Source organism: Hyla sarda, chromosome 2 (assembly GCF_029499605.1).
Source record: "Hyla sarda isolate aHylSar1 chromosome 2, aHylSar1.hap1, whole genome shotgun sequence".
Taxonomy (NCBI): domain Eukaryota; kingdom Metazoa; phylum Chordata; class Amphibia; order Anura; family Hylidae; genus Hyla; species Hyla sarda.
In genome coordinates this window covers 488,435,172-488,579,350 of record NC_079190.1, presented here as the reverse complement: position 1 = coordinate 488,579,350, position 144,179 = coordinate 488,435,172, and the positions used below count along the sequence as shown (strand labels likewise).

The window sequence follows — 144,179 nt, the reverse complement described above, 5'->3', positions numbered from 1 at the left end:
AATAAAAAAAACGAATATTCGTAATTACGAATATATAGCGCTATATTCGCGAATATTCGCGAATTCGCGAATATGCGATATTCGCGAATAAAATTCGAATTGCGAATATTCGCGAGCAACACTAATGATTACTGGGGCAAACATTTTACACCATCCTTTTTTAATCACCCTGTATATGCAGTATTCTCTCAAGTTACAACATGAATTGGTTCTAGGACGAACATTTTATGGTGAAATTATTGGATGTTGAGACCATAACTCCATGGAAACATGGTAATTGGTTCTGGAGTCAAAAGGTCATCAAAAAATAGGAAAAAGTGAGGATTGAAGAAAAATAAGTAGATAACTAATATAGATAAAACAAGTCCTTACATATAAAAGTAATAAAGATCTGCTGGGAGTTGTAATCACTGTCTATGTAGAGGACCGGAGCTTCTTCAGGGTCCCACAATGTCCCAAAAAAGTAACATGGAGCCGCCCTCACCTGGTGTCCATAGGAGCAGCTAACCCTGGCACAGGTAAAGAGTACAGAACATGTAATACCTCCCTGTACTGTAGGGGGCGCTACCAGACACCAGTCAGTGCATGCACTTCAGTAATACAGTTGTTTTACCAGTGAATGACCATTCTGATTGGTCGGTTCTTCCAGCCATTGGCACATTTAAAGATCTGTACTGTCTGTAGAGTTTTATGATGAGTCTGGTTTCAAGTAACAAGTCCATGAGGCCACCATTGTAAGTTGAGGGACCACTTTATTGTAGATTGTGACTCTGGTCTCGTCACTTGTCCTGCAAATATTATGTAACTTTTTTCTGGTTGCCAAAGAAAGTTTAGGCATTTCATTCTACAGGGGTGCCTCATAAAAACAACTTCTGTCTGTATGTCCTATTAGGGGAATAGGTTATAAATGGGGGTCCACCACCCAGGTCTACACCTTATGAGCAAGAATTAAGAGCTGCATGGCTGTAAAGGGCATGTCCCATCAACATACAACATGGACGGCCAACTTCTGCTTAGATAACAATAAACTACTGTATGCCCTTACGTGGCCCCGTGTGTATGAGAGCTTAGCACAGTATTTATCATTCTGATGAATAGAACGGCCATGGTGCATGTGACCAGGCCCGGATGAATGATCCAGTTTTTCACAACTACTTACGACTCACGACCTGTGTAATGCCTGTGTAGGTGGATGAAAAAAAATATTACAGCAGCTGCACTTAGTCAGTGTAAAATCTGATTTGTCATAAAGTCCTCTGCAGTTGTCAGCACATAATATGGAAAACTAAGTGTTTTCTCATCTTTTTTTCCTTACGCTAAGACGGCCAACGCTACAAAAAAAGAAAAAACATCTTCTAAAATGTTTACTTGTGGTTTCCACCCAGCTCTGTTCTTTCGTATCCCTGTGTCACAGCCTGTGGACAGAATGGAGATTGATAGGGATACAAGGCCACTTCCAGCTGCCAGACATTCTTCTAGGTGCAACAGCGAAACGCCAGAGCCGCGCCGCACGGACTACCACCTGCCAGATCATGTCTACTTGATAATTCTCTGTCATCCCTATCCACTGGGTGTATACTGTATTTTAGCTTTTATTAAGCAACTCATAGAGGATTCAGTGTATAGATAAACAATCAGATATCAGACATCCTGAAAACAGCGCCCCTTTTGTCTATGGGCTGTGTATGGTAATGCAGCTCAGCCCCATTCACTTAAACAAATGTGGTGTCCCGGTACCGTATTGCATCCAGTATCTAGTGTAGAGGTCCCCAAAGTCAGAGTAACTACGTTCAGGTAAGGTTCCTCAGGTTGGACAGCCCCTAGTCGCCTCTCCTCAAGTTTAACTTGTATATTAATAAATGTATATATTAGTAATTCTATCTATATTATATAGGAATGTATAGTACTTACCTTGTTCAGCGTCGCAGGACCTTCGGTCATGTGACCAAGCTAGTAATCTCTATGGTATGTTGCAGGACCTTAGGAGGTCCTTGGGTCACGTGATACCCAAGGTTAGTCCAGCCCCTGTCCATATAAGGGAGCTGCATCCAATAATCGCTCTCTTGGGTTGCTGCTCTCGTGGATGCCGGACTAACAGGACGGTGCTACGCAACTTTCAAATACAAGCTAGGCCTCAAAACCTACGGCCTCAGCAGAACCAAAAATTGTGAGTCTTATACTAATTCCTGCTAATACTAGCCTGACTACTGGACCGCAACTAATTCTCCAAATCCAGTGGAGCAGCACAATAGTCTAGAGACTCTTAAAGCTAAAGTCCCAACCATTGTCAATCTCCTAAAGGAAGCTGTATTGATGAGAGACTGTTATGTTGATGAAGTATACAGAAAATCTTCAGTAAAGTTAACGCTGTTTACAGAAGCTTTCCAGTTGTGGACAATCCATTATTTCTATCTACTCAAACTCATCTACCTCCTCAGTATCATCTACCTCCCTATCGTTCCTGGGAAGGGCGGCGGTAGGAAAAGCTTTATTGAGGAGCCTCCACCCTGGCGTCACGAATAGCAAGGGTTAACAAACACCCTTTATTACCTGCACAGCTACACTCCCCATACCCTACATCCCCCAAGCTACCACACTAGACTAAGCTACAATACTATATACAGATCTTATGGAGAAGAGTGGCATTGTTTCTGGAACATGAGACGATCCATCTCCAGGAACAAAATGCAATAAGCATGATTTATTTCATGGCACGCTGATCCCCCGATCTACGATGGCCCCGACATATGATAATTTCAACTTATGATGCTTTTGTATGTTGGGGCCATCGCATAAACGGCTATCCGGCAGCGCAGACTGCTTCAGCTGCCACCGGATAGCCTTTTACGGTGCCCCGTGTGGTCCGCTGACGATCACTTACCTGTCCTCGGGGCTCCGGCTCATCCTCTTCGGGATCCCCTGCATCGTCAGCGCTCTCCTTTGTCGTCATCACGTCGTCGCGCACGCCATCCCGTCATCCAATAGGAGCGGCGTGTGTAGCGACGTGATGGCGGTGACGGAAAGCGAGGATCCCAGGGAAGCAGAGATGTTCGGAGCGTTGGGGACACCCCGGGGACGCGGCAACAGCGATGGAAGACGACATCCAGGGCAGCGGTGACGAGCGGTGACGGTCTGGAGCGGCGGGGACAGGTGAGTATAACCTCCAATACCAGTGGTCTTCAACCTGCGGAACTCCAGATGTTGCAAAACTACAACTCCCAGCATGCCCGGACAGCCGTTGGCTGTCCGGGCATGCTGGGAGTTGTAGTTTTGCAACATCTAGAGGTCCGCAGGTTGGAGACCACTGTCCTATACTTTACACTGCACGGATCCCTCAACATACGATGGTTTCAACAAACGATGGTTCATTTGGAACGGATTACCATCGTATGTTGAGGGACCACTGTATATGGACTTCAGGACAAGACGTGGGAATTAATATAAAATTGTTCTGTTCAAGGGTCTATTCACACGTACAGTATTCTGCGCAGATACGATGCGCAGATTTGATGCACAGGATTTGAAGCTGTGTTCAATCATACAGTTTACATTGAAATCTGCAGCAGAAAATCCTGCGCATCAAATCTGCGCAGAATACTGTACGTGTGAATAGACCATAAAGGGGTATTCCCGACTCCAAAAGTTATCCGCTACTCATAGGATGGTGGATATAGCAAGCTAATCGTTGGGGGTCCAATCTTTAGAGAATACAAATTTTTCCCACAATGAATGGAGCGTACTGTGCATGCGCACCCAGCACTCCATTCATTTGTTATGGGGCTTTCCAACATTGCCCAGCACCATTCCCCTGCTGCTGCCATTCACCTTCTCCATGGTGCTCTTTGCTTCTTTCTTCTTCATATGACCTCCCATTTCTGCAGGAACTGCCCATTCAGCCAGTCAGTGGGCACACTGGTTGGGAAACACTGCTCTAGACCCTTGGTCTCCAAACTGTGGACCTCTAGATGTTTCAAAACTAAAACACCCAGCATGCCCGGACAGATGTTGGCTGTCCGGCATGTTGGGTGTTGTAGTTTTGCAAAAGCTGGAGGTCCACTGTTTGGCGACCACTGCCCTAAACAATGTGTCCGCTCCAGGGTGAGCTCCCTACTTAAATTTTTAGCCTTTGACTCTTCAAATTGGAACTTGATTATTTTGGATAATTTTTTTAGTGCTGATATCCGGAATACAAATTATTTGTAATTTTTTTTTTTTTATAATAAACACTGCTCTAAGCCCTTGGTCTCCAAACTGTGGACCTCCAGCTGTTGCAAAACTACAATTCCCAGCATGCCCAGACTAATGTTGGCTGTTGTAGGCCCTTCGTTTCCAAACAGTGGACCTTCAGCTGTTGCAAAACTATAATTCCCAGCATGCCCGGACAGCCGTTGACTGTCCGGGCATGCTGGGAGTTGTAGTTTTGTAACAGCTAGAAGCACACTGGTTGAGAAACACTGCTGTAGGCCGCTGGTCTCCAAACAATGGACCTCCAGCTGTTGCAAAACTACAATTCCCAGCATGCCTGGACAGTCAATGGCTGCTGAAGACCTTTGGCCTCCAAACTATAGACCTTCAACTTTTGCAAAACTACAATTCCCAACATGCCTGGGCAGCCATCATACTGGGAATTGTAGTTTTTCAACAGCTGGAGGTACACTGGTTGGGAAACACTGCTCTAGGCTCATGGTCTCCAAATGGTGGACCTCCAGCTGTTGCAAAACAACAACTCCCAGCATGCTGGGAGTTGTAGTTTTGCAACAGCTAAAGGTCCACAGTTTGCAGACCACTGCTCTAAACAACGTGTCTACCCAGGGGTGAGCTCCATACTCAAATTTTCTGCCTTTGACTCTTCAAAATGGAATTTCATTATTTTGGATAATTTTTTTGTGCTGATATCCAAAATACTCTAAATAATATTTTTTTTTAAGAATATTTTTATATGTTTTTTTTTTCCCCATGACAACTAAACTTATATGACTGAGAAACAGGTCTAATGTATAACAAAGCCCATGGAAGGTTTTAAGGAGTGATTGGTATCTCTGTGGCGAGGCGCAGATTATTTCTGTTGGCGGCGCGCAGGGCCAGCTGCCGGGGTTCGCCCCGTCACATTAGACTTTCTTCGCTTCAGCATTTTTCCGATTCTCACATTCAGCCCTCGCTTTTGGTAATAATAATAATACAAGGGAAAGTGGATCTGCTTAATCTCCATCGGAATCTCAGTGTAAATGGTGCGGGATCAGCACTTTCCTGACAGCCAGAGCCGTGCGCACCACAAATGTTTTTTACTGACATGGTTACCGACCCTTACTAATTCTCTCCCAAAAAATGTGTTTTTTTGATAACAAGCGTTTCTGTCTTGTCTCAATCGTCCTAACTTCTAATGTCTGCTCGCGGTGCTGATAAAAAAAAGTATTTGCCCCCTCTATCTTTGATTTATCATTTTTATCCTTTTTGTCTTTTTATAGATACTTTAGCTATTTTTGCCAAAAAAAAAGTAAACATTTTTGTAAAGGTTTTAAATAGGCAAGGATTTCTGGAGGGTGTCCCTAATAACAAAGCCTACAGAAACTATGAGCTCATTAGTGATGACCGGCAGGGGCCATATTCGAATTTGTGATATTTCACAAATATATGGACAAATATTCGTCCTATGGTCGCGAAATTCACCTATTCGCTATGTCCATTGTTTTTTTTTTTTCCATGCGAAAAGTCGTAATGAAATTTGCATAGTGTGCATGCGCAATTATATCTTTCACCTAAAAGAAGGGCGGGATCAGTGTCCAGTCTGGAGGTGCCGATATTCGCATAAATATTCGCATCAATTCGCATAGAAAAAAAATCGTGCTGATAAAAAAAAGTGCCGATATTCACGGTAAAAATTAGCATTTCGAATATTCGCTATCAATACTAGGGGCCATATTCGAATTTGAGATATTTTGCGAATATATGGATGAATATTCGTATTATGTTTGCGAAATTCGCATATTCGCTATGTACGTTCTCTTTTTTTTTTTCATGCGAAAATTCATAATGAAATGTGCATGCGCAATTATATATTTCACCTAAAAGAAGGGAGGAATCAGTGTCCAGTCTGGAATTGCCGATATTTGCATAAAAATTTGCATAAAAAAACAAAACACACAAATATTCGTCATTACGAATATATATATATCACTATATTCTAAATATTCACGAAAAGGGAAAGCACCTTTTTCTTCTTAAAGTGACAGCGCACTCAAAACTCAACAAGATGTCAGAACCCAACTCTCCAGATCAACCAGGCAACAGCAGCGAGGTCATCACCTGCCCTCGCAGCCAGGATCTTGCCAGCTCTACCTGCAGTCAGCATCAACAGTCCTGGTGTTCCAGCGTCTGCACCGGTATTCATGGGGACTGCTGTCCTCCCTACCTACAATGGAGATCCCTTCACCTACTGGGATTTCAAAGAGAGAATCCAGAGTTTATTTGTCTTTTACTCTTTCCCTCCTAATCAACAAGTGCAATGACAACTCCAGGGACCAGCGTTAGAGGAAGTCCGCACCTGGCCAGCCTCCGAGAAGGCAACTGTAGAGCAGATCTTTGAATGACTGTACCAGGTGTTTGAGTCACATTCTCCATCAGAGGTACATCTCCGGCTGTATGAAAGGCGACAAAAGCCAGGTGAGACCTTGAGAGCGTATGCCGTAGCCCTACAGAATGCCCTAGAGACTGTCCAAAAACTAGATGGTATAATTACCGAGCAGGGCAAAAAGGTGTTAAGGGTCAGATTTATTGATGGGGCTCATAATAAGTGGGACAAAGCCCAGCTGAGAATGTTAGTTGTCCCAAACCCCAGTATGTCCTTCCCCACTTTCAAAAGACTGGCTATCCAGTTGATTGAGTCTGGGCTTGAGTTAGAGGAAGCTTGTGTTCCCCTTACACCCATTCCAGTAGCCAGATCTTTACAACCTCCATCACCAGCCCCCGCCCAGAGTCCTCTACTTTGCCAGTCACTGCAGCCTCAGATTTACAGAGTGTTAGGCAGGACATTGAACTAAGTTTCCACTTCAGTTTTTGAGCCAAAGTCAGAAGTGGATCCATGAGGGAGGCGAAGTGTAAGTTCTTCCTTTATATTTTCCATTCCTTTTGAATACACTTCTGGCTTTGGCTCAAAAACTGCAGTGGCAGTTTTCCAAAAACTGCCAGAGAAAAAAACAAGTGTGAACGTAGCCTTAGGATGTGAAGGAGCTTTCCACCCGGGCCGCTCCACCTAACAGTGAACTGCCCCTGCCTAGGAAACCTGCCCCTGCTCCTGCTCCCCGCAATTTCAATTACTGCAATCCTCTGTCCAATAGCCCCTCGGGGACTCAAAGCCCCTTTTGCACTTACTGTAACAAATCAGGACAATGGAAAATGCAGTGTTATTTAAATAGATTTCCCCTGAGGTCACGGACCGGCCCTCAGGAAAACAGTTATCAGGTACAATCCCCAAACAACCTAAGTTAGGACTCTCACTTTATGTCACCTCCTGCCCCTATGTAATGGTCATTGTAGATGTTGTACCGATGGAGGCGTTGATAGATACAGGGTCGCAAGTGTCCACTATACCTAAAAGTGTTTTCTATCAGCATCGGGATGCTAGTTTATTGTGTGAGCCTGATGATGTTAATTTCACAGTAGTTGCCGGTAATGGGCAACCGATCCCCAGACATGGATACTGGGAGCCAACCATTCAGTTGGGAAAGCATGTACTTACTGGGCAGGGAGTGATTGTAACTAATGTGACAGATAAGGGGTCTGCTGAGTTTATATTGGGGATGAACATTATGAAGAATTGTTTCACTGAGGTGTTAGATGCCTTGCATGCCTCTCTTCCCCATATGTCCCCTTCAGGCCAGCGGGCTGTGCAGCACCACTTGAAAGTTCTACAAGCAGAACAGAAGTTTGCCAACAAGCAAGGTAAAATCTGCAGAGTAGGAGTTCAAGTCATCAGGTTGGTGACCTTACAACTCAACACGCAGACCATAATCTGGTGTCATGCACATCCCGGAGTCAAGAATAGGGACTATCAAGCCCTGCTGGAACCTATGCAATTTGAAGATCATCCTCTTGTTCGAGCTGCAAGAAGCCTTGTCACTGTCACCAACAGGAGAGTCACGCTGCGGTTCATAAACCTGTCCGATTCTGCTTCTGTCTTTCCCAAGTACACTCCTGCAGCCCAGCTGTACCTCCTAGAGTCGAAAGACATTGTGACAGAATGTCTGGTGGCCCGACAGCGCGCAGCTCAAGTGGCCGAAGGATCCAGTGGGAGCCCTCCAGCTCCCTCGTGGGCGCAACTCCAGGTTGGAGACAACACTACCCCAAGGGACCAAGTCAATGGAATCATCAATGTTGCGAAGAGGTACCATGAGGCTTTCAGCAAGCACCCCACAGACTTCGGGCAGACTTCAATGATTCAGCACCTCACAGGTGACAGCCCACCTATCAGGGAAAGACACCGTCCAGTCGCGCCCGGCATGTATCAGACTGTCAAGAAGATGCTGGCTGACATGAAAGAGGCAAATGTAGTCCAGGAAAGTCAGAGCCCATGGGTGGCGCCACTTGTCCTAATCAAGAAAAAGGACGGAACCATCTGCTTCTGTGTCGATTACAGGAAATTGAACAATGTCACAGGATGCTTATCAATTGCTAAGGATCGAGGAGTCACTCACTGCCCTCGGGCCGGCTGCTTACTTCTCCACCCTGGACTTAACCAGTGGATATTGGCAAGTGCCCTTGGCCATGGAGAATCGGGAGAAGACACCCATGGGATTGTTCGAGTTTAAAAGTATGCAGTTTGGGCACTGCAATGCCCCTGCTACTTTCCAGCATCTGATGGAAAGGTGCCTGGGCCATCTGAATTTTCAAAATGTCGTATTCTACCTAGACGATGTCATTGTGTATTCCAAGTCCTACCAGGAACACCTTAGCCACCTGTCAGATGTCTTCCAAGTCCTGATCAAGTATGGGCTGAAGATCAAACCATCAAAGTGTCACTTGCTCAAACCTCAAGTCCACTACTTGGGTCATGTTGTCAGTGCAGAAGGGGTCCAGCCCAATCGTGAAAAGGTGAAAGTTTTCAAGAACTGGCCAACCCCGCGCATGGTGAAAAATGTCAGGAGCTTCCTACTGGCGTTTCATTTTTAAATTCGCCCAAACGGCGTTTCAAGCTCTCAAAAGTCTGCTAACACAACCACCCATGTTGGCATATCCAAACTACAGTCAGCCGTTCCGGCTGTATACTGATGCCAGTTTTGAAGTTCTGGGAGCTGTCTTGTCTCAAGTCCAGGAAGGGCAAGGGCGAGTAATTGCCTATGCCAGTCATAACCTGCGAGGAGCAGAGAAGAACGATGCGAATTACAGCTCATTCAAGTTGGAACTTCTTGCCCTGGTGTGGGCCGTGATCGAAAAGTTCTAAGACTATTTGGCAGCCACGCCATTTACTGTCTACACGGATAATAACCTGTTGGCCCACCTGAACACTGCCAAGTTGGGTGCAATCGAGCAGCATTGGCCTTCAAGATTAGCAAATTACAGTTTCACCATAAAGTACAGAAGCGGCAAGTCGAATGTCAATGCTGACGTACTGTCTAGGATCACCCCCGGCGAAGAACCCCCTGTCGAAGATGCCCCCATTCTACCAACAGTTCGTGAACCAGAATGCCCTCATGGATGGTGAACCCAGGTCTGTAAAGGTCAAAGAAGACCTATACACCTGGAAGACTCTTCAGGACAAAAGTTGAGTCATGGGAGATCTGTTGGTCTACCTTCTGGCAAAAAAGGTACCAACCCGTCTACGCCGGGCCTAGTGTGGCTACGAGCTGAAACGTCTGTGGCGACAGAGGAGGCAACTGTTTGTGCACAAAGGACTAATGCACTAAAATTCTTTGGATCCAGTCTCTGGTGATCGACTTCATCAGATTCTGGCTCCCCAAAGAGGTGCGGTTATGGTCCTCAATGCATACCATGATCAGTCGGAACACTTTGGAGTCCACAAGACTGAAGCCACTGTCAGGTGAAAATTGTATTGGATCGGAATGTGGAGCGACATTGAGAAATGGTGCAATGAAGGTGTTGTCTGTAACGTCACCAAGAACGTGCGCAAGGACGCAAGAGCACCCCTCCATTCCATTCAGAGTGAAAAGCCTACCCAGTTGGTCATGTCAAGTTGTCTCCTATCCGGTCTGGGTACACCTATGCTCTTACCATGGTGGATTACTACTCTAAATGGGTTGTTGTTGTCCCCGTAAAAGATCTCACAGCCAAGACAGTGGCCCATATGTTCTACTCCAATTGGGTGCAAACCCTTGGGTGTCCGGAGTCTGTCCTAATGGACCGTGGAACGGCCTTCGAGGCCCAACTCTTCCAAGAGCTGTGTCAATTCCATGCCTGCAAGAAACTACGGCCTATCACCCCCAGGGGAACGGGCTCTGTGAGCGCATCAATCAAGTCTTCTTCCACATGTTGCAAGCAGCCTCCGTTTCAAGACAAGTTGGAGAACTATTGGAGATCTATAATAACACAGTCCACTGTTCTACGGGGTATACCCCTTTCTACTTAATGATGGAGTGACATGGACAGCTGCATAAGATCGAACATTTGGGCTCCAACTCCAAGCCCCGTTCAACAACTCTCCGCAAGCCTCCCTGGAGAGGATCTCTGACCAAGGAAATTGCCAAAGAAATTGTTCGCAAGACGATGGGCGAGGCTCAGCAAAGACAACGACAGGACTATAATCATCATTCCTCTGCCAAAGCACTTCAATTGGGAGAAAAAGTGTGGCTGCGGAAGCTTCCAAGAATCCATAAGTTGGACTCTATCTGGGAGACAGAACCGTACACGGTGACATCGATACCCTATCCAGATTCTGATGTGTACGAAGTACAAAAGCATGAGTATGAGCCGCAAGTTGTTCACCTAAACCGGATCAAGTTGTGTCTAAAAGAAGATCTGCCAGTGCTCCCAGCACCATCTCTTCCAGCCGTCAGACCTGCGAGAGAGTACATCCCAGGCGAAGGGATCCATCCATCTATGGATTTCACCATGTTTTCTCCAAGCCAGCCTGCGATCTTTTGTGTCTCACCAACCCCGGGGCCGGTCGAATTGACACTAGTCTCCACACCAGTTCCAGTCTTGTCACCGTTGGCTCCAGCGTTTCTAGAGTGCCGACCCTGTCACCAGTCTTTCCACCACTGCTGCCAGCGACTCCGAATCCAACTAGTCCTGGACTAATACCAGCTCCGGAGTTCACTGCGGAAGAGCCAGCTGCCATTCCTGAGGTTCCAAGAGCACCCGAAGACAAGGCGTTCCAGACTCTCCAGAAGTGGTGTTGCACAGGTCCCAAAGGTCAACACAAGGACAATCCCGCAAGGTACAAAGATTAGCTCACAATATAGTGTACCACCAATGATGAACCACCAGTGATGTATAAGCAATCATTCAATTGCTCATACAGATTAATGAAATACTATAGTGTTACATTGATCTGTCCTATCAGTGATCTAATGATACAGTCTGCCTATAGCAGCCACAGAAGCCCAGTACAGGCCTCCAGCTGTCATTACAACAGATCCAACCCCTGAACCACCAATGATGTACGCCAAGCACTGTATAAAAGCCTAAATTTTGACAGGGGCATTTAAACAATAAATAGCGGGTGACAGAGATCGCTCAATGACAGCAATTAGCCGAAGCCCTTATTGAGAAGGGCAGATAGTCAACCAAATAGTAGAACCCCTATATCTCAGAAATAGGGGGGCGTAGCAAGGAATTAACAATCGTTCACACCAGGGCAGCAGGGGCTGTAAAAATTATATAATAAATAAAAAAATGTATACATGACATCCTTATTCATATAGTATAGTACAAGTATTGTGTATAGTTCATCACATCTGTGTATTGTATATAAACTTTGTAACCCTGGATATTATCTCCTTTATGTCTTTCCTTATAAATTATATTCTGTTGTCAAAACAAACGTCTTATTCCTAATATATCATGAAAAATATATCAGCCTGAGTCACTTTCTTATGTAATCATTGGCCCGCTCCTACTTCACTTACTGCATACATTAAGTGAGAGGTGAGTATATGGCTTTCCCTGGTCACCATAACATCACACAACAGTTGGGTTGAATCATCGTCCACCGGGGTAAAGGGTGATTCATTTTTATTAATGTATGATGAATTTAATCACATTCCATCCACATGATATTGGAATACTTTATATAGACATTATGAGGACAGTTCACTGTGTATAGTAGATAACACAATAGAGGACAGTGCACTGTGTATAGTAGATAGCACAATAGAGGACAGTGCACTGTGTATAGTAGATAACACAGTAGAGGGCAGTGCACTGTGTATAGTAGAGCACAATAGAGGGCAGTGCATTGTGTATAGGTGATAACACAATAGAGGACAGTGCTCTGTGTATAGGAGATAACACAATAGAGGACAGTGCACTGCGTATAGTAGATAACACAATAGAGGACAGTGCACTGTGTATAGTAGATTACACAGTAGAGGGCAATGCACTGTGTTTAGTAGATAACACAGTAGAGGGCAGTGCACTGTGTATAGTAGATAACACAATAGAGGAGTATTGTGTATAGGTGATAACACAATAGAGGACAGTGCACTGTGATTAGTAGATAACACAATAGAGGATGTCCACTGTGTATAGTAGATAACACAATAGAGGGCAGGGCACTGTGTAAAGTAGATAACACAATAGGGGACAGTGCACTCTGATACGCACCTGCTCTTCGGCTTGCAGCCGCTTTCCCTCACTACACCGGGTGATTGACCATCTGTCAAGATGTACTTGGACAAAAAGTCTACCTGCTGTTTCTATCGAACTGTTGAGTGCAGATATTCCTTTCTTCTATCATATTACACAGTGCTTACATGGAACTGTTATAGCTATAGTATCCGGCACCTCAGACATGGACATCATTCACCCGGATCCTCTTGGTTACCATCAGAGTGCAGTGCAGTGCCCATCCCTCGTTCACTTGGTTTGCATATCTGGGGTCTGATATTGATTTGAAAGCCTGGTCTGGGGTCAAACAATATGGAATATAGTCTGGGGACTGATATTAATATAAAGGCCTGGTGTGGGGTCTGATGGCACTCTAGGAGCCTATTAATCTACATGTATTTGGCCATATCACATTTGGTATATCACACTTCCATGCAGTACTAAATTTTCCCTTTTCATTTTCAATTTATAGGACCCTATAGGGGGAGATTTATCAAAACCTTTTCAGAGGCAAAGTTGCCCAGTTGCCCATAGCAGCCAATCAGATCGCTTCTTTCATTTTTAACAAGGCCTCAGCAATAGGATTGGTTGCTATGGACAACTTTTCCTTTGCACAAGTTTTGATAAATCTCCCCCTAATAGAGATAAGAATGGAAGTGTGATTGTCATATGATGCGTTGTCTAGCACAGGAAGAGGAGAGTAAAAAAAAGGGGGTACTGGACGAGCGCTACTGCTGAAATAAAATGGATGCGGAACGCCAATAAAGCACAGGACAGTTTATTATGGTTTAGAACAAACGGACAACGCGTTTTGGCACCAGCATGTGCCTTCCTCAGGTCCATAAAATGAATTTTATGGACCTGAGGAAGGCACATGCTGGTGCCGAAACGCGTTGTCCGTTTGTTCTAAACCATAATAAACTGTCCTGTGCTTTATTGGCGTTCCGCATCCATTTTATTTCAGCAGTAGCGCTCGTCCAGTACCCCCTTTTTTTACTCTCCTCTTCCTGGTCATAATATATCCGTACACCTTCGCGGTCACGGACAGGGGATCTCGAGCAGCACAACTGCCACCATCAGTCTCCACTTTACACCCGCCTGGTGAGGTGCTGTCCCCGTTGATAACCTCGGCGGGACATCACACCACCCAGGGTGTAGTGGTTCTCGTCCAACTCATCACGCCGCCATCATCCACGAGAGAGCGCCCCAACCTTTTTACCTCTTCTTCACACTTGTCTAGCACAGTGGTCTCCAAACTGCGGACCTCCTGCTGTTGCAAAACTACAACTCCCAGCATGCCCGGACAGCCGTTGGCTGTCCGGGCATGCTGGGAGTTGTAGTTTTGTAAAAAGTTTCGGATGTGATTTATTTGTGTCCTCCAGTCTGTGCCGTGGCAGCGCTGCGTCTGATGCCGCCGTATGTTGTTTTATTCGTTGCAGCCTTCACAGACAGGTAGATATCATCACCCATCTGCTCCCTATTAGATTCCTAACCGCAGGGGGACCGCGCTGTCTGCGAGCGAGGAGAAGAAAACAGAGAGCGGAGTTTACAAGGTAGAGCGGCGAAGTTCCATCGGGCTTCGGGCCGCTCTGCATCTCATTACGGCCGGGAACACATGTCTTCACTGATAGCAATTACCTCCTTTATTTCCTAATGGAAAATAATCTGAAAGGAGAATCAAAGGTCTGTATCTGATGGCATTTCCTCACTAGACGGAGACGTCCTCAGTTGTGGTAAACCACTGTTTTGTATTAGGATCCTGGTGCTGGGCGTGCTGTGGGATCGGTGTTTCACAGATAGAAGTAGCCGTTAACCGCGAGAAGCCACGGCTGTTAACCACTCGTCGGCAATCTCTTAGCGAAAATTGCTTTGGTAATTCAATAATGAAGCTTCACCCGTTGCTTGACGGCGAAAAAGATAAATAAATAACATTCCCTTTTTCCGCTTATTTAGGACATTTTTGGTCACAAGATGAACTGAAAGCAAAATGTTTTTGATGTCTCATGTGAGGTTTTGTTTTTTTTGCAGATTTTGTTGTGTTTGGAAACACAGGGGGAGATTTATCCAAATTTCTGCAGAGGAAAAGTTGACCAGTTGCCCATAGCAACCAATCAGATGGCTTCTTTCATTTTTAAAGAGGCCTGTGAAAAATGAAAGCAGCGATCGGATTGGTTGCTATGGGCAACTCAGCAACTTATCCTCTGGGCAGGTTTTGATAAATCTCCCCCTATGGGAATTCTATAGACATAAAATAGGTTTAACCTGTTGGGGACGAAGGGCGTATGCATACGCCCTTGCATCCTGGTACTTAAGGACGAAGTGGTCTCTAGACTGTAGCCCTCCACTATAGTGGTCTCTAGACTGTAGCCCTCCAGATGTTGCAAAACTACAACTCCCAGCATGCCCAGACAGCTGTTTGCTGTGTGGGCATGCTGGAATTTGTAGTTTTGCAACAGCTGGAGGTCTACAGTTTAGAGACCACTGCACAGTGATCTCTATACTGCCCTCTAGATCTTGCAAAACTACAACTCCTAGCATGCCCACACAGCTGTTTGCTGTCTGGGCATGCTGGGAGTTGTAGTTTTGCAACATCTGGAAGTCCACAGTTTGGAAATCACTGCATGCTGGGAGTTGTAGTTGCGTACCTCCAGCTGTTGCATAACTACATCTCCCAGCATGCCCTTCTGTGATCAGTACATGCTGGGAATTGTAGTTTTGCAACAGCTGGAGGCACACTGGTTGGAAAATACTGAGTTAGGTAACTGAACCTAACTGAAGGTTTTCCAACCAGTGTGCCTCCAGCTGTTGCAAAACTACAACTCCCAGCATGTACTGACAGACCGTGCATGCTGGGAGTTGTAGTTTTGCAAGAGCCAGTGCGAATGTACCCTAAAAACACTACACTACACTAACACATAATAAAGAGTAAAACACTACATATACACCCCCTTACACTGTCCCCCCCAATAAAAATGAAAAACGTATTGTACGACAGTGTTTCCAAAACGGAGCCTCCAGCTCTTGCAAAACAACAACTCCCAGCATTTCCGGACAGCCACTGACTGTCCAGGCATGCTGGGAGTTTAGCAACAGCTGGAGGCACCCTGTTTGGGAATCACTGGTGTAGAATACCCCCATATCCACCCCTATGCAATCCCTAATTTAGTCCTCAAATGCGCATGGCGCTCTCTCACTTCGGAGCCCTGTCGTATTTCAAGGAAACAGTTTAGGGCCACATATGGGGTATTTCCGCACTCGAGAGAAATTGCACTACAAATTTTGGGGGGCTTTTTCTCCTTTAACCCCTTATGAAAAGGAAAAGTTGGGGTCTACACCAGCCTGTTAGTGTAAAAAAAAAAATGTTTACACTAACATGCTGGTGTTGCCCTTTACTTTTTATTTTCACAAGAGGTAAAAGGAAAAAAAGACCCCAAAATTTGTAACGCAATTTCTCCCGAGTACAGAAATACCCCATATGTGGGCGTAAAATGCTCTGGGGGCGCACAACAAGGCTCAGGAGTGAGAGCGCACTGTGTACATTTGAGGCCTAAATTGGTGATTTGCACAGGGGTGGCTGATTTTACAGCGGTTCTGACATAAACCCAAAAAAATAAATACCCACATGTGACCCCATTTTGGAAACTACACCCCTCACGGAATGTAATAAGGGGTACAGTGAGCATTTACGCCCCACAGGTGTCTGACAGATTTTTGGAACAGTGGTCAGTGAAAATGAGAAATGTAATTTTTCATTTGCACAGCCCATTGTTCCAAAGATCTGTCAAACGCCAGTGGGGTGTAAATGCTCACTGTACCCCTTATTACATTCCATGAGGGGTGTATTTTCCAAAATGGGGTCACATGTGGGGGGGTTCACTGTTCTGGCACCACGGGGGGCTTTGTAAATGCACATGGCCCCCGACTTCCATTCCAAACAAATTATCTCTCTAAAAGCTCAATGGCGCTCCTTCTCTTTTGAGCATTGTAGTTCGCTCGCAGTGCACTTGACGTCCAAACATGGGGTATTTCCATACTCAGAAGAAATGGGGTTACAAATTTTGGGGGGTATTTTCTCCTATTACCCCTTTTTAAAAAGTAAAATTTGGGGAAAAACCAGCATTTTAGTGAAAAATTTTTTTTTTTCATTTACACATCCGACTTTAACAAAAAGTTGTCAAACACCTGTGGGGTGTTAAGGCTCACCGTACCCCTTGTTGCGTTCCTCGAGGGGTGTCGTTTCCATAATAGTATGCCATGTGGGGGGGTTTGCTGTCCTGGCACTATAGGGGCTTCCTAAATGGGACATGCCCCCCAAAAACCATTTCAGAAAAACTCACTCTCCTAAATCCCATTGTTGCTCCTTCGCTTCTGAGCCCTCTAGTGCACCCGCCGAACACTTGACATACACATATGAGGTATTTTCTTACTCGAGAGAAATTGGGTTACAAATTTTAAGAGGATTTTTTTCCTTTTATCCCTTGTAAAAATTCAAAAACTGGGTCTACAAGAACATGCGAGTGTACAAAATGAAGATTTTGAATTTTCTCCTTCACTTTGCTGCTATTCCTGTGAAACACCTAAAGGGTTAACACACTTACTGAATGTCATTTTGAATACTTTGAGGGGTGCAGTTTTGATAATGGGGTCATTTATGGGGTATTTCTAACCAGAAGACCCTTCAAATCCACTTCAAACCTGAACTGGTCCCTAAAAATACCGATTATGAAAATTTTGCGAAAAATTGGAAAATTGCTGCTGAACTTTGAAGCCCTCTGGTGTCTTCCAAAAGTAAAAACTTGTCAACTTTATGATGCAAACATAAAGTAGACATATTGTATATGTGAATCAACATATAATTTATTTGGTATATCTATTTTCCTTCCTTCCTTAAGCAGAGAGCTTCAAAGTTAGAAAAATGCAAAGAAATGATTCAAGTATCGACAAAAATTTACCACTTACATAAATTAGAATATGTCACGAAAAAACATTCTCGGAATCAAATTTATACGTAAAAGCATCCCAGAGTTATTAATACATAAGTGACAGTGGTCAGATTTGCAAAAATGCTCCCATCCTTAGGGTCATAATGGGCTCCGTCCCCAAGGGGTTAAAGGTGTACTCCGGTGGAAAACATTATTTATTTATTTATTTTTTTAAATCAACTGGTGCCAGAAAGCTAAACAGATTTGTAAATTACTTCTATAAAAAAATTTTTTAATCCTTCCATTACTTATTAGCTGCTGAATACTACAGAGGAAATTCTTTTCTTTTTGGAACACAGAGCTCTCTGCTGAATCACAAGCACAGTGCTCTCTGCTGACATCTCTGTCCATTTTAAGAACTGTCCTGAGTAGGAGAAAATCCCCATAGCAAACATATGCTACTCTGTACAGTTCCTAAAATGGACATCGATGTCAGCAGAGAGCACTGTGCTTGTGATGTCAGCAGAGAGCACTGTGTTCCAAAAAAGAAAATAATTTCCTCTGTAGTATTCAGCAGCTAATAAGTACTGGAAGGATTAAGATTTCTTTTAATAGAAGTAATTTACAAATCTGTTTAACTTTCTGGCACCAGTTGATTGAAAAAAAAAAGTTTTCCACAAGAGTACCCCTTTAACCTGAAAAAAAGAAAAAAAGGCTGCCAAAAACCATAAGAACAGTGATGAAAGAGATTAGAAGAAAGTATCTGTATACACATAGGGGGAGATTTATCAAAACCTGTGCAGAGGAAGAGTGGAGCAGTTGCCCATAGCAACCAATCAGATCACTGCTTTCAATTTTAACCCCTTAAGGACCAGGCCAATTTTCACTGTAGGACCAGAGCGTTTTTTGAACATCTGACCACTTTCACTTTAAGCATTAATAACTCTGGAATGCTTTTACCTTTCATTCTGATTCCGAGACAGTTTTTTCGTGACATATTCTACTTTATGTTAGTGGTAACATTTTGTCGATACTTGCATCATTTCTTGGTGAAAAATTCCAAAATTTGATGAAAAAATTTAAAATTTTGCATTTTTCTAACTTTGAAGCTCTCTGCTTGTAAGGAAAATAGACATTCTAAATAAATTATATATTGATTTACATATACAATATGTTTACTTTATGTTTGCATCATAAAGTTGACATGTTTTTACTTTTGGAAGACACCAGAGGGCTTCAAAGTTCAGCAGCAATTTTATAATTTTTCACCAAATTGTCAAAATCTGAATTTTTCATGGACCAGTTCAGGTTTAAGGTGGATTTGAAGGGCCTTCATATTAGAAATACCCCATAAATGACCTCATTATAAAAACTGCACCCCTCAAAGTATTCAAAATGACATTCAGTAAGTGTGTTAACCCTTTAGGTGTTTCACAGGAATAGCAGCAAAGTGAAGGAGAAAATTCAAAATCTTCATTTTTTACACTCGCATGTTCTTGTAGACCAAGTTTTTGAATTTTTACAAGAGGTAAAAGGAAAAAAATCCTCTCCAAGTTTGTAACCCAATTTCTCTCGAGTAAGAAAATACCTCATATGTGTATGTCAAGTGTTCGGCAGGCGCAGTAGAGGGCTCAGAAGGGAGGGAGCTACAATGGGATTTTGGATGAATGAAAAAAAACATTTTTTTTTCACTAAAATGCTGGTTTTTCCCAAAATTTTACATTTTTACAAGCGGTAATACGATAAAATTACCCACAAAATTTGTAACCCCATCTCTTCTGAGTATGGAAATACCCCATGTGTGGACATCAAGTGCTCTGCTGGCGCACTACAATGCTCAGAAGAGAAGGAGCGTCATTAAGCTTTTGAAAAGGCAATTTGTTTGGAATGAAAGTCAGGGGCCATGTGTGTTTACAAAGCCCCCCGTGGTGCCAGAACAGTGGACCCCACCCCACATGTGACCCCATTTTGGAAACTACACCCCTCACAGAATTTAATAAGGGGTGCAGTGAGCATTTACACCCCACTGGCATTTGACAGATCTTTGGAACAGTGGGCTGTGCAAATGAAAAATTTAAATTTTCATTTTCGCGGACCACTGTTCCAAAAAATCTGTCAGACACCTGTGGGGCGTAAATGCTCACTGTACCCCTTATTACATTACGTGAGGGGTGTAGTTTTCAAAATGGGGTCACATGTGGGTATTTATTTTTTTGCGTTTATGTCAGAACCGTTGTAAAATCAGCCACCCCTGTGCAAATCACCAATTTAGGCCTCAAATGTACATGGGCTCTCACTCCTGAGCCTTGTTGTGCGCCCACAGAGCATTTTACGCCCACATTTGGGGTATTTCTGTACTCGGAAGGAATTGTGTTACAACTTTTTTTTTTTTTTTTTCCTTTTACCTCTTGTGAAAATAAAAAGTAAAAGGACAACACCAGCAAGTTAGTGTAAATTATTTTTTTTTTTACACTAACAGGCTGGTGTAGACCCCAACTTTTCTTTTTCATAAGGGGTAAAAGGAGAAAAAGCCCCCCAAAATTTGTAGTGCAATTTCTCCTGAGTACGGAGATACCCCATAAGTGGCCCTAAACTGTTTCCTTGAAATACGACAGGGCTCCGAAGTGAGAGAGCGCCATGCGCATTTGAGGACTAAATTAGGGATTGCACAGGGGTGGACATAGAGGTATTCTTCGCCAGTGATTCCCAAACAGGGTGCCTCCAGCTGTTGCTAAACTCCCAGCATGCCTGGACAGTCAGTGGCTGTCCGGAAATGCTGGGAATTGTTGTTTTGCAACAGCTGGAGGCTCCGTTTTGGAAACACTGCCGTACAATACGTTTTTCATTTTTATTGGGGGGACAGTGTACGGGGGTGTATATGTAGTGTTTTACCCTTTATTTTGTGTTAGTGTAGTGTAGTGTTTTTAGGGTACATTCACACTGGCGGCGGTTTACAGTGAGCTTACCGCTAGCAGTATGCGCTGCTGCGAAAAATTTGCCGCAGCTCATACTTGAAGCAGGAAACTCACTGTAAACCTGCCTGTGTGAATGTACCCTGGCAAACCTCCAGCTGTTTCAAAACTACAACTCCCAGCATGCACTGACAGACAGTGCATGCTGGGAGTTATACTTTTGCAACAGCTGGAGGCACACTGGTTGGAAAAACTTCATTTAGGTTCTGTTACCTAACTCAGTATTTACCAACCAGTGTGCCTCCAGCTGTTGCAAAACTACAACTCCCAGCATGTACTGATTGCCAAAGGGCATGTAGTTATGCAACAGCTGGAGGTACACAACTACAACTCCCGGCATGCCGAGACAGCTGTTTGCTGTTTGGGCATGCTGGGATTTGCAGTTTTGCAACATCTGTAGGGCTACAATTTAGACATCTCCAAACTGTGGACCTCCAGCTGTTGCAAAACTACAAATCCCAGCATGCCCAGACAGCAAACTGCTATTTGGGCATGCTGGGAGTTGCAGTTTTGCAACATCTGGGGGGCCACAGTAAGAGATCACTGCCAGTGATCTCTAAACTGGGGCCCTCCAGCTGTTGCAAAACTACAAATCCCTGCATGCCCAAACAGCTGTCTGGGCATGCTGGGAGTTGTAGTTTCTAATATCTGGATGGTTACAGTTTAGAGACTAGTGTTGCTCGCGAATATTCGCAATTCGAATATTATTCGCGAATATCGCATATTCGCGAATTTCGCGAATATAGCGCTATATATTCGTAATTACGAATATTCTTTTTTTTTTTGTTTTTTTTTCTTCACAGTACACATCACAGTGATCACCCCTCTCTGCTTCCAGCTTGTGTGGTGTAAAGAAGGCTCTAATACTACTGTGTGAGACTGGCGCGCGAAAATTTGCATATGCTAATTTTCGCATATGCGAATTTTCGCGTGTGTTAATTTTGTATGTGCTAATATTCACATATGTTAATTTTCGCATACGCGAATGTTCGCATATGCGAAAATAAAACGAGAATATAACGAATATGCGAATATTCGCGAATATATGACGAATATTCGTCCATATATTCGCGAATATTTGCGAATTCGAATATGGCCTATGCCGCTCAACACTATTAGAGACCACTGTATAGTGGTCTCAAACTGTACCCTACAGACGTTACTAGGCAACTTACCGGCTTCCGTCGGATCCAGGGAGCCAGCCGCACGACATCGCCGGACTCCGATCTCCTCCACCGATGGTCACCCGCAGCCTCGCCCGCGGGGTAAGTGGACGTCGGCGCCGGTCTTCTGTCGGTTCCCCGTTCTGCCCTGCCTATTGTGGGTGGGCAGAACGGGGAAATCGAAAGTAAAGCCCCCCGCCCCCGATCTGCTATTGGTGGTCGCGTCTAGACCACCAATAGCAGGGATAGGAGGGGTGGCACCCCTGCCACCTCACTCCTATCCCTTCAGGGGGATTCTGGGTGTCTTGGACAACCGCAATCCCCCTTATATTCCGGGTCACCGGGTCACCATAAACCCGTATGACCCGGAATAGCCGCAAATCGCAAGTGTGAATTCACTTGCGATTTGCGGCGATCGCCGACATGGGGGGGTCTGATGACCCCCCTGGGCATTTGCGTGGGGTGCCTGCTGATAGATATCAGCAGTCACCCCCGTCCGGTCCCCGGCGCGCGTCAGGGACCAAAATTCCCACGGGCGTACAGGTACGCCCTTGGTCCTTAAGTACCAGGGAGCAAAGGTGTACCTGTATGCCCTTGGTCCTTAAGGGGTTAAAGAAGCCTGTGAAAAAAGAAAGAAGCAATCTGATTGGTTGCTATTTGCAACTGCACTACTCCTTCCTCTACACAGGTTTTAATAAATCTCCCCCGTACTGTGGTGCAGGTAGGGGACTAGGTGAGTCCATGATGCCAAGCTACAATACTGTGTAATTCACTTCTGTTACCTCCGTGTGGTGCTTTGTCCCTTTTTCCCACATTCTGAAGTGTAGTAGTTCAAGTCTTTTTACTTTACTGTCGTCTCTTACCTTTCCCAGCATTCCATGCAGCCTGAGAGAATATGTCATGAGTCACCTGGGGGGACATTTATCAAAGCATTTAGTAGTTTTTTTTTGCTTAAAATTGGTGCAAAAAAGTCACACTTGCGACTACTCTCTTTTTTCTACGACTGTTTTGAATTTTTGATTGTGCAGTGTCCTAAGCAAAAAATAAAAATCTTGCTTACCAAAGCAAAAAGTGATTTTTGACTTGCACTGGTCAGAAATTTATCAAGTGCGGAAGTCGCAAAAAAGTCGCATTACATGAAAAAAACTACTAAATTTACTCCAGCTCAGACATAGAGCAGAAAAAGCCACTAACAAAGCATTAAAAAAAAATTGCTTATGTGAAAGAAATTTATCAACAGGAAAGCAGTTGATAAATAAGTCGCACATAAGCAAGTTGCTGAGTTGCCTATAGCAACCAATCAGATCGCTTCTTTCATTTTTGAAAAGGCCTCTGAAAAATGAAAGAAGTGATCTGATTGGTTGCTATTGTTATGATTCGGCTAGCTGGATGTGGATCCTCTGTGTCAGCGAGGGATTGGCGTGGACCGTGTCGGTGGACCGGTTCTAGGGTTGCTACTGGTATTCGCCAGAGCCCGCCGCAAAGCGGGATGGTCTTGCTGCGGCGGTAGCAACCAGGTCGTATCCACCGGCAACGGCTCAACCTCGCTGACTGCTGAGAAGGCGTGGGACAGAAGGACTAGACAGAGGCAAGGTCAGACATAGCAGAAGGTCGGGGCAGGCGGCAAGGTTCGTAGTCAATGGCAATAGCAGAAGATCTGGAACACAGGCTTTGGACAACACTAAACGCTTACTCTGGCACAAGGCAACAAGATCCGGCCAGGAAGGGAAGGGGAAGTGAGGTATATGGACAGGAAGCAGGTGGAAGCTAATTAGACTGATTGGGCCAGGCATCAATCACTGGTGCACTGGCCCTTTAAATCTTAGAGAGCTGGCGCGCGCGCGCCCTAGAGAGCGGGGCCGCGCGCGCCAGAACATGACAGCCGGGGACCAGGACGGGTAAGTGGCTTGGGATGCGATTCGCGAGTGGGCGCGTCCCGCTATGCGAATCGCATCCCCATCGTGAATGTCAGTGCAGCGCTCCCGGTCAGCGGGTCTGACCGGGGCGCTGCAGAGAGGAGAACGCCACGTGCGCTCCGGGGAGGAGCAGGGACCCGGAGCGCTCGGCGTAACAGTACCCCCCCCCTTAGGTCTCCCCCTCTTTTTGTCTCCTTGTCCCTTCAAATGAGAAGAGAACATAGGGGGCGCCACTTGAGTTTCCTTCCGGAACAAAAAAAAGTCCTGGGTAGCTACATCAGCGGCCGGTAATCCAGAAGAAGTGGGAATGGGGAGGGGGGGCAGAGGGTGAAGCTTGTCACGGGGCAGAGTGTCACCAGGACGGGGACTATGAGGAGGCACGGCCCGACAGACGGGACTGGGAGCAGAAATGAGGCATTTCTTGCGGCAAGCAGGACCCCAATTCTTGATCTCCCCGGTGATCCAGTCAAGGGTGGGAGATTGATGCTGGAGCCATGGCAGACCGAGGAGGACTTCAGAGGTTCAGTTGGGCAGGACGAAAAATTCAATTTTCTCGTGATGCAGACCAATGCTCATAAGCAAGGGCTTTGTGCGGTAACGCACAGTGCAGTCCAACTTCACTTCGTTGACCGAAGAAATGTAGAGCGGCTTGATGAGACGGGTCACCGGGATGCAGAACCTATTAACCAAAGAGGCCAGAATAAAATTTCCAGAAGGACCATAGTCCAAGAAGGCCACGGCTGAGAAGGAGGAGTTGGCAGAAGGAGAAATCCGCACGGGCACAATGAGACGTGGAGAAGCAGACTTCGTACCAAGAGACACCCACGTGAACTGGGTGCGTGCGTTTCCCAGACATGGAGGATGAATAGGGCAATCCACCAAGAAATGTTCGGTACTAGCACACTACAGACATAAATTTTTATCCCTACGGCGAGTCCTCTCTTCATGGGTCAGGCGAGACCGATCCACTTGCATAGCCTCCTCGGCGGGAGGCACAGGGGTAGATTGCAAAGGATACTGTGAGAGAGGTGCCCAGAGATCAAGGTCTTTTTCCATGCGGAGCTCCTGGTGTCTTTCAGAAAAACGCATGTCAATGCGGGTGGCCAATTGGATAAGTTCATGCAGGTTGTCAGGAATCTCTCGTGTGGCCAGCACATCCTTGATGTTACTGGATAGGCCTTTTTTAAAGGTCGCGCAGAGGGCCTCGTTATTCGAAGATAATTCGGAGGCGAGAGTACGAAATTGGATGGCGTACTCGCCTACTGAAGAATTACCCTGGACCAGGTTCAGCAGGGCAGTCTCGGCAGAAGAAGCTCGGGCTGGTTCCTCGAAGACACTACGGACTTCAGCGAAGAAGGACTGGACTGTGGCTGTGGCAGGATCATTGCGGTCCCAGAGCGGTGTGGCCCAAGACAAGGCCTTTCCAGACAGAAGACTAACTACGAACGCCACCTTAGACCGTTCTGTAGGAAATTGGTCCGACAACATCTCCATATGTAGGGAACATTGAGACAGGAAGCCACGGCAGAGTCTAGAGTCCCCATCAAATTTGTCCGGCAGGGACAAGCGGAGGCTAGGAGCGGCCACTCGCTGCGGAGGAGGTGCAGGAGCTGACGGAGGAGATGGTTGCTGCTGTAGCAGTGGCAGAAGTTGCTGTAACATGGCGGTCAACTGCGACAGCTGCTGTCCTTGTTGGGCAATTTGCTGCGATTGCTGGGCGACCACCGTGGGTAGGTCAGCGAGACTTGGCAGCGGCACCTCAGCGGGATCCATGGCCGGACCACTGTTATGATTCGTCTAGCTGGATGGGGATCCTCTGTGTCAGCGAGGGATTGGCGTGGACCGTGTCGGTGGACCGGTTCTAGGGTTGCTACTGGTATTCACCGCCGCAAAGCGGGATGGTCTTGTTGCGGCGGTAGCAACCAGGTCGTATCCACCGGCAACGGCTCAACCTCGCTGACTGCTGAGAAGGCGTGGGACAGAAGGACTAGACAGAGGCAAGGTCAGACGTAGCAGAAGGTCGGGGCAGGCGGCAAGGTTCGTAGTCAATGGCAATAGCAGAAGATCTGGAACACAGGCTTTGGACAACACTAAACGCTTTCTCTGGCACAAGGCAACAAGATCCAGAAAGGGAAGGGGAAGTGAGGTTATATGGACAGGGAGCAGGTGGAAGCTAATTAGATTGATTGGGCCAGGCACCATTCACTGGTGCACTGGCCCTTTAAATCTTAGAGAGCTGGCGCGCGCGCGCCCTAGAGAGCGGAGCCGCGCGCGCCAGAACATGACAGCCGGGGACCGGGATGGCTAAGTGGCTTGGGATGCGATTCGCGAGCGGGCGTGTCCCGCTATGCGAATCGCATCCCCATCGTGAATGTCAGTGCAGCGCTCCCGGTCAGCGGGTCTGACCGGGGCACTGCAGAGAGGAGAACGCCGCGAGCGCTCCGGGGAGGAGCAGGGACCCGGAGCGCTCGGCGTAACAGCTATGGGCAACTGGACAACATTTTCTCTGCACAGATTTTGACAAATCTCCCCCTATGTGACTAATGACATACTGGGCTTCATAAAGGGTTTTTTATAATGTATGTGTTGTGCACCAAAATGAAAACCCCAAAAGGGGCGTGGCCACTGGAAAAAAAAGGGAGTGTCTCTAAAAAAACTATAAATTTATTAATGTTCCCACATGAAATGTGGTGGATTTCAGCTCTGAAAATCTCGACAGTTCAAAGCAGGTGTAAAAAGAAGCAAAACGTAGGACAAATCAAAAAATACAAGGAACATAAGTAAATACCATTGAAAAATACCAGTCAAAAAAACCCACAAAGATAACTGTGGTGGCCCAGTACAGAAGTGGCCCTTCTGTACAATCTATGGTCCTTCTCAGGTGGACTCAGTCCTAGTCCCCAGGCCCCAAACTCCTCAGGACTCTAGTTATCTTAATGTACATACAAATGTAAATTTAGATGTATATGCATTTAAGTCCTGTTGTTAAGACATGTAACCAGGGAAGGTGTCAGTGACCAGGTGACTTGTGTGGTGACCTATAGGACCCCTCCAAATTACTCCCTTATAAACCCAGGGAGAAGCAAGCTAGTGCTCTTGAGTACATGCTTAGGAACAGTCAAGACCTGAGAGTGTCTGGTATCCTGAAGAGACCCAAAGCCTAACCACGCAGCCACGCTACCACCAACCAAGTGCCCCTTCAGGTGAACGTCAAAGCCTGGTAAGCAGTCACAGGAGTGAAGTCTAGTCAGTCCTAGTCAAGTCAGTCAAATCTGCTAAAGTCAGCCTGGGTCTGCAGTATTCAGTCCAAGTCTACTACAAGTCTCCTAAGTCACTGGTCATCTCCTTGGGCCTAACTGAGCTGTAAAGACTATTCCATCTGTCTGCCTCAGTAATGCTGCCGTTGTTCCGTAACTTTGCATTGGAGCGATTATTCGCCTTGCCCAGGAACCAGCGGCCATACCTCGGGTGGTGTAGAGGATAACCATGTACTGGCATCACGAACACAAGGGGTTAAAGCCATCTGCCCCTATGGTAATAATATCTGCCCTCATCACACCCTCACCACATAACTACTTGTCTCAGGCTGCAGGAAAATCTGGGGAAAGGTCGCACACAAAAGTAAAATAAAAAGACTTGCACCAGAGCACTTCTGGAGGTGGGTCCTGTGCATGGAAATGGGACAAAGCACCACATGGAGGTAACAGAAGTGAATTACACAGTATTGTAGCTTGGCATCATGGACTCACCTAGTACCCCTACCTGCACCACAGTACGGGGGAGATTTATTAAAACCTGTGTAGAGGAAGGAGTAGTGCAGTTGCAAATAGCAACCAATCAGATTGCTTCTTTCTTTTTTCACAGGCTTCTTCAACCCCTTAAGGACCAAGGGCATACAGGTACACCTTTGCTCCCTGGTACTTAAGGACCAAAGAAGCAAATTACACTGTATTATAACTGGGCATCATAGGCTCAAAAGCTGAAGAAATAAAAATCCTAAATAATCCCTTTGTGTTGAAGAACGGAACCCTTCAAACAGTCTTACCAGCAAGCAAACAGACCCAAACAGGCAGGTAACATACAGCAATCGTTTCCACTTGCAGCATGCGGCATAACAGAAGATAAAGCATCTTTCACATCAGGTTCTCTACATAAACTACTGAGCTTCTCACCCAAAACTTGGCACATTTAATCCCAAAAGTCAATCATTTTTGGTGCAGTATATCAGTATCCAATTCCTATAGGTCACCTAGGTGACCCAAAAATAACCCAATTTCCCATATATTCCCAAAACTTTATTATTAACTCATAATTAAGCACACAATTTGGTTTAAAAACCCAGTGTTTTTCCGCTCCTGAGGTATTAGATGCTATACAGCACTCTCAACATTCATGATCCGTGTACACCTGCAGTGTGTACAACCAATACAGGAGCTAACACTGATGTTTAAAATCAAAGCTCAGCCCCCCTCAACATGTTTCGCTGCAGGACGCAGCTTTGTCAAGAGGTTAGCGGCCCGCTCTGTCTACTGCTCACGGTCCAAGAGTCTTTCTTGTCCATGGTTCTTACTTGAGGGGGAGGTGGGGGGTGGAGCAGATCAGGTCTACAGAGAAGAAGTCATGGTGGTCCATGATCTTACATGCTGGTTCCCATTGCATTGTGGTAGCTTAAGAACCCTGATGACAAGTTTAACGGCCCAGGCTATGGTGCTGGGCAGCCTCACAAAATAGGAAACTCTTGCAGAATTAAGATACCTAATCCTAGTATAGGGATGGCACTAAAGGGTCATACTATGTGGATTATACTCGATATAGCTTCTAGCTAAAGGTTTAGGTCTCCCAAAAAAAAATTCTCAATAAAGCGAAAGGGAACCTTATATTGAAGATATGATTAAAACTTCACTTTTAATAGTAGCTAATAAAATAACCAAAAAAACAAACAAACAAAACATCTAGTGCACAAAATATTTACGGACCGCCACCATTAATAAGAGATATCGCTAGTAGAAGCTCAAATATCTGCTATTGGGCAGTCCTTGAAAAATGAAGGAGTACTGTAGTCGTAGGGCTATGTATAAATAGTCACTAGATCACTTCTGCTGATCTTCCTTCAACAAAGGTGCATGTTACCATAATTCATATGCATAAGGTGCGTATTCCAGCATTAATAGTGGTTGTCATAGTGCAGTAGTGACTCTACTAGTCAGTATATCCCAGTGGTACAAGGCCTTGATAGCAGCATACATAGGCAGCAATAGATAGCACATATCTTAGCAGCATACCATCATTACACTCCGTTCTGTAGCAATTAGTATTGCACTTTCCAGCATAGCAGCAGAAATCCTGATAGCAGCGTCAACAAGCAGCAATAGATAGCACATATCATAGCAGCATACAGTCATTGTACTCAATTCTGCAACAGTAGGTATTGCACTTTCCAACATAGCAGCAGAGATATACTAGTCTATCTAGTGACTATTTATACATAGTAGCCCTACGACTACAGTACTCCTTCATTTTTCAAGGACTGCCCAATAGCAGATATTTGAGCTTCTACTAGCGATATCTCTTATTAATGGTGGCGGTCCGTAAATATTTTGTGCACTAGATGTTTTGTTTGTTTGTTTTTTTGGTTATTTCATACTATGTGGATTCACTAAATATGATGAACTACAACTGTATTTTACCCAGGAGCCCATCTTACAGAAATAAATGGGAAATATTACAGATGTGAAATAGAAAATGTGATGCCATGTGGATAAGAACATGTAGCAACATGGAAATGTGAAATCCGTGTGGACTGTGTGAGTCTACAAGTATTTACTAAACCCTGGCGCCAAAGGTTCCACACATTAACACACCAATGTGAAATACTTGGCACAACACACACACATCTCTCTCCTGGCACAGATACGGTACATGCCTTCATTTGTGTCCAGTCAGGCTGCTGGCATCACTCTGAATCAGCTGCTCAGGTCTGTCACAGAACAACAAATGGAGGCGAAGAAGAGTCAACATGTTTGTCCTCATCCCATGAGTCATGAAATGTAACAGCAGCTGATACCAAGCAGATCAATGGAAAAAAGACCCTAAAATGTGCTGCCCCTCATCGTCACTTTTCTTCAGCAAGATATTTTCTATTAAATGGGTTGGCTGGTTTTGAAATAACCTGATAAGGAATTCTGGGTAAATAAGGCAGGTAATGACAACACAAAGATTGTCCTTTGCCTCGGAAGACCCAGCGAGTCCATGGGTCAGCACATTATTGGAAATCAGAGCTATGCAATATTGTATTTAAAATGACGTTATACAATTTTGCAATATACATTTCCAATACCAGGGAGACTAAACTGTGAGAAAAAAGTCCTGTGTGCAGTGTTTTCTACAAAATGTTTCAGCTTTAGCCCTCTCCCCTTTATATGGGCCATGCCATCAACATTTGAAACGCAAATAATACACCCCCAAAATTAATACAGACCACACCGCAGACCCCGTAAACACATACAGACTGTATACCAGACTCCAAAAATAAATACAGACCACACACCAAATAGACTCCACACTTTCTATTTATGGACCCCAGACCAAATCATACCCCCTAAATACAGAACCCTAAATAAAACCCCATCACTGCCCCCCCCCCCAAAAAAAAAAAAAAACTACAGCCCACAGATCAGCCCTCTTACTGACCTAAGACCACTACTCCCTTAATAAAGACATAATACACCAGACCCTCCCTTAATGCAGACCACCAGTACTTTAAACAGGCCCAGACCAGACCTTACCTAAATATAGACCCCAAACCAGATCTTAATGTAGACCTCAGACCAGACCCCACTTTATACAGACCCCTGACACACAACCTTTTTACAGCCCCCAAACCAGACCCCCTCGCTTTCAGTCCTCAGACCAGGGGTGGGATTGAGCCAGTTATCTCCGGTTCACATTATCTGCTTTGTTGAATTGGGAAAAAGTGATGATCCTACATCATTATTGCAGACAGAGAGCAATGCGGAGACCAGTGATTCCCCACCACCTGCCCCCCTCTTTCGCCGATATTTATTATTCTCCTCTTCCTCATAGTGCTGTCGCTGCCATCTGTCAGAGGAAGAGGAACCAGTGGTTGAAAAAGTGAATGCCTCAGGCCTCACCCTCCCTAGACCCAAGACCTTTAAAGAGACTCCAAACTATCCCTTTATAGAACCCAGACCAGATGCCTCACCTCTACTTTCCTTCAACCCCGTTCTCATTTCCCTCCACTCCCAGCACCTGTAAGAAGAGGGGAGTGCAGGAATGGGAAAGGGTTAGTATTATCTAAAAATATGGACTATCCAGGAGATTTATTTGTCTTTCCCAGAAGCCTGAAAGATCTTCCCCTTTTCTTGGAGATGCCCAGATATTCCAGAAGGGCTGGCAACTATGTTCAGTAGGCAAGGGTTTACGTATCATAGAGGCAGACCATGCGGCAGCCACTGGAGAGGAGGGGCCCCATCCTGGTTGGTCCTATTCCTTTTCTATTGGTAAAAAAAAACTGTGCAGAACTCCTCTCTCCAGGGAACTGTATTGTCAGCAAATTATTGGATGAGGGTATTGACCAATGGGTCATGGGAGGCAAAGGTGAAATAAACACCAGACCTGTCTGTCCTGGGGGCAAAATCAGACACCATAATAGGAGGCCCATTTTTATATATGCAAAGGGGCCCCCTTTTTTCTCTGTAGGCCACTACCAATAGAAGTCTACCAAAGCTTAACAATCTGTTTTGGTCATGTGATGATGGCACGTAACTGTAACTGTAAAGACTCTTGCACCCGCGTATCCATCAAATGACCAGGACGCATGTTCAACCCCCCTGGAACTAAACAGCGATCTTGAAAACTGCGAGGAATTAATACATAAAGTATATCGGCATATTTTCTAATAACAAAGAATAACCATTAGTTGTTCGAAATGGATGACCCCCTTTAATGAATCTTTTAATATGATGTTACAAAACCAAAAATGTTAAATTTCATTTTTATTGGAAAGCCTTTTCACCTTCCATGATTTTGAGGGAATGAAGTGAGGCAGAGGTCCTCAACCCGGTCCTCAAGGCCACCAATACTACAGAATATGAATTTCCCCCCGCTCTATTCCAATGGAGGAAGTGAAAAAACCCGTAATGTTAGATGGGCCTGGAGTACTGGGTTGGGGACCCCTGTTGTGAGGAATTAAAGCATATACCAGCCTAGTCGTCGAAGTAAAGCAAATGTAAAAAGGAAAAAAAAAAAAACAACACTTAAAGGTTTTGCTCTCACTTTTTTCCAGCTCCGCGCTTGTTTTTTTTCTTTCTGTGTGTGTGTTGCCACCCTGTGTAAAATGTTTCTGGTACAGTGCGTCGGTAATTGGTGCGGCTATAGCAAAGCTTAGCAATGCTTAGCAGCCATTAAGGGCTGTCAGTTCGGAACTGGCAGGAGTTTCACTCGCTGTTAAAGAGGACAGCTGTAGGAATCACTCGGTTATCTAATCTCTAGCACGAGGCAGTGTGCGAAAAAGCCGCAAGTTAATATACAGCAGCGGAGTCATGGCCGTCTGGCTTTTTATTCAAACGAAAAACAATCCCTATTGGCAGATGAGTAGGCTGAGTCCTCGGGGAACAATTATTCCACTTTGTGCTGTACAAACTGCAGAAGGCTGATGCCAGCTCTCCTGAGTCTAAACCCACTGGGCTTAACAGGGCCAGCATGAAACCAAAGACGCTGGTTGTTCTTCCCATCAAAACTACGGCAAATGACACAATTAAGTAGCAGGGGACTATGAGGAGCTCTTAATTAGGTAAACACAACTCTACGAGGGAAAAAGAGAAGGATGAGACAGATAAGACTGCCCACTCCACTCCTTAGATATGTCAAACGGGTAAAGGTATCATACAGGCGGGAAGCAAAAAACAACCGGAGTCTACGATGTAGCGTGTCTGATTTTCTACTTTTAGCTGGAAGTTAGAACCCATTGTGATGCTGAGGATTTAGAGTCCGTCCACAGTGCTGATACCCCTCACTGAATTTCCTCTACTTCTCCATACAAAAACCCTGCCACACCAATAATTTGAAGAAGATTCAGGCCATGTTCACACGGTGTAATTCAATGGGATTCTGCTGCACCGTGCACACGGCGGAAATCCCGAATTCAGCATCTACATAAGCAATGAACCTGTTTATTGTTTCTGCGAATTCTGCTTGGGAATCCATTGCCGTCTCCATTTCGCATTTCCAAGTGTTCATGACGATAGCAGAATAAGCAAATTTGCGGAATATTGCTTTGACTACACTAAGATTCCAGGCAGAATCAAGCCAGAAAACATGGGCGAACATTCTACAAATTTTACACCATGTGGAAATTCTGCCTGGAATCCTTGTGGAATCAAAGCTCCATTGATGTCAATGGAAGGACCTTAAAGGGGTACTCCGCTGCTCAGCTTTTGGAACAAACTGTTCCGAACGCTGGAGCCGGTGTCGGGAGCTCGTGACTTCATAGCTCCGCCCCTCATGATGTCATCACACCCCCGTCACACCCCCTCCCATAGACTTGCATTGAGGGGGTGGGACGTGACATAATGAAGGGGTGGGGCTATGAAGTAACAAGCTCCCGGCGCCGGCTCCAGCGTTCGGAACAGTTTGTTCCAAACGCTGAGCAGCGGTGTAACCCTTTAAGGCCTGATTCACACTTCAGAATTTCTGGCAGGGCAAAATCCGGCCTGAGATTCCGAGTGTGGCCCTTCTGTATGCTGAGAGAAGAGAAGAGGAGAGAGACAGAAGAAGAGAGGAGAAGGGAGAAAGAAGGAAAGGGGATATGAGAGTAGATGAGAGATAAGGAAGGAGAGGGAAAAAAAGGTGAAGGGAGGAGAGGGGAGAAGTAAAGAAGGAGAAAGCAAAGTAAGGCATGATGGAGATAAAGGGGATAAGAGAGGAAGGTAAAAAAGCAAAGGAGAGAGAAGAAGACAGGTAAGGGATCAGAGGAAATAGAAAAGCATGGGAGAGGAGTGAAGAGAAGGAATAAGAGAATGGATAAAAAGGTAGAGCAGAGAGGAGCATACAGGTTAGGGGAGAAGAGAGGAGAAGAAAGGGAGAAAAGCAAATGGGGGTGAGAAGAAGAAGGAAGAGAGGGGATAAGAAAATGGATAAAAGGGTATAGAGGGGAGGAGAAGAGAGGTAAGGGGAGAGGAGATCAGAGGAAGGAAAAAAGCAGCAATAGAGGGAGTGAGATGAGGGGAGATAAGAGACTAGATGGGAGGGAAGTGGAAGAGGAGAAGAGAGTTAAGGGGAGGGATGAGAAGAGGGGAGATGAGAGGAAGGAAAAAGCAAAGGAAAAGAGAGCAGGAAAGAAAGAAGAAGAGAGGTAAACGGGAGAAGAGAGGAAGAATAGCATAGTAAGGAAGAGAAGATGAGATGAGGAAGCATAAGCAATAAGAAGGAAGATGGATGAGGGGAGGAGTGAGTAGAGACGAGTGGAAGGAGAAAAGCAAGAGTAAGGGTGAGTAGAGAGGAGGGAAAAAGGTCAGCTAGGGGGGAAAGGGAATAGGGATGGAAGGAGGAGAGTAAATAAAGAGGAGAAATTGAGGTGAGTAGACAGGAGAGAGAGGAGAAGTCAAGAGCAGGTATAAGAAAGGAAAGAGAAGAAAGGAGACAGAAGGAGTGGGGAGAAAAGAAGATGAAGGGTGGGGAGAAAATGGGAGAGAAATATAAGATGTAAGGTTCGTCAACTGTCTGTAAATTCCTAGACTGCTCAAAATATAAGGGACTTATTTCCAGTGTCCATAAATAAAATCTTATGATTCTTTTTGAAGCTGGAGAAGCTTGTGCAGGTTATTGTGATTGTAACCACAGTATCATCATCTTACACTTCATAGTCACTGCCGCTAAGCTACTGGCTGCCCATGATTTTCAGATAAATTGTCCTAAAAGAAAAGGAAAATTACTGTAGGTTGGCAACCTTGGTGAGATGAATATGTAAATTGTAAAGTCTGGCTTAATGAAGTACTCCACTGGCCAGTGTTCTGAACATTTAGTTCCGAACGATGTGTGGGCACGCTGCGGGGATCAGCCATGCCCCCTCATGACATCACGCCACACCCCCTCAATGCACATCTTAGACTTGCATTGAGGGGGGGGGTGGCGTGACGTCACGAGGGGGCTTGGCCGACCCCCGCAACACACACACAGCGTTCGGAACTAAATGTTCCGAACGCTGGCCAGTGGACTACTCCTTTAATCTTAATACCTATACACATAAACAAATATACTGTCACGATTCAGCAAGCTGGAGGTGGATCCTCTGTGCCAGAGAGGGATTGGCGTGGACCGTGTCGGTGGACCGGTTCTAAGTTGCTACTGGTATTCACCAGAGCCCGCTGCAAAGCGGGATGGTCTTGCAGAGGCGGTAGCAACCAGGTCGTATCCACCGGCAACGGCTCAACCTCTCTGACTGCTGAGATAAGCGCGGTACAAGGGAGTAGACAAGGGCAAGGTCGGACGTAGCAGAAGGTCAGGGCAGGCAGCAAGGATCGTAGTCAGGGGCAACGGCAGGAGGTCTGGAACACAGGCTAGGAACACACAAGGAAACGCTTTCACTGGCACAATGGCAACAAGATCCGGCAAGGGAGTGCAGGGGAAGTGAGGTATAAGTAGGGAGTGCACAGGTGAGGATACAGATTAGGCCTGCTGCGCCAATCAGTGGCGCAGTGGCCCTTTAAATCACAGAGACCCGGCGCGCGTGCGCCCTAAGGAGCGGGGCCGCGCGCGCCGGGACAACACAGACGGGGAACGGGTCAGGTACGGGAGCCGAGATGCGCATCCCGCATCGCGAATCGCATCCCGGCTGGGAGTAATATCGCAGCGCACCCGGTCAGCAGGTCTGACCGGGGCGCTGCAAATGAGAGAACACTGCGAGCGCTCCGGGGAGGAGCGGGGACCCGGAGCGCTCGGCGTAACAGTACCCCCCCCCCCTTGGGTCTCCCCCTTTTCTTGGAGCCTGAGAACCTGAGGATAAGACTTTTGTCCAGGATGTTGTCCTCAGGTTCCCAAGATCTCTCCTCTGGGCCACAATTCTCCCAGTTAACCAAAAAGAATCTTTTACCTCTGACCGTCTTGGATGCTAGAATCTCCTTCACTGAAAAGACGTCAGATGAACCGGAAACTGGAGTGGGAGAAACAACTTTGGGAGAGAAGCGGTTAAGGATGAGTGGTTTAAGGAGAGAGACATGGAAGGCATTGGGAATACGGAGAGAAGGAGGAAGAAGGAGTTTGTAAGAGACAGGGTTGATCTGGCACTTGATTTTGAAAGGACCAAGATAGCGTGGTCCCAGTTTATAACTGGGGACACGAAAGCGGACATACTTAGCGGGGAGCCATACCTTGTCTCCGGGAGCAAAAATGGGGGGAGTTCTTCTCTTATCAGCAAATTTTTTCATCCGGAATGAAGCCTGTAAAAGAGAATTTTGGGTTTCTTTCCATATGGTGGAAAGGTCTCGAGTCACTTCATCAACAGCGGGCAAACCAGAGGGCATGGGGGTGGGGAGGGGAGGAAGAGGGTGACGGCCGTACACCACGAAGAATGGGGATTTAGCAGAAGATTCGGAGACTCTGAAGTTGTATGAGAATTCGGCCCATGGTAGAAGATCTGCCCAGTCATCCTGGCGGGAGGAAACAAAATGTCGCAAATAGTCACCCAGGACCTGATTAATTCTTTCTACTTGCCCATTGGATTGGGGATGATAAGAAGAAGAGAAGTTTAATTTGATCTTGAGCTGCTTACAGAGGGCCCTCCAGAATTTAGACACAAATTGAACGCCTCTATCCGAGACGATATGCGTGGGCAACCCGTGAAGGCGAAAAATGTGTATAAAAAATTTCTTTGCCAACTGAGGCGCCGAAGGAAGGCCTGGAAGAGTGAAAAAATGTGCCATCTTGGAGAATCGATCAACGACCACCCAAACAACTGTGTTGCCACGGGATAAAGGCAAGTCAGTAATAAAGTCCATACCAATCTGTGACCAAGGTTGTTCAGGAACAGGCAGAGGATGAAGGAGACCAGCAGGCTTCTGGCGAGGAGTCTTATCCCGGGCACAGACAGTACAAGCCCGCACGAAATCAACAACATCAGTCTCCAGAGTAGGCCACCAATAAAATCGAGAGATGAGTTGAATGGATTTTTTGATGCAAGCATGGCCTGCGAGGTGGGAAGAGTGTCCCCACTTGAGAATCCCGAGGCGCTGGCGTGGAGAAACGAAGGTCTTCCCTGGAGGAGTTTGTCTGATGGAAGCTGGAGAAGTGGAGATCAGACAGTCCGGAGGAATGATGTGTTGCGGAGAGGCTTCCACTTCAGAGGCATCTGAAGAACGAGAGAGGGCATCGGCCCTAATGTTCTTGTCAGCAGGGCGAAAATGGATTTCAAAGTTAAAACGGGCAAAGAACAACGACCACCTAGCCTGGTGAGGGTTCAGCCGTTGGGCAGACTGGAGATAAGAGAGATTCTTGTGGTCAGTGTATATAATAACTGGATATTTGGATCCCTCCAGTAGGTGCCTCCATTCCTCAAGCGACAATTTTATGGCCAGTAATTCTCGATCACCAATGGAGTAGTTTTTCTCCGCCGGAGAGAAGGTCCTAGAAAAAAAAACACAAGTAACAGCATGCCCGGAAGAATTTTTTTGTAGAAGAACTGCTCCAGCTCCCACCGAGGAGGCGTCTACCTCCAATAAGAAGGGTTTAGATGGGTCAGGCAGACTTGAGATGTTTAAATGCGTCTTCCGCTTGAGGAGACCAGGACTTAGGATTGGCGTTTTTCTTGGTTAGAGCCACGATAGGAGCCACAATAGTGGAAAAGTGTGGAATAAATTGTCTGTAATAATTGGCGAACCCCAAAAAACGTTGGATAGCACGGAGTCCGGAGGGGCGTGGCCAATCCAATACGGCAGATAGTTTATCTGGGTCCATTTGTAGTCCCTGGCCAGAGACTAAGTATCCTAGGAAAGGAAGAGACTGACATTCAAAGAGATATTTTTCCATTTTGGCATATAGTTGATTGTCCCGAAGTCTCTGAAGAACCATGCGGACATGCTGGCGGTGTTCTTCTAAGTTGGCAGAAAAAATCAGAATATCGTCCAGGCAAACCACAACACAGGTGTATAGAAGATCACGAAAAATTTCATTTACAAAGTCTTGGAAGACGGCAGGGGCGTTGCAAAGGCCAAAGGGCATAACCAGATACTCAAAGTGTCCATCTCTGGTGTTAAATGCAGTCTTCCATTCGTCCCCCTCCCTGATGCGGATGAGGTTATAAGCACCTCTTAAGTCCAGCTTGGTAAAGATGTGGGCGCCTCGTAGGCGGTCAAAGAGTTCCGAGATAAGAGGTAGGGGGTAGCGTTTTTTTACAGTGATTTTATTAAGTCCGCGGTAATCAATGCAAGGGCGTAGGGAGCCGTCTTTTTTGGAGACAAAGAAAAATCCAGCTCCGGCAAGAGAGGAGGACTTGCGGATAAACCCCTTTTTTAAGTTCTCCTGGATGTATTCCGAAATGGCTTTGTTTCCGGAGCAGACAGAGGATAGATTCTGCCCCGGGGTGGAGTAGTACCCGGAAGGAGGTCAATAGGACAGTCATAAGGCCTGTGAGGAGGCAAAGTCTCTGCTTGTTTTTTGCAAAAAACATCAGCATAATCCAGATAGGCCTTGGGAAGACCAGGTACCGGGGGAACTACAGGGTCTTGACTGTGAGTACTGGGAGCCGGTTTAAGACAGTCCTTGTGGCAAGAAGTACCCCAGTTCTTGATTTCCCCTGTGGTCCAATCAAGGGTTGGGGAATGGCGTTGAAGCCACGGTAATCCAAGAAGAATTTCAGAAGTGCAGTTAGAGAGGACCAAAAATTTAATTTTTTTCGTGATGGGGTCCGATGCACATTAAGAGAGGTTCCGTGCGGTAACGCACGGTACAGTCCAATCTTTCATTATTAACAGAGTTGATGTAGAGGGGTCTGGCGAAACTGGTCACTGGGATGTTGAACCTGTTGATGAGAGAGGCCAAAATAAAGTTTCCTGCAGATCCGGAATCCAAGAAGGCCATAGCAGAGAAGGAGAAGGTAGAAGAAGACATCCGCACAGGCACAGTAAGACGTGGAGAAGCAGAGTTCACATCAAGAGCTGTCTCACCTTTGTGCGGAGTCAGCGTGCGTCTTTCCTGGCGAGGAGGACGGATAGGACAATCCTTCAAGAAATGTTCGGTACCGGCACAGTACAGGCAAAGGTTCTCCATGCGGCGTCGTGTCCTCTCTTGAGGTGTCAAGCGAGACCGGTCAACTTGCACAGCCTCCACGGCGGAAGGCACAGGAACGGATTGCAGAGGACCAGAGGAGAGAGGAGCCGGGGAGAGAAACCGCCTCGTGCGAACAGAGTCCATATCCTGGCGGAGCTCCTGACGCCTTTCGGAAAAACGCATGTCAATGCGGGTGGCAAGATGAATAAGTTCATGCAGGTTAGCAGGAATTTCTCGTGCGGCCAGCACATCTTTAATGTTACTGGATAGGCCTTTTTTAAAGGTCGCGCAGAGGGCCTCGTTATTCCAGGATAATTCGGAGGCAAGAGTACGGAATTGGATGGCGTACTCGCCAACAGAAGAATTACCCTGGACCAGGTTCAGCAGGGCAGTCTCGGCAGAAGAGGCTCGGGCAGGTTCCTCAAAGACACTTTGAATCTCCGTGAAGAAGGAGTGTACTGAGGCAGTGACAGGATCATTGCGGTCCTAGAGCGGTGTGGCCCATGACAGGGCTTTCCCAGACAGAAGGCTGACTACGAAAGCCTCCTTAGACCTTTCAGTTGGAAACTGGTCCGACATTATCTCCAAATGCAGGGAACATTGCGAAAGAAAACCACGGCAAAACTTAGAGTCCCCATCAAATTTATCCGGCAAAGATAATCGGAGGCTGGATGCGGCCACTCGCTGCAGAGGAGGTGCAGGAGCTGGCGGAGGAGATGATTGCTGAAGCTGTGGTAGTAGCTGCTGTAGCATCACGGTCAGTTGAGACAGCTGGTGGCCTTGTTGCGCTATCTGTTGCGACTGCTGGGCGACCACCGTGGTGAGGTCGGCGACAACTGGCAGCGGGACCTCAGCGGGATCCATGGCCTGATCTACTGTCACGATTCAGCAAGCTGGAGGTGGATCCTCTGTGCCAGAGAGGGATTGGCGTGGACCGTGTCGGTGGACCGGTTCTAAGTTGCTACTGGTATTCACCAGAGCCGCCGCAAAGCGGGATGGTCTTGCAGCGGCGGTAGCAACCAGGTCGTATCCACCGGCAACGGCTCAACCTCTCTGACTGCTGAGATAAGCGCGGTACAAGGGAGTAGACAAGAGCAAGGTCGGACGTAGCAGAAGGTCAGGGCAGGCAGCAAGGATCGTAGTCAGGGGCAACGGCAGGAGGTCTGGAACACAGGCTAGGAACACACAAGGAAACGCTTTCACTGGCACAATGGCAACAAGATCCGGCAAGGGAGTGCAGGGGAAGTGAGGTATAAGTAGGGAGTGCACAGGTGAGGATACAGATTAGGCCTGCTGCGCCAATCAGTGGCGCAGCAGGCCCATTAAATCGCAATGACCCGGCGCGCGCGCGCCCTAAGGAGCGGGGCCGCGTGCGCCGGGACAACACAGACGGGGAACGGGTCAGGTACGGGAGCCGAGATGCGCATCGCGAGCGGGCGCGTCCCGCATTGCGAATCGCATCCCGGCTGGGAGTAATATCGCAGCGCACCCGGTCAGCAGGTCTGACCGGGGTGCTGCGAATGAGAGAACGCTGCGAGCGCTCCGGGGAGGAGCGGGGACCCGGAGCGCTCGGCGTAACATATACAATATATTATTATTTTTTACTGGCATGTCTATCAATGACAGGTCCCTAGTTCCCAGGACAAAGTGTCTTGTTTTAGGACTATATTTTAGTGGAACTTGATCTCCACGTACATTTTTGTATAAGCTTTTGGCAGTAAATCTGTTGTTGCATACTTTAGATATTACGAATGGGTTCAAGCTTAGCTAGGCATGACAGACCATAGCAATGTATATTAGCATATATTCAATTTACATAAAAATGCACCTTAAAGCAAACTTAGCAAACACATTTTCTCCAAATCTATAGGGTAATTTTTTTTCACAAGGTCTCATCACGTCCATGGATTTTGACAGCTTATTACTTTCTCCCAATGACTTGTCCATCTCTCTGCGACGGATCTCCTGTAATGTTTTTGCCGGCCCTGACACGCTGGTACTTCATTAACCTTGCTGCTTCTTAACGTTTGCCAGAAAAGTCCAGACAACTGTTCCCACTTACAGAACGGTCTGAGGAAAAGCATTGTCTCGTCAAGGAGAATTATACTCTGTCGACTTGTCCTGCTCCGAGTTTAGGCTATGGGATCCATACGTCATGTATCCAATCCGTACCAGCTCAGTAAGGGAAAACATAACAGGAACCTTACACAACCTTACAGGCCCTGATCTGCAAATTGGTGTCTGGTTATATTTTTGACTTAATGTTAAACATTTCAAGTAACACATCTTCCTGTGTTCTGTTTGCCATCATTGTCTCCTTCTCTGCTCTTTACCTTTACCTTCCATAGCGCTGATCATAGACAACGCACCCGAAGAAAGAAGAAGGAGGCTCGGAAACCCTCGACCTCAAGTTCAGGTGCATTATAATCAGAACATATGGAGATCAAAGAGGGAAAATTAAGCAATGGTTTCCTGGAAGGAGTTGGGTATGGCGGAATATAAAAGGGCTTCTTAGGTAGAGCGGGGTAATTGTACAAGACAGGATGCAGTGTAGGACATTAGACGTAGTTGAGATGCATTAAGAACTACACTGCAGAGTCAACCACTGGGCGTATTTTGACAGCTGTGCAAAAAAAGCATCAACTAGGACTCAATATCCTTTATATAGATGGGGACCTGGCATGTACCAACTCAGGGACTGCAACACAAAACACTTTACAGGATCTGTATAAACCTACATTTCCCTTGTTTGGGGCCATGTTTGCATTGTGGCCACCACACTTGAATCCTCGTAGTTCTGCTGAACCAGACCTAAAAGGGCAGTATAGTAGACTGCATGTAACTTCTATCCAAGTCCTGTATTCCCGAGCTGGAGAAACGTCTGTCTAAACCCATAAATAATACACAACAACTTTTAAAGTAGATGGGCGTGGGGGGTCAGCCAAAGCTTTATTAAATTACCGACTCAACCTATTCCATAAAACCATGGAACCTCCCGTAGGTTGCCAAGCGAGGTGGGGGTGAAGCAAAATGCCGGTTGCCATCCTTGACCGACAGACAACTTTGCCTTCTCCCTTCATTCGACACCATTTTTTTTTTTACTCCTCCGTTGCCAGCTGTGACTTCACAAGGAAAATACAAAATACCAATAAAAAAACAAACTCCGAAAACAGACCCTTACACAAAGCACACGGTAAAATGTGCCCCAAAGAGCAGTGAACATATCTGAGCAATATTAAATAGACACATTTATGGACATTTATCAATGTTTGCTTATGTATTCTTTTTTTTTTGTAATTTTTTCCTTACTTTTTTTTTTGCTTATGTGCGACTTATTTATCAAATGGTTTCCGCCTGTTGATAATTTTCTTTCACGTAAGCAATTTTTCCTTTTTTTACTTTGGTAGTAGCTTTTTCTGCTCGATGTTTGAGCTGGAGTAAATTTAGTCAATTTTTAACCCTGTTGCAAATTTTTTTTGCGCAGTTGCGACTGTCGCAGTTAATAAATACCTGACTACCCGTAGTCCATTTTAAAATTATTACTACGTAGTTACGTTTTGGAAAACTTGTTTTTCTCACTTTCCAGTCAAAATGTTGCACGAAAAATCGCGTAGTCGCAGTTGCGACAATTTTGCGACAATTATAGTAAAGAAAACCTGACTAAACCCGTTGATAAATGTCCATAATTGTGAGCAAAATGGTGTTGGGGTCCTGGATGTGTTTAGTCAAATCCGTGTGGTAACAGTGTCATATCCATGGCCTATAGGCCTGTAAAGATAATTCCATTCTATGTCTATTGTGATTTTTTTTCACATACTATTAAAATGAGTACTCCGACGGAAAACAATTTTTTTTTTTAAATCAACTGGTGCCAGAAAGTTAAACAGATTTGTAAATTACTTCTATTTAAAAATCTTAATCCTTCCAGTACTTATCAGCTGCTGTATGCTCCAGAGGAAGTTTTTTTCTTTTTGAATTTATTTTCTGTCTGAAGACAGTGCTCTCTGCTGACACCTCTGTCCATGTCAGGAAGTGTCCAGAGCAGGATAGGTTTGCTATGGGGATTTGCTCCTACTCTGGACAGTTCCTGACATGCACAGAGATGTCAGCAGAGAGCACTGTGGTCAGACTGGAAAGAACTACACAACTTCCTCTGTAGTATACAGCAGCTGATAAGTACTGGAAGTATTAAAATTTTTTAATTGAAGTCATTTACAAATCTGTATAACTTTCTGGCACCAGTTGATTTAAAAAAAAAAAAATGATAATAAAAGTTTTTTCCACCAGAGTACCCCTTTAAGCCTATATGTCTGCATATTCACATCTTCTATTGTAGTATTCTTTTTACAGTGGGTTTTGCTTTTCAGTCCAGGTACTCCTGAAAACCATTGGGATTTTTTTAAGGGGAAGGGGCTGATATAGGGAGTGATGCGTCACTCAAGGTGTCAGGGCAGAGGGCACCTACTGGGAACTGTATGATTTTTTTGGAAATGCCCAAGTATATCAGAATAAATCATAGGGGGAGATTTATCAAAACCTGTCCAGAGGAGAAGTTACTGAGTTGCCCATAGCAACCAATCAGATTGCTACTTTCATTTCTGAAAAGGCCTCTGCAAAATGAAAGTAACGATCTGATTGGTTGCTATGGGCAACTGGGCAACTTTTCCTGTGGACAGGTTTTGATAAATCTCCCCCTATGGGGGAGATTTATCAAAACCTGTCCACAGGAAAAGTTGCTGAGTTGCCCATAGCAACCAATCAGATTCCTACTTTCATTTCTGAAAAGGCCTCTGCAAAATGAAAGTAGCGATCTGATTGGTTGCTATGGGCAACTGGGCAACTTTTCCTGTGGACAAGTATGTATGTGGGTAAACCTTGGGCAAAGTGTTTCAAAACAGTCCGGAAATGATTCCCAAAATTAGAGGGATTAAATGAAAGGGAACCTGCCACTTGTTTTATGCCGCCCACACCACAGCCAGCATGAAACAGGTGCAGGGAGAGGGGTCCCGGGACACTATGGGGGAGATTTATCAAAACCTGTCCACAGGAAAAGTTGCTGAGTTGCCCATAGCAACCAATCAGATCACTGCTTTCATTTTGCAGAGGCCTTTTCAGAAATGAAAGTAGCAATCTGATTGGTTGCTATGGGCAACTCAGTAACTTTATCCTGTGGACAGGTTTTGATAAATCTCCCCCATAGTCTCCCGGTACCCCTCTCCCTGCACCTGTTTCATGCTGGCTGTGGTGTGGGCGGCATAAAACAAGTGGCAGGTTCCCTTTAATTTAATCTCTCTAATTTTGGGAATAATTTCCGGACTGTTTTGAAACGCTTTGCCCAAGGTTTACCCACATACATACTTGTACAAGATGCAGCGAATGTATCGAAACTGGATATTATTTATCCTGTAATGAGAATAAAAAGTGGCCATCGCTCAGGTCTGATTTACATTAGAGATCCGGATGAAAGGCAATTAGGCTTCAGATGATTCCCGCAGAGACTCCTTCAGCGCAGGCGGTGACATATAATGTAAATAGGTACAGCCTGTGCTTTTCCTTTTGCCGCTTTCTGTAATTCTCCCTAAAGAACTTGGATACATTTCCTATGCTTTGGACGAGTATCAAAGAGATACATACAGTGCCCATGATATTCCAAAATGTTTGCAGTTTAAGTTAGGCCAAATATGTACATATGTAGTGTAATGATTGGCCGGGACTCAGTAGGAATTAATATGGTTATTTTGATTAAAGATGTGAGAACTGCCATTTCACCACCTCCCCCTGACCTGGGATGAATCCAGACCTGGTCTGCAGCCGATTTGTCGCTGATTTGCTTAATAGATCAAAGAGGACCCGGACCAGGCAGAAATGTGGTTCTGATTGTTCACCTTAAATATCCCAAGTAGGACCGAATTATACAGCCCAGACAGGAACAGAAGCATTCTTCATCCCGAGCGGCGTGCACTTGCCAAACAGACAAACATAAGAAACATACGATGTCTTCCTTACACCTTGAATAAATGATCATTCAGCAAGACACAGTAATGAATGTAGTGTAGACATTACTTATGGGTTTTGTTAGAGGAAAGGCAGGGAAGGGGATAAAGTCCCGTGGGCCACAGGACACATTTGTTACCTGCTTGCCCCAAAATTCATACTGCCATATACATAGTTAAAGGGGTATTCCAGGAAAAAACTTTTTTTATATATATCAACTGGCTCCAGAAAGTTAAACAGATTTGTAAATTACTTCTATTAAAAAATCTTAATCCTTTCAGTACTTATGACCTTCTGAAGTTAAGGTTGTTCTTTTCTGTCTAAGTGCTCTCTGATGACACCTGTCTCGGGAAACGCCCAGTTTAGAAGCATTGGCAAGTAGAACAACAAGACCCCAATAGGCGCTGCAGATTCCCACGAAGTAAACCAGACCAGAGATGTAGTAGTGGTAGTACAAAACACTGGAAGGTTTATTGTAGTAAAAACAATAAAATATTTTATTTAATTTTATTGTTTTTACTACAATAAACCTTCCAGTGTTTTGTACTACTACTACTACATCTCTGGTCTGGTTTACTTCGTGGGAATCTTCAGCGCCTATTGGGGTCTTGTTGTTCTACTTGCCAAAGTTTCATCAGGATTGGTTGTCTTTCCTCCCCTGTGACCTCCGGCTTGGCAGCAGTCCTACCATCTTTGCTACTTCTGGTAACCCCATTGTGGGTTGACATGCAAGTTTTCACTTACTCTCAGGTGAGCAGCCACTACCTAGGGGTGTGTCTTAACCGACCCCCGATTTTTCATGTTGTTTACCCATACGGTATCACACGAGGCGCCTCCCTCCGGTCTCTCCTTTTTTCTCTTTTACAGTTTAGAAGCAAATCCCCATAGAAAACCTCTTCTAAACTGGGGGGTCCCAAGACAGGTGTCATCAGAGAGGATTTAGACAGAAAAGAACAACCTTAACTTCAGAAGCTCATAAGTACTGAAAGGATTAAGATTTTTTAATAGAAGTAATTTACAAATCTGTTTAACTTTCTGGAGCCAGTAGATATATATAAAAAAGTTTTTTCCTGGAATACCCCTTTAAATAATACGCCCACATAATACCATCATACATAGCCTATGTAATATCGCCAAAGCAAAATATATGCAACTCAGCTCACTCACCATGCCACTAATTTGTAGGTAGGGCTAGCTCATTTTCGGAAGCGCTGGAGCTCAGATATAGCGGGCCGCCCGCCCGTATACTTGCAGACAAGAAAGAGAGGTGGATCCGGCTTCACAGCAGAGAGTCACTGTTAAAATCCAACTTCAATCATAAATCCATTAAAATGGGAAAGGAAAAGTTAAAAGCAAGCACGCTGACGCGTTTTGGGGCTATATACACGAGCCCTTAGTCATGGCAATATCTTGTACAAAAATTTACCTTTTTATACCCATGTAAGAGGACAGTTATCTGCATGCATAGCTACATAATACCACCATATAAATACCTACATACCACCATATACATAGCTATATAATACCACCATATACATACCTACAGACCACCATATACATAGCAGCTACATAATACCACCATATAAATACCTACATACCACCATATACATAGCTATATAATACCACCATATACATACCTACAGACCACCATATACATAGCAGCTACATAATACCACCATATAAATACCTACATACCACCATATACATAGCTATATAATACCACCATATACATACCTACAGACCACCATATACATAGCAGCTACATAATACCACCATAAGCCCACATAATTCCATCATGAATAGCATTATAATATTTCTATGTAACATTCCTAGATACATAGCTTCATAATACTGATTTATAAATAGCTACATAATGCTGCTATATACAGCCCACATAATACAGTCATACATTGCCTAATAATATATGTGTGCACAGCCTATGCCATATACATTGCACATATATAACACTTCAATGTACAGGCCACACAATACAACCAAAATAAAACCACGGTACACAGCCTATGTAATCCCACCATATACAGCCAACAGAATACAGTCTACCTAGCTAAATAATATATCTGTGCACAGCCTATGAAATACTGCAATATACAGTCCATATAATGCAATAAAGAAAAGTCCAAAACGAAATTGCACTCACCAATCCACTGGTTTATTCACGGTAAAACAGGCATAGACAAGCGGAGGCAGGGGCACACCGGGACAAGTTAACAAATTGTTTGCGCAAACTAGCGCAAACTAGCAAACTAGCGCAAAACAATTTGTTAACTTGTCCCGGTGTGCCCCTGCCTCCGCTTGTCTATGCCTTTTTTACAGTGAATAAACCAGTGGATTGGTGAGTGCAATTTCGTTTTGGACTTTTCTTTATTGCATTACTTTTGCTACTTTTGAAGTTTCACCGCCGAAGTCCACCTGTTTGCCTTATCTGCATATACACCTGTCCTTGCTTGTACATGCTGCCCTAGTCCTGCAAGTGCCACTACACTCCTCCTGTTCACAGTCCATATAATACCACCACATGCAGCCCACATAATACGGTCATACATTGTATAATACTATCTCTATGCACAGCCTATGAAATCCCGCCATTAACCCACATATTACCATTATGCATAGCCTTATAATATCTCTATGCATACCCTATGTAATACCCCCATGTACATAGCTAAATAATACCGCGATATACATAGCTTCATAATAATGCCATATACAGTCTATCTAGCTTAATAATATATCTGTAACGCTGAGCGCTCCGGGCCCCGCTTCCCCTCCGGAGAGCTCGCGGCGTTACTCTCCTGCTTGCAGCGCCCCGGTCAGCGAGTCTGACCGGGAGGGCTGCTCTGTGTCCCTCGGCGGGGATGCGAACCCCGTGGCGGGACGTGCCTGCCCGCGGGTCGCATCCTGTGTCACTCACCGGCCTCGTCCTTCTGCTCAGTCCCGGCGCGCGCGGCCCCGCTCTCTAGGGCGCGCGCGCCGTATCTCTCAGATTTAAAGGGCCAGTGCACCATTAATTGGTGCCTGGCCCAATTAGTTTCAAGCACTCCCCACACCATAAAAAAACACTTCCCCTTCCTGTCCCTGCCGGATCTTGTTGCCTTGTGCCCTGAGAAAGCGTTTCTGTGTGTTCCATTGCCTGTGTATCCAGACCCTTGTCATTGCCCCTGACTACGAACCGTTGCTGCCTGCCCAGACCTTCTGCTATGTCCGACCTTACTCTTGCCTTGTCCTTGTGTACCGCGCCTGTCTCAGCTGTCAGAGAGGTTGAGTCGCTATCGGGTGGAACAACCTGGGGGTTACCTGCCGCTGCAAGTCCATCCCGCTTTGCGACGGGCTCTGGTGAAAACCAGTAACCCCTTAGATTCCGTTCCCCTGGTACGGCCCACGTCATCCCCTCACTGACACAGAGGATCCACCACCCGTGTCCACCCCGCATACCAGTCCGGATCCTGACAAATACATTGTAAAATAATATCTCTGTGCACAGCCTATGCCATATACAGTGCATATACAACACTACCATGTACATAAATCATTGTACAAAGCCTATGTAATCCCACTATTTACAGCCACCATATATAGCCCATACAACACTGCCATATACATAAATCATTGTATACAGCCTATGTAATCCCACTATTTACAGCCACCATATATAGTTCAAAAAAAAAATGATGGTTTAATGGTTGGTTTATTTCAAAAGTGAGAAAGTCCAGAAAAATACATTTAAAATATGCTTTGAATTTATTTTAATTGTTTTGACCCCCCTATCAATCAGCAATATTTCTGGCTCCCAGGTGTCTTTTATATAGGTAAGGGAGTGCTCCTAATCTCAGCCTGTTCCCTATATTAAAAAAAAACACCTGTCCACAAAAGCAATCTTATCAATCAGATTCCAAACTCTCCACCATGGCCAAGATCAAAGAGCTGTCCAAGGTGTCAGGGACAAGATTGTAGACCTACACGGGGCTGGAACGGGAGAAAGAATAGTCATGTCTATTATTTCTGCAGAGTTTGCACAGAAATGCATTGCCATCTATGAGGTAGCACATTTCCAAGTGGTCCTAGTCAGCGCTCTGCAGTCTGTGGAATGTCCGCACAGAGATTTTATGTGCAGACATTCCACCATGTGAACATAGCCTTTAAATTTCAGTCCATGACTTCTCACTAGTATACTAGTATCCATGGATCTCTTCATATTAGTACACCGTATCAAGTACCATTTGTCATGTTTAAGGGGCAGGGAGAAGTGAACCCTAAGCTGTCACTAAAAACCACTCTCCCTGCCTACTTGCCCATCTGCCTTAAACAACGGATCAATAACTTGGAGCCTGTCCCTTCCTTGCGCTAAAGTGCATGGGCGTCGAAGTCAACAAAACAAACGGAGCTGTACAAAGTCGGGGAACAAGTCAAGAACATAACGGAAATACAATAACCAACAAATAGATATATAAATGCAAGCAAGGCAGGATATAGCATACAAACAGGGCAGGAAATCAAGAGCGCTGTTCATACTGGACTCAGAATAAGGAACACACTAGACATCCAACTCCAAATCATTGAGGGACATCAATGCCAAAGCCAAATAGGCTTCTAGCTAGCGGGCACACTCCACAATGTGAACAGGATACTAGCCTAGGAGGAAACAAAAATCCTAAATACAAGCAAACACAGGTACAGACACAAGACTCAATCACTCCTAGATAGACAGATTAGCACAAGGCTCAGGTCAGGATTCTATCCTAGGAGATCCAGGATCAAACAAGGTCAAAGCAGGACTGACAAAACGCACAGTGTGAATACTGACTCAGGAAACACAAAGCATTTGAAGAAAAACAATACAAGGATACTAAAATCCAACAAAGTACTCAAACAAGGTGTTACGCCGAGCGCTCCGGGTCCCCGCTCCTCCCTGGAGCGCTCGCAACTTCCTCGCATTTGCAGCGCCCCGGTCAGACTTGCTGACCGGGTGCGCTGCAATGTCTCTCTCAGCCGGGATGCGATTCGCGATGCGGGAGGCGCCCGCTCGCGATGCGCATCCCGGCTCCCGTACCTGACTCGCTCCCCGTCGGTCTTGTCCCGGCGCGCACGGCCCCGCTCCTTAGGGCGCGCGCGCGCCGGGTCTCTGCAATTTAAAGGGCCACTGCGTCACTGATTGGCGCAGCAGGCTTAATTAGTGTGTTCACCTGTGCACTCCCTATTTATACATCACTTCCCCTGCACTCCCTTGCCGGATCTTGTTGCCATTGTGCCAGTGAAAGCGTTTCCTTGTGTGTTCCTAGCCTGTGTTCCAGACCTCCTGCCGTTGCCCCTGACCACGATCCTTGCTGCCTGCCCTGACCTTCTGCTACGTCCGACCTTGCTCTTGTCTACTCCCTTGTACCGCGCCTATCTTCAGCAGTCAGAGAGGTTGAGCCGTTGCTGGTGGATACGACCTGGTTGCTACCGCCGCTGCAAGACCATCCCGCTTTGCGGCGGGCTCTGGTGAATACCAGTAGCAACTTAGAACTGGTCCACCCACACGGTCCACGCCAATCCCTCTCTGGCACAGAGGATCCACCTCCAGCCAGCCGAATCGTGACAGTAGATCCGGCGATGGATCCCGCTGAAGTCCCACTTCCAGTTGTCGCCGACCTCACCACGGTGGTCGCCCAGCAGTCGCAACAGATAGCGCAACAAGGCCACCAGCTGTCTCAACTGACCGTGATGCTACAGCAGCTTTTACCACAACTCCAGCAACAATTTCCTCCGCCAGCTCCTGCACCTCCTCCGCAGCGAGTGGCCACTTCCGGCCTACGATTATCCTTGCCGGATAAATTTGATGGGGACTCTAAGTTTTGCCGTGGCTTTCTTTCACAATGTTCCCTGCACTTGGAGATGATGTCGGACCAGTTTCCTACTGAAAGGTCTAAGGTGGCTTTCGTAGTCAGCCTTCTGTCTGGGAAAGCTCTGTCATGGGCCACACCGCTCTGGGACCGCAATGACCCTGTCACTGCCTCTGTACACTCCTTCTTCACGGAGATTCGAAGTGTCTTTGAGGAACCTGCCCGAGCCTCTTCTGCTGAGACTGCCCTGCTGAACCTGGTCCAGGGTAATTCTTCTGTTGGCGAGTACGCCATCCAATTCCGTACTCTTGCCTCCGAATTATCCTGGAATAATGAGGCCCTCTGCGCGACCTTTAAAAAAGGCCTATCCAGCAACATTAAAGACGTGCTGGCCGCACGAGAAATTCCTGCTAACCTGCATGAACTTATTCATCTGGCCACCCGCATTGACATGCGTTTTTCCGAAAGGCGTCAGGAGCTCCGCCAGGATATGGACTTTGTTCGCACGAGGCGGTTTCTCTCCCCGGCTCCTCTCTCCTCTGGTCCTCTGCAATCCGTTCCTGTGCCTCCCGCCGTGGAGGCTATGCAAGTTGACCGGTCTCGCTTGACACCTCAAGAGAGGACACGACGCCGCATGGAGAATCTGTGCCTGTACTGTGCCAGTACCGAACACTTCTTTAAGGATTGTCCTATCCGTCCTCGCCGCCTGGAAAGACGTACGCTGACTCTGCACAAAGGTGAGACAGTTTTTGATGTCAACTCTGCTTCTCCACGCCTTACTGTGCCTGTGCGGATATCTTCCTCTACCTCCTCCTTCTCTGCTATGGCCTTCTTGGATTCCGGATCTGCAGGAAATTTTATTTTGGCCTCTCTCATCAACAGGTTCAACATCCCTGTGACCAGTCTCGCCAGACCCCTCTACATCAATTCTGTTAACAATGAAAGATTGGACTGTACCGTGCGTTACCGCACGGAACCTCTCCTAATGTGCATCGGACCTCATCACGAAAAAATTGAATTTTTGGTCCTCTCCAACTGCACTTCTGAAATTCTTCTTGGATTACCGTGGCTTCAACGCCATTCCCCAACCCTTGATTGGTCCACAGGAGAAATCAAGAACTGGGGTACTTCTTGTCTCAAGGACTGTCTTAAACCAGTTCCCAGTACTCCCTGCCGTGACCCTGTGGTTCCCCCTGTATCCGGTCTTCCTAAGGCTTATATGGACTATGCTGACGTCTTTTTCAAGAAGCAAGCTGAGACTTTACCTCCTCACAGGCCTTATGACTGTCCTATTGACCTCCTCCCGGGTACTACTCCACCCCGGGGCAGAATCTATCCTCTGTCTGCTCCAGAGACTCTTGCCATGTCAGAGTACATCCAGGAAAATTTAAAAAAGGGGTTTATCCGCAAATCCTCCTCTCCTGCCGGAGCTGGATTTTTTTTTGTGTCCAAAAAAGATGGCTCCCTACGCCCTTGCATTGACGACCGCGGACTTAATAAAATCACGGTAAAAAAACGCTACCCCTTACCTCTTATCTCGGAACTCTTTGATCGCCTACAAGGTGCCCACATCTTTACCAAACTGGACTTAAGGGGGGCTTATAACCTCATCCGCATCAGGGAGGGGGACGAATGGAAGACTGCATTTAACACCAGAGATGGACACTTTGAGTATCTGGTCATGCCCTTTGGCCTGTGCAACGCCCCTGCCGTCTTCCAAGACTTTGTTAATGAAATTTTTCGTGATCTCTTATATTCCTGTGTTGTGGTTTATCTGGACGATATTCTGATTTTTTCTGCCAACTTAGAAGAACACCGCCAGCATGTCCGCATGGTTCTTCAGAGACTTCGGGACAATCAACTTTATGCCAAAATGGAGAAATGTATCTTTGAATGTCAATCTCTTCCTTTCCTAGGATACTTGGTCTCTGGTCAGGGACTACAAATGGACCCAGATAAACTCTCTGCCGTCTTAGATTGGCCACGCCCCTCCGGACTCCGTGCTATCCAACGTTTTTTGGGGTTTGCCAATTATTACAGACAATTTATTCCACACTTTTCCACTATTGTGGCTCCTATCGTGGCTTTAACCAAGAAAAATGCCAATCCCAAGTCCTGGTCTCCACAAGCGGAAGACGCATTTAAACATTTCAAGTCTGCCTTTTCTTCTGCTCCCGTGCTCTCCAGACCTGACCCATCTAAACCCTTCCTATTGGAGGTAGATGCCTCCTCAGTGGGAGCTGGAGCTGTCCTTCTACAAAAAAATTCTTCCGGGCATGCTGTTACTTGTGTTTTTTTTTCTAGGACCTTCTCTCCAGCGGAGAGAAATTACTCCATCGGGGATCGAGAACTACTGGCCATTAAATTGGCGCTTGAGGAATGGAGGCATCTGCTGGAGGGATCAAAATTTCCAGTTATCATATACACTGATCACAAGAATCTCTCCTATCTCCAGTCTGCCCAACGACTGAACCCTCGCCAGGCCAGGTGGTCGTTGTTCTTTGCCCGTTTTAACTTTGAAATTCATTTTCGCCCTGCTGACAAGAACATTAGGGCCGATGCCCTCTCTCGTTCTTCTGATGCCTCTGAAGTAGAGGTCTCTCCGCAACACATCATTCCTCCGGACTGTCTGATCTCCACTTCTCCTGCCTCCATCAGGCAAACTCCTCCAGGGAAGACCTTCGTTTCTCCACGCCAGCGTCTCGGGATTCTCAAATGGGGACACTCCTCCCATCTCGCAGGCCATGCGGGCATCAAAAAATCCTTGCAACTCATCTCTCGTTTTTATTGGTGGCCGACTCTGGAGACGGATGTTGTTGATTTTGTGCGGGCCTGTACTGTCTGTGCCCGGGATAAGACTCCTCGCCAGAAACCTGCTGGCCTCCTTCATCCTCTGCCCGTTCCCGAACAGCCTTGGTCACAGATTGGTATGGACTTTATTACAGACTTGCCCTCATCCCGTGGCAACACAGTTGTTTGGGTGGTCGTTGATCGATTTTCCAAGATGGCACATTTTATTCCTCTTCCTGGTCTTCCTTCAGCGCCTCAGTTGGCAAAGCAATTTTTTGTACACATTTTTCGCCTTCATGGATTGCCCACGCATATCGTCTCGGATAGAGGCGTCCAATTCGTGTCTAAATTCTGGAGGGCCCTCTGTAAACAGCTCAAGATTAAATTAAACTTTTCTTCTTCTTATCATCCCCAATCCAATGGGCAAGTAGAAAGAATTAATCAGGTCCTGGGTGACTATTTACGGCATTTTGTTTCCTCCCGCCAGGATGACTGGGCAGATCTTCTACCATGGGCCGAATTCTCATACAACTTCAGAGTCTCCGAATCTTCTGCTAAGTCCCCATTTTTCGTGGTGTACGGCCGTCACCCTCTTCCCCCCCTCCCTACTCCCTTGCCCTCTGATTTGCCCACTGTGGATGAAGTGACTCGTGATCTTTCCACCATATGGAAAGAGACCCAAAATTCTCTTTTACAGGCTTCATCCCGGATGAAAAGATTTGCCGATAAGAAAAGAAGAACTCCCCCCATTTTTGCTCCCGGAGACAAGGTATGGCTCTCTGCTAAATATGTCCGCTTTCGTGTCCCCAGTTACAAACTGGGACCACGCTATCTTGGTCCTTTCAAAGTCTTGTGCCAGATCAACCCTGTCTCTTACAAACTCCTTCTTCCTCCTTCTCTTCGTATTCCCAATGCCTTCCATGTCTCTCTCCTTAAACCACTCATCATTAACCGCTTCTCTCTCAAACTTGTTTCTTCCACTCCTGTATCCGGTTCTTCTGACGTCTTCTCCGTGAAGGAGATTCTGGCCTCCAAGACAGTCAGAGGAAAAAAAATTTTTGGGGTGGATTGGGAAGGCTGTGGTCCAGAAGAGAGATCCTGGGAACCTGAGGACAACATCCTAGACAAAAGTCTTATTCTCAGGTTCTCAGGCTCCAAGAAGAGGGGGAGACCCAAGGGGGGGGGGGTACTGTTACGCCGAGCGCTCCGGGTCCACGCTCCTCCCCGGAGCGCTCGCAACTTCCTCGCATTTGCAGCGCCCCGGTCAGACCTGCTGACCGGGTGCGCTGCAATGTCTCTCTCAGCCGGGATGCGATTCGCGATGCGGGAGGCGCCCGCTCGCGATGCGCATCCCGGCTCCTGTACCTGACTCGCTCCCCGTCGGTCTTGTCCCGGCGCGCGCGGCCCCGCTCCTTAGGGCGCGGGCGCGCCGGGTCTCTGCGATTTAAAGGGCCACTGCGTCACTGATTGGCGCAGCAGGCTTAATTAGTGTGTTCACCTGTGCACTCCCTATTTATACATCACTTCCCCTGCACTCCCTTGCCGGATCTTGTTGCCATTGTGCCAGTGAAAGCGTTTCCTTGTGTGTTCCTAGCCTGTGTTCCAGACCTCCTACCGTTGCCCCTGACTACGATCCTTGCTGCCTGCCCTGACCTTCTGCTATGTCCGACCTTGCTCTTGTCTACTCCCTTGTACCGCGCCTATCTTCAGCAGTCAGAGAGGTTGAGCCGTTGCTGGTGGATACGACCTGGTTGCTACCGCCGCTGCAAGACCATCCCGCTTTGCGGCGGGCTCTGGTGAATACCAGTAGCAACTTAGAACCGGTCCACCAACACGGTCCACGCCAATCCCTCTCTGGCACAGAGGATCCACCTCCAGCCAGCCGAATCGTGACACAAGGCAAGCTAAAATCTACATATCTAAACAGGACAGATAACCATGGTTAAAACTTAGGATACGTGTTCACACAGACATAGTGAACATAATGTAAACATGGTCAGAGTAACAGGCATAATAACCAGCCCAGAGCAGCACCTGAAGAGGCCTTATATATCCTCCCAGTACTGAAGTCAGGAAGGTTAACTCTTCCCATTCCAGGGAGAATTAACACAGAAACTGTTCAGACACAAACATAATGTCTGAACACGACCTAAAGCAAAAAATACAAAATACAGAAAAAAAAGACATTACACCATCAAATTGAATTATCATAAGCAACAAAGCCTATGGATTCCACAAGCCCATCTGCCCCATCAAGCACTTTAGGTCTTTGTCTGGGTTATAACTTTATTGTAGTTTTTGGACCAATCTGGGGACTGTTTTTGTTTTTTAACAAGGGGATCTAGGGCAGAGTCTGTTCTGGGGTCCGATCTAGGTTTTTACTATGGGAATTGGTTGGAATCTTACTAATGTTGGGGTCTGAATTTACCTTGAGGTCTAATGTGAGATCTGATGCCCACCATGGTGACATCTTCCATTTGTGTCTATATTATATACCTGTTACCACTCTCCCAGCATGCTCTGATCATGTGTCAAGAAATGCTGGTTGTATTTTCACCAAAATTGTAAAAATCTGAGCCAGCAAATGCACCCTCATCCAACCTTTTAGGTGAGTCTTGTTAATGGGGGAACAGGGGGGGCACATTCAAAAGTTTTCTATGGGGCCCAGTTTTCCCTCCCCACAAGTGAGGATTCACATTTGCTCAGTTTTCAACAACAGATGCTAAAGATACTTTTTTTTTAGCCTCTATTAACTTCTATGGTGGTAAGACAGTGGTTGTGTAGTGGACTTGGACCACAAACTCGTTCATCTCTAATAAACTCGTTCATCTCTCAAAAAAAGTGTTACTGTAGGTCCTACCATGGGGTCCTACTAAGTCTGTTGGTCATACTATGGGGTAATATAGTATCTTACATTCTACATCTTAGAAAAAATACCTCTGATTTGTTGAATCCTGAGAAGGTAGATCCTGTCTACTCCAAATCTACACACGAGGAGGCCTCGCTTTGAACTTCAATAAATCAACACCTTAATTTCCACATCTTGCAAACATTTCTTTAAACCAGATATTTGTACTTGTAAATGTAAAATGCCACAGAACACATAACCAAAGAATAACAAACTCCTATCATGATTAGAAAGCTTAGCAGTTTTTGGCTGGCTAACCTCTAGTATTGAGGAGTATTTTCTCAACGTTGCTAAATATAGCATTCCACATGATGATATGCCAAAGGAAGTAGGAGCTAGGAGCCAATACTCATATTTACTTGCGTATTTTCTTTTGTATGCTTTGCTTTTGATTTCCTCTGATACTCTATCCAGGATTTGCAGAAAAGTGGTTGGAACACTGGCCAAAAATGTCTGAGTCCTCGGATTGACAGTTCAGAAGTGCACAGGTCCAAGCCTTATGTTCATCCGCCATGTTGTATCTGTATAGAACTGATGACTAAAGCTGCCATCTAAACTTTTGACATGTCTGGACGACATGTCAAAAGCATTTTCAAATGACACTAATGTTTTAAAGGGGTTGTACGGGGAGACCACCCGTGACCTCCAGAACAGGGCCCGGACTCTCAGACTCTAGGGGAGCGCCGAAGATTGGGTATACAGCACTCTGGCATCTCCAGAAGTCCCATAGAAATGAATGCTGCAGAAGGCACATGCTATCTCTGAAATCCGGGGGACCCCGTTCTGGAGATGGGGGAGGGTAGGAGATCCCAATTGTCAGACTCAAGACTTTTTATATGTTGTACATCTTGGCAAACATTAATGTTTCTTCACACTTCATCATTTTTTTTAATCTCCTTTTTACAGAAATCATTGCTTCTAAAAAAAAAAGGCCACTAGGGGTTCTCATACTACCTGAATATAATCCTGTCCGGCTGCAGCATCATCTTTGTCCCAGCTGAAGCACAGGCAGGGACAAAGTCCAGGAAGTCAGTACGGGACTAGCACTTCTCTGTGCTCACTTCTGTTCTATCAGACTCCTGCCTGAAAACAGAGAGGAGGGGGTTACAGAGTAGCCTGCAGTGATTGGATGAAGATCCAGTACATTAGACTCAGGGTGGAAGTGAATACATGGTGAGTGAGGGCAGGCTCAGTGCTTGCCTCAGGCACGCCTCTTCCTGAGGAGTGGATGTCAGAATGAGTGAGCAGAACAGAGGGATTTGTGGGCCAAATACAGAAGATAGATACATAAAAATGACATTTTCATGCTAAAGCATCTGCATGACCTAGTGAGCAACATATAGAGCATTATTTTTTTCTCTTTGATATGACAGGTACACTTTAAGGCTTTACCCAAGTAAAATGCTATCATTGGTTGACTTCACAAGGCTGACCTCCCTGCTCTGTACAGGTCAAGGGGGAACTTCTCGTTTAACATATATCGAGGCTATATTTTAAGTTGATGACATAGAGTCTTTCCTACAACCAGCCATGGTTATTGCTTCACCATAGTTCACTCAATGTCAACTTTCTGCCAAATAGTGTCCTACTGGATATGTTCAGTAGCCAGACCTGCAAACCATGGAATGTCTCACCGATGATTGACATTCCGTGAACTTGTGCAACCAAGACTGGTTCTAGCATATGCAATTTCACCTAACTATATTTAATGAGTTACGACTTAATAATAAATGAATTAACACCATAAAAAAAAGTGTGAAAAAAGCCATAGCAGAGGTATTAATCATGTCTACCCAGACCAGCCAAAGACACAGGAGCATTAGCGTTGCCAAAAACATATAAAGGATGGTGTTTGTCTTGAGAATCCAACATCTAAGACAGGCAAACATTCTGCATCTGCCAACAGTCATAATCCCCTTGTCTGGATATTTTTATTAAATTGATTCCTAAATCCTGCGATGGAACCTTAACTTGACCATGTGTTTCCCCTCTCGTCTGATGTCACCACTCCACCTCTTCGGAATGACTCACTATGCGTGATTGCTGAACATGATTGCAGGGGGAGATCGATGCCAAAACCTGGATGTTAAATACCAGTTTTCTATAACCTGTTGAAATGGGATTTCAATTTATATCCCATTTGATGCCGTATGAGCCGGGGCAAACGCTCTGTGGGATTATACTGTTGCCGTCTAATTGAAAAGGGTGTGAAACATTAGGATCGGAGAAATTACCAAGAAGGTGTTGAAATATGTTATGGGGCTTAGGAAGCGGGAACAGTTTTAATTTGTTTCCAGGATAACATTCGGGATATTTTGCAGGGTGTTAAGTGTCTCGGTCGTAGCTGATTGATAGCTAAATTGAATGTGTGTAAGATGAGTATTATACCATTAGGTAATGAACGGCTAATATCGGTTTGCTAACTGCAGTGGCTGCTGCTGGTAGGAAACACGTAAGAAACAGTGGACGGAGCCGAATCCCACAAGAACTGATGACGACCTACCAGAAGCAAATGAAAGCAACGCTTTTGGGAAAAACAAAATCTTTTTTTAATAAATATTCTGGGTGTGTTTTTAGGAGTAGGATTAGCAGGCGAGTCATCTGCAGGGTGAAGTGCTTGGGTGCAAATGCTTAGCGTGGGTCTCAAAGCTTGGAATAGGCAACACTGAGTTATGAAGGGATGAGGATAGATTCAAAGATACCACATTTCTGAACTCGAAAAGTAGTGGAGAAAGTAAATTTCAGGAGCAAGAAATGATTATAGTAGCAACAGGGTCTCTGTTAGCTGCAAATAGGCGGGAGATGGGCATGAAGTGATGTAGCAAAAGTCATCAAAGGAGGGGTGGGACAAAGTCTGGATGCATAAAATAAAATTTTTATTTATTTTCAAATATTTTCATTGTGATTTCCACCATTTGTAATGTAAAGTTCCACGCACTTTGCAATGAACCCGATGCAGTAACTCCCCATTTCCATCAATTTGAGCTAATTAGTTCATGATACGTTCCATCAAGTGATTCATATCTGGGATTTTCATTGAGTACACTTTCTCCTTTAGCACACCCTAGAAAAAGAAGTCAATGGATCTTAACTCTAGTGAGCGAGGAGACAATTCCACATGATCACATCTTCCAATCCAGCTAAAGAAATTGTCATTCAGCCAATCTCTTACTGCAATGCCCCAACAGGTGTGGACCCATTGTGCCTCTTTCCAATTTGGCTTTGGGCCAAACTTGGAAGCAAAGTCTAAGTGTTCCCCCGTTTTTAACCACTTATCCAGCTCCATGATGCAGAAGCTGGACTTCAGCTGCAGGGACATCAGGTCACTAGGGCAAGAGTTGTCCCGATAATGCCATCTTGCCCCAGTGCCAAGCCCCCCGGGGATACAAGCAGGTGGGAAAGTGATGACGCTATGGATGGAATTAGCATAGCAACAGAGTGAGATGAAGAAGAGCTGACATGATGTATAGCTGAGCTGGAGCTGTTAGAACAGTAGAGCTTAGGAGCTCAGATGCAGCCAGGTGGAATAGGCTTATTCAGCCGACAGAGGCGTGGTCGACAATCCGGGTCATGCTCTGCAGAAGCAGACAGGTACAGAGGGATCAGACTAAAGCCAGAGACAGGTAGCAGGCTTGGCCAGGAACACAAGATCACAGGAGAACAATCAGAAGCTTTACCATGAAGAAACACAATATTGTTCAGGCTCCACAGGAACGAAGAAGTACTCTTATATAGGTGGTGCCTGGCAGGGATTGAAGGAGGACAGGAATCAGGGAGGCGCACAGATACTTAAAGTGACAGCCCACCTACAGGGTGCATTGGAAGCTGTCTCCATCTGTGATAGTGCAGAAGAGAAAGTCCAGAGCCTTCGGAGAGTAGGGAGAACTGAGCCTGCGGCTCAGCCAAGGTGAGCATTGGGACGCGCTGCACATTGGTGGCTACCAACCGCCCATGTTACTTACCACAAGGGAGTAATGGGAAAGGGCTCCATCCTGTTGGAACCATTCAGGGAATCCTTCACCTATCCTTTTCAATTTGGGGCATTAACTGGTCTCTGAACGTGGTGAATTATGTCTCACCATTTACATGATCAGCAAAGTTTTTGACAAACCACGCCACACCAGAATTCTTTGGGCTCCATGATGTTTGGAAGAGTCCATTCTATGTGTACAGACTATAAGGACATCCTGTAGATGACATACAAAAATATAAAATATGACTAAAGGACCGGGGAAAGTGGAAATTATTTTTCAGAAGTTTTTGAAAAGCTAACCATAAACCTCTGGAAAATAAAGTATGCCACAGTAACATAGGGTTGTCCAAGCTGAGACCATGTTATTCCATACAGTCTCAAACAAGTCTCTTATGAGTCTTATATAACGACACCATTTTAGTATAGAAAAGATACATCCCAGCTGCACTCCACATTCACTATACAGCGTCAGACTTGTTCCAGCTCTACAACCCTTTAATCAAAACCTCATAGACGTGGCCAATTGCCCACAGTGGAAAATGAGCAGCTTTGGCTTCTAAGCACTTACCGGAATGAAGCATTGTGCTATGCCCGGCTGGAAGATGTCTCCAAAGCACAAGCTTCATTCTCTTATCAATGAAGACAGCAAAATCCTCAGCTGCATATAGGCTGTGTTCTTTACATAATCCAGGACGTATCTGGGCTATACATGGGATGAACACCCTATTGCATCCTGCTATGAAAAGCTCTAGCTAATACTTATAGATGGAGGAGCCAAATCGGAACACGTCCCCTTCTCCAGGACACATGGGATGAATTAACAGCAGGAAAGATATTTTTTCCCCACCATACAATTAATGCCAAAAAATTATAAATGGCTCAGATTTTTTTCTCTTCTTTTTTGGATATTCTCACTGGAAATCTTTTTTGATCTGATACATGCAGAAGAAAAGCCTAATGCCATGAACATAATAGGAGCAGAGACTGTAATTAAAAACGGTTCCGAAAATGAGAGACACAGAAAGACAGCGGCGTATTAGCCCAGAATGCATGAGGAATGCATTAATTTTACCAATGTTTCTAGAATAGACCATTAATAAGATTCACTTGAAGAAAAAAACCAAAAACATCCAAATACGGTAAATCTGTGAACGTTCTACAAGTAAAGGTTCTAATGGGAAAATGAGGAATGTTGTAGACATACCACTGTCACCAGTCAACTAAGGAGTTAATAGAGTGGTTACAAGAGCGTCTCTCACTTCTGGAGGACCTGTCCTGTCCTGCCAAGCATTGATCTAAATGGACAATGTTTAATACTTTAATTCTCCTGTGGTGGTGCTGCAAGGAAAGTGAAAACTTACTGCCATAGATTACAGATTTGTCTCATATTGTTCAATTTATTGTACATTGTAGAGAAGCCTTCTAATAGGGCTACTAAATTCTGAGGAATCAGCAATAACTATATGGCAGTGTACAAATCTAACCCCTTAAAGGCGTATTCCGGGCTTTTTGGCTCTTTGATTTTAAGACAGGGACAGGAAAGATAGTCTAGTTACTAATATACTTCACTTACCTATGTTTGTTGTCTGGTATCAAATTTCTTTGCCTTTCCTTTTCCCCAGGAGTTTATTTTTTGCAGCCTACAAAATTTGTGTTGTCTTGGACCTTTTCTTAGCTTGCTGTGCAGCCCGAGATAATACATCACAAGTCAGGAGCTTAAAGGAGCTTGGCTGCTTCGTCTATTGTGTGTGAAGCCGGCGCCCTGCATCCGTTGCACATGTGTGTGCATTCCTCATCACACAGATCCACAGCTTGTGTGTCAGGTGATGTCAGGCAAGTCATGTGATCAAAGGGAGCATGGCTGTGCTGCAGTGGGTGGGGAATCCGATTTGTGGGAGAAAAATAAGTCACCTCCCAACCTAAAACAAAGGATCCTGGGGATTGTAGTCTAAGGGAGGCCACCAAACCGGAAGTAGCCAGTTCCCCAAAAACAAGCCAGCAGTGTGATGGGGACACAGGACACGGTCATTTTCTACCAACACAAGCACAGATCCTTGGTAAGCATTTCCATTACTGTATGACACTTAATTACTTAAGTCACCTTATGTTGTATAACCCCTTTAAGGCAGTGTTTCCCAAGCAGGGTGCCTCTAGCTGTTAAAAAACTACAACTATCAGCATGCCGAGAGCATCACTTGGTTATAACCCATGGAAATATCTCCTCAGAAAACAAATGATCCAATTGCCATGGGGGTGAAGTTTGTGTTAGGGAACATGGGATATACCAGTCAGGCCTATTTCCGGTGGATAGCAGCAGCAAAAATTAGTTTAGGTCCCAGCCTCAATTTATGTAAAAACATTAAGATTCATTAAATCCAGTTAATAAGTCTTCATCAACAAACATACATGTTAATAACCAAATGAACCACCAATGCATTTTTAAATATTGCATTGCAAGAGTAAGAACTGTAATTGCTCAAAATGTGTTGGTGTTTCGTTTGATTTTCAAAGCTTTGTAACTATTAAACATACATGTTAAAAACAAATTAATCTAACACTTTTCGAAAGATTACAGTTCTTACTCAGGGCCGGAGTAGGAAGTATAATAGTTCAAATGCGTCAGTGTTTCATTTGGCTTTTGACCAAAATACAAAAATACTGTCCCTGGAGGTTACAAGGCAATCAATTTATATGTCAAGCTTTAAGGGGTTGCCCCCTCGCAGGGAAAACCCTTTACTAGAACCCCCCCTTAAAAACACTCTAATCAGCCTCGCTACCCTAGACAAAGCTGATTCGTTCCGTGAAACGTCGGGGAGGCTATTAGTTAGGTTTTTTTTTAATACAGTGATCCCATGGGGATTGTTGTAAGATAAGAGCCTACCGTATTTTTCGCCGTATGAGACGCACTTTTTCTTCCCCAAAACTGGGGGGAAAAAGTCGGTGCGTCTTATACGGCGAATACACCCCTATCCCGGCGGTCCCTGCGGCCATCAACGGCCGGGACCCGCGGCTAATACAGGACATCACCGATCGCGGTGATGCCCTGTATTAACCCTTCAGACGCGGCGATCAAAGCTGACCGCCGCGTCTGAAGGGAAAGTGACACTAACCTGGCTGTTCAGTCGGGCTGTTCGGGACCGCCGCAATTTCACTGCGGAGGTCCCGAATAGCCCGACTGAATAGTCAGGTTAGTGCTTACAGGACACCGGGGGGGACCTTACCTGCCTCCTCGGTGTCTTCTCCGTTCAGGGATCCCCTGTATGGCCGGCGCTCTCCTTCCTCGTTATCACGTCGTCGCGTACGTGCATCGGCGTGCGTAACGACGTGATGGCGGCGACGGAGAGCGAGGATACCTGGCCGGCAGCAGAGACGTTCCAAAGCGACGGGGACACGGCGACAGTGATGGAGCGACATCCAGGGCAGCGGTGACAGGTCCGGAGCGGCGGGAACACGTGAGTATTACCTCCTTCTGCAGTGGTCTTCAATCTGTGGACCTCCAGATGTTGCAAAACTACATCTCCCAGCATCTCCCAGCCGTTGGCTGTCCAGGCATGCTGGGAGTTGTAGTTTTGCAACATCTGGAGGTCCGCAGGTTGAAGACCACTATTGGGTTCAAAATCTTTATTTTTTTTGATTTTGCCCCTAAAAATTGGGTGCGTCTTATACGCCGGTGCGTCCTATAGGACGAAAAATATGGTAACTTGGGGACCAGCAACTAAGGTGTGCTGTACATTAAGCATGCAGTAATAAGTGTATCTCTGGACCACAGAGTGTTCCCTGTCACGATGCCGGCTGGCAGGAGGTGGATCCTCTGTGCCAGAGAGGGATTGGCGTGGACCGTGCTAGTGGACCGGTTCTAAGTCACTACTGGTTTTCACCAGAGCCCGCCGCAAAGCGGGATGGTCTTGCTGCGGCGGTAGTGACCAGGTCGTATCCACTAGCAACGGCTCAACCTCTCTGGCTGCTGAAGATAGGCGCGGTACAAGGGAGTAGACAGAAGCAAGGTCGGACGTAGCAGAAGGTCGGGGCAGGCAGCAAGGATCGTAGTCAGGGGCAACGGCAGGAGGTCTGGAACACAGGCTAGGAACACACAAGGAAACGCTTTCACTGGCACAATGGCAACAAGATCCGGCGAGGGAGTGCAGGGGAAGTGAGGTATAAATAGGGAGTGCACAGGTGAACACACTGATTAGAACCACTGCGCCAATCAGCGGCGCAGTGGCCCTTTAAATCGCAGAGACCCGGCGCGCGCGCGCCCTAGGGAGCGGGGCCGCGCGCGCCGGGACAGGACCGACGGAGAGCGAGTCAGGTACGGGAGCCGGGGTGCGCATCGCGAGCGGGCGCCACCCGCATCGCGAATCGCATCCCGGCTGGAGGCGGTATCGCAGCGCACCCGGTCAGTGGATCTGACCGGGGCGCTGCAGAAACGAGAGTGTAGCGAGCGCTCCGGGAAGGAGCGGGGACCCGGAGCGCTCGGCGTAACAGTACCCCCCCCCTTGGGTCTCCCCCTCTTCTTAGAGCCTGGGAACCTGAGGAGCAGACTTTTGTCTAGGATGTTGTCCTCAGGTTCCCAGGATCTCTCTTCAGGTCCACAGCCCTCCCAATCCACCAAAAAGAACCTTTTTCCTCTGACCGTCTTGGAGGCCAGTATCTCTTTCACTGAGAAGACGTCAGAAGAACCGGAGACAGGAGTGGGAGAAACTAACTTGGGAGAGAAACGGTTGATGATGAGTGGTTTAAGAAGAGAGACATGAAAGGCATTAGGAATACGAAGAGAAGGAGGAAGAAGAAGTTTGTAAGAGACAGGATTAATTTGGCACAAGACTTTGAAAGGACCAAGATAGCGTGGTCCCAGTTTGTAACTGGGGACACGAAAGCGGACATATTTAGCGGAGAGCCATACCTTGTCTCCGGGAGCAAAAATGGGGGGAGCTCTTCTTTTCTTATCGGCAAATTTTTTCATGCGAGATGAAGCCTGTAAAAGAGAATTTTGGGTCTCTTTCCATATGGTGGAAAGATCACGAGTCACTTCATCTACAGCGGGCAAACCAGAGGGCAAGGGAGTAGGGAGGGGGGGAAGAGGGTGACGGCCGTACACCACGAAAAATGGGGATTTGGAGGAAGATTCAGAGACTCTGAAGTTATACGAGAATTCGGCCCATGGTAGAAGATCTGCCCAGTCATCCTGGCGGGAGGAAACAAAATGGCGTAAATAATCACCCAGGACCTGGTTAATTCTTTCCACTTGCCCATTGGATTGAGGGTGATATGCCGAGGAAAAGTTTAATTTAATCTTGAGTTGTTTACAGAGAGCCCTCCAGAATTTTGACACGAATTGGACGCCTCTATCCGAGACGATCTGCGTGGGCAAGCCGTGAAGACGAAAAATGTGTACAAAAAATTGTTTTGCCAACTGAGGCGCTGAAGGAAGAACAGGAAGAGGAATGAAATGTGCCATCTTGGAGAATCGATCAACGACCACCCAAACAACAGTGTTGCCACGGGATGGAGGTAAGTCTGTAATAAAGTCCATACCAATCAGAGACCAAGGCTGTTCGGGGACAGGCAGAGGATGAAGAAGGCCAGCGGGCTTCTGGCGAGGAGTCTTATCCCGGGCACAGACAGTGCAGGCTCGCACAAAATCCACAACATCCGTCTCCAGAGTCGGCCACCAATAGAAACGAGAGATGAGTTGCACGGATTTCTTGATACCCGCATGACCTGCGAGATGGGAGGAGTGACCCCATTTGAGGATTCCGAGGCGTTGGCGTGAAGAAACGAAGGTCTTCCCTGGAGGAGTTTGCCTGATGGAGGCTGGAGAAGTGGAGATCAGGCAGTCAGGGGGAATGATGTGTTGAGGAGAGAGCTCTACTTCCGAGGCATCCGAGGAACGAGAGAGAGCATCGGCCCTAATGTTCTTATCGGCAGGCCGAAAGTGAATTTCAAAATTAAATCGGGCAAAGAACAGAGACCACCTGGCCTGGCGAGGATTCAGCCGTTGGGCAGACTGGAGATAGGAGAGGTTCTTGTGATCGGTGTAAATAATAACGGGAAATCTGATCCCTCCAACAGATGCCTCCATTCCTCAAGTGCTAATTTAATGGCTAGAAGCTCTCGGTCCCCGATGGAGTAGTTCCTCTCAGCCGGAGAGAAGGTCCTAGAAAAAAAACCACAAGTAACAGCATGCCCGGAAGAATTTTTTTGTAGAAGGACCGCTCCAGCTCCTACAGAGGAGGCATCAACCTCCAATAGGAAGGGTTTAGATGGGTCAGGTCTGGAGAGCACGGGAGCCGAAGAAAAGGCAGACTTGAGCTGTTTAAAGGCGTCTTCCGCTTGAGGAGGCCATGACTTAGGATTGGCATTCTTTTTGGTTAAAGCCACAATAGGAGCCACAATGGTGGAAAAATGTGGAATAAATTGTCTGTAATAATTGGCGAACCCCAAAAAACGTTGGATAGCACGGAGTCCGGAGGGGCGTGGCCAATCTAGGACGGCAGAGAGTTTGTCTGGATCCATTTGTAGTCCCTGGCCAGAGACCAAGTATCCTAGGAAAGGAAGAGATTGACATTCAAACAGACATTTCTCCATTTTGGCATAAAGTTGATTGTCACGAAGTCTCTGAAGAACCATGCGGACATGCTGGCGGTGTTCTTCTAAGTTGGCAGAAAAAATCAGGATATCGTCCAGATATACAACAACACAGGAATATAAGAGATCACGAAAAATTTCATTAACAAAGTCTTGGAAGACGGCAGGGGCGTTGCACAGGCCAAAGGGCATGACCAGATACTCAAAGTGTCCATCTCTAGTGTTAAATGCAGTTTTCCATTCGTCCCCCTCTCTGATGCGGATGAGATTATAGGCACCTCTTAAGTCCAGTTTGGTAAAGATGTGGGCACCTTGGAGGCGATCAAAGAGTTCAGAGATGAGAGGTAGGGGGTAGCGGTTTTTTACAGTGATTTTATTAAGACCGCGGTAGTCAATGCAAGGACGTAGGGAGCCATCTTTTTTGGACACAAAGAAAAATCCGGCTCCGGCAGGAGAGGAGGATTTGCGGATAAAGCCCTTCTTTAAATTTTCCTGGATATACTCAGACATAACAAGAGTCTCAGGGACAGAGAGAGGATAAATTCTGCCCCGGGGTGGAGTAGTGCCCGGGAGGAGGTCAATAGGACAGTCATAAGGCCTGTGAGGAGGTAAAGTCTCAGCTTGTTTTTTGCAAAAAACATCCGCAAAGTCCATATAGGCCTTAGGGAGACCGGTTACAGGGGGAACCACAGGGTCACGGCAAGGAGTACTGGGAACCGGTTTAAGGCAGTCCTTGGAACAAGAGGGACCCCAACTCTTGATCTCCCCAGTGGACCAATCCAGGGTTGGGGAATGGTGTTGAAGCCAGGGTAGTCCAAGGAGAATTTCGGAAGTGCAATTGGAGAGAACCAAAAACTCAATTTTTTCGTGGTGAGGTCCAATGCACATTAGGAGGGGTTCCGTGCGGTAACGCACGGCACAGTCCAATCTTTCATTGTTAACGCAATTGATGTAGAGAGGTCTGGCGAGACTGGTCACTGGGATGTTGAACCTGTTGATGAGAGAGGCCAAAATAAAGTTTCCTGCAGATCCGGAGTCCAAGAAGGCCATAGTAGCGAAGGAGAAGGTAGAGGCAGATATCCGCACAGGCACAGTAAGACGTGGAGAAGCGGAGTTGACTTCAAGGACCGTTTCACCTTTGTGCGGAGTCAGCGTACGTCTTTCCAGGTGGGGAGGACGGATAGGACAATCCTTCAGGAAGTGTTCGGTACTGGCACAGTACAGGCAGAGATTCTCCATGCGGCGTCGTGTCCTCTCTTGAGGTGTCAGGTGAGACCGGTCAACTTGCATAGCCTCCACGGCGGGAGGCCCAGGAACGGATTGCAGAGGACCAGAGGAGAGAGGAGCCGGGGAGAAAAAACGCCTCGTGCGAACAAAGTCCATATCCTGGCGGAGCTCCTGACGCCTTTCGGAAAAACGCATGTCAATGCGAGTGGCAAGATGAATGAGTTCATGTAGATTAGCAGGGATTTCTCGTGCGGCCAGAACATCTTTAATGTTGCTGGATAGGCCTTTTTTAAAGGTCGCGCAGAGGGCCTCATTATTCCAGGATAGTTCTGAAGCAAGAGTACGGAATTGTACGGCGTACTCGCCAACGGAAGAATTACCCTGGACCAGGTTCAACAGGGCAGTCTCAGCAGAAGAGGCTCGGGCAGGTTCCTCAAAGACACTACGAAATTCCGAGAAGAAGGAGTGTACAGAGGCAGTGACAGGGTCATTGCGGTCCCAGAGCGGTGTGGCCCATGACAGAGCTTTTCCAGACAGAAGGCTGACTACGAAAGCCACCTTAGACCTTTCAGTAGGAAACTGGTCCGACATCAAATTTATCCGGCAAGGATAGTCGTAGGCCTGAGGCGGCCACTCGCTGCGGAGGAGGTGCAGGAGCTGGCGGAGGAGATGATTGCTGAAGCTGTGGTAGTAGCTGCTGTAGCATCACGGTCAGTTGAGACAGCTCGTGGCCTTGTTGCGCTATCTGTTGTGAGTGCTGGGCGACCACCGTAGTGAGGTCAGCGACATCTGGCAGAGGTACTTCAGCGGGATCCATGGCCGGATCTACTGTCACGTTGCCGGCTGGCAGGAGGTGGATCCTCTGTGCCAGAGAGGGATTGGCGTGGACCGTGCTAGTGGACCGGTTCTAAGTCACTACTGGTTTTCACCAGAGCCCGCCGCAAAGCGGGATGGTCTTGCTGCGGCGGTAGTGACCAGGTCGTATCCACTAGCAACGGCTCAACCTCTCTGGCTGCTGAAGATAGGCGCGGTACAAGGGAGTAGACAGAAGCAAGGTCGGACGTAGCAGAAGGTCGGGGCAGGCAGCAAGGATCGTAGTCAGGGGCAACGGCAGGAGGTCTGGAACACAGGCTAGGAACACACAAGGAAACGCTTTCACTGGCACAATGGCAACAAGATCCGGCGAGGGAGTGCAGGGGAAGTGAGGTATAAATAGGGAGTGCACAGGTGAACACACTGATTAGAACCACTGCGCCAATCAGCGGCGCAGTGGCCCTTTAAATCGCAGAGACCCGGCGCGCGCGCGCCCTAGGGAGCGGGGCCGCGCGCGCCGGGACAGGACCGACGGAGAGCGAGTCAGGTACGGGAGCCGGGGTGCGCATCGCGAGCGGGCGCCACCCGCATCGCGAATCGCATCCCGGCTGGAGACGGTATCGCAGCGCACCCGGTCAGTGGATCTGACCGGGGCGCTGCAGAAACGAGAGTGTAGCGAGCGCTCCGGGGAGGAGCGGGGACCCGGAGCGCTCGGCGTAACATTCCCCTTACAAGTGTTTAAACAGCACAGATCACTAGTGTTGCTCGCGAATATAGCACTATATATTCACAATTACGAATATTTTTTTTGTCACAGTACACATCACAGTGATCATCCCTCTCTGATTCCAGCTTGTGTGGTGTAAAGAAGGCTCTAATACTACTGTGTGAGACTGGCGTACGAATTTTCGCATATGCGAATTTCCGTTTATGCTAATTTTTGCATATGCAAATTTAGTGAATATTATGAATATGCGAATTTAGGGAATATATGACAAATTCGAATATGGAGAATTTGAATATGGCCTATGTCGCTCAACACTACAGATCACTATCAATACCCCAATTTCACTGGAATAAATTTTAAAACAAGCACAAGGGGAGATTTTAAATAATAACTATTAAAGAGTGTTTTTAAGGGGGGTTCTGCGAGGGGGCAACCCTTTAAAGGTTGACATATCATTTGGTTTTTAACCTATGTTTAAAGATTTTTAACTGGATTTAATAAAGCTTAATATTTTTTTTTTTACAAATTGAATCTGGAGACATCTAATTCCTTTTGCTTTTACCTATGGAGCAATGTGTAATGACGCTATAAGCAGGTAATGAAAGTCGTTGAATATCTAATGTTCTGTAAGATTTTGCTCCCATCATGGCAAGAGTAAGAACTGTAAAAGTTCAAAATGTATTAGTGTTTCATTTGATTTTTTATGTATGTTGACAGCTTTTTAAGACGTTAAAAACCAAATGACTCGAACACTTTTCGAAAGACTACAGTTCTTACTCAGGGCAAGAGTAAGAAGAATAATAGTTCAAAACGCGTGAGTGTTTCATTTGGTTTTTAACATATGTTTAAAGGGTACCTCTCATCAAATAAACTTTTGATATATTTTAGATTAATGAATGTTGAATAACTTTCCAATAGCATGTTAATGAAAAATATGCTTCTTTCTATTGTATTTTTCCCGATCAGTCCTGTCAGCAAGCATTTCTGACTCATGCTGGAGTCCTAAACACTCAGAGCTGCCAGCCTGCTTTGTTCACAGCCAAACAGGCTGTGAACAAAGCAGACTGGCAGCTCTGAGTGTTCTCCTTTGTGAACAAAGCAGGCTGGCAGCTCGTAGTGTTTAGGACTCCAGCATGAGTCTGAAATGCTTGCTGCCAGGACTGGTAGGGAGACTCCTAGTGGTCATTTCTTCAAAGTGGAAAATTAAATAGAAAGAAGCATATTTTTTGATAACATGCAATTGTAAAGTTATTCTGCATACATTAATCTATAATATATCAAAAGTTTTTTTGATGAGAGGTACCCTTTAAAGATTTTTAACTGGATATAGTAAAGATTATAATAGAGTTTTTATATGGATTGGAGCTGGCGACATCTACTTCCTTTTGCTATTACCTATGGAGCAACATGTAATGACGCTATGTGTCCACACTATCCGGCTGCTACATCTGTAAGTGATTTCAGTTGTGTGTGACTATTTGTGTTTGGCCAGGAATAAACATTTCTAAGGATTAATGTGTATACAAGATATATCAATATAATATCACAGCACTACATAAATCTGCAATAGTAATATTACAGATGAATTATTTATTGTCTGTCTCTTTATGCAAAAATATGAAGGAAAAATTGCAGTGTGTTTTATAACTTACATATGTATTTGTAGGCTCACAGGTAATGAAAGTCATTGACTGTCTGACGTTCTGTAGGATTTTGCTCCCGTCTTGTTCCAGCTCGTGGTCAGATATTAATAATGATGAGTCAGGGAGCTGGAAATAACCTCATGTTTTCGACTTGCATCATAAACTGTTTCTTTCGGATCAAATTTTAGGCCAAATCAGCAAATTCATGAACTGGACTTTGGTTTCAGCATTTTCCCATACAATTCTTCATATGTGTCTCCTATAGGACAGATTTACTATTAGTTACAGAGCAGTTATTATACTGGAATTGCTATTAATAGAATATTTCGGAAACCTTCAGATAAGAACACTGCTTTTCTGATGCCAGTAAATTTTTAGAGAATTCCTAATTGCATCATTGTCTGAAATCTGGTTCCAAGGCAGAAGCATGGACATTCAACAGGCTGCAGTTTATATTACAACCACTGGAGGGATAGGATGCACAAGGCCGCACTGTCACACCACCTTTTCTAGGTATCTTTTCCATAAAGTCAGTGTTTCACTCCAACTAGGTGTCTTAGAACATAACTGAGGAATATATGTCTACAGGACGTAGACTGGGGGGGGGGAGGGGTGTTCTCAAATACTGATACAGAAGGTAAATGGGACATCTTTAAATCAACTCTAAATAACTATACAGCTAAATATATACCAAAGGGGAACAAATATAAACGATTAAAACTAAATCCTACATGGCTGACACATGATGTTAAAAGAGCAATAAACAGCAAAAAAAATAGCTTTCAAAAAATACAAATCTGATGGGTCAGCGATAACATTTAAACAGTACAAGGAGCTTAATAAAATCTGTAAAAATGTAATAAAAACAGCAAAAATTCTAAATGAGAGACAGGTGGCCAAAGAAAGCAAAACTAATCCTAAATATTTTTTTTTAGATATATAAATGCAAAGAAAACAAGGATAGAGCATGTAGGACCCCTTAATAATGATAATGGGGAGGTTGTCACGGGCAATCAAGAGAAGGCGGAGCTACTGAATGGGTTCTTTAGTTCTGTATACACTATGGAAAAAGGAGCTGACATTGGCCAGGTCAGTGCTGGTAACACATCATGTAATGTACTGAACTGGCTTAATGTAGAGATGGTACAAGGTAAGTTAAGTGATATAAATGTAAGCAAATCTCCAGGGCCAGATGGACTACACCCAAGAGTTCTTAGAGAGGTAAGTTCAGTAATATCTGTTCCCTTGTTCATGGTATTTAGATATTCTCTGGTGTCTGGTATTGTACCAAGGGACTGGCGCAAGGCGAATGTGGTGCCAATCTTCAAAAAGGGCTCTAGGTCTTCGCCAGGCAATTATAGACCGGTAAGTCTAACGTTCATTGTGGGTAAATTGTTTGAAGGACTTATAAGGGATTACATACAGGAATACATAGGGGATAATAGTATTATAAGTGATAACCAGCATGGGTTTACTAAGGATAGAAGTTGTCAAACCAATCTAATTTGCTTTTATGAAGAGGTGAGTAGAAGCCTTGACAGAGGAATGGCTGTGGATATAGTGTTTCTGGATTTTGCCAAAGCATTTGATACTGTCCCTCATAGACGTTTGACAGGTAAGTTAAGGTCTTTGGGTTTGGAAATTTTAGTTTGTAACTGGATTGAACACTGGCTCATGGATCGTACCCAGAGAGTGGTGATTGGTCCCCGGTTATTAGTGGTGTACCCCAAGGTTCAGTACTGGGCCCGCTGCTGTTTAATTTATTTATCAATGATATAGAGGATGGTATTAACAGCTCTGTTTCTATCTTTGCAGATGACACCAAGCTTTGTAGCACGGTACAGTCTATAGAGGATGTGCATAAGTTACAAGATGACTTGGATAGACTAAGTGTCTGGGCATCCACTTGGCAAATGAGGTTCAATGTGGATAAATGTAAAGTTATGCATCTGGGTACTAATAACCTGCATGCGTCGTATGTCTTAGGGGGATTAAACTGGCAGAGTCACTGGTAGAGAAGGATCTGGGTGTACTTGTAGATCACAGACTACAGAATAGCATGCAATGTCAGGCTGCTGCTTCCAAAGCCGGCAGGATATTGTCATGTATAAAAAGAGGCATGGACTCAAGGGACAGGGACATAATACTCCCCCTTTATAAAGCATTGGTACGGCCTCACCTGGAATATGCTGTTCAGTTTTGGTCGCCTGTCCATAAAAGGGACACTGCGGAGTTGGAAAGGGTGCAGAGACGCGCGACTAAACTAATATGGGGCATGGAACATCTTGGCTATGAGGAGCGAATAAAGGAGTTACAATTGTTTAGTCTTGAGAAGAGACGTTTAAGGGGGGATATGATAAACGTATATAGGTATATAAATGGCCCATACAAAAAATATGGAGAAAAACTGTTCCAGGTTAAACCCCCCCAAAGGACAAGGGGGCACTCCCTCCGTCTGGAGAAGAAAAGGTTTAGTCTCAAGGGGCGACACGCCTTCTTTACCATGAGAACTGTGAACTTATGGAACAGTCTACCTCAGGAACTGGTCACAGCAGGAAAAATTAACAGCTTTAAAACAGGGTAAGATACATTCCTGGAACAAAATAACATTAATGTTTATGAAGAAATATAAAATCCCATCCCTTCCCCAATATCGCGCCACACCCCTACCCTTCAATTCACACCCCTACTCTTCAATTCCCTGGTTGAACTTGATGGACGTCTGTCTTTTTTCAACTGTACTAACTATGATACTATGATACTATGTCAAGCCGGATATCTTGTCTATCTTGGCATACATTTCCAGTCATGTTATAAGACTACTAACTGGAGCTAAATACTGACTTAGAGATAAATACTGACTTAAAGGGGTACTCCGCTGCTAGACATGTTATCCCCTATCCAAAGGATAGGGGATAAGATGTCTAATTGCGGGGGTCCCACTGCAGCAACCCAGTAATCCGATACTGGCAATCACAGTCGCCACGCCCCCTCCATTCATGAGTTTGGAAGTAGGTGTGACGGATGTGCACTAGGCCATCACGCCCCCTCCCATAGACATGAATGGAAGGGGTATGATCGCGGAAGCCCCAGGCTTCTGTAACCAAAATGCCACAGCACCGGCACGGAGATTTCGGGGGTCCCAACGGCCGTGCCCCGCGGAATAACATGTTTAGGGGAGGAGTACCCCTTTAAAGAAATTGCGGGAGTGAGAGAAAATGCAAAGGAGCTCTCTCACATAACTTTTTCCTTAAAGTCATTGTTCATCTCCAAATAGGAGTCTTAGAACATGACTGGGAATGTATGCCATGCTTGAGGAGATTTCTGGCTAAGTAGGCATTCCCTTGTCATGTTCTAGGACACTTAAAGAAAAAGAAGATTGAAGAAAAAGCTATTGGGATATGGTGTTGTGCGAGAGCTGCTTTCCATTTCCTTTCTTTCCAGCATTTTCTCAAAGTCAGTGTTTAGCTCCAAATAGCCATCTTAAAACATGACTGAGGAATGTATGCCAAGCCAGATATTTCGTCTGGCTTGGCATACATTCCTCAGTCATGTTTTAAGACACCTAGTTGGAGTGGAACACAGACTTTAAGGAAAAGGTGGTGTGAGAGAGCTGCTTTGCATTTACTTTTTTCCCAGCATTTCCTTAAAGTCATTGTTCAGCTCCAAATAGGAGTCTTAGAACATGACTGGGATTCAATGTCAAGCCAGAAGAGATATCTGGCTTGGCATACATTGCTCAATAATGTTCTAAGACACCTAGTTTGAGTGAAACACTAACCCTTAAAGGGGTACTCTCCTGGAAATATATATTTTTTTCAATTAACTGGTGCCAGAAAGTTAAACAGATTTGTGAATTATTTATATTTAAAATTCTTAATCCCTCTAGTACTTATCAGCTGCTGTATGCTCCACAGGAAGTTATTTTCTTTTTTAATTTTGTTTCTGTCTGACCACAATGCTCTCTACTGACACCTCTGCTCATTTTAGGATCTATCCAGAGCAGGATAGGTTTGCTATGGGGGTCTGCTCCTACTCTGGACAGTTCCTGACATGGACAGAGGTGTCAGCAGAGAGCACTGTGGTCAGACAGAAAGAAAATTCAAAAAGAACATACACTGGAACATACAGCAGCTGATAAGTACTGGAAGGGTTAAGATTTTTAAATAGAAGTAATTTACAAATCTGTTTAACTTTCTGGCACCAGTTGATAAAAAAAATGTTTTCCAGTGGAGTACCCCTTTAAGAAACGATTCCTGGAAAAGGGGATGTGAGGGAGCTGCTTTAACTATTCTTTCTTTCCATAATTTCTAGTGGATCTATAAATCTCCATACATCTTTATGACACTCCTTAAAGGGGTATTCCAGGATTTTTTTTTTTATTTGACTATGCTACAGGGGCTGTAAAGTTAGTGTAGTTCATAATATAGTGTCTGTACCTGTGTGTGATGGTTTTCTCACAATTCTTCTGTGATTTTCACCCCAATATTTATTTTTACCTGCATGCAAAATGACTGTTGTCTTGGATTTTTCCAAGGTTGCAATACAGCCGAGACCTGACTCACTAGTCAGGTGATGATAGGGAGCCTGTCTGCTTCAATGGGTGGAGGGATCGCTTGGTGGCAGAGAGATCAATCTGCAACTAATGCAACAGCTGTAGGCACCCTGATTGAAAACCACAGGTCTTTTGAATGGATGCAGCTCATTTATGTTTCAATGGGTGGGGTGGCTGATGTATGGGAGGGAGGAAACTTGAATTATGGGATTTGTAAGCAAAAAAAGAAAAATCAAACAGGATCAATAGCAGTTCACAAAAAGCTAGCCACAGTGTTATGGTAATCTCATGACATAGCCATTTAGCCCCAAGACAAGCGCAGATCCTTCCTAAGCCTGTCCATTACTGCCTGCCAGGTACGTACTAAAATCACCTTATGGTGGAAAACCCCTTTAAGGAGAAGCATTACCCCGTTGGTCCAACCACATAAATAAACACATAGCATAAACAACTCTCAACAGAGTAATGCAAAATTGTGGATTATTTTTCTGAAGGTTGTCATCTCACCCTATTCATCTCAGGATGTGTCAAGATAAAAGGAATAGTACAGAAGGACACATCTGCATATGACTTTAATAGGGCTCCATATGGTTCGATTCTAATATTGAACCCTATGACTGTGTAAACAACTTCAACTTCATTGACCAAAAATTTGTTCATTTCACTGGCAATAAAACAGGTCTAGGAAGTCAAAAGACAGGATTATCTCTTAGTACAACACAATGTTATGTCTACTATCCTGAGACAGTTCCAGATCCTTGGGAAAATAAGAAGATAGATCTGAAGAACTTTACACTTCCGAAAACACAGGAGAGTTGGGAAGTTCAGGAAAAAGATGAGCTCAGTAATATCGAGTGCTCATCCTAACCAGGAGAGAAACACGCGATACATCCAGACCCCTAGACTCGCCAAAGGGGCCTCCCAACAGGATCAGAGGATTTGGCTGGAGGAAACTGAACATTTTATTATACAATAGTGGATTTCTGCTTCTGACGGGTTTAAAAGAGCCAAAACTGTGTGTTCTGTTCAATAAGGTTACGAGACCTTGATGTAAAACAAGAACTCCGAGGACCCGACACTGAATCTCAAGATCACAGCTCCAAGTAATCTTCAACTACTGTGTTGATTTATGACTAGTCTTTCCTGCATGTAGAACTGTGGTTTTTAGCAATTTTTTACAATACAGTTATGTATTCCTTGTAGGATAAATTCAGATCCACTAAGATGACTAATGTGACTTCACAGTTATTGAATGGACCAATATATTACAGACTATAGACCTCTATGACCAGAGATCCTTTTGAGCTCATATATATGTGTCCTTACGATTCCTCTTGGCTCCACCAGGGATGAGTGGGATGAAATGAGCGGCTTTGATTTCTGTTGGGAGATACAGATACAGGCTATACAGAAAAGGAAAAAATTATTCAATCCCCGGCTGATTTTGTACATTTGCCCATTGACAACAAAATGATCAGTCTATAATTTCAATGGTTGGTTTATTTGAACAGTAAGAGACAGAAAAACAACAACAAAAAATCCAGAAAAATGCACTTAAAATATAAAGTTATGAATTGATTTGCCTTTTACTCAGTGAAATTAGTATTTGATCCCCTATCGATCAGCAAGATTTCTGGCTCCTAGATGTCTTTTATACATGTAACAAGCAAAGAGAGTGCTCCTAATCTCAGCTTATTACCTGTATAAAAGGAATCTGTCCACAGAATCAATCAGATTCCAAACTCTCCACCATGATCAAGACCAAAGATCTGTCCAAGGATGTCAGGGACCGGATTGTAGATTTACACAATGCTGGAATGTGGAGACCATCACCAAGCAGCTTGGGGAGAAGTTTACACTAGTGTTGCTCGCGAATATTCGCAATTCGAATTTTATTCGCGAATATTGCATATTCGCGAATTCGCGAATATTCGCGAATATAGCGCTATATATTCGTAATTACGAATATTCGGTTTTTTTTTGGTTTTTTTTCACAGTAAAAATTACAGTGATCATCCCTCTCTGCTTCCAGCTTATGTGGTGTAAGAAGGCTCTAATACTACTGTGTGAGACTGGTGTGCGAATTTTCGCATATGCGAAAATTTGCATATGCTAATATTCGCATATACGAATTTCGCTTATGCTAATTTTTTATATGCAAATTTTTGCAAATGGTAATTTTCGCACACGCGATTATTCGCATATGCGAAAATAATACGAGAATATTACGAATATGCCAATATTCGCGAATATGACGAATATTCGTCCATATATTCGCGAATATTCGCGAATTCGAATATGGCCTATGCCGCTCAACACTAGTTTACACCAGTTGGTGCCATTATTGTCAAATAGAAGAAACATAACATTGCAACATCGTAACATAGTTCATAAGGTTGAAAAAAGACCACAGTCCATCAAGTTCAACCCTACTGAGTTGATCCAGAGGAAGGCAAAAAAAAACTCATACTAGAGGTAAATATTCCTTCCCGACTCCAAATATGGCATCAGAATAAATCCCTGGATCAACCTTCTGTCCCTATAAATCTAATATACATAACCAGCAATGTTATTATTCTCCAAAAATGCATCCAGACCCCTTTTGAACTCTATTACAGAGTTCCCCATGACCACCTCCTCCGGGAAAGAATTACACAGTCTCACTGCTCTTACAGTAAAGAACCCCCGTCTGTACTGCTGTAGAAACCTTCTTTCCTCTAGACGTAGAGGATGCCCCCTTGTTATAGATACAGTCCTGGGTATAAATAGATCATGGGAGAGATCTCTGTACTGTCCCCTGATATATTTATACATAGTTATTAGGTCTCCCCTAAGCCTTCTTTTCTCTAAACTAAATAACCCTAATTCTGATAATCTTTCTGGGTACTGTAGTTCTCCCATTCCCCATATTACCCTGGTTGCCTGTCTTTGAACCCTCTCCAGCTCCACTATAACTTTCTTGTACTCTGGTGCCCAGTACCAGTGTACAAGAAAGATACAGTAAAGCTGGAGAGGGTTCAAAGACGGGCAACCAGGGTAATAAGTGTCAATCTCCCTCGGTCGGGGGCTCCATGTAAGATCTCCCCTCATGGAGTATCAATGATGATGAGAACGGTGAGGAATCAGCACAGAACTACACGGGAGGATCTTGTCAATGATCTCAATGCAGCTGGGACCATAGTCACCAAGAAAACAATTGGTAATGCACTACACCGTGAAGGCTGAAATCCTGCAGCGCCCACAAGGTCCCCCTGCTCAAGGAAGCTCATGTACAGGCCGAAGTCTGCCAATAAACATTTGGAAGTGTCACCAATGGTAAGTGCTCGGAGATCAGCAGGAAAACTGTAAGATAAAAGCGCTACTTTCTAGAAAACTGATTCTGTTAAATTTGTCTATTGAATTTCTTTTTATGCTGAAGATAAAGTAAAGATTTTCACATGGTTCCTCTGGATTCATAATTTTGTGGATATCATAATATCACATTACAAGAATATTACAACCTTCCCTGATGGCTGCATGGTGCTTGGCACACGTTCATACGATATCACAGCTTTCATCCCAGTCTGCATTACTATCGTGTAGATTTCATATTTGTTATAATAGGAATATTCACTTATCTATCATGCAGCTTCTTATATTCCCCATTATCTTTTTACAATAATGAGATTCAGTTCTTGCTTTCATCTTTGAACGTTCTTTTGATATACAGGGTGATTGGAAAAGGATGGTGCAAAATTTAAGCCTCGTTCATCATAACAGTGAGATTTATTAACATGGAAAGACACACTATGTATCCAAGTGTTATCTGTACACTACAAATGTTCCGTGATTTCCATTGGCGACACAACTGATGTCTAGGCGCTAGTCCAGTTCTGTCCAGCCAGCATCTCCTCAGGTATGGTCTCCACTGTCTCAGTGATGGGTTATCTCAGGTCGGACAGGTCCTGTGGCTGGGGGGAGGCAGATACACAGAGTCCTTGAGCCCCCACAGAAAGAAGTCACAGGGTGTTAGATGTTAGACTGACCTGGAGGGTGGCCTTTCTAATGATGCACAGCAAAACGCGTTGCATTGATGTTAATAAACCAGTTGGTGGATCACCTCTAGTCCCACGTTTCCTTGTCCTGGTCAGCACCGTGAATCCTGTACCCATGAAGTCCTGCTCTATTTGATGATACTACTCCAGCAGGCTGCAGACGGGCTACCATTGTTGTGTATGCGGGTACACAACCTGTATCGGTAAGCAGTGATTTATCCTCCCCCTCCAGGTGATCCTTGTTGCTAGCGATACTCCACAGGGAGCTCCTTTGCTTTTTCTTTTCAGAATGGTAAGAAACTGTGCTGTACTCCTCTCTTCAAGGAAATGAATGAAAGGAGGTACTGACCAATGGGTCATAGAAATAAACACCAGACCTTTCTGTCCCGGCACACTCACTCCAGTCGGTCTTCTCAATCACAAGCTGTACATTCCAAAGTTTGAGATCTGGCTTACAAAAGAGTTTTTTTGATATGCTGGCTATATTTTATTGTACCAACTAGTACCCAGTAGCTGATTTTGAACTGATAAGTCTATATAACCCCTTAAAGGGGTACTCCCGTGGGAAACTTTTCTTTTTTTTTTAAATCAACTGGTGCCAGAAAGTTAAACAGATTTGTAAATCACTTCTATTAAAAAAAAATCTTAATCCTTACAGTACTTTTTAGGGGCTGTATACTAAAGAGAAATCCAAAAAAAAGAAATGCATTTCCTCTGATGTCATGACCACAGTGCTCTCTGTTGACCTCTGCTGTCCATTTTAGGAACTGTCCAGAGCAGCATATGTTTGCTATGGGGATTTTCTCCTGCTCTGGACAGTTCCTAAAATGGAAATGTATTTCTTTTTTGGATTTCTCTTTAGTATACAGCCCCTAAAAAGTACTGGAAGGATTAAGATTTTTTTAATAGAAGTGATTTACAAATCTGTTTAACTTTCTGGCACCAGTCGATTTAAAAAAAATAAAAAAATAAAAGTTTTCCACTGGAGTACCCCTTTAACATTTCCTTACCCCAAATTATTTTTGGAACTGACCATTACATTTGGCGAGTCAAACGTCTTCATCATTGACATGGAGATTTGAATGAATTTGGTCCATCGGAAAATCATTGGGTTCACTGGGTCTATTAACCAATAACAGTAGCTCACAATATTTCCCAGTGGTCAAGACAGTGACTTATTTTTTCTTAAAGTTCTCAGTCTTTTTTTGCAAACTTGCCAAGATCAATGTAGCATGAATATGAGTCCTTGTGACATTTCACAAGACTATGTGGTTCTGCATAAAGTGCAGATAGATTTATATTAATATGGCCTTGTCATAACTGATACCGAAATTTGCGGTTATTTTGGCAAGAGTTTTTTTCCCAAACTGGGAAAGAGCTTGGTTTGGTCTTTGCTCAAGGCTCCAGACTGTGTATCAGTTTACACTATATTCCGGGAACAAATCTAAAAACTTCACAATGCATGTTTCATGTGATGTATAATGCTGCTTTAACCAAATAAAAGACGAGACAGACAACTTCATCATCTCCATCCAAGGGTATTTGTTTTGGTTACAGTAAACTTTTTTTCTGATGTTCTACACACTGCACAAACGTCTGAAGTACAGCGGAGTGAGTCAGCCATAAGATGAATGCTAGTCCCTGTATATACTTAACATATCATTCAAGAAGTTGGGTCTTTGTTCTCTGCCATTTAGGAAGGTGATGTGCAATTACAATGAAAACCCATTCAGAGTCACCAAGGAATGGACACCAGGTGCACTATGGAATGGGCCACAGGGTACCGGAGAACCAACTTAGTATATTACACCAAACCATATGCAATGTATGGTCACCAGGGTCTAAACAGATTGGGGGTTAGATAAATGTTCTGTCAACTAAAGACTAGACAGTGAAACCTCTATGAGAACATCCAAAACTGTAGAGAAATTTGTCCAACGATCTTTGACTTTCTTTAAGATGATAGAAGATACTTAGGACATGAAATAAAGAACCCACAAGTGTTTAACATTTTAATCTACTTTTTATATTGTTTTTAAACAAAAGAGACCCAAAACATGGGAACACTACAACCATAGTACTATATGAGACAATGGCCCAAATGTCCTAAAACTGTTTAATCTAAGTTTACACTGTCTAAGTAGGGGAGATTAGTGCTGTAGAAAAAGTCAAATAGCAACAAAATAGTAGTTAGTGACAGTGACACAAAAATTATGTTTAAACAGGGTTCCTCTTTTGTTTTTTTTTGTTTTTTGAGGAGAACTCAAATACAGACTTTAGGCACAAACAAATACAAAATAAATCATGTTTGTCCACCGATTATTACAAAAGATCTTTGCTGTCTGTACAGGTGGCTTACTACAAGCCACCCAACAAAACAATCACAAAAAAAATGTTACTCACATAAGGTAAATGTCCCCATTTTGAAGCTGCCCACCGCAAGACTCCAGCTCTCAGTATAGACTTGTTAAATCTATTGTAAACCTAGTATTAGTCAGTCTCAGCACCTATGGTGACATGGGACCAACCTGACCACCTGAAGTGATTCAGGAAGGGCATGAAAGGCCCCACTACAAAACCTCAGGGACTGCTGCACGTTACTTCCGGATGAGCTAAAGGTGAAAGCACCAACCTCCACCAACACATTGGCCATGATTTACTAAGAGTGTTGTGTAGTTTTCTTTGAGGGTTTTAATTCCCTACAAATTTTTTTCCATGGTATTTATTAAGGTTTCCCTACATTTTGCACTTTTCCCTATTTTACTTTTTTTTTTTACACCTGCTCTGATCTGTCGGGTTTTCCTCAGCTCAAATCCACCACATTTTCTGTGGAAACCTTAGTATATATATATATATATATTGCTTTTATTTTTTTGTGAAAATGTTAGGCCACGCTCCTTATTGGTAGCCATGCCCCCTTTCCCCAATAGACCTTTTCAGGGGTTTCTCAGTAAAATGGAGAGTTGGTTGGGTTATTTTCAATTCTGGCACAAATTCTGGCATAGACAGAATCTGATGCACAACCCGACAATAGTTAATCAGGGCCAATGTGTGGTTTTTAGCTGTTCAATATGATGATCCAGCGTCTGTAGACCACAGCCAGATTGAGAATCATAAAGCTATGAACCTGCTGTGAATTAAGCATAAAAAATAGTTTTCTTGTTATCTCTATTTTTGTTACGTTACCTTTGGTTCCCGCTTGCCCAGTGCTAACTACTCAAGATCTTTCCTATCTCTACAGGAGGCTTACTACTAGCCACCCAAAAATATTATGTAAATGTCCCCTTTTTGGGGCTGTCCACCTCAAGACTCCAACTCTCATGGGAGGTTCCTCATAGCCTCTCAGTGCAGACTTGGTTAGACCTTTTGTAAGCCCAGTATCAATCAGCTTCAGCCCCTGTGCTGATGTGGTTACCCAGTATGGAATACCCTATCCTGCCCATCCTGTCAGGCAGATGTTGTCTTTAGTGTCCATCTTAGGTCCAATAATCGTTATACTGTATTGTTATGCCATTGTTGTTATTCTAGAAGTTTCCATGTTATGTTTCTTTAAGACATGTTAGCAGAGAAGATGCAGAGTGAATCAGGTGACCTGTCTCCCCAATGGGAATCCTCCAAATTGCCCTGTATATAGTGTATAGTGTAGAGGGGGGGGGGGGAGAGAGAGTCTAGTTCTAGCCCAGAGTAAGTATGGCCTAGTTTCAGCTACAGTGCTGAGGTACAGTGTGGAGAAGTCAGAGAGGGAAGTGTGAGGTGATCTGAGGGGGCTAATCAGAAGTCTAGACCTACAACCACGCATATCCTAAGAAAAATCCCCTACGCTCAGGTGAAAAGTCAAAGCCTAGCTCTAAGCACGAAACTCTGGGGAAGAAAAGCAATAGTCTTCAGTCATTCAGTCTGCAGCACCAAAGTCAGTGTGGGTTGCCATTCATCACAAGTCAGTCACCATACAGCACAACAAAAGCAACTACAAGTCCCAGCAGGGCAATAGGCTTCCAAGGTTTACTCTGCACTTCTCTTTGCACCAATCTATACTGTAAAGGAATCACCATCTATCCTGTCTAAGTAAAGACAGTTATCCATAACCGTGTATCGGAGTATTTATTGCCCCGCGCTTGGTCCAGGAGAAGCTGTCTAAACCTTGGACCATGCATAGGCTAACGGTGCCCTGGCATCACATTAATTTCACGTTATCCACCCTGTAGACACCACACTGACATGGGAGCAACCTAAAAAATCTGGAGTGACCCAGGAAGGGGATGAAAGGCCCCAACTACAAAACCTAAGCAACTGCTGGAAGTTACTTCTGAATGAGCTAAAGGTGAAAGGTCCAACCTTGGCCAACACCAACATATTGATGTTTATTTACTAAGAGTGGAGTGTAGTTTTCTTTGTGGGTTTTGATTTCCGACAGGTATTTTCCAGAGGTATTTATTAAGGTTTCTCTACATTTTGCACTTTTCCCTACATTTTGCTTTTTTTTACACATGCTCTGATCTGTCGGTTTTTCTGTGGAAACCTTAGTAAATATGTTGAGATTTTTCAAAGCTGTCAGGGCCACGCCCACTTTCTCCCATGACCACGCCTCCTTTTCAGGTTTTTCTTGTGAAATGGAGGGTTTTCAGTTTTTTTTGGTAGCAAATTGTGTCACACGGAACGTGCGACACAATTTGGGCGCAAAACCCGATATAAAAGAGTCGGGATCACGTAAGTAAATAAACTCCATTACGTGTTTTTTGGCTGTTCAATATGATGAACCAGCATCTGTAAACCACAGCCAGATTGAGAATCTGTACGTCAATTTACATGGAGCAGATAATGAGTTAAAACCAAGCTGCCAGATGACTTACAATGTGTTTGCCTTGTGAAATGCATCAATCATCACGTTACACCGGACCCCATAGGACCCCAAAATCTCTAAGTGTTCTCATATGAGGTCAGCGGCCCGGCCGAGGAGATTCTCCAGTTTTTGCAGTCTGTCCTATCTAATCATTTATTATTGGGGGATTATTTCACCGGCGGGTAAACATTTACATAGAACTGAGCGTGGACTCTATTCCAGCAATCACGATGGTCTCTGCGCGGAGCAGGGGTAACGTCTACGGTGAAGGATCGCTTTTCACTCGCCGGCAGCTGAGATTTATTTTACAGACTTGTTAAATTACTTAATAATCAATGGAAAAGACGCTGCTTACATAAACCCTTCATATACAGACGATCCGAGTGAGGTACTCATGCTGGTCCATGTCTAGCCAGAAACGGGGATCTTCTAGAGCAGTGGTCTCCCACCTGTGGACCTCCAGCTGTTGCACAACTACAACTCCCAGCATGCCCGGACAGCCATTGGCTGGAACTTTTTTTTTTATCTTGTGGGCAAATGAGAAGGATGCAAATACAGTTCCAGAGGTTAGCAACATCCTTAGTAAACAATAGGAAAGTAGTTAGTTAGATAAAATCAAGCATGCGCATTTTGCAAATTTCATTAAGAATTTCGCATGGAAAAAAAAGTTAAAGGGGTACTCCACTGGAAAACCTTTTTTATTTTTATTTTTTTAAAGAAACTGGTGCCAAAAAGTTAAACAGATTTGTAAATTACTTCTATTAAAAAATCTTAATCCTTTCAGTACTTATCAGATGCTGTTATGATCCACAGGAAGGTCTTTTCTTTTTAAATTTCCTTTCTGCCTGACCACATTGCTCTCTGCTGACACCTCTGTTCATTTTAGGAACTGACCAGAGCAGGATAGGTTTTCTATGGGCTGTCCGGGCATACTGGGAGTTGTAGTTTTGCAACAGCTGGAGGCACCCCTGGTTGGGAAACACTGACCTATACTATATACTACTATATAGTCCAACATGCTGGAAGCTGTAGTTTTCGTTCGGGGCAGCTGCTGTGTCACAGGCTGTATCAGGGCATGCTGGGAATTTTAGTTAGTAACCAACTGCAATTACCGAATTTAATTTAAAAAAAAGCGATCAAAAAGTCCCATCAAAACAAAAATGCTACTGTTAAAAAATAAAGATCGGGGCACAAAAAATGAGCCCCCACACAGGCCCGTATAAGGTGAAATAAAAAAGTTATAGGATAGGAGAATAGGACAAAATCCCCCCCCCCCCATGTGTATCCTGTGATGTCACGCATATATAATTAATTATGCAAATTAGCACGGACGGTATTTTTTAGCGGCAACCCTATGTACAAACCATAGACCAACAGTAAATAATTTGTGGGTAAACTTTATAAATAACAAGTGCCTAGACCAGCCACGATGGTTTCCCCCAGTGAGGAAAGTGTTAACGAAATTAACTGTTTAGCATCCAGTGAAGCATTTTCCACCACATTAGACACATTAAAGCATTACAAGCTTTTCACAGAAGCTCTTCCAGGAACTCTGGACTGTGTTAGAATAAGAAAATAGACGAGAGCGCGTTCCGTACGTCCTGGACGCCCATTCCTTAGTGAAGACCAGGTCTGGAGATGTCAGTGTCCTTCTGACCTGTATGAGGATGAGTCAGGATCGGGGATGGGGCCTTCTTTTATGTTGTTTATTTTGCTAACCAGGAATTGTTGTTCGGTTGCCCGTGCACAATTAGACTGGTGGCATTGATCCAGCATCTGGGTGGCTTGTAGGCTTACAATCCTGCTCCTTAAGATTTTCTTTAAAATGGAGACGGGATCAGATACTATTGGTTGCTTCTTACAGTGTTGTGAGCTGTGCCATCATGGGGTAGGGTACCTTGTGGTCAGGGCTCATGCAAGGATTGGTGCCACCCTAGGCAAAAGTTAATTTTGCCACCCCCTTGACTCTGCCCATTGGTTCCACCATTTGATACGCCTCGCCTTACTATTGGGGTGACACACAATAACAAACCTCCTACTCATGTAATCTCCTTACTACTGGGGTGACACACTGTAACAAACCCCCTCCTTATTTAATCTCCTTACTGCTGGGGTGACTCACTGTAACAAACCCCCCTCCTCATGTAATCTCCTTACAAATGGGGTGACACACTGTAATGTGATAGCCTGGGGGATGTAGAGTATGGGGAGCGTAGCTGTGTGTGTTAAAGGGTGTTTATTAACCCTTACTATTCGTGACGCCAGGGTGAGGGCTCCTCAGTAACGCTTGTCCCACCGCCACCCTTCCCAAGAGCAATAGGGAGGTATATAATAGATTGTCCGCAACTGGAGAGTTTTCTGAAACAGGATTAACTTTTACTGAAGAATTTCTGCAAGTTTCAATAACAGAACAGTCTCTAAGCATAATAACTGCTTTCCTTGGAGATTGACAAAGGTTGGGACTTTAGCATTTAGAGTCTTTTAGTATTGTGTGCTGTTCCACTGGATTTAGGGGTTTAGTTGCGGTCCAGTAGTCACGCTAGCATTAGCGGGGATTTAGGTTAGAACTCACGGTTTGGTTCAGCTGAGGCCGGCAGGTTTTTAGGCCTAGCATGTCGTTGAAAGTTGCGCAGAACCCTCCTGTTAGTCCGGCGTTCACAAGAGCAGCAACTCAAGAGAGCGATAATTGGACACAGCTCCCTTATATGGGCAGGGGCTGGACTAATGCTAATTGGTCCACACTGATGTCAATCACCATTACAAAGACTTGTGGGTAACACATGACCCAAGGACCTCCAAAGGTCCTCCAACATACCATAGAGGTTATTAGCATGGTCACATGACCGAAGGTCCTGCGACACTAAAAAAGGTAAGTACTATACATTATCATAAAATATATTATATTTTATTATATATATTATTATTAGATATATACATGTATTAACATTAAGGAATTAGACTTGAGGAGAGGCGACTAGGGGCTGTCCCACCTGAGGAACCCTACCTGAACGTAGTTACTCTGACTTTGGGGACCTCTACACTAGGTACGGTATGTAATACAGTACCAGGACACCAGAAACCTCATTACTTAAAATAAGTCGGCCTCGACGTCTGTCCCCTAAGACAGAGGTATGAAGTAAAGGTCGAGTACAACATTATAAAGCTACTTAACATTTTCTTTGAGGTACATACATTGGCTTGGGTAAACTCATGAACAGGATTGGTTGGTTCATGAATTTAGTAACAGGATGATATTATGCACATGAGATACATCCTACTTAACATTTTTTCCTAAGCTCACTAGACAATTTAAATCTCAGTGATTGTTTTTGAAGTACTATGTGTACAGTACTATGTGTAAGGTCAGTCTTGATACCTTAGAGGTAGTTTTCCTTGAGTGGACCTTTGAGAAGGTGTTAGTGATGGGTGACAGAAATACTATTCCTCAGAGGAGCTGAGGAAGTCACCTACGAGCAACTACTACAACACCTATTATTTACATCTTTTTATGTACACGTGGATAAGGCAGATTTTCTGTATACAATGACCATTTACATTTAGTCACATTAGCATAAACATTTATTAAACAAACTTTTAAGCAATATGGGTGTCACAGCTCAGATGAAACTCTTGCGATGTCGTCCTGCTCCTCGCCTAGAGCCTCTACCCCTCTAAGGATCACGAGCAGGTAAAGAGTTAATGTGGCTCTCCCACACCACATTAGTAAGGGTAGAGTGGGACACTGTAGGATTAAGGCTACCAGTTGGTGCTGGTTGATTCGGCCCCACCTCCTCGTCTGGAGTGGGCCGCAGCACTTTCGTCGGTACCTGATGAGCAGGCCAAACCTCTGCGTCGGGAGTAGGCCTAGGTACTTCGGTTGGTACCCGCGGTCAAGGCCAAATCTCCTGAATAGGAGTAGGCCAGGGTACTTTGTTGAAGGCAGAAGGAAGTGACTGCTGCTGTAGAGACTCCTATTTGGGTTCATAGGTGGAGGCATCAGGAGCAGGCCATTTCGGCCTCATCTGGAAGGGGTCCGCTTCCCAATCATTAGAAGGAAAGTACTTGAAAGGCAACTGGATTGGAGCGGTTGGTCTGGTGACTGCGGCCGCCCACTCTCCTCGCAGGCCCTGGATGGGGGTGTACTCCACTATCTCACCCACCTCCAGGGAATGGAACTTTTCATGTAGATATGACCTCAGTACAGCTCGCCGGTTTACGTGGATGGTATAGCCGATGTGGCAATCAAGAAGGGTTCCGTGACCTCTGACCTTGTCGAACTTGGCCACTGTTGCTCTACGACTTTCCAAGGGCTTCTCCCCTTCTCGGGGATGGTCCCACATGCGTATAAAGAGTGCCTCCATCTCCTTGGTGTTCTCCCGGTAGCGGATGCTCTCCTGATGAGGCAGATGCACATGCTTGGGGGCATAAAGTTCTCGGTGCCGGGCCTTTAGCTTGTCCATCAAGTCGGCTATTTTGGCCTCCTGACGGGACCTTTCTTGCTGTGCCTTAGGGACCGGTGGAAGGGGTTTCCAAGGCAGGGGTTGGAGAACATCATGCATGTACTGAATAAAGTAAGGTTCATCCCCAAAGACCCATTGGGGCAATTTTGGTGACCGCGGATGTGCACTCTGCAGGGTGGACAAGGGTACTTCTGGCTCAGGGCTAGTGGAGGAAGAGAAGGCAGCCTCTGATGGTGTACTTACAGAGGATTCCTCCATCGGGATCTCAACCCACGAACCCCATGTCCGGTGGTGAGGGGACAGTCTCTCCGGTGAAGGAGCTCAGGGTGTCCCTGCAGTGTCTCCTGGAGGAGTTTCCAGCCAACCGTTCTCATCATCGGGCAGTGGGGGAAGATTGCAGGCCCCCTCTTCATCCAATGACAACCACTGCAAACGGTCGGCAAGATCGCGGAACAGTTGGGCTGCGACCGCCGCAACTTTCCGTTGTTCCGGTGCCATCTTGGGGCGCACGCCACGTGGAACGCTGCTCTCCGCCATGTCTGTACCTTCCGGCTCTCCTTTGTGCAGACTGAAGAGGTCGCTGTGCAGGGTTCCCTTTATACTGGGCTTCACCAAAATGGCTGCCGACCGGAAGGACGTCATCGGTGCAGCCCCGACTTCCTGTCCCTCCGGAAATAACAACTGCGATTTTAAGTTCCCTTTTGGCTGTGATACGCTCACTTGATAGCCACGCCAAGGGGCGGGTCGTGGCGCAGTGCGGGCTTTCTTTGCGCGCTTTTCCGGCAGCTGGTTAACTCTTGCACTGCTGACCGGAACAGAGGATCGTAGCATACATTCACCCCTTACTTTACACATTCTTGCAGCAATAAAATTTTCGTCTCCCCCTTTACTTTTCGTGTGTGCTCTCTGCACGTGGCACCATACGCAATCTTCTGTGCAATTATATGGTGCTGCGTAACACATGGGTACAGTCTTTTATACAGGGGGAGTACACTTTACTTGGTGGCAACAGCTGGAGGCACACACTCGTATCCTGTTTGTAGGACACCAAAAAGCTATGTGATAGCCTGGGGGATGTAGGGTATGGGGAATGTAGCTGTGCGGTAATTAAAGGGTGTTTATTAACCCTTGCTATTCGTGATGCCTGGGTGAGGGCTCCACAGTAATGCTTGTCCTACCGCCACCCTTCCCAAGAGCGATAGGGAGGTATATAATAATAGATTGTCCATAACCGGAGAGTTTTCTGAAACAGGATTAACTTTTACTGAAGAATTTCTGCAAGTTTCAATAACAGAACAGTCTCTAATCATAACAACTGCTTTTCTTGGAGATTGACAAAGGTTGGGACTTAACATTTAGAGTCTTTTAGTATTGTGCGCTGTTCCACTGGATTTAGGGGTTTAGTTGCGGTCCAGTAGTCATGCTAGGATTAGCAGGGATTTAGGTTAGAAATCACGGTTTTGGTTCAGCTGAGGCCGGCAGGTTTTTAGGCCTAGAGTGTTGTTGAAAGTTGCGCAGAACCGTCCTGTTAGTCTGGCATCCACGAGAGCAGCACCCCAATAATTGGACGCAGCTCCCTTATATGGGCAGGGGCTGGACTAATGCTAATTGGTCTATACTGATGTCAATCACCATTACAAAGACTTGTGGGTAACACATGACCCAAGGACCTCCAAAGGTCCTCCAACATACCATAGAGGTTATTAGCATGGTCACATAACCGAAGGTCCTGCGACACTAAACAAGGTAAGTACTATACATTATCATAAAATATATATTATTATTAGATATATACATGTATTAACATTAAGGAATTAGACTTGAGGAGAGGCGACTAGGGGCTGTCCCACCTGAGGAACCCTACCTGAACGTAGTTACTATGACTTTGGGGACCTCTACACTAGGTACGGTATGCAATACCACCACAGTAACACTCCCCCCCCCCTCCTCATGTAATCTCCTTACTACTGGGGTGACTCACTGTAACAACCCCCACCCCATCCTCTAGTAATCTCCTTCCTACTGGGGTGACACACTGTAATAAACCTCCTCCTCATTTAATCTCCTTACTACTGGGGTGACACACTGTAACAAACCTCCTCCTCATGTAATCTCCTTACTACTGGGGTGACTCACTGTAACAAACCTCCCCCCCCCTCCTCATGTAATCTTTTTACTACTGGGGTGACACACTGTAACAAACCTCCTCCTCATGTAATCTCCTTACTACTGGGGTGACACACTGTAACAAACCTCCCCCTCATGTAATCTCCTTACTACTGGGATGACACAGTGTAACAAACCTCCTCTCATGTAATCACCTTACTACTGGGGTGACACACTGTAACAAACCCCCTCCTCATGTAATCTCCTTACTACTGGGGTGACACACTGTAATAAACCTCCTCCTCATTTAATCTCCTTACTACTGGGGTGAAACACTGTAACAAACCTCCTCCTCATGTAATCTCCTTACTAATGGGGTGACACACTGTAACAACCCCCACTTGACAAGACCCCCACATACTACATGTCAACTCCCACTAAATCAAACCCCCACATACTAAATATCAACCCCAAAACATACCTATTATTACTGATCAGTGTTATACCTATGCATAGCAGTGAAAAATAATAGCAATCCAAAGATTGCAATAAATAGTTCTCTATGGGATATAATATGTAAAATGAACATCAAAACATTATTTTCCCTTATACAGCCCCGCATATGGAAAAATAAGTAAGGGGGTCAGAATAAGGACATTTTAAACATACATATTTAAAAAAAAAAAAAAAAAAGGTTTATATTTTTTTTAAAGCAGTACAATAAAAGAAAATCATGCAACCCTGGGTACCATTATAGTCGTATTGACCCATAGAATAAAAAGAGCATGTCTTTTTAAGGGCACTCCATTAAAATAAACCCCATCAAAATTAGCAAAATAAAAAATTTAATTTTTTATTTTCCCCCACAAATAATATTTATTTTGCTTTCGCCGTACATTTTATGGTAAAATGAAAGTTGTCATTGCAAAGTCCAAATGGTCGCCCAAAAAAAACAACCCCTATTGTTACACCTAGCACTTCAACCGGACACGCTGGCCGTGAGCGCTCCCCTGCTCCGTCTGCTTCTGCTGACGGGCCCGGGATTCGCATTGCTGGACGCGCCCACATGCGAATCTTCGGCTGTCACTCACCTCCCCTATATGCTGTTCCACCTGTAGTCTCGTATTGCCTAGTGCCTCAGAGAAAGTCATCATTGTGTTTGCCTTTCTGTGTTCCTGACTACTCCGCTTGGGACCTGACTTTGCTCCTGTGCTGCCAGCCTACTGACCTTGTTACGTCCTGACTACGCTTCTGTACCGCCTGTCCTGCCTTCCTGCCAGCCTCTCTACGTGTCATCCCTCCTGAGTCTAGATACACCTAGCAGCCTGTGTTGTCGAGTCGTGCCAGTGTAGCGACCTGTGTGCCGCCTGCCAAAGCAAGACCATCCTGCTTTGCGGCGGGCTCTGGTGAAAACCAGCAGCACCTTAGACTCCATCCCTGGTACGGCCCACGCCATCTTCCACACAGGTCCAGAGGATCCACTACCACCTGCCGTAACACCTATTTGGGTCTGAAGATAGGAATCACATGGTGCCAATTTGATGGTACAGTCCTACTGAATGACATATGGCCAAAAACCACACCCACTTGCGTTGGGCATGATTTTCCATAAACAGAATGACAACTGCGCCAATATGTGCCCTGATCCTACATGGGATTGTACCCTAAAGGGGCACGATGCTTCACTGTTGGGCATTAAGGAGATAAAGTAGAGTTTTGAGTAATGTTCTCCAAGAATTTTGACCGCAGCACTTCAGAGTGACCAGACATTCACGTGCTTTACATATTGTGAAATCTAAAAACTCCAAACTGACCTAAGGTATTGTATGACAAGCTAAGGGAAAATTATGTTTTATTATTTGTGCGGTAGGGGGAAAAAAAAGCTGACACAAAGAGTATGTATTTGTTTGCCCGAGGCTTTGGCTCGCTTTGAAAGGAACGTTCCTCAGATAGAAGGATTGGCGTTTGACTGACTTTTTTATGCCGACTCTCCAAAAGAGACACCTGGTTTGGTTGCTGCACAAAAAGTCCATTCACTATCACACTCTGATCTTTTGTTGTGTGCGGAGGAAAATAACTGATGGCAGCGCTGAGGCTTCAAGGAAACACTTTTCTTATTTTATTCTCATTGTGGCAAAACAAACATTTAATTAAGGTAACCGGGTCAAAGTGAAAAGCACCATAAAAAAAAATTTGTGTTTGTTAGCTGTGTACAGTACAGTAATTAAAAGAAACAATATATTGTACAGTAGTTTACAAAGGCAGTATAAGGCTAGGGTCACATTGCCATTAAAGGGGTATTCCGGCCATTGACATCTTATCCCACTGCCCAAAGGATAGGGGATAAGATGTCTGATTATGAGAGGCCCACCGTCGGGACCCCCGCGATCTCCGTGCAGCACCCGCATTCTATGTCGGGTTACTGCTCCAGTCTCAGAAACCTCTGTGTTTCCGGGATTGGAGAGGTGACATCACGCCATGTCCCCTCCATTCATGTCTATGGGAGGGGGCGTGATGGCCGTCACGCCCCCTCCCATAGACATGAATGGAGGGGCGCGGTGTGACATCACGCCTCTAGTTCCAGAAACACAGAGGTTTCCGAGACTGAAGCAGCAGCCCCCATAGAATGCGGGTGCAGCACAGAGATCGCAGGGGTCCCAGCGGCGGGCCCCCCAGTTCTCAGACATATTATCCCCTATCCTTTGGGTAGTGGGATAAGATGTCTATGGCCGGAATACCCCTTTAAGCTCTGCTTAAGGGAGCGCTGTCACTCAACCCGTTAAAAGGATAGGAGTTGAGCAGAGAAAAGAATACTGCATCAGTACATCTCCATCAGTACATCTCCTATACAACCATATAGGTTACTCTAGAGTAAACATTTTACACTGTAGAACAGGGGTGTCAAACTCAAATTCATCGGGGTCCGTATCAGCAGTTTTGGTCAGTTTGGTCACCCCCCACATTAGGTAGGCAGTATAGTTCCCCCCACATTAGGTAGGCAGCATGTTCCCCCACATTAGTTGGCAGCATGTTCCCCCACATTAGGTTGGCAGTATAGTTCCCCCCACATTAGGTTGGCAGTATAGTCCCCCCCACATTAGGTTGGCAGTATAGTTGACCCCATATTAGGTTGGCAGTATAGTTCCCCCCACATTAGGTAGGCAGTATAGTTCCCCCCACATTAGGTAGGCAGCATGTTCCCCCACATTAGTAGGCAGCATGTTCCCCCACATTAGGTTGGCAGTATAGTTCCCCCCACATTAGGTAGGCAGTATAGTTCCCCCCACATTAGTTGGCAGCATGTTCCCCCACATTAGGTTGGCAGTATATTTCCCCCCACATTAGGTTGGCAGTATAGTTCCCCCACATTAGGTTGGCAGTATAGTTCCCCCACATGAAGTTGGCAGTATAGTTCCCCTCACATTAGGTTGGCAGTATAGTTCCCCCCACATTAGGTTGGCAGTATAGTTCCCCCCACATTAGGTAGGCAGTATAGTTCCCCCCGCATTAGGTAGGCAGCATGTTCCCCCACATTAGTAGGCAGCATGTTCCCCCCACATTAGTAGGCAGCATAGTTCCCCCACATTAGGTTGGCAGTATAGTTCCCTCCACATTAGGTAGGCAGTATAGTTCCCCCCACATTAGGTAGGCAGCATGTTCCCCCACATTAGTAGGCAGCATGTTCCCCCACATTAGGTTGGCAGTATAGTTCCCCCCACATTAGGTAGGCAGTATAGCTCCCCCCACATTAGGTAGGCAGTATAGTTCCCCCCACATTAGGTAGGCAGCATGTTCTCCCACATTAGTTGGCAGCATGTTCCCCCACATTAGTTGGCAGCACCCCCCCCCTCCCTCCCCACAGACATACAGGCTCCAGCCATATACAGTGTATGGTTGGAGGCTTTATGTCTGTGTGCTGCCCCCACTGTGATCCGGTCACCGCTCCTCCGGCCCGGGGTCACAATCTACTGCTATGGCCTATGGACCATAGCAGTAGGTGCCAGGACCGGTCGAGCGGTGACCGGAACGCTGAAGAGAAGAAGATAACGCGCTGCCGGTCACTTACCAGGCCCCGGCCGGTGAGCGTCCTCCTGCGATGATCCTGCCGTTCTCCTGGTCCTCCCACATCTCTATGGTTGTACGCACGGGACGTCCCGTGCGTACAACCATAGAGGCGGAGGACCAGGAGGACCAAAGGAGGATCGCTAGAGGCGGCGGCTACGCTGGCCACATGACGAGGTCTGGCGGGCCGCGGGCCCTGTGTTTGACACCCGTGCTGTAGAACATACTAGAGTCAAAAAAAAATGCCTTCATATAAATTACAGCTTTTATTAAAGTCATTAAAAATTATATTTTACACTTACATAATTGATATGCATGAAACTGATGTTTGGTGATCACTTTATCACAATACAAGCAATAAAGTACACACAGAGGAAAGGTGCTAGGTAATAACAACTACATATCAATATTAATCACCCTTTATATTAACTATTAAGATATTCACATATTAGATACTTAACTGGTATTAATGCGGTTCCGATACTGGACCTGCACACCCTATCACAATCCTATCCTGAGCCAAATCAATTACTACTTGTAGCAAGTATGCTTACCCATAGTGGGATAATCCCCAACGCACCCCTCCAACCTCGACGCATGTTACGAGTCTTTATCAAGAGGCCATGCATATAGCTATCCTGCCCTGTCTTATATGTCTATTATAGATTGAGGGTTCCGTAAGGAAATGCAGCTTATGCAGTCACTTGGTTCCTAGGCCCAGCCTGAAGCCTTGGAGGACCCTAATGAAAACAATGGGGAAGGTGTTTATCTCATTACAGACTTTGTACATACGCTTTTTCTTTCTTCATCATGAGGGGCTAGGTAGGTTTGTGATGGCCTGGGGGAGTAGGGTATATGGAGTGTAGCTGTGCGGTGACTAAAGGGTGTCTGGTTAACCCTTTCTATTTGTGAAGCCAGGGTGAGGACTCCTCTTTAATGCTTGTCCTACCGCCACCCTTCCCAAGAGCGATAGGGAGGTATAGAATAATTGAATGTCCACAGCCGGAGAGTTTGCTGAAAACAGTCGGAACTTTACTGAAGATTTTATGCAAGCTTCATATATCCCCCCGTTCTCAGACATATTATTCCCTATCCTTTGGGTAGTGGGATCAGATGTCTATGGCCGGAATACCCCTTTAAGCTCTGCTTAAGGGAGCGCTGTCACTCAACCCGTTAAAAGGATAGGAGTTGAGCAGAGAAAATAATCCTGCATGTCCAATATTATTTAGAGGCAGTAGAATCCGTTGGGACCAGGCGGTGTGTGTTGGGCAAAGGGTCCAGTTGGATACATTGTTCGCTGTCTTCAAAACGGACCCTGAACAGGACAGAGCTCAACGGTAGTGTGAACCTAGCCTAAAAGTAGTGGAACCGGAGCATAAAAATACTAAATACTCATTTTAAAATATCCACTAAGAACTAGGAATAAGTGCAAAGAACCAGAGAAATCCAAGAAAATACAGACTTATAGAATATATGCCATAATCCGCACAGAGCTGCACAAGGCAGATACCAATAGAAACTCCACTGTAAATTGTTGAGGGCTGGCAGTTCTGCTATCCCTAAAAAACTCGAAAAGACAAAAGACTTCAGCTAAAAATTTATTCTTTACCATATATTTCCTCAGTTGCTACAGGGGCACCGGGCGGCCGACACAGCTCGCAGTGTAACAGGCCAGCCGAAGATGGGGAGAAGCGATCTGCAGGCTGCAGCTGCTTTGAAGGAGGAAGCAAGGTCCGAAGTGTGGAGGAAGAGTCTGATGAAGGAGGACTGGTGAAGGGGGAGGGTCTGATTAAGGGGTGAAGGGGGGGAGATGGTCTGATTATGAGTGACAGGGGACTGAGTAATAAGAACATGGGACTGGTGAAGGGGGGGGGTCTGAGTCTGCTTAAGGGGTACTGGTGAAGGGGGAGAGCCAGATTAAGGGGGTCTGCATCTGATTAAGGGGGGCAGGGGACTGGTGAAGGGGGACATAGGACTGATTAAGTTGGAAGGGGACTGATTAAGGGGGCAGGGGACTAATTAAGAGGGACAGGGGCCTGAATAAGGGGGCAGGGGACTTATTAAGGGGACAGGGGACTGATTAAGGGGGCAGGGGACTGATTAAGAGGGCAGGGGACTGATTAAGAGGGCAGGGGACTGATTAAGAGGGCAGGGGACTGATTAAAGGCACAGGGGACTGATTAAAGGACATGTCCAGTGCTCACTTTTCTTATTGTATCCGTTCCGGGCTGCAAAAAAAAAGAAAATAAGCTTTCTCTTGCCTGCCTACGCTCCCCCGGTGCTCCGGTACAGGTGTTCGGTCCCCGGGCTGTATTCTTCTTACTTCCTGTTAGCCCGGCACGTCACACGGAGCTTTAGCCTATCACTGGCCGAGGCGGGACATCGCTGCGGCCGGTGATAGGCTGAAGCTCCGTGTGACCTGCCGGGCTAACAGGAAGTAAGAAGAATACAGCCTAGGGACTGAACACCTGTACTGAAGCACCGGGGGAGCCTAGGCAGGTAAGAGAAAGTGTGTTTTCTTTTATTTTTCAGCCCGGAACGGATAAAATAAGAAAAGTGAGCACCGGACATCTCCTTTAAGGGGGACAGGGGACTGATTAATGGGGACAGGGGACTGATTAAGGGGGACAAGGGACTGATTTAGGGGGACAGGGGAGTTGTGTTGAAGATATTGGACATGAACAACATGATTGATGAGTTTGCAAAGGCAAAAGCACGTAAAGTTGTATTTTGAGGTTTAGATTAATATTACTTGTCAGGAGGAGTATATTTTGTCTACCAATGTTCCCAGTTATTATTGCATTTGCACATATTTTATCTCAGTTAGCAGTTTTTCTGTATTTAATATGTTTGATTATATACATGATTGTTACCAGTCAATCCAGTTATTTATTATTGTACTTGTTTGCACTTAAATTATCTGTAATTAAAAAAATATATTTGTTACAAAGAATTTTTTCCTCTTTGTGTATGTTTATGGGGTAATAGGGGGGGTGGGGCGTCACAAGGTTAGCTCGCACAGGGCGCCTGAACACCTAAGGCCGGCCCTGGCTAAGAATACAGTAAAACCATTTCGAAAAGACCAAGGCCCAGATTTATCAAACTGTGTGTGAAAAAGGGGAGTGATTTTCCCACAACAACCAATCGCAGCTCAGCTTCCACTTTCCCAGCGCTCGTTAGCTGAGCTGTGATTGGTTGCTGTGGAAAAACCACTCCCCTTTTTCTCACACACAGTTTGATAAATCTGATCCCAAATCTTTGACAAGACCACCCTCTTATCAAGACCGGATTTTGTGTAACAGAGTCTTTGGGAAGACTACGTTCATAGAATTCGTAAAGCCAAAAGCTAGTGTGTGAAGTCTTATAGACCAGGCAATGCTCCTCGAGAAAAATATGCAAATGACCCCATGTTTTTGTAGAAAGAAAGCCACCTCTCAAGTGCCACCTACTGCCAATATCAAAGTAACACTTTCAAACAGATGCCCTTCATTATTTGCAAAAGGGCCTCAAGACATATATGACGTGAGCCCCTGTTGGGTTAGGGTACTGAGTCTGGCATTAGGTTTGAGGCCAGGCCCTGGAAATTCAACCCAAAGGCTTCTTGCATCGCCATGTACTGAAACATATTGGAATTGCTTCAAAATTTATAAAACTATTGGAGTACCGTATTTTTCGCCGTATAAGACGCACTTTTTCTTCCCCAAAACTGGGGGGGAAAAGTTGGTGCGTCTTATACGGCGAATACACACCTATTGGGTCTTCCCTGCGGCCATCAACGGCCGGGACCCGCGGCTAATACAGGACATCACCGATCGCGGTGATGCCCTGTATTAACCCTTCAGACGTGGCGATCAAAGCTGACCGCCGCGTCTGAAGCGAAAGTGACAGTTACCCGGCCGCTCAGTCGGGCTGTTCGGGACCGCCGCGGTGAAATCGCGGCATCCCGAACAGCTTACAGGACACCGGGAGGGACCTTATCTGCCTCCTCGGTGTCTGCTCCGTGCTGGGATCCCCTTCATGGCCGGCGCTCTCCTTCGACGTCATCATGTCGTCGCGCACGCCGTCCCGTCATCTAATAGGAGCGGCGTGCGTAGCGACGTGATGACGACGACGGAGAGCGTGGATCTCGGGGAAGAAGACGTCCGGAGCGTCGGGGACACCCCGAGGACGCAGCGACAGCGAAGGAGCGACATCCAGGGCAGCGGTGACGGGTCCGGAGTGGTGGTGACACGTGAGTATTACATCCTATCCAGTGGTCTTCAACCTGCGGACCTCCAGAAGTTGCAAAACTACAACTCCCAGCATGCCCGGACAGCCGTTGGCTGTCCGGGCATGCTGGGAGTTGTAGTTTTGCAACATCTGGTGGTCCGCAGGTTGAAGATCACTGTTGGGTGCAGAATCTTTTTTTTCTAGATTTTGCACCATTAAAATTGGGTGCGTCTTATATGCCAGTGCGTCCTATAGGGCGAAAAATACGGTAAGTTTCTAAGAAAAAAATTTTCCTTCAAAAATCATCTCCCAACTTCATGAATTCTAGTAACAACCCGTTTCTTTTTCTTAAACATTAAGATTAATGTACAATAAGGATGAATTCATTGAAATCAGGAGGCAACAAAATCCTTAAATGGTCATTCGGTTTATTCTCCGCCATTAATTACCGTAATTAAGAATGGACAATAGAAATAAACAGTCCTTGTAGAAGCAGAGAGTCCCTGGATGGATGAGCCCCCCAGGCAGCCGTACGATCTAAGGCCTTGTTATGGAGTTTAATTAAATATCAAAGATGTCCACATCTCAGATCTATGTGATTCATGCAAAAGAAAACACACACACGCTGCTACGTTGGCCGCAAAAATATCAAGGTTATTTTAGGTTACTCAGGATGAAGGTAAAACCTACTATGTCTTCAAGTAAGGAACAAATATATAAAGTTAAAATTAGTGGAAAAAATTCTAATGTTCAACTAAAGGGGTCATCCGCCTGGATATATTGTCTACATTTTTAAAAAGTTGAAGACTGGGATAAAAATAAATAAATAAATAAGGCTCATTATATAATAAGGCTCACTCACCGAACCCCATACTGCCCCTCCCCTTCCAGTGTTTACCGATCCCTGCCGATCTCCATTTTTAGTCTTGTCTCGACATAAAAGAAATTGGTGGTAACAAATCCTTTTGGGATACTCTTTCCTGAGGTGCATGATACAACTGGTTGGCTCTTGTCTTTTATATATATTACCATATAGGCTACTCTAGAGTAAACATTTTACACTGTAGAACCTACTAGAGTCCAAAAAAAATGCCTTCATATAAAATACAGCTTTTATTAAAGTCATAAAAAATAATATTTTACACTTACACAATTGATATGCATGAAACTGATGTTTGGTGATCACAATACAAGCAATAAAGGTGCTAGGTAATAACAACTACATATCAATATTAATGATTAACTATTAGAATATTCACATAATAGATACCTAACTAGTATTAAAGGGGTACTCCCATGGAAAACTATTTTTTTTTAAATCAACTGGTGCCAGAAAGTTTAACAGATTTGTAAATTACTTCTATTAAAAGAATCTTAATCCTTCCAGTACTTTTTAGTGGCTGTATACTATAGAGGAAATGCTTTACTTTTTAGATTTCTCTGATGTCATGACCACAGTGCTCTCTGCTGACCTCTGCTGTCCATTTTAAGAACTGTCCAGAGCAGGAGAAAATCCCCATAGCAAACATATGCTGCTCTGGACAGTTCCTGGCACGGGCATCAGGTGTCAGCAGAGAGCACTGTGGTCATGACATCAGAGACATCTAAAAAGTAAACCATTTCCTCTGTAGTATTCAGAAGCTAATAAGTACTGGAAGGATTAAGATTTTTTTTTAATAGAAGTCATTTACAAATCTGTTTAACTTTCTGGCATCAGTTGATTTAAAAAATAAAAGTTTTCCATGGGAGTACCCCTTTAATGCGCTTCCGATACTGGACCTGCAGACCCTAACACAATCCTATCCTGAGACAAATCAATTACTACTTGTGGCAAGTATGTTTACCTATAGTGGGATAATCACCAACGCACCCCTCCGACCTCAACGCATGTTACGAGTCTTTATCAAGAGGCCGTGCATATAGCTATCCTGCCCTGTCTTATATGCCTATTATAGATTGAGGGTTCCGTAAGGAAATGCAGCTTATCCAGGCCCTTGGTTCCTAGGCCCAGCCTGAAGCCTTGGAGGACCCTAAGGAAAACAATGGGGAAGGTGTTCATCTCATTACAGACTTTATATATACGCTTTTTCTATCATTATCATGAGGGGACTAGGTAGGTTTACCAGGAGGTTATTAGCTCCCAGCAATCCTATGTTTAGGTCTAACTTAAAGAAAGAGTCTAACTCTACACTACTGAATTTCTCCTCTCTACTGAGAGAGATCAGGGCTCAGAACAAGCTCATCTTGTGTACGTGTATAGTAATGCATGAAGTGTATTAGGTAACCCCCCCCCCCCCCCCCCTACACTCGGCCAGGAATGGTATTAATGCAATGAGAAAACAGTGGTACAAAGCTTTCCCAGTAGGACACTGCAGATAGATATGAAATAGATAGATGATTGATAGATAGATACAACCAAAGAATAAGTTGGCCAGCACTATCGATTCCAAACTATTGTAAAGACCTGGCTTACAGGTGCAGGCTGCTGGGCTAAATATACAGCAACAGGAGAATACAGCAGCACACTGCTAGCACAAAGATAGAGGAAACATGAGTATATAGATAAGACATGAGTATATAGATAGAACATGAAAAGCTATACAGCTGTAATGCAATAAATGAAGATATGAAACTATGAAATTATGAGGTATTTAGCTTGCAAATTTGGCGCCAAATAGCGTGGACCGTCCCACCACGGTAAGGTGACCTCATTCTGGGACGGACCCTACACTGTGAATATGCCTCTGTGTGAATTTGCGAGCTAAGTGCCTCACTATCCCATAGTTTCACATTTGCATCTATTACACCATAGCTGTATAGCTCTCCATGTTTTATCTGCATGTTCATGTTTCACCTATATCCTTGTGCTGGCAGTGTGCTGCTGCATTCTTCTGTTGCTGTATATCTAGCCTAGTAACGTGCACCTGCAGGCCAGGTCCATATAATAGTTTGGTATCAACTAAAGTGCTGGCTGACTTATTCTTTGTCTAGATAGATAGATAGATAGATAGATAGATATGAGATAGATAGATAATTAGATACAAACAAATTATTACACTATAGCTGTATAGCTTTCCATGTTTTATCTACATGTTCATGTTTTTCCTATATCTTTGTGCTAACAGTGTGCTGCTGTATTCTTCTGTTGCTAGATAATTAGATAGATAGATATGAGATAGATAGTTATGAGATAGATAGATAGATAGTTATGAGATAGATAGATAGATATGAGATAGATAGATAGATAGATAGATATGAGATAGATAGATAGATAGATAGATAGATAGATATGAGATAGATAGATAGATAGATATGAGACATATAGATAGATAGATAGATAGATAGATAGATAGATAGTCCGGGCTTGCTGGGAGTTGTAGTTTTGAAACCTCCGGAGGTCCGCAGGTTGAAGACCACTGCGGCCTTCGACATCATCCAGCCCCCTCTCACCCCCTTTAGTTCTGTACAGTACTCGTCTCCGCTCGGCGCTGGTCCGGTGCTGCAGGGCTGTCCGGAGAGGAGGTGGTCCGGTGGGATAGTGGTTCCGGGCTGCTATCTTCACCGGGGAGGCCTCTACTAAGCGCTTCGGGCCCGGCCCCAGAATAGTCACGTTGCCTTGACAACGACGCAGAGGTACGTTCATTGCCAACGTACTTCTGCGTCATCGTCAAGGCAACGCCTCTATTCTGGGCCCGAAGCACGGAGAAGAGGCGCCCCCAGTGAAGATAGCAGCCCGGAACCACTATCCCACCGGACGAACTCCTCTCCGGACAGCCCTGCAGCACCGGACCAGCGCCGAGCGGAGGTGAGTACTGTAGAGAACTAAAGGGGGTGAGAGGGGGCTGGATGATGTCGAAGGCCGCAGTGGTCTTCAACCTGCGGACCTCCAGAGGTTTCAAAACTACAACTCCCAGCAAGCCCGGACAGCCGATGGCTGCCCGGGCTTGCTGGGAGTTGTAATTTTGAAACCTCTGGAGGTCCGCAGGTTGAAGACCACTGAGGGCGGATGATGACAAGAGGATGATGAAGGGGGGGTGTGGGATGATGAAGGGGGGTGGGGATGATGACAAGGGGATGATGAAGGGGGGGGTGTGGGATGATTACAAGGGGATGATGAAGGGGGGTGGGGATGATGACAAGGGGATGATGAAGGGGGTGGGGATGATGACAAGGGGATGATGAAGGGGGGTGGGGATGATGACAAGGGGATAATGAAGGGGGGGGGGTGTGGGATGATGACAAGGGGATGATGACAGGTGATGATGATGAGGGTCTGGATGATGACAGGCGGTGATGATGATGAGGATGTTAATGACGGGTCTGGATGATGACAGGGGGGGATGATGTATTTCCCACCCTAGGCTTATACTCGAGTCAATAACTTTTTTTTTTTTTTTTTTTTTTTTTTTTGTCTGGGATTTTGGGTTGAAATTAGGGGTCTCGGCTTATACTCGGGTCGGCTTATACTCGAGTATATACGGTAGATAGATATGAGATATATAGATAGATAGATAATGAGACATATAGATAGATAGATATGAGATAGATAGATAGTTAGATAAACAGATAGATAGATATGAGATAGATAGATATTACACACTTGTTAGATTCACCTTTGACCTGCTGAAGTCAGCGTAACAGTTTTTTTTTTTGTAAAAGCAAAACAGACCAAAACTTCCAACTAATGCACATTTTTGACTTATTACCTTCAGAAAACAATTCAGATTTATCTTTAAGAAGTCATTTGTGGTTTCAAGGTTCTCAAAACAGGAACTGCGATGTTTGCTCAGCCAGTGTATATGCAGTCGGGCTCACAGCTCTGCACACAGGTATACAGAAAACACGGACAGTACGGCAGAACGACAAGAACATAGTTCTGTGTTTGTTTCTTTACATCGATCAAAATAAATAATTCCCCTTGGTTTATTTGGCTTTATACTCTCGGCTCTCATGTTTTTTAATCTGGTCACACACCGAGCAGAAAAATTGTTTCAGCTAAAGATAAGTAAGAAGTTTTTTTTCCTGTGACCACAATATGAGCGGAATGTTTCTCTATGGAAAAAAAGCCACAAGTGACCCTGCAACCACTGCACAAATACCATATAATCAACGTTTGTCCATAGGGAAGTTGCAGCATGGTAGCATTATTGTTTATCACCAAGGGGGAGATTTATCAAAACCAATCCTGATGAAAAAGCTGCTGAGTTACCCATAGCAACCAATCAGATTGTTTCTTTCATTTTGCAGAGGCCTTGTTAAAAGTGAAAGCAGTGATCTGATTGGTTGCTATGGGCAACTGGGCAACTTTCCCTCTGGGCAGGTTTTGATAAATCTCCCCCTAAGTGTCTACAATGGGCACGTGAGCTTCAGATCTGAGCAATGGAAGAAGGCGGCCTGGTCTAATGGAACGTGTTTTCTTTTTCATCATGTGGACGTAGGGTTGCCACCCTGCCGGTATTTGTATATTAAAAATAACGGCAGGGCAATAGCCGGTATTTATCCAACCGATCCTCCAACTACCGGAATGTTGCACCATAACCTATACCAGTGTTTAACAACCAGAGCGCCTCCAGCTGTTGCAAAACTACAACTCCCAGCATGTCCGGACAGCCGTTGGCTGTCCGGGAATGCTAGGAGTTGTCGTTTTGCAACAGCTGGAGGCACCCCTGGTTGGTAAACACTGACCTATACTACATACTACTATATAGTCCAACATGCTGGGAGTTGTTGTTTTGCAACAGCTGGAGGCACCCCTGGTTGGTAAACACTGACCTATACTATATACTACTATATAGTCCAACATGCTGGGAGTTGTAGTTTTGCAACAGCTGAAGGCACCCCTGGTTGGGAAACACTGACCCATACTGTATACTACTGTATAGTCCAACATGCTGGGAGTTGTAGTTTTGCAACAGCTGAAGGCACCCCTGGTTGGGAAACACTGACCCATACTGTATACTACTGTATAGTCCAACATGCTGGGAGTTGTAGTTTTGAAACAGCTGGAGGCACCCCTGGTTGCTAAAAACTGACCTATACTATATACTACTATATAGTCCAACATGCTGGGAGTTGTAGTTTTGCAACAGCTGGAGGCACCCCTGGTTGGTAAACACTGACCTATACTATATACTACTATACAGTCCAACATGCTGGGAGTTGTAGTTTTGCAACAGCTGGAGGCACTCCTGGTTGGGAAACACTGACCCATACTATATACTACTGCATAGTCCAACATGCTGGGAGTTGTAGTTTTCGTTTAGGGCAGCTGCTGAGCCACAGGCTGTATCAGGGCATGCTGGGAGTTGTAGTTAGTAACTAACTACAACTCCCGTGTTTAATAAAAATAAAAATAAAAAGCGATCAAAAAATTACATTGAAACAAAAATGGTGCTGTTTACAACTACAGATCGGAGCACAAAAAATGTGTCTTATACAGGCCCATATAAGGAAAAAAATGCATATATAATTAATTATGCAAATTAGCATGTCCGGTATTTTTTATTTTTTTTGCAAGAAAGGTGACAACCCTATTTGGACACCTGGGTGCACATGTATCAATTACCGGGCAAAGAGATGGCACCAGAATGCACTATAGGAAGAGGACAAGCTGGTGGAGGCCAAAAGTTCTGCCGAAAACCTTGGGTCTTGGCATCATGTTGATGTCACTGTCACACGTACTACCTACCTAAACATTTTACAGACCAAGTCCTCCCGCTTCATGGAAGCAGGGTTCCCAAATGACAGTGGCCTCTGTTAGCAGGATAATGCCCCGGAAACAATACAAAGAGATAAAGGTGGTGACTTGGCCTTCAGATTCCCTTGATCTCAGCCAAATTGACCATCTATGGGATGTCCGGAAAATCAAGACTGAGTCATGGAGGCTGCACCTTACAACTTATAAGACTTACAAGATTTGCTGCCAATGGTGCAGATACCACAGCAGAACTTCACAGGACATGTAAAGTCCAATTCTTCATGGCTTAGAGCTGTGTTGGTGGCATGGGGGATGCAGGGGGACCTGACCTATGCTGGGCTGATAGGTGTATGGTCCTTTTTTAATGGTCCTTTTTTTAATGGGCACTGTCATTAAAACTAATTTTTACTATTGCACTCCTCATGGTAAATAAACAATCTTTCTAATGTACTTTGTTTAAGTTTTCTATGTTTTATTTGTGTTTAAAAAAGCTGCCACCAGGTGTCTCCCTACTTGTCCAGAGCACATTTCCCTCCATCTCTTGCTCAGACTTTGGACTCCTGCTGGCCCTGGCAGAAGTCTAAAATCAGGAAATGCAGTCTGGAGTGCTGAGGGGTGTGTGCAGCCTTAGCCAATCATAGCTCATCTCACACTGAACTGCTCTGGGCTGTGTGTTGCAGAGTGAGGGAGGAAGTTCTCCCCTGTATGGCTTCAGATGATGTCATTCCTACTAGGGAACGCCCCTTCCCAGTCTGTGAAACTGACTGAGACTGAGCAGAAAATACAGAGCAATATCCAGGTAGAAAACTAAAAAATAATAAAGATAAAGGCAGGGGGGTGGTTTATCATGATGGGGGCAGTGAACTGGGAGGATTATAAAATTGAACAAGATCATGACAGGTACTCTTGAGGACCAGGTGCATTTAGTGTCAGCCATTGATATGAGTTGACCAAAAGCACCAATTTTGTCAGGCCTGTCTAAGCATGTGTGAGGCCTTCTGCCTTCTCAGGGAGGAGAAGGATCGGGCATGTTCAATTTCAACTGCCCAATTGTTAAGAAACGAGCCCCCACCCAAGGAATCTGGCAGAGGTTTACCTGGTCTCTCTCCATCTGACTTTATCTCACACACCTTCAGTTCTGATATCCTCCACAACACTTACATCCATATGTGAGAATAATATTTATGAGCTGTACTTATATAATCCACATACTTATGGTTCAATGCTCCTTTAAGTATTTCTAAGACTCTACACCCACATGGCTTAGGGCAGGTGGTTGGGGGGGATATAGTCATGTCTCATTCTGCTTAGTGGCTACTGACTCACCACTCAACAATGATCCGAGTACAATAAGCTCTTGAAGACAAGATGAAGATCTGGACACACTAGTGAAGCCCCAACCAGAGGTGATAATTGTTGGAGTGTCAAATATAATCTTCTGCTCCCTTCTACGATCGACACCTAATGAAGAGTCCATGATAAGGAACGACAACTGGGGGGGAAGCTGGTGTGTCACACTGTATCAGGGCACAAACCACACATTAAGTGTGCAATAATCATGCCGGAACTTTCCACGCTTCACATAACTTCTTTATAGTAACGCTTCATTAGACGTGCCAAGCTGGTGAGTCCCTGCCAGCCATTGTCCTTCAAAAAATGAAACTGTATGTTACTTGTAGTCATTAAGACACCTGATAGGAAGCTGTGATGGCAGCCAAGACTTTCATCCTCTATCCACTAATTGGCGTGTAATAGCCTCAAACAGCCGGCGCGGGAGACATTGATCTCTGCTGAGATTCGATGCATCGCCTTCATCTGCCAACTATTCATCAACTATTAGGAAAAACAAGATAAACTGGATCTTGTAGGTTCTGCCAGAAGATGCACCGTGAGAGTACAGATAGCCTACCACAACTAAAATGACAAGGCCAGTGTGCCGAAGAAAAGAAACAAAGATTAAAGGGGTACTCCGCTGATCAGCCTTTGGAACAAACTGTTCAAACGCTGGAGCCGGTGTGAGGAGGTTTTTTGCGCCCCCGTAGATCCATGCGTCTGCTCCTCCCCCAGCTCTCCGAACATTTCCGAAGCTAGAACTGGGGGAGGGCAGAGCTAGGGGAGAGCGGAGGTTCATGCCCCCTCCCTCATCTCGGCTGGACGCAGATCTCTACGGCACGCCCCCTCCCTGAGGACATAGATCGCCACGGCAGGTCCCCTCCCTCATCTCCCCTCCCTGAGGACGTAGAGCAGTGCTCCCAATGAGCTCTATGTGTAAAGGGGGACATACTGTACGGGCTAAAGGGGGATATACTGTACAGGCTAAAGGGGGACATTTAGCCTGAACAGTATGTCCCCCTTTAGCCCGTGCAGTATGTCCCCCTTTAGCCCGTGCAGTATGTCCCCCTTTAGCCCATACAGTATGTCCCCCTTTATACATAGAGCTCATTGGGAGCACTACTCTACGTCCTCAGGGAGGGGAGATGAGGGAGGGGACCTGCCGTGGAGATCTATGTCCTCAGGGAGGGGGCGGGCCGTAGAGATCTGCGTCCAGCCGAGCTCAGGGAGATGAGGGAGGGGGCGTGAACCTCCTCTCTCCCCTTGCTCTGCCCTCCCCCAGTTCTAGCTTCGGAAATGTTCGGAGAGCTGGGGGAGGAGCGGACGCATGGATCTACGGGGGCGCAAAAAACCACCTCACACCGGCGCCGGAAGCTGGTGATGTCATAGACCCGCCCCCTTGTGATTCCACGCCCCGTACCCTTAATGAAAGTCTACGGGAGGGGGGCGTGATAGCCCCCTCCCATAGACTTGCATTGAGGGGGGGTGACCGTGACATCACGAGCCTCCGGCGCTGCACCCAAAACTCTAAACAAACGCAGGGTGCAGCAGGGAGATGGCGGGGGTCACCAGTGGCGGGACCCCTGTCTTCAGACATCTCATCCCCTATCCTTTGGACACCTGGGTCTAGGGATGGAGTACTCCGCCGCTGGGGACCTCCGCAATCTTGTATTCGCCACCCACCTGTTTGAACTGCACACCACGGTGCCAGCTCACAAACAGCCACCACGCCCCCTCCCATAGACTTCCATAGCGAGGTCGGGGGGTCATGTCACACGGGGGCGGAGTCGTGATGTCACGATACTCCGGCCCCGTGGTCGCCACCCGGCTGTTTGTGAGATGGCACCGCAGCGTGCAGCTCAAACAGGTGGGTGTCGAATTCAAGATTGCGGTGGTCCCCAGTGGCAGGACCCCCGTGTATAGACATCTTATTCCCTATCCTTTGGATAGGAGATAAGATGTCTCAGGGCCAGAGTACCCCTTTAAAGCATTACACAATTTTTAGTGAAGGCCCTATTACATTTCTTTACCGCCGATACATAAGGGGATCATTCCCCTTCAGGGCTGGTCTGAACCTGCTAGGAAGAAAGTGGTGATATATACAGTGGTCCCTCAAGTTACATTATTAATTGGTTCTGGGACGACCATTGTATGCTGAAACCATTGTATGTTGAGACCAGAACTCTATGGAAACCTGGTAATTGGTTCTGAAGCCCCAAAATGTCACCCAAAAAATAGGAAAAAGCGAGGAATAAAGAATAATAAGTAGATAACTAATACAGATAAAACAAATCCTTACTTTTAAAAGTAATAAAGATTAGTGTTGCTCGCGAATATTCGCAATGCGAATTTTATTCGCGAATATCGCATATTCGCTAATATAGCACTATATATTCCTAATTACGAATATTGTAATTTTTTTTTTTGTAATTTTTTTTTTTTCACAGTGATCATCCCTCTCTGGTTCCAGCTTGTGTGGTGTAAAGAAGGCTCTAATACTACTGTGTGAGACTGGCGTGTGAATATTCGCATATGCTAATTACGGTTTATGTACATTTTCGCATATGCTAATTTTCGCCTACGCGAATTTTCGCTCATGCAAAAATAAAAGGCGAATATTACCAATATGCGAATTTAGCGAATATTCGTCCATATATTCGCGAAATATCGCGAATTCGAATATGGCCTATGCCGCTCAACACTAATAAAGAAAGATCTGCTGGGAGCTGTAATCACTGTCTATGTCAGTGTTTCCCAACCAAGGTGCCTCCAGCTGTCGCAAAACTACAACTCCCAGCATGCCCGGACAGCCGTTGGCTGTCCGGGCATGCTGGGAGTTGTAGTTTTGCAACAGCTGGAGGTATCCTGGTTGGGAAACAATGGTTTATGTGGAGGACAGGAGCTTCTTCAGGGTCCTATACAGTACACACAGTGTCCCAAATGGAGCCGCCCTTACTTGGTGTCGAAAGGAGCAGCTAACCCTGGCACAGGGAAGGAGTAGTACAGAACTTGTAGTTCCTCCCTGTACTGTAGGGGGCGCTACCAGAGACCAGTCAGTGCATGCACTTCAGTAATACAGGTGATTTACCAGTAAAATGCCCATTCTGATTGGTCAGTTCCTCCAGTTGTGACGCGTTTCACAGATCTGGACTGTCTGTAGCATTGTATGTTGAGTCTGGTTTCAAGTTACCAATGGTCCAGAAAAGACCATTGTATGTTGAGGCCATTGTAAGTTGAGGGATCACTGTACTAGCAATATGCCATCATTTTCAGTGATGGGAAAAACTCCTTGAAGGAATAAGCAGCGTTTTTCGGAACAGTTTCTCCTTGTTATGTGTGGAAAGTTTATCAGCGTTTGGCTGTGTTTAGGTATTTCAGGAATTCATCATTAGCGGATTTTGTTTAGTTAATGACCTGAATGATGAGGGAGATGAAGGGGAGGTCCAGGCCTTCACCTCCAGACACACAATGGAGAACGTCTTATAGGAAGGCAAATCTATGAGAGTCCCCTATGGGCGTGCCTGGCACTGGGCTCACAATCCAACCAATCCTATATATGAATCATGGCCTCCCGCAGTCGTGAAGTCTTCTGCCATCACATTCCATCTGTGTTATGGACAGAGCTTCGTATCTGAACTGATAGTTTACTGATGACTAAGTGAACAGATAGGAGAACAGCCGCCTTCTTATTACTGCACACTGCATTTATTGCTTCCCATAGCTCTATGGTGTAATATACAGTATAAATCTGTTGATACTTTTTGACATGATACCAAAATGTCCAAATAAATAATACTGCTATATACTGCACAGTTTATAGATGCCGTGCTCCTAAGAATTTAGTGACTGTTTAAACAGTGCCTTCAATAAAGAACCTTCTTATAGAAAGCCAAATACGCAGTTCCTCCAATGCATGGTGTTCCTGCCATACACAGTGCCACAAAAAAATAGTGCTAAATACATGTTGTTCCCAATATAGTATTATACTCAGTGCCACCAAAAATAATGCCATATACACAATGGCCCTTATTTACGAAGAGTGTTGTGTAGGTTTCGTTGTGGGTTTTAACCCCTTCAGGACCAAGCCCATTTTGGCCTTAAAGGAGTACTCCGGTGTACACTTTTTTCATGTTATCCCGTCCCGGCTGCAAAATAAAAGAAAACGCACTTTCTCTTACCTGCCAACGAGCCCCCGGAGCTCCGGTACACTCCGGTACAGGTGTTCGGTCCCCGGGCTGTATTCTTCTTACTTCCTGTTAGCCCGGCATGTCACACGGAGCTTCAGCCTATCACTGGCCGCAGCGATGTCCCGCCTCAGCTGGTGATAGGCTGAAGCTCCGTGTGACATGCCGGGCTAAGAGGAAGTAAGAAGAATACAGCCCGGGCACCGAACACCTGTACCGGATCTCCGGGGGCTCGTTGGCAGGTAAGATAAAGTGCGTTTTCTTTTATTTTGCAGCCCGGACGGGATAAAAGGAAAAAAGTGTGCACCGGAGTATTCCTTTAAGAACCAGAGTGTTATTTGAACATCTGACCACTGTCACTTTAAACATTAATAACTCTGGAATGCTTTTAGTTATCATTCTGATTCCGAGACTGTTTTTTCGTGACATATTTTACTTTAATATAGTGGTAAATTTTTGTGGTAACTTGCATCCTTTCTTGATGAAAAATCCGTAAATTTGATGAAAAATTTGAAAATTTTGCATTTGTCTAACTTTGAAGCTTTCTGCTTGTAAGGAAAATGGATATTACGAATACATTTTTTTTGGATTCACATATACAATATGTCTACTTTATGTTTGCATCATAAAATTGACAAGTTTTTACTTTTGGAAGACATCAGAGGGCTTCAAAGTTCAGCAGCAATTTTCCAATTTTTCACAAAATTTTCAAACTCGATATTTTTCAGGGACCAGTTCAGTTTTGAAGTGGATTTGAAGGGTCTTCATATTAGAAATACCCCATAAATGACCCCATTATAAAAACTACACCTCCCGAAGTATTCAAAATGACATTCAGTCAGTGTTTTAACCCTTTAGGTGTTTCACAGGAATAGCAGCAAAGTGAAGGAGAAAATTCAAAATCTTCATTTTTTACACTCGCATGTTCTTGTAGACCCAATTTTCGAATTTTTGCAAGTGGTAAAAAGGAGAAAATGTTTACTTGTATTTGTAACCCAATTTCTCTCGAGTAAGGACATACCTCATATGTCTATGTAAAGTGTTCGGCGGGCGTTAGAGGGCTCAGAAGGGAAGGAGCGACCGGGGGATTTTGGAGAGTACGTTTTTCTGAAATGGTTTTTGGGGGGCATGTTGCATTTAGGAAGCCCCTATGGTGCCAGAACAGCAAAAAAAAAAAAAACACGGCATACCATTTTGGAAACTAGACCCCCTCGGGGAATGTAACATGGGATAAAGTGAGCCTTAATACCCCACAGGTGTTTCATGACTTTTGCAAATGTAAAAAAAAAAAAAAAAAAAAACATTTTTACCTAAAATGCTTGTTTTCACAAAAATTTTACATTTTTAAAAAGGGTAATAGCAGAAAATACCCCTCAAAATTTGAAGCCCAATTTTTCCCGATTCAGAAAACACCCCATATGGGGGTGAAAAGTGCTCTGCTGGTCGCACTACAGGTCTCAGAAGAGAAGTAGTCACATTTGGCTTTTTGGAAGCAAATTTTGCTCTGGGGGCATGCCGCACTTAGGAAGCCCCTATGGTGCCAGGACAGCAAAAAAAAAAAAAACACATGGCATACCATTTTGGAAACTAGACCCCTCGGGGAACGTAACAAGGGGTTAAGTGAACCTTTATACCCCACAGGTGTTTCACGACTTTTGCATATGTAAAAAAATAAAATAAATTTTTACTTAAAATGCTTGTTTTCCCAAACATTTTACATTTTTAAAAAGGGTAAAAGCAGAAAATACCCCTCCAAAATTCGTAACACAATTTCTCCCGAGTACGGCGATACCCCATATGTGACCCTAAACTGTTGCCTTGAAATACGACAGGGCTCCAAAGTGAGACCGCCATGCGCATTTGAGGCCTAAATTAGGGCCTTGCATAGGGGTGGACATAGGGGAATTCTACGCAAATGATTCCCAAACAGGGTGCCTCCAGTTGTTGCAAAACTCCCAGCATGCCTGGACAGTCAACAGCTGTCCGACAATACTGGGAGTTGTTGTTTTGCAACAGCTGGAAGCTCCGTTTTGGAAACAGTGGAATACCAGCGCTTTCATTTTTATTGGGGAGGGGAGGGGGGCTGTGTAGGGGTATGTGTATATGTAGTGTTTTTAACTTTTTATTTTATTTTTTGTTAGTGTAGTGTAGTGTTATTAGGGTACAGTCACACGGGCGGGGGTTCACAGTAGTTTCTCGTTGGCAGTTTGAGCTGCGGCAGAAAATTTGCCGCAGCTCAAACTTGCAGCCGGATACTTACTGTAAACCTCCGCCCATGTGAGTGTACCCTGTACATTCACATTGGGGGGGAGAAACATCCAGCTGTTGCAAAACTACAACTCCCAGCATGCGCTGACAGACTGTACATGCTGAGAGTTTTAGTTTTGCAACAGCTGTAGGCACACTGGTTATGTATCACTGAGTTTGTGACCTAACTCAGTGTTCACAACCAGTGTGCCTCCAGCTGTTGCAAAACTACAACTCCCAGCATGTACGGTGCATGGTGTACGGTGACTGCTGAGAGTTGTAGTTTGCAACAGCTGGAGGCACACCGGTCGTGAAACACTGAGTTAGGTAAAAAAAAAACTCTGAGTTTCACAACCATTGTGCCTTCAGCTGTTGCAAAACTACAACTCTCAGCAGTCACCAACAGCCAATGGGCATGCTGGGAGTTGTAGATATGCAACCAGCAGATGCACCACTACAACTCCCAGCATGCACTTTAGCTGTTTGTGCAAACTGGGAGTTGTAGTTATACAACAGCTGAAGGAACACTTTTCCATAGAAAAAATGTGCCTCCAGCTGTTGCAAAACCATAAGTCCCAGTATGCCCATAAGGGAATGCTGGGAGTTGTGGTTGTCTGCCTCCTGCTGTTGCATAACTACAGCTCCCAGCATGCCCTTTTTGCATGCTGGGAGCTGTTGCTAAGCAATAGCAGGAGGCTGTCACTCACCTCCTGCTTCTGCTCCGGGACACAGGTCAGTCCCTCGCCGCTCCGCCGCCGCCGCTCCTGGGGCCCCGATCCGAACATTGACGCCAGGGATCGGGGTCCCCAGCTCCCGGGGTCCACGTCCCGCACCCGCTCACGTCCTCCGGAAGAGGGGTTTAGCGGGTGCGGGAGTGACACCTGCAGCAGGTGCCCTGATTGGTCGGCCGGTAAACCGGCCGACGAATCAGGGCGATCGTGAGGTGGCACCAGTGCCACCTCACCCCTGCTGGCTATGGCCCCGATCAGCCAGTAATTCCGGGTCACCGGGTCACTGGAGACCTGATTGACCCGGAATCACCGCAGATCGCTGGACTGAATTGTCCAGCGATCTGCGGCCATCGCCGACATGGGGGGGGCATAATGACCCCCCTGGGCGATATGCCGGGATGATTGCTGAACGATTTCAGCAGGCATCCGGCTCCGGTCCCCAACCGGCTAGCGGTGGGGACCAGAATTCCCACGGGCGTATGGATACGCCCTCGGTCCTTAAGGACTCGGAATGCAGGGCGTATCCATACGCCCTATGTCCTGAAGAGGTTAATTCCCTATAATTTATTTTCCTCGGTATTTACTAAGGTTTCCCTACATTTTCCACTTTCCCTACACTTTGCTTTTTTTACACATGTTCTGATCTGTCGGGTTTTCTTCAGCTGAAATCCACCACATTTTCTGTGGAAACCTTAGTAAATATGTTGTTTTTTTTGTGAAAATGTCGGGAATACGCCCCTTTTTTGTGACCACGCCCCCTTCCCCGACAGCCACGCTCCTTTCTTGGGTTTTCTTAGCAAAATGGAGAGTCAGTCGGGGTTCTTTCATTTCCAGTGCAAATTCTGGCGCAGACAGAAGCTTTGGCGCAATGCGCCATAATCTGGCGCACAACCTGACAAAACATGTCGGGTTTGCAATAGTAAATGGGGGCCAATGTTTGGAAAAAAAATTCCATACTGAGTGCCACAAAAATAGTGACATATACAAGATGTATCATACACATAGTGCCAAACAAAATAGTGCCATATACATGGTGTTTGGGAAAATAGTGCCATACCCAGTGCCCTAAAAATAGTTTAATATACAGTACATGGTGTTCCTAAAAATTGGGCCATATCTAGTGCTATCAAAATAGGGCTATATACATTGCATTGGTGAATATAGTGGCAAACACAATGACACAAAGCTATATACTTATATTTTGTTCACAAAATAGTATCATACACATAGTGCCATATACCATACATGATGTACCTGAAAATAGTGCCATATGCTGTTCCCAAGAATAATTCCATACACAGTGCCACCTAAATAGCGCCATATACATGATGTACCTGAAAATAAGGCCATATACAGTGCCCTTAAAAATAGTACGGTATTTATTGTGTTCCCAATATTGGGTCAAATACATAGCATACCTGACAATAGTGCCATATACCTTGCCCTAAAAACAGTGCAGTATACATAGGTATATATAGCTCCAAACACAATGCCACAAAAATAGTGCTGTATACTTTGTGTTAAAAAACACATCATACCCATAGTGCCACCAAAAAAAGTGCCATATACCATACATGATGTACCAGAAAATAGTGCCATATATATTGCCATAAAACATTGTGCAGTATACATGGTGTTCTCCAAAATACTGTCATATACATTATGTACTTGATAATAGTGACATATACAGTGCAGTATAAATGGAGTTCCCAAAAAATAGTGCCATAGCAACACCAAAATCATTCCGTATACATGGTATCACTAAAAATAGAGCCATACCTAGTGCTACCAAAATAGAGCCATACCTAGTGCTACCAAAATAGGGCCATATACTTGGCATCCCTAAATATAGTTCCAAATACAATGCTGCAAAAATATTTCCATATACTTGGTGTTCAAAAAAATAGCATAATAAAATAGTGCCATATACCGTACATGATGTACCCGAAAATAGTGCCATAAACAGACAGAACTTAAAAAGAATTTGGAAATATCTTTGCAATCTCCAAACCTCCAGTGAATGGAAACATTCTTGTTTATATTTAGATGCAAAACTTCCTCCTGACCTTGTTAAAGGGGTAGTCCAGTGGTGAAAAACGTATCCCCTATCCTGCGATCTCTCTGTACAGGGCCCCGGCTCTCCGGCCAGATAGCGGGTGTCGACCTCCGCACAAAGGGGCGGAAGACACGCCCCCTCAATACATCACTATGGCAGAGTCGGAGATTGCCGAAGGCAGCGCTTCGGCTCTGCCATAGAGTTGTATTGAGGGGGCGTGTCGGCCGCCGCTTCGTGCGGAGGTCGACACGCCCCCTTCCCGCGGGCTGTCGGGTCTCCGTACAGGAGATCGCAGGGGGCCCCAGCGGTCGGACCCCCCGCGATCTCAAACTTATCCCCTATCCTTAGGATAGGGGATAAGTTGTTAACCACTGGACTACTCCTTTAAGTCCCCACAGCTGAGAGTTTGTTACAGTGTATTAGTCTAGGAAATCCTTTGTCAGCTAAGCGCAGCAGTATGCAGAATACTTATACCTGCAGTGAAACATTGAAACAAACCAACAAACACTGAGACCCCTGATAACATTCCTTTATTACCTCATTGTGACTTCAAATGCAAGTTGATGTTTTAGGGTAGGGTCTCACTGAGCGGAAAAATACACTGTGGATGTGCCAACAGCAGTCACAAGAGCGAGCTCCCTGCTGCGCCTGGGTAGCTCTGTGTGTCTGTTCATTGCGGCGGATTTCCCATCGGCAGTCATGAGCGAACAAACAGAGTTACCCAGTTGCAGCATGGAGCTCACTTTTGTGACTGCCATCAGCGTATCCTACAGATGTGCTTCGTGTGACCCTACCTTTAATCCTTTGGTCCAAGAGCTCCACCATGTGCTGTGTACACTATATCCTACTATACACTATATCACCAATCGCAAGAACTTTTTCAATCCACCAATAAGTTTCCCCTGCAATACCATGCCTAGCCACATGGTGCGCTGTTATGAAACAATAGATTTTAAAGCACCACCTAGTGGTGGAATTGTCCAGTTTGGCTTTACTTTTGACATGACGGTATTTTAGGTTTTAAAACAAGATCCTTATATAACTTTTCTTGTCCATAGATATAGATGATCACTGAAGAGCACAGCTTTAGGAGAGAATATTGTGGTGTGTTATGTAAAAAATTCACTGCAAACTGATACAGTGATCCCTCAACTTACAATGGCCTCAACATACAATAGTTTCAACATACAATGGTCTTTTCTGGACCATTGTAACTTGAAACCAGACTCAACATACAATGTTATGGACAGTCCAGATCTGTGAAATGTGTCAATACTCGGAAGAACCGACCAATCAGAATGGACATTTTACTGGTAAAACTCCTGTATTACTGAAGTGCATGCACTGACTGGCTGGTAGCGCCCCCTACAGTACAGGGAGGTATTACATGTTCTGTACTATGCTTTACCTGTGCCAGGGTTAGCTGCTCCTTTGAACACCAGGTGAGGGCGGCTCCATGTTACTTTTTTAGGACATTGTGTATTCTGTACAAAACCCTGAAGAAGTTCCTGTCCTCTACATAGACCAGCATTTCCCACCCTGGGTGCCTCCAGCAGTTGCAAAACTACAACTCCCAGCATGCCCGGACAGCCGAAGGCTGTCCGAGCATGCTGGGAGTTGTAGTTTTGCAACCGCTGGAGACACCCTGGTTGGGAAATGCTGACATAGACAGTGATTACAGCTCCCAGCAGATCTTTCTTACTTTTATATGTAAGGATTTGCTTTATCTGTATTAGTTATCTACTTATTTTTCTTTAATCCTCACTTTTTCCTATTTTTGGGTGACATTTTGGTGGCTTCAGAACCAATTTTTTTTTTTTTAAATATAGATAGTAAAATAGAAAACTGTATGGAGTTCTGCCTGGAGTTGTGTCTTGTTTTACAACTTAGACCTGGAGCAAATCCCCATAAGCAAATGTCTCCTGCTCTGGACAGTTCCTGATACGGACAGAGGTGGCAGCAGAGAGCACAGCAAGCCCTATGGACATAGGCAAAAAAGACTAAAGCTGTCCCATTGATATGAATGGGAGAGGTTTCTTGCCACACTCTATGACCTTAGCAGAGGCCATTCTACACTACAGGGAGGGGGAAGCTGATCTACGAGCAACAGCTGTTGTGTGTACCTCTGCTATCTATATACGTAATCCTGTCTGTGATAATAAGGAGGAGGGGACTGCTGTGAAGTGATCAGGAAGTCTCAGCTCAGTTTTAGGCCTAGTGGCCAGAATCGGAACTGCAAGATTTCAGCATTTTTTTTTTATATATAGATAGTAAAATGGAAAATTGTATGGAGTTCTGCCTGGTAAACAATAAACTGAATGGAGTTCTGCCTCTAGTTGTTTCTTTATTACAACTCAGACCCAGCAGCTCAGTCCCATTCAAGTGTTTGCGATTGAGCTGCAATACCTGGGACAACCACTACTAACTGTACGGAGCTGTGCTCCAACGAGCGCCACACCAGTTCCAATCAGCTGGATAGGAGGTCGGGATTGGAGGTCGAGATAGGAGGTCGAGTTAGGAGGTCGGGATAGGAGGTCGGGATATGAGGACGGGATAGGAGGTAGGGATAGGAGGCCGGAATAGGAGGACTTGATAGGTGGTTGGGATAGGAGGTTGGGATAGGAGGTCGGGATAGGAGGTCGTGATAGGAGGTCGGGATAGGAGGACGGGATAGGAGGTCGGGATAGGAGGTCGGGATAGGAGGTCGGGATAGGAGGTCGGGATAGGAGGTCGGGATAGGAGGTCGGGATAGAAGGACGGGATAGGAGGACGGGATAGGAGGTCGGGATAGAAGGACGGGATAGGATGACGGGATAGGAGGTCGTGATTGGAGGTTGAAATAGGAAGTTGAGATAGGAGGAGGGGATAGGAGGTCGGGATAGGAGGTTTTGATAGGAAGTCGAGATAGGAGGAGGGGATAGGAGGTTGGGATAGGAGGTTGGGGTATGAGGACGGGATGTGGGGTTGGGATATGACAACAATATATGGGGATGGGATATGAAGTCAAAAGCTTCCTCCTTTGTTGATTTTCCTCCCCTACAAGGATGAGGAAGAAAAAAACCGGCAACGCCGGGTACTCAGCTAGTCTATATATAAACAGTGAAACCACTTTAGGACAACAACTCAAAATGTAAATAAAAGTGGCCCTTTATGGAAGTGGTCTTCTTAAAGAATTCATAAATGGTGGAACAGAAAATCTGTCACAGGATATCTGGTCTGGACAAGGGGGCGCTCTGCTCAAAGGGGTGGAGAGTTTTCACTGTATTTCCAATCACTTCCCACTCTTCAGAGGAAAGGTCTGAATCATGTCCTGTTCCAAGAACTGTGTTACAGACCTGATGACCTGATGGAGAAGGATTCATTTACTGAACTGTTGGTGAAAGTCCCTACAACATCTGATATTGACATCTGGTCATGAAGAGGACATCTTACAGTTCAACGACTACGTGAGCAATGAGTTTGATAAACATTAAATGGGTTCTCTTCAGTAAAAAAAAAAAAAAAGTTTTTACATCAATTGGTGCCTGAAAATTACACAGATTAGTAAATTACTTCTATTTAAAAATCTTAATCCTCCCAGTACTTATCAGCTGCTGTATTTCTTTCTGAATTTCCTTTCTGTCTGATCACAGTGCTCTCTGCTGACACCTCTGTCCATGTCAGCAACTGTCCAGAGCAGGAGAAAATCCCCATGGCATACATATGCTGCTCTGCATAGTTTCTCACACGGACAGAGGTGGCAGCAGAGAGCACTGTGGTCTGACTGTAAAAGAACCACACAACTTCCTCTGGGGCATACAGCAGCTGATAAGTACTGGAAGGATTAAGGTTTTTATATTTAAGTAATTTACAAAAAAAAAATGTCATCCTGAGTACCCCATTTAGGGGTTATCCTGAGACAAAAATGTATTACAAATGTCCTAAAAAAATAACCAATACTTACCTGGTCCCTGTTCCTCTCTACTTCATCCTGCTTTTATGTCTTCCCTACCATGCACCAACTGCCTGCTCTGCCAATCACAGGCTGAGGCAGGCCTGCTCTGTGGCCAAAAATTGGCTGAATTGTCAGTTCCTGTAGTTTTGTGACATTATCTGAAAAAGGCAGAAGCAGCGATACAGGCCATACCAATGCAGTAGAGCTTAGGTCTCCAAATTGTGAACCTCCTGCTACTGCAAAACAACAATTCCCAGCATGCCTGGACAGCCAACGGCTGTCCAGGCATACTGGGAGTTGTTGTTTTGCAACATCAGGAGATCCACAGTTTGGAGACTGCAGTAAAGCAAAGTTGTAGTTTTGCAACATCGAAAGGTCCACAGTTTGGAGATTGCAGTAAAACAAATATGGTGTCCCGGTACCGTATTGCATACAGTACCTTGTGTGGTGGTGCCCAAAGTCAGAGTAACTACGCTCAGGTAGGGTCCCCCAGGTGGGACAGCCCCTAGTCGCCTCTTCTCTACTCTGATTCTATACTGTTAATATATGTATACATTTCGTAATAATGTGTATTTAATATAATGTATAGTACTTACCTTGTTTTGCGTCGCAGGACCTTCGGTCATGTGACCATGTTAATATCCTCTATGGTATGCTGGAGGACCTTTGGAAGTCCTTGGGTCACGTGTTGCCCATAATCCTTTGTAATGGTGATTGACACAAGTATTGGACCAATTAGCACTAGTCCAGCCCCTGCCCATATAAGGGAGCTGTAACCAATTATCGCTCTCTTGGGTTGCTGCTCTCGTGGATGCCGGATTAGCAGGACGAATCTGCTCAACTTGCCAAGACACGCTAGGCCTGAAAAACCTACCGGTATCAGCGGAACTTAAACCGTGAGTGCTAAACTACCCCCGCTAAAGCTAATGTGACTACTGGACCGCAACTAAATCCCCTAAATCCAGTGGAATAGCGCATATTACCCTAAAGACTCTAAATTGCTAAAGTCCCAACCTTTGTCAATCTCCAAAGAAAGCTTGCATGTATAGCAACTGTTAAGTTTATGAAGCTTGCATAAAATCAGCAGTTAAAGTTACAACTGTTTCAGCAAACTCTCTGGTTGTGGACATTCTATTATTATCTACCTCCCTATCGCTCTTGGGAAGGGTGGCGGTAGGACGAGCATTACTGAGAAGCCCTCACTCTAGCGTCACGAATAGCAAGGGTTAACCAGACACCCTTTAGTAACCGCACAGCTACACTCCCCATACCCTACTCCCCCAGGCTATCACACAAAGTTGTAGTTTTGCACCATCGGGAGGTCCACAGTTTTGAGACTGCAGTAAAGCAAAGTTGTAGTTTATTTTGGTAGGTGAGCCATCGTTTTAGCCCTGGTCCGGATGAGACATATACCATGCCTCATTTGTGTGGTGTGGCCCGTTATGGGCCTTTTGAAGTGGTTTTAATTTATTTTTCTGTGTCTGTCATTATTGTTGTTTTTTCTGCTATGTTAACCCCTTAAGGACCGGAGGTTTTTCCGTTTTTGCATTTTCGTTTTTTGCTCCTTGTCTTTAAAAAATCATAACTCTTTCAAATTTACACCTAAAAATCCATATGATGGCTTATTTTTTTGCGCCACCAATTCTACTTTGTAATGACGTCAGTCATTTTGCCCAAAAATCTATGGTGAAGCGGGAAAAAAAATCATTGTGCGACAAAATTGAAAAAAAAAACGCTGTTTTGTAACTTTTGGGGGCTTCCGTTTCTACGTAGTACATTTTTCGGTAAAAATGACACCTGATATGTATTCTGTAGGTCCATACGATTAAAATGATCCCCTACTTATATAGGTTTGATTTTGTCGGACTTCTGGAAAAAATCATAACTACATGCAGGAAAATTAATACGTTTAAAATTGTCATCTTCTGACTCCTATAACTTTTTTATTTTTCCGTGTATGGGGCGGTATGAGGGCTCATTTTTTGCGCCATGATCTGAAGTTTTTAACGGTACCATTTTTGCATTGATAGGACTTATTGATCAAAATGATATAAAAAGTGACCAAAAATGCACTATTTTGGACTTTGGAATTTTTTTGCGCGCACGCCATTGACCGAGCGGTTTAATTAATGATATATTTTTATAATTCGGACATTTCCGCACGCGGTGATACCACATATGTTTATTTTTATTTTTATTTACACTGTGTTTTTTTTTTATTGGAAAAGGGGGGTGATTCAAACTTTTAATAGGGGAGGAGTTAAATGATCTTTATTCACTTTTTTTTTTCACTTTTTTTTTGCAGTGTTATAGGTCCCATAGGGACCTATAACACTGCACACACTGATCTTCTATGTTGATCACTGGTTTCTCATAAGAAACCAGTGATCAACGATTCTGCCGGATGACTGCTCAGGCCTGGATCTCAGGCACTGAGCAGTCATTCGGCGATCGGACAGCGAGGAGGCAGGAAGGGGCCCTCCCGCTGTCCTGTCAGCTGTTCGGGATGCCGCGATTAGCCGCGGCTATCCCGAACAGCCCGACTGAGCTAGCCGGGAACTTTCACTTTCACTTTTAGCCGCGCGGCTCAGCTTTGAGCGCGCGGCTAAAGGGTTAATAGCGCGCGGCGCCGCGATCGGCGCTGCGCGCTATTAGAGGCGGGTAACCCCGCGTTATATCAGAAGAGCAGGACCAAGGACGTACCGGTACGTCCTTGGTCCTTAAGGGGTTAATCATGTGCTCCTAATAAAGATTGTTATATTTTTGCATTAATTGAATACCCTCGGTGTGCTTCCAATTGTACATTATTTCTGGGTTTGTTGTAAGTTGTAGTTGCAACATCGGGAGGTCCACAGTTTGGAGACTGCAGTAAAGCAAAGTTGTAGTTTTGCAACATCGGGAGACCCACAGTTTGGAGACTGCAGTAAAGCAAAGTTGTAGTTTTGCAACACCGAGAGGTCCACAGTTTGGAGACTGCAGTAAAGCAAAGTTGTAGTTTTGCAACATCGGGAGATCCACAGTTTTGAGACTGCAGTAAAGCAAAGTTGTAGTTTTGCAACACCGAGAGGTCCACAGTTTGGAGACTGCAGTCAAGCAAAGTTGTAGTTTTGCAACATCGAGAGGTCCACAGTTTGGAGACTGCAGTAAAGCAAAGTTGCAGTTTTGCAACATCGGGAGGTCCACAGTTTTGAGACTGCAGTACAGCAAGGGCGGGGTTGGAGGGTCAGCTGAGAACAAAACTGTATGGTCGCTTTCAATCGCTGTACACCATCCCTTGATAGGCCTCTGCCTTCCAAACATCACACTCAAGTCAAAAACATTTTAATCCTGTAACGTTCCATAGATTTATTGGATTTTAGAACATTGTGTATTCTGGTTATAGTACGACCACTACTCGATGGTGTAATGTCCCAGTACCGGATATCCTTCTGTACAGTACTTTGGCCCTGTCAGGTTGAGACCCTCTGTGTCCTAGGGCCTCTCCTGCAGTGTCTCCCCCATAGTAGTAAGTCTAATGTTATGTATGGTGTTGTAAATATAGAGCATAATGTTATGTATAGTGCTGTAAATATAGTGCATAATGTTATAGGTATATAAATGTTATAGGTATATAAATGTTATAGGTATATAAATGTTATAGGTATATAAAGTATAAAGGACCTTTAAGGACCTTTAGAGGTATCACCTGTTATGTTCACATGATGTGTTATGTTACCCAGAGAGCACCAGTGACCACCTGACCTGCAGCTTGACCTATGGGTTTCTTGATCAGCCCCCCTTTCCGTGTTACTGGTAGACTCTCTTGGATTCTTGCCTAGCTGTGAAGACTATAACAACTGTCTGACCTCAGTAAAGCTACCGTTAACCCTTACCTGGTCTTGGACTATTATTGTCCTGCCTAACCTTGGGATAGCGATGCTACTGTTCGGGTGGTTACCGGAAAAACCACTCTGGCGTCATGAACATTAGGGGTTGATAACACCTTGCTCCTGGGCTATACCATCTGCCCCATCTACCTACACCACAACTTTGGCGTCACCACAATGGTTTCCCTGAAATATCAAAAAAGTTTTCTTACTAAAATCAATTGACATATCACGTAAAAATGTGTCCAACCCACCAATCCTGACCATGTGGGCGCCTAGTTCTTTTTCCCATTACCAGGAAAGGTGACCAGGTCCCTCATCATACTTGGGATCGGTGATTGTCTTACTTGGCCCATCTGGTCTACAGAGGAAAAATTCCCTTTTCTCAATGATTTTCTCCAGAATCCCCATTTCTACCGTATATACAGGAATATATTATACACCACTGTATATACGGGAATATATTATACACCATTTCTACTGTATATACGGGAATATATTATACACCATTTCTACTGTATATACAGGAATATATTATACACCATTTCTACTGTATATACAGGAATATATTATACACCACTGTATATACGGGAATATATTATACACCATTTCTACTGTATATACAGGAATATATTATACACCACTGTATATACAGGAATATATTATACACCATTTCTACTGTATATACAGGAATATATTATACACCATTTCTACTGTATATACAGGAATACATTATACACCATTTCTACTGTATATACAGGAATACATTATACACCATTTCTACTGTATATACAGGAATACATTATACACCATTTCTACTGTATATACAGGAATATATTATACACCATTTCTACTGTATATACAGGAATATATTATACACCATTTCTACTGTATATACAGGAATATATTATACACCATTTCTACTGTATATACAGGAATATATTATACACCATTTCTACTGTATATACAGGAATATATTATACACCACTGTATATACAGGAATATATTATACACCATTTCTACTGTATATACAGGAATATATTATACACCACTGTATATACAGGAATATATTATACACCACTGTATATACAGGAATATATTATACACCATTTCTACTGTATATACAGGAATATATTATACACCATTTCTACTGTATATACAGGAATATATTATACACCATTTCTACTGTATATACAGGAATATATTATACACCATTTCTACTGTATATACAGGAATACATTATACGCCATTTCTACTGTATATACAGGAATATATTATACACCATTTCTACTGTATATACAGGAATACATTATACGCCATTTCTACTGTATATACAGGAATATATTATACACCACTGTATATGCAGGAATATATTATACACCATTTCTACTGTATATACAGGAATATATTATACACCACTGTATATGCAGGAATATATTATACACCACTGTATATACAGGAATATATTATACACCATTTCTTCTGTATATACAGGAATATATTATACACCACTGTATATACAGGAATATATTATACACCATTTCTACTGTATATACAGCAATACATTATACACCATTTCTACTGTATATACAGGAATATATTATACACCATTTCTACTGTATATACAGGAATATATTATACACCACTGTATATACAGGAATATATTATACACCATTTCTACTGTATATACAGGAATATATTATACATCATTTCTACTGTATATACAGGAATATATTATACACCACTGTATATACAGGAATATATTATACACCACTGTATATACAGGAATACATTATACACCATTTCTACTGTATATACAGGAATACATTATGCGCCATTTCTACTGTATATACAGGAATATATTATACACCATTTCTACTGTATATACAGGAATATATTATACACCATTTCTACTGTATATACAGGAATATATTATACACCACTGTATATACAGGAATATATTATACACCACTGTATATACAGGAATACATTATACACCATTTCTACTGTATATACAGGAATACATTATGCGCCATTTCTACTGTATATACAGGAATATATTATACACCATTTCTACTGTATATACAGGAATATATTATACACCATTTCTACTGTATATACAGGAATATATTATACACCACTGTATATACAGGAATATATTATACACCACTGTATATACAGGAATACATTATACACCATTTCTACTGTATATACAGGAATACATTATGCGCCATTTCTACTGTATATACAGGAATATATTATACACCATTTCTACTGTATATACAGGAATATATTATACACCACTGTATATACAGGAATATATTATACACCATTTCTACTGTATATACAGGAATACATTATACGCCATTTCTACTGTATATACAGGAATATATTATACAGCACTGTATATACAGGAATATATTATACAATAAGTCACACATAGCAGCGAGATCATGTTCAGTGCTGCACCCAGTTATTAGAATTCTCTGTTCCCTACATAATTCTTTCCAATATGGCAGAACGATTTTACAAGAACATCTGCAATGTTTTTCATTTGTGGAGTATGGAATATTTTTAGCCTTTCTACATCATCTGGTAATGCTGGGAATGGCTTCCTAGGTGTCAGCTGCATGTTACATGTTTCCCATATAACATTGTGGAGTCATTTCTTTGTGGGTCGTAGAAGTGACTAATGGAAAGAGCGGGATGAACTCAGATTTGTGTATTGAGCCATGAACGACCTAAATATTAACACTTTAAAGTGCTATATATATATATATAGTGTAAAGAATATACCCAGGGCTCAAGTCCTGCAGGAACGCATGGGAATGGAGTTCCTGCCCCTTTTTCACAGCAGGAACACTCTTCCCATTAGCAGGAGTCCTGCAGGACCAGTCCTTGAATGAAAATCTTGGGTGAGTTCCCACACTTTTCTTTCCCAGTACTTAACCCCTGAATATAAGTCTCTGCCCAGCATTGGATTGAGGCTTTTTAAGGGTTATCATGGTACACATCGGACATACTAATAAAATATGGTGGGCCCTGTTACAAATCTTTTGTTGCGACCCAGTACAGAATGGACTCATTGGGGGAGATTTATCAAAACCTGTCGAGAGGAAAAGTTGCCCAGTTGCCCATAGCAACCAATCAGATTGCTTCTTTCATTTTTAATAAGGTCTCTGCAAAATGAAAGAAGCGATCTGATTGGTTGCTATGGGCAACTGGGCAACTTTTTCTTGGCACAGGTTTTGATAAATCTCCCCCAATATCTACTAATGTTATGCTATGGTTAATGAATTGTCATTTTCTGTGTACCTGTTGCTTTAAGCCTGTTAAACCTTAGAAACCCTGTTGTTATGGGAGTGTGTATAAGGGGAACCATGTGACCTATCTGCCCAATAGGGATCCTCCAAATCTGCTCCTTATATAGTGTGGTAGGAGTTCAGAGTTCAGATCTAGTTAAGGTACAGTTTGGAGAAGTCTGAAGTGAGTCTGTGAGGTGATTCTGAGGAGGCCTCAAGTCTAATCCTGCAATCACGCATCTGCTGAAGCAAATCCCCTGCACCCAGGTGAATGTCAAGCCTAGCGGTAAGCACTAAAGTCCCGGGGATTCAAGTCAGTCAAGTCCGTCATACAAGTCGCTAAAGTCAAGCGGTGGTTGCCATACAACAAGTCAGTCATACACTGCACAATCAACTACAAGTCCCAGATTTTATCATCTATCCTGCCTCAGTAAAGTCAGTTTTTCTGTAACCTTGCGTCGGAGAACTTATTGCCCCGTGCCTGGCCCAGGAGAAGGTGGCTCAACCTCGGGTGATGTATAGGCTAACTACGCCCTGGCATCACGAAAAGGTTAATTTGCCCATTACCCTCACCCGACGTGAGGAGTCCTGCAGGATCAACCCTTGAGAGGAAATCTTGGGTGAGTTCCCACACTTTTCTTTGCCAGGACTTAACCCCTGAATATACGTTTCTGACCAGCATTGGATTGAGGCTCCTCAGAGAGATGATGGGCCAATTTTTAAGGGTTATCATGGTACACATTGGACATACTAATAAAATATGGTGGGCCCTGTTACAGATTTTTCATCGGGAACCAGGAACCTGAAGTTACGCTTGTAGATTGTTATAGTTTTCCATTTTCATAGTGTGTCAGTATCTTAAAGGTGCAGTCACACCTGGTCCTGGAGCCTATAGCCAGCACTATTCGTTCTATAGACTCTGCTTCAGATTGTGTATTGGTGGAACTATATGCTAGACCTCAGATCTAGACAAAATCTTCTATGGAATTTTCTGATGTCTCCCATAGTTAGGCTCCAGTTTGATCATCTCTAATGAGCTGCGGTGGTTAACCCTTCATCGTCTCTTTAGCAGGGGTCATGCATACTTTCTCAGTGACATAGGAAATCAGGCTTAGCAATCCAAGTTCTTTATGACACGTCCTCATCATTGTCTCCTGGAGACCTCCCCGGCTGCCTCCACATATTTTAACCTCCTGTGGAGTTTTGGGAAGCTTAGACCTACCACAAGCACAGTGTTACAACTTTTACATCTATAGCAACCACCCATGCTTCATCTAGACAACGCACAACATACCTTGTACTGATCCTGAGTCATGGTATTACAGCCCAATCTACTCCACAGCTGCATTCATAATTCTGCACAAAACACTGAATTATAAAACATAAGCTATAATGATACAAGGATATCTTATAAGGTTATCTGATGTGTCGGCCTTGCATCAAAGCACTATACGGTGCTTACTGCTAGTAGCATGGTGTCCCATAGGAAAAATAACACTATAGAACCTTTCAGCAGTTGTTCAGTGTCAGTACAGCACCACCACAGGGAGAAAGAAGAATTCCCCGTTGTCCAATCAAATCTGTGATTCAAGAATGTGTGGTGTTTGATCACTGCACCTGGTTACCTAAATCAAGGTGTTTTTATAAAGCTTTGAAGCCTTTATGCTACGTTCTCAAGTTGAATTCCTACCATATTTCTCAAAAAAAAATTTACCAATTGCGACGTAACATGATTTTTTCCCAAATCACAACCAAAAAATTTGCTACTTTACCGAACTTGTACAAATCAATATTGGAAAATTGCAGCAGACACAGCCAAAATGCAGTAAAAACAGAAATAGTTCAACGTGTGAATACAGCATCAAAGACTTCAAATCTACATAAAACACCTTGAGTTAGGTGGGCAGGTGCAGTGATCAAACACTGCACCCTCAGCCAGAGGATCCTTGGGAAATTTAACAAACCTCCTCCTCATGTAATCTTCTTACTACTGGGGTGACACACTGTAACAAACCTCCTCCTCATGTAATCTTCTTACTACTGTGGTGCCACACTCTAACAAACCTCTTTCCATGTAATTACCTTACTGGGGTGACACACTGTAACAAACCTCCTCCATATGTAATCTTCTTACTACTGGGGTGACACACTGTAACAAACCTCCTCCTCATGTAATCTTCTTACTACTGGGGTGACACACTATAACAAACCTCCTTCCATGTCATCACCTTACTGGGGTGACACACTGTAACAAACCTCCTCCTCATGTAATCTCCTTACTACTGTGGTGACACACTGTAACAAACCTCCTCCTCATGTAATCTTCTTACTACTGGGGTGACACACTGTAACATACCTCCTCCTCATGTAATCTCCTAAGTACTGGGGTGACACACTATAACAAACCTCCTTCCATGTAATTACCTTACTACTGGGGTGACACACTATAACAAACCCCTTAATCATGTCATCTCCTTACTACTGGGGTGACACACTGTTACATACCTCCTCCTCGTGTAATCTCCTTACTACTGGGGTGACACACCGTAACAAACCTCCTCCTCATGTAATCTTCTTACTACTGGGATGACACACTGTAACAAACCTCCTCCTCATGTAATGACCTTACTACCAGGGTGACACACTGTAACAAACCTCCTCCTCATGTAATCACCTTACTACCAGGGTGACACACTGTAACAAACCCCTTCATCATGTAATCTTCTTACTACTGGGGTGACACACTGTAACAAACCTCCTCCTCATGTAATCTTCTTACTACTGGGGTGACACACTGTAACAAACCTCCTCCTCATGTAATCTTCTTACTACTGGGGTGACACACTATAACAATCCTCCTTCCATGTAATCTCATGTAATGGGGACGACGTTCCTCCTCTGGAAAAAGCAAAGGAACGCCGTTCCTATGCGTTCCTGCAGGACTCGAGCCCTGCAGCCTAAGCCTAACCCATATCTGTCATGCTGAAATGACATTAGTCTCTAATATAAAGCCTATGCTGCACCATATAAGGCTGCATCCACATCTCGTTTTTGCAATACCGTTCCTGTATCCGGTTTCATTGAAAAAAAAACGTATCGAACCGTCTTGCAAACCTTATATATAGACATTTCATTGTAAACCGTATGCCAACTGTAGCATCAGGTTGTGTACATTTTGCTTCATTAACCGTAGTCTACTATGGTTTTGTGTCTCGGTCAAAAACCGTATCCAACCTGTATACGGTTATTTTAAAATGGAGTTCAATGGTAACTGTATTGGACCGTAGGTGCGTACGGTTACATCCGGTTTGCACAATACTGTTTTTCATTTTTTTTTTTTTGCATGTTTTTGGGGAAATTTAATAAAAAAGAAGAACTTTATTTAACCCCTTAAGGACCACAGGTTTTTCAGTTTTTGCATTTTCGTTTTTTCCTCCTCACCTTTTAAAAATCATAACCCTTTCAATTATGCACCTAAATATCCATATAATGGCAAATTTTTTGCGCCACCAATTCTTCTTTGTAATGACGTCAGTCATTTTACCCAAAAATCGACAGCGAAACGGAAAAAAAAATCATTGTGAGACAAAATTGAATAAAAAATGTAATTTTGTAAATTTTGGGGGCTTCCGTTTCTATGCAGTACATTTTTCGGTAAAAATGACACCTGATCTTTATTCTGTAGGTCCATACGGTTAAAATGATACCCTACTTATATAGGTTTGATTTTGTCGCACTTCTGGAAAAAATCATAACTACATGCAGTAAAATTAATACGTTTAAAATTGTCATCTTCTGACCCCTATAATTTTTTTTATTTTTCTGTGTATGGGGCGGTATGAGGGCTCATTTTTTGTGCCGTGATCTGAAGTTTTTAGCGGTACCATTTTTGTATTGATCAGACTTTTTGATTGCTTTTTATTCATTTTTTCATGATATAAAAAATACGTTATTTTGGACTTTGGAATTTTTTTGCGCGTACGCCATTGACCTTGCGGTTTAATTAATGATATATTTTTATAGTTCGGACATTTACGCACGCGGTGATACCACATATGTCTATATTTATTTTTACTTACATGGTGTTTTTTTTTTCATGGGAAAAGGGGGGTGATTTGAACTTTGTTTTTAAGGAAAAGGTTACCGTAAATCACATTTATTAACTTTTTTTTTCACACTTTTTTTTTTGCAATGTTATTGCTCCCATAGGGACCTATAACACTGCACACACTGATTTCTTATACTGATCATTGTTATCCCATAGGGACCTATAACACTGCACACATTGACTGCCAGCACTGTTCACTGCAAAGCCATAGCTTTGCATTGATCAGTGTTATCGGCGGTCGATTGCTCAAGCCTGCATCTCAGGCTTTGAGCAATCAATCACCGAAGGCACACGCCAGAGGAAGGTAAGAGGACCTCCGCCCGCGTCGCAGCTGATCGGGACACCGCATTTTCACTACGGTGGTCCCGATAAGCCCCACTGAGCAGCCGGGAAGGTTTTACTTTAGTTTTAGTTGAACGTCAAAGTTGAATGCCGCGCCTAAAGCGCGATCGCTGCCGTGCGCTATTAGCCCCGGGTCCCGGCTTCAGATACATGCTGGGACCGACCCCATGTGACGCGGGGTCACCGCGTGACCCCACGTTATATCGTGGGAGCCGGCCAAGGACGTAAATATCCATCCTTGGTCGTTAAGGGATTAAACTGTTGACAAACAGGAAACCGTATCCGTTTCTTTTCAAGGAAAACTTATCAAAACTCATGCAAACGGACATCCGTTTTCAAACCGTATACGGTTTAAAAACTTGAGGAGGCATGTATACGGTTGCATACGTTTCGGTCCGGTTTGGAGACATACGTTTTTTGTACAGAAACTGGATACGGGACCCGTATTGCAAAGGAAAAACGAGATGTGAATGCGGCCTTAGCAAGAAAAATAAACTAAAAAAATAAAAATAAAAAAATAACTGAAAGAAAATAAATAAAAATAATTTAAATGAATAAAAAATCCTTCCTGCAAAATTTCCAACAGGTTTCATATATGAATATAGAAATGACAAGAAATAAGCAGAAACACCACTCTGAGTTTGTGTGTCCTGATACAGTCCCTATGGAACCAGGGCCTAGTAGTGACCGCTACTTCTGCCCATAGCAGTACTCAAATTGTGGGCCTTCAGTTGCTGCAAAACTACAACTCCCAGCATGCCCGGACAGCCGTTGGCTGTCCGGGCATGCTGGGAGTTGTAGTTTTGCAACAACTAAAAGTTTGGAGACTCCCACCCATTAGTTATACTTATCAATACCGCAACAGCAAAGCAACAAGTTTACAAAGTTTTTCAACTTTTATGTAGATATAAGCAAAATTACATTATAAACCCTGGATGTGACTGTAGCGGGGTGATAACAGTTTGACGAATGGACGGGAAGAATTGGGAGGATGAAGAGGGGGGTCTTCTATTGCCTCCCTCTGCTATGAGCGCGATGACCTGACTTTGGGGTCGTGTGTGACGCGTGAGGCCTCTCACGACCTCCGCTCGTAGGACAGGTTCATTATTCTGCAGTCATCCCTGGACTATTCCTATCTGCTCCTCATTACGGCGTCCTGGGAGTGGATGACGCCATACAACAAATATGTGGAGTAAAGAGCTAATTGTGAGAGAAAACTGGAGGGTGGGGGTTATTGTACTCAGCTAATCTGCAGGACAGGTGACTATGTAACAAGAGAATGGCATATTAATAAGATGTGTATTTTTTGTGGTAACTGTGGTTGTTAGTTGGGCACTGTGACTATAATGGGAGTACTTTGTTATGAGAGTTGTAACGCCGAGCGCTCCGGGTCCTGCTCCTCCCCCGGAGCGCTCGCGGCGTCCTGTTCATCCTTGCAGCGCCCCGGTCAGACTCGCTGACCGGGAGCGCTGCTCTGTGTCCCCCCTGTGGGGATGCGATCCGCGCGGCGGGACGTGCCTGCCCGCGGGTCGCATCCCGATCGTCTCATCTGCCCCGTCCTCCTGCTTAGTCCCGGTGCGCACGGCCCCGCTCTCTAGGGCGCACGCGCGCCGGGTCTCTCAGATTTAAAGGGCCAGTGCACCATTAATTGGTGCCTGGCCCAATCAGTTCCTAATCACTCCCTACACATAAAAACCCACTTCCCTTTCCTGTCCTTGCCGGATCTTGTTGCCCTAGTGCCAGTGAAAGCGTTCCTGTGTGCCTATTGCCTGTGTATCCAGACCCTTTGTCGTTGCCCCTGACTACGAACCGTTGCCGCCTGCTACGTCCAACCTTGTCTTTGCCTAGTCTTTGTGTACCGCAGCTGTCTCAGCAGTCAGTGAGGTTGAGTCACTATCGGGTGGAACGACCTGGGGGTTACCTGCCGCAGCAAGTCCATCCCGCTATGCGGCGGGCTCTGGTGAATACCAGTAACCCCTTAGATTCCGTTCCCCTGGTACGGCCCACGCCATCGCCTCACTGACACAGAGGATCCACTCCCGTGTTCTTCCCGCTACCAACCCGGATCCTGACAGGAGTATTGTGACTGTTATTCGGGCACTGTGACTATAATGGAGTACTTTGTTATGGGAGTATTGTGACTGTTATTTGGGCACTGTGACTATAATGGGAGTACTTTGTTATGGGAGTAATGTGATTGTTATTTGGGCACTGTGAATGTTGTGGGAAGGAGCCAGGAACTAAAAGAGCGAAGTTAGTGGCAGCAGCCCCTTATATATTAAGGGGGAGGGACAAAGCTCATTGATTCTGCAAACCTGTCAGTCCTGACCCAAGGAACTATGGGTATGTCACATGACCCAAAGGTCCTTGAACCTTGAGGTTCTTGAACACAATTATTTAAAGGCACACGACCTCTAAGGTCCTGTACATAGACATACTATATTAAATATATAAATATATACCTTTATACACATTATCAAGAGGTGACTAGCATGGAGGGACTTTGGCTGGGGGCACTACAAACAAAGGGACATGACCAAGTCCTGTACCGGGACACCACAAACCCCCTTACTTAAAAGAAGTCGTCCTCGATGAAAGTCCCCAAAGGCAGCGGAACGGAATGACTAAAAGTCCAAAACACAGTCCTGGGCATAATTATAAATGTCTTGAATCAGGCTGTAGAAAAACAATAAAGAGTCTTTGCGCATTGTAGAATGTCCTTGCAAGCTCCAACTTTTGCATAAACAAGATTATGATGACCAGTGAATTCGCGAACAGGATGATGGAGGACTATGAAGTCACGAACAGGATCACAGTGAATTAGGTCACCAACAGGATTAGTGAGGGATTGAACAAGCTTACTATTAACTTGGATTGTATTTACTTTTTTTTCTTTTTAATACAATTAACTATGCATTACTGAATATATAACATGTTTTTTCTTTTGATGACTGACAATGACATTTGACACTGAATTAATAGCATGTATGATGAGGGTAATGCTTATACACACCATAAATCTCACTTGTATATATATTTTTTTTTCTAGCAGACAGTAGTTATTATACTGGACATTTATTATACCACACATTTATTACATGAGTTATACACTTGTTTCGGATTGGTTTGCCTGAGGCTTTCTGACCAATGCCTTAGCTACTAGGGTCTATTGGTTCTACACTCTTACCCCTAGAACTCTAACTAAATGACACTTACATACCGTTACCTTTCTGGATACGTGCATTTCACTGAGCTACAGGAGCATCTTCTGGCCAGGAAAAGCATCCTGAACACGCAGGAGACAAAAAAACATATTAGTGCATAAACAGTGGTATGGAACTGGAGTATAGCATGTTACAGTGCCTAAATCTTTGAGTTTCTTGTATTGTGAGATATGTATTATTTTTTTTTTTTCTTATGTTCGCTGAAGTTTATTGTGAAGTACACTAGTAGGAGTTATGAGAGGTACTATGTGTACATTATATTGTATGAAGTCAGTCTTGATATCTTAGGAGAATGTTTCCCTGTGGTGTCAGTGAAGGGTGACACAAATGTTACTCCCAGAGGAGTTGGGAGGTCACCTTGGAGTAACCACCATAACACCTGAAAGAAAATGTTTACCTTGTGTACAGAAATTGAGGTCCCTCTACCACCAATGCCGGGCACACACTTACACGGATCTCCTTAATCAAGAAGTCTCATGGCCATAGGCCGGGCAAAAGCTTGAATGGTTACGTTACTTAACCAGGAACTCTTCATGGCATAGTCCTGCCAGGTGCTTTTCTTGAACAGGTTACGACAGCACAGTCTGTTGAAAAAAACAAAGGTACTAGGTACCAAAGAGTTAATGAGGAGGAAACAACAGATCAGCAGCTTCACATGTGGGATCTTCTAGAAACCCACCCTCGCCGGTCAGGGTTCTTTCTCCTCTAGGACATGAAACGAGGAGAGCGAGGTGGGGACCCCTTCATGGGGTTAGTTGCAGTGTCCCACGCAACATTAATAAGCTTGGACTGCGACACAGAAGTGTGGTGTCCCAATACCGTATTGTATACGTTGCCTATATAGAGGTCCCCATAGTCAGAGTTCTTAGGACATCGGGGTCCCTCTTTTGTAGCTTCCCTCTTGTCACCTCTCACTTAGTTGATGACTATATAGCAGTTCTTATAAATATAAGTATAAGGATAAATATGTACTGTATTTATCGGGGTATACCACGCACTGGCTTATAACACGCACCCTCATTTTACCAAGGATATTTGGGTAAAAAAAAACGTTTTTACCCAAATATCCTTGGTAAAATGAGGGTGCGTGTGTGTGCATGCGTATACCCCGATACACCCCCCAGGAAAGGCAGGGGGAGAGAGGCCATCGCTGCCTGCTTCTCTCCCCCTGCCTTTCCTGGGGTCTAGAGCCCTGCTGCCGCAGCTTCTCTCCCGCTGGCTATCTGTGCCGCTGCACGTTCTCTCCCCCTGACTATCCATAGCCAGGGGGAGAGAAGGGGCAGCGGCACCCATTGCCGGCACCGCTACCCCGTTGCCTCCCCCATCCCCGGTTGTATAATTACCTGTTCCTGGGGTCGGGTCCGCGCTGCTTCAGGCCTCCGGTGTGCGTCCCCTGCGCCGTTGCTATGCACTGCACGGCGCAGCGCAATGACGAGTGACGTCATTGTGCCGCGCCGTGCAGTGCATAGCAACGACGCATGGGACGCACACCGGAGGCCTGAAGCAGCGCGGACCCGACCCCGGCAACAGGTAATTATACAACCGGGGATGGGGGAGGCAACGGGGCAGCGGCGCCGGCAATGGGTGCCGCTTCCCGTTCTCTCCCCGTTTGTCGGCGCCGCTGCCCCATTGCCAGCGCCGCTTCTCTCTCCCTGGCTATCGGCGCCATCAATGGGGCAGCAGCACCGATAGCCAGAGGGAGAGAACGGACAGCGGCACCGATAGCCAGGGGGAGAGAAGGGCCGGCAGCAGGGCTCTAGACCCCAGGACAGGCAGGGGCAGAGAAGCCGGCAGTGACGGCAGGTCTCTGCTCCTGCAAAGCCGCTGCAGTTCATTGATTTAAAGCACCCACTGCAGCGGCTTATCGGCATATAACACGCAGGTAGACTTACGCTAAAAATTTTAGCATAAAAAGTGCGTGTTATACGCTGATAAATACGGTATATATTTAGTTATCTACCTGTTCGGAGCGTAGCAGGACCTGCGGGTCACGTGATTAGGTTAGAACTCTATGATTTTGCTACAGGACCTTTGGAGGTTCCCATGACGTCTTCACCCACAATGCACTGTAATGGTGAGTGACAGTCGTTACGGACCAATCAAAAACGGCCGACCCCTGCCCATATTAGGGACCTGCGCCATCTTGATCCCTCTCTTGGGTTGCTGACTCTGGAAGAGGTAGGACCTCCACAGCTTACAAGACGATTTACTAGGCCAAAGCCTTGCGGCCTAGGCCTCTAACATAGCGGATAGACTAAGCAATTCCCCGCTACTCATCGCAAGATCACTGGACCTAAATACTCCCCTAAATCCAGCGGATCTCTGCTATACAATCCTTAAGAAGCTAAATTGGGCTTATCTGATCCCAACCGACTGTGAATAGCTGCTCAAGCTATATGAAAAGAGACTCTGTTATCTGGACTGTTACTATTACTGCATGTACAGAAATTCTTCAGTAAAAGTTCCAGCAAGTTTTCAGTTAACAGTGGTTGTGGACAATCCTTTATTTCTGCATCACCTATTGCTCTTGGGAAGGGTGGCAATAGGCCTATCAAGAAACCCAGCATTTAACCCTCACCCTGGCGTCACGAGTGACAAGGGTTAACAGCACCCTTAACTATCCTGAACAGCAACACCCTAAATACCCTACACCCCCACAAGACAGTATCCTCTCCTCCGCCACCACAGAAGGGTTTACGCTTACAAAATTAATGGCCGCTGCTGAGGCCCCTGGAACTACGGTTGGTGCCTCACCTCCTTAACCGGAGTAGGCCGCAGCACTTCTGTCGGTGCCTGGTGGTCAGGCCAAACCTCCGGGCATGGAGTGGGCCTAGGCACGGTGGTTGGTGCCCGCAGTGTAGGCCCCACCTCCTCAGTGGGAGTAGGCCTGGGCACATTTTCCGACGTGGAGACATCATGGTGGGACCTCGGCTGGTGCCTGTGGTCCATGATGTGGGTGCTGACTCTTTCCTCTTCTCCACAGGCAGTTGTGGGTAGCCTTGTCAGCCTGAGTCCAAATGGATCTGCCCCCCAATCATCAGAAGGAAAATAAGTGAATGGAAGTTGAGTGGGGTTTTTGGGCCTCGTGACTGCTGCAGCCCACTCACCCCGCAGTCTCTGGACAGGGGTGTACTCAACTATCTCCCCCGCCTCCAAGAAGTGGTATTCTCTGGGCAAATAGTTCCGCTGCATGGCCCTCCGATTCACCAGGATGGTACCCCCATGCCTGCAATCTTGGAGGGTACCAAATCCCCTGGCCTTGTGGAATTTAACTACAGTAGTGTGTCTGTGCTCTAGCGATGCTTCACCCTCTCGGGGGTAGTCCCACATTCTAATATAAATTGCCTCCAGCTGTTTGGTATCCTTTTGTTGCTCAACCCTTTATTCATAGGGGAGATTCTTAGGTCCATAACGCTCCCTGTACTGGGCTCTCAGCTTCTCTATAATTGCAGCAGTTTCAGCCTCCCTGCGGGCCCTCTCTCTCTGAGCTGTGGGGACCAGTGGATGGGACTTCCCAGGACCAGGAAGAACATGGTCCCACATATACTGGATCAACTCCGGTTCGTCTCCGAACACCCATTTTGGCAGAGGGGGTGAGCACGGACTTGCACTTGGCAGGGTGACCTGGGACAAGAGGATCTCTGTCTCTGGGCTAGAGGAGGAGGAAAAGCCCCCATGTCTGGTGGTGAGGGGACAGTCTCACCGGTGATGCCGTCTTGGATGTCCCTGGTGATTCCCCTTTCGTGGTATCCGGCCACTCGTCGTCCTCAGGCAGCAGAGGTAAATCGCAGGTCCCCTCGGTGCTGATGGACAACCGCTGCAAGCGATCAGCCAAGTCCTGAAAAAGTTGAGCTGTGGCAGCGCCAACTTATCGCTGTTCAAGCGCCATCTTGTAACTCTCACGACGTGTAGCACTGTGCTCCGCCATGTCTGTACTCCTTGCTTTCCTGTGCAGACTGAAGGGGTCGTGCTGCAGTGCTCCTTTTATGTGAGGCTCCATCAAAATCGCTACTGGCCGGAAGGATGTCATCGGTGCAGCCCCGACTTCCGTCCCCCGGGGGAACACCACCGATGAATCAGAGTTCCCCTTCAGCTGTGACACGTACCTGGTGTCCACATCGTGGAGCAGCACGGGATTTCTTTGCGTGCTTCTCAGGCAAGTAGTTAACCCCTTCAGGGATGAATGGCCCCAGAGGATCGCGGCATAGCTTCACCGCGCACTTTACACATCTCAGCAGCAAACAAATCTTCGCCTCCCCTCTTACTTTTCTTGCGCACCATTCACATACAGTATCAGTAGCACAGTCCGGTACACTTTTGTGCGCATATATATTCGCGGCATGCGAAAACTTCACGCTATTCATAAGTCACAGTCTTTAACACAGTTCTTAATTAGGGGAGTACTATTGCTTCAGTAATGGAGGCTGAACAGCTGTAGGCACACACCCGTATCCAGTTCGTAAGACGCCAAAAAGCTATGTGGTAGCCTGGAGGGGTAATGGTGTCTGGGGTGTTGCGGAGTGGTAGTGCAGGGTATAGGATTAACCCTTAATTGTCGTGACGCCAGGGTGAGTTTCCTCAATGCAATAGTCCTACCGCCAACCGTCCCTAAAACGATAGGGAGGAATAAATGAATGTCCACAGCAGAAGATGATGAAAACCGGAATAAACTTTACTGTATATTTTATGCAACTGCAGGTAACATAACAGTCTTTTAGCAGAGGACCGTGGTACAGGCTCCTCATAGGTTTGCTGGGACTTCTGAGGTTAATGAGCTTTGATTTGCTAGCCACTGTTCTACTGAATTTAGGGTATTTTGAAGTTGCAGTAGTCACACAGGATTTGTAGTTTTGAGCTAGATAACTCACGGTTTAGTGGCTGCGGAAGATAAGGCTTCAGGCCTAGTGTCACGATGCCGGCGGGCAGGTAGTGGATCCTCTGTGCCAGAGAGGGATTGGCGTGGACCGTGCTAGTGGACCGGTTCTAAGCCACTACTGGTCTTCACCAGAGCCCGCCGCAAAGCGGGATGGTCTTGCTGCGGCGGTAGTGACCAGGTCGTATCCACTAGCAACGGCTCACCTCTCTGGCTGCTGAAGATAGGCGCGGTACAAGGGAGTAGGCAAAAGCAAGGTCGGACGTAGCAGAAGGTCGGGGCAGGCAGCAAGGATCGTAGTCAGGGGCAACGGCAGAAGGTCTGGAAACACAGGCAAGGAACACACAAGGAACGCTTTCACTGGCACTAAGGCAACAAGATCCGGCGAGGGAGTGAAGAGGAAGTGAGGTGATATAGGGAAGTGCACAGGTGTAAACACTAATTGGAACCACTGCGCCAATCAGCGGCGCAGTGGCCCTTTAAATCGCAGAGACCCGGCGCGCGCGCGCCCTAGGGAGCGGGGCCGCGCGCGCCGGGACAGAACAGACGGAGAGCGAGTCAGGTAGGGGAGCCGGGGTGCGCATCGCGAGCGGGCGCTACCCGCATCGCGAATCGCATCCCGGCTGGCAGCGGAATCGCAGCGCCCCGGGTCAGAGGACGTGACCGGAGCGCTGCCGCGGGGAGAGTGAAGCGAGCGCTCCGGGGAGGAGCGGGGACCCGGAGCGCTCGGCGTAACAGTACCCCCCCCCCTTGGGTCTCCCCCTCTTCTTAGAGCCTGAGAACCTGAGGAGCAGACTTTTGTCTAGGATGTTGTCCTCAGGTTCCCAGGATCTCTCTTCAGGACCACAACCCTCCCAGTCCACTAAAAAAAAATTTTTCCCTCTGACCTTTTTGGCAGCTAAAATTTCTTTGACCGAGAAGATGTCCGAGGAGCCGGAAACAGGAGTGGGAGGAACAGACTTGGGAGAAAAACGGTTGAGGATGAGTGGTTTGAGAAGAGAGACGTGAAAGGCATTAGGGATACGAAGAGAGGGAGGAAGAAGAAGTTTATAAGAGACAGGATTAATTTGACACAAAATTTTGAAAGGACCAAGATAGCGTGGTCCCAACTTGTAGCTAGGGACACGGAAGCGGACATATTTAGCGGAGAGCCATACCTTGTCTCCAGGGGAAAAAACGGGGGGAGCTCTTCTTTTCTTATCCGCGAACTTCTTCATGCGTGATGAAGCCTGTAAGAGAGAATTTTGGGTCTCTCTCCATATGATGGAAAGGTCACGAGAAATTTCATCCACAGCGGGCAGACCAGAGGGCAAGGGAGTAGGGAGGGGGGGAAGAGGGTGACGGCCGTACACCACGAAAAATGGGGATTTGGAGGAAGACTCAGAGACCCTGAAGTTATACGAGAATTCGGCCCATGGGAGGAGATCTGCCCAGTCATCCTGGCGGGAGGAAACAAAATGTCGCAAATAATCACCCAAGATCTGGTTAATCCTTTCTACTTGTCCATTGGACTGGGGATGATATGCAGAAGAAAAATTTAATTTAATCTTGAGTTGTTTACAGAGAGCCCTCCAGAATTTAGACACGAATTGGACGCCTCTATCCGAGACAATCTGCGTAGGCAATCCGTGAAGACGAAAAATGTGTACAAAAAATTGTTTAGCCAACTGAGGCGCAGAAGGAAGACCAGGAAGAGGGATGAAATGTGCCATTTTGGAGAATCGATCAACGACCACCCAAATAACAGTGTTGCCACGGGAAGGGGGTAAATCAGTAATAAAATCCATACCAATCAGAGACCAAGGCTGTTCGGGGACAGGCAGAGGATGAAGAAAACCAGCGGGCTTCTGGCGAGGAGTCTTATCCCGGGCACAGATAGTGCAGGCTCGCACAAAGTCCACAACATCCGTCTCCAGAGTCGGCCACCAATAGAAGCGGGAGATGAGTTGCACAGATTTCTTGATACCCGCATGACCTGCGAGATGGGAGGAGTGACCCCATTTGAGGATTCCGAGGCGTTGGCGAGGAGAAACAAAGGTCTTTCCTGGAGGAGTCTGCCTGATGGAGGCAGGAGAAGTGGAGATCAGGCAGTCAGGTGGAATGATGTGTTGCGGAGAGAGTTCAACTTCTGAGGCATCCGAGGAACGAGAGAGAGCATCGGCCCTAATGTTCTTATCGGCAGGACGAAAGTGAATCTCAAAATTAAATCGGGCAAAGAACAGAGACCACCGGGCCTGGCGAGGATTCAGCCGTTGGGCAGACTGGAGGTAGGAGAGGTTCTTGTGGTCGGTGTAGATAATAACAGGAGAACTTGATCCCTCCAGCAGATGCCTCCATTCCTCAAGTGCTAATTTAATGGCTAGAAGCTCTCGATCCCCGATGGAATAGTTCCTCTCCGCTGGAGAGAAGGTCCTAGAGAAAAAACCACAAGTGACAGCATGCCCGGAAGAATTTTTTTGTAGAAGAACAGCTCCAGCTCCCACTGAGGAGGCATCAACCTCCAATAGGAAGGGTTTGGAAGGGTCAGGTCTGGAGAGGACGGGAGCCGAAGAAAAGGCAGACTTGAGTCGTTTAAAGGCGTCTTCTGCTTGAGGAGGCCAGGACTTGGGATCAGCATTTTTTTTGGTTAAAGCCACGATAGGAGCCACAATGGTAGAAAAATGTGGAATAAATTGCCTGTAATAATTGGCGAACCCCAAAAAGCGTTGGATGGCACGGAGTCCGGAGGGGCGTGGCCAATCTAAGACGGCAGAGAGTTTGTCTGGATCCATCTGTAGTCCCTGGCCAGAGACCAAATATCCTAGAAAAGGAAGAGATTGGCATTCAAACAGACATTTCTCAATTTTGGCATAGAGTTGGTTGTCACGAAGTCTCTGAAGAACCATACGGACATGCTGGCGGTGTTCTTCTAGATTGGCAGAAAAAATTAGGATATCGTCCAGATATACAACAACACAGGAGTATAACAGATCACGAAAAATTTCATTGACAAAGTCTTGGAAGACGGCAGGGGCGTTGCACAGTCCAAAGGGCATGACCAGATACTCAAAGTGTCCATCTCTGGTGTTAAATGCCGTTTTCCACTCGTCCCCCTCTCTGATGCGGATGAGGTTATAGGCGCCTCTTAAGTCCAATTTAGTGAAGATGTGGGCACCTTGGAGGCGATCAAAGAGTTCAGAGATGAGGGGTAAGGGGTAGCGGTTCTTAACCGTGATTTTATTAAGACCGCGGTAGTCAATGCAAGGACGTAGGGAGCCATCCTTTTTGGACACAAAGAAAAATCCGGCTCCGGCAGGAGAGGAGGATTTACGGATAAAGCCCTTTTTTAGATTCTCCTGGACGTATTCGGACATGGCAAGAGTCTCTGGGGCAGAGAGAGGATAAATTCTGCCCCGGGGTGGAGTAGTGCCCGGGAGGAGGTTGATAGGGCAATCATAAGGCCTGTGAGGAGGTAGAGTCTCAGCTTGTTTTTTGCAGAACAC

General features: G+C 45.2%; 1 long non-coding RNA gene across 2 annotated transcripts; it reads right to left on the bottom strand.

Annotated features, from left to right (window-relative positions):
• Positions 1–34,433: 34,433 nt before the first annotated feature.
• On the bottom strand, positions 34,434–128,727 carry LOC130357141 (uncharacterized). Of its 2 annotated transcripts, XR_008889119.1 has the most exons (4): positions 128,164–128,727; positions 124,855–125,034; positions 71,545–71,794; positions 34,434–34,684 (listed from the first exon to the last, which is right to left on the bottom strand). It is a non-coding gene; the product is annotated as an uncharacterized LOC130357141 (long non-coding RNA). The 2 variants fall into 2 exon arrangements; XR_008889118.1 differs by lacking the exons at positions 124,855–125,034; positions 128,164–128,727 and adding an exon at positions 104,508–104,976.
• Positions 128,728–144,179: the final 15,452 nt, after the last annotated feature.